General features: G+C 53.4%; 2 protein-coding genes across 10 annotated transcripts; one reads left to right on the forward strand and one right to left on the reverse strand.

The window, feature by feature from the left end:
• The first annotated feature begins 3,948 nt into the window (after window positions 1-3,948).
• ELF4 (E74 like ETS transcription factor 4) lies at window positions 3,949-41,314 on the forward strand. Of its 6 annotated transcripts, none has more exons than XM_062183431.1 (9): window positions 3,949-4,072; window positions 30,853-31,096; window positions 34,470-34,641; window positions 35,044-35,136; window positions 36,425-36,613; window positions 37,490-37,573; window positions 37,656-37,848; window positions 38,149-38,517; window positions 39,160-41,314. In XM_062183431.1, the coding sequence occupies exons 2-9, from the start codon at window positions 31,025-31,027 to the stop codon at window positions 39,962-39,964; spliced, it is 1,977 nt and encodes a 658-aa protein (XP_062039415.1). In that variant the 5' UTR covers window positions 3,949-4,072; window positions 30,853-31,024; the 3' UTR covers window positions 39,965-41,314. The 6 variants fall into 6 exon arrangements, with proteins under 6 accessions (XP_062039415.1, XP_062039417.1, XP_062039416.1 ...); XM_062183433.1 differs by having other exon boundaries at window positions 30,946-31,096; XM_062183432.1 differs by lacking the exon at window positions 3,949-4,072 and adding an exon at window positions 4,236-4,343 and having other exon boundaries at window positions 30,946-31,096.
• A 4,561-nt stretch (window positions 41,315-45,875) lies between these two features.
• BCORL1 (BCL6 corepressor like 1) lies at window positions 45,876-116,671 on the reverse strand. 4 transcript variants are annotated; one of them, XM_062183749.1, is made up of 15 exons: window positions 116,596-116,671; window positions 115,240-115,319; window positions 90,244-90,373; window positions 84,933-85,023; window positions 81,429-84,689; window positions 75,045-75,210; window positions 73,550-73,630; window positions 70,682-71,071; window positions 66,505-66,728; window positions 63,773-63,994; window positions 62,540-62,706; window positions 61,501-61,646; window positions 52,369-52,446; window positions 51,350-51,503; window positions 45,876-48,014 (listed from the first exon to the last, which is right to left on the reverse strand). In XM_062183749.1, the coding sequence occupies exons 3-15, from the start codon at window positions 90,327-90,329 to the stop codon at window positions 47,732-47,734; spliced, it is 5,349 nt and encodes a 1,782-aa protein (XP_062039733.1). In that variant the 5' UTR covers window positions 90,330-90,373; window positions 115,240-115,319; window positions 116,596-116,671; the 3' UTR covers window positions 45,876-47,731. The 4 variants fall into 4 exon arrangements, with proteins under 4 accessions (XP_062039733.1, XP_062039731.1, XP_062039732.1 ...); XM_062183747.1 differs by lacking the exon at window positions 116,596-116,671 and adding an exon at window positions 115,872-115,952; XM_062183748.1 differs by lacking the exon at window positions 116,596-116,671 and adding an exon at window positions 115,661-115,849.
• Window positions 116,672-140,657: the final 23,986 nt, after the last annotated feature.

A 140,657-nucleotide genomic window follows, 5' to 3' on the forward strand; every position in this document is an offset into this window, starting at 1 on the left:
CTGTCTTTACTGCCACCGCCTCTTTATTGCACAACTCCAGGGGGCGCTATTCACCTTCTAGATCGTGTAGGGCTCCATGAGATGTGACCGGAACCCACTCCCTTCACTGGGCCCTCTTTTTCCTCTACTTGTGTCCCCATCCCCCAGCCACCACCACCCACCCCGCAGAAGTCACATGGTGCTCCCTCTGGCAAAACATCTTGGACATCCTGGTCCACCTGCACTGGCTGCAGACAGATTGCTCAAGGCCAGGGCCACCCCCCACCCCCAGCCTCACGCTGAGGACACATTAGAAATCAAAGAGAGGACACAAGATAGGTGTCCAGACAACAGATGCTGAGGCCTGAGAGATTAACTCTGGTTGCACTGGACAATGGCCCACAACCCCTGGTGGCTGCCTTGCCTGATAAGTGCCCAGAGCAGGTGCCTGCCCCTCTGCCCAGGCCCCAGGCACTTTTCCGGGGCTGAGCTCTGGCTCTAAGATAAGGACTGGGAACCAGTGGGGTTGGAGGCTCCATGGGGCTTGTCCTCATTTGTGGAATGCTGCCCAAAGCCACTTCTTCCTTGTTTTTGTTTTTCCGAATGAACTACAAGCTTGTGTCTCTGCCTTCCCCGATTCCTCCAAATCTCTCACCATTCCAGAGGGGCAGCCCAAGGGGCTCTGATCTGTGGCCCCAGCACCAGGCCGCCCTCCCAGCAACCACCCTGCCCGTGGTTGTCACACTGAGCGTCCCACGCACCCACCCCCACCCAGGGCCCACAGCACCTCTTGTCAGGCCGGCATCTTCCTTCAGGAGCGCCCCCTCCCCCGCCCCGCCCAGCTGCTGCTCAGCTCACCAAGAAGTGAAACTCAGCGGTCCTCTGAAGTTTTGCAGGGGCTCTCATGGTGGTGCCTGGGGCCAGCCTGAAAGAGAGACACGCACCGCCCCATTTTCATCACTGTCAGCTGAGTCGGATGGGGGCATTAAGCGGTTTTGCAAGAACCCCAGACAGGCATGCTTCCCCAGGTAGGTGGCTGGCCAGGTGAAAGGCATGGCCCGGGGACGTTGCTACCACGTCCATCCATCTGCATGCCTGTGTTTTAGCCTGGACATACTGCCCCCACCCCTTCCCTCCCCTCCCCATTCAGGTCAGAGCAAGAAACTGCCACCCAGGAAGAGGAGTGTTGCTTTAACCTAGCCCGGGGAGTTTTACTCCATAGCTACACAACAAGCTTTTCGGAACAAACCCTTCTTACGTGGGCCAGCCACCACCTCCTGGGACTTGGAGACTTCTGCCAGTCATTTGCCTAACCCAGAGGCTTGTTCTGTAACGCCAATGGATGCACACAACGGAAAGTGGCTGCCGGCTTCGTGGAAAGGGGGCCACTGGGCTCCTGCAGGCCTCGGGTCTGAGGCCTGAGAGCAGCGAGTTGGGGTTGGAGAGTGGGGGAATCCGGGCTGGCAGGAGAGAGGCTGAGCATGGCATCCGTGGGCAACTCGACAAGGGGAATTCCTGCCAACTCAGGGAAGGAGCCGCTGGCAGAGACAGCGTGGCTGTCGCCAGGAGAGTGGTGATCTCAGCCTGGCTGGCCCCACCTGGCTGGGGCTCACCCTCGGGGTGAGTGGAGGAGTGAGGAACCAGGTGGGGAAGGGCTGGCAGGCTGCGTGGTAGCAGGGCCATGGGGAAGGGCGGCCAGCAAGGTCATCTGGGAGGCCCATGGTTCCCCAAGGTGAGGTCAGTACAAGATTTTCTACGAGGGGGTGGGGTTTGCTTTGGCTACCACTGCTAGATCATGAGGCTGTGGTTAGATCCGTGGCTGGGGAAGGTGGGAACTTCTGGGATTCCCACCAGCTCCGGACTGCAGGTCTCTGGCAGACTTTAGGGTCAGTCACCATGACCTGGTCACCAGTGCTGACCTCTCTCTCCCTGCCCTTCGGAAGAGGAAGCCCTCTCCTGACGCTCTGCCTTGCACCTTGCTATAAACCACACACACTCACAGGAGCGATCCACCATTAGACCTCGGCCGCTTCCGCCCCGGGCCCCGGCCCTGGCACACTTTCTCCCCAGGAGCTGGGTTGAGAGAGCGAAATGGGGGTGAAGATGAGGCCGAGGAGAGCTAACATTTATTTACCGAGCACTTACCACATACTAGGTTCTCTCAGTCCGTCCTCACCACAGCCTTGTGTGGCAGGTTCTTATTATCCCCAATTGAAAACTTGGGAAAGTGAGGCTCAGAGAGCTGAAGTAACTTGCCCAAAGCCACACAGCTGCAATGGGAACCCAGATCTGTCTGATATTAGAAACCACTGAGCTTTTAGCAAAATGGGAAGGTGTGTGTGTGTGTGTGTATTAGTGAGTTTTGAGGTCAAGCTAAAGGGGGGGGCATAGGGATGTCTGGTAGCTACCATGGATTTAAGAGGAGGAGTCTCACAGGTGGGTAGGAGGCCAGCAGAGACTTGTGCGTCTTCAGTGTCCAGAGTCCCTGGAGAAAGTGTGCCTACTTGTCCAAAAAACCAAAACAACAACAACAACAAAAGTGGAAATTTGCTCTTGCTGCTTGTTTCCGGGACCTGGTTGTGGGCAGCCAAGAGGTCTCAGGGGCCAGTGGCCCAGGTCAGCCTCGTGCTCTTTTCTTGGCAACCTGTAATGTGCAGCTACCTTGCTGCCATCATCTCCCACCACTCCTGTCCCCCAGTCCTGTGCCAAGGCTGGGGGAGCAGGCAGATGCTGGTAGCTGAGCAGGTAGGTCCCTGAACCTTGGGCCCTTTGGCTCCCCCACCATTTAGGACTCTTCCCATCCCCCGCTGTGGCGGGAGCCAGGGGGGCCCCTCAGCTTTGCTGTTTACTGCCAAGGCTAAGGCCTGGCTGGGCTCCTCCCCAAGACCTTGTGGAGCTATCAGGAGTGACAAGTCCTAGCAGCCTCTTCTCCCAGTGCCTCCTAGTTGTAGGACCAGGTAAGGGGGGGACTGGTATGGGCACCAAGGGAGGTCAGAGGAGGGAGCAAAGGAGACACAGAATGGGAGACCGGGGTTCAAGTGGGTGCCTGGAATACAGTGGCCTGGCTTTGAACTGGAGGGAAAGAGTGGGCATGGGCTTTCTTCTCCTAGCACCCCAACTCTGCGGCCTTTACACCTGCTGGGCCAGCCCTAGGCTCACTTCCCTAGTTCCCCAAAACCGCCCAGATTTCCATGATGTCCTTGGCTCTATTGCTTCCGAATATTATTCCCTGGGCATCTCCCGGTGGCCTCCCCCACTGCCGGGCCCGCCCTCTTGCCGGGGGTCCCGACGCAGCAGGCGCTCAAGAACACCACGTGCTCGCTTTCGGGGTCTTAGGGGTCAAGCGAGCAAGAGCATAGGGCACTGGCCCAGGGAGCCGGCCACAGCCTTCCAGCGTCCTTGGGGACATTGTGTGGGGGCTTCCCACCGGGAAGGGCTAAGTCGGGGCTGAGTGCCACGTGAGCGGAGTGGTGGTGGTGGGGGGTGCCGGCCAGGGCAGTGGCACGCGACGCGGGCTTTGTGGGAGCCCTGCCTCCGCTGTACCTCTGGGGGGCGAGCGAGCTGCGAGGGGAAGGAGAGGCGGCGCGGGCCCCTGGCACCGCTCCCCTTTGCCGTGCTGGCGACCGCTGCGGGCCGGGGGTGGAGGGGCGCTGTTTCCACCGACAAGCCTTGTCCCTCCCTCGCTCCCTCCCCACCCCGCCCGCCCGTGGTCCCTCCCGTCGGTCCCTCCCTCCCGCCCTGCCTCGTTCGCGCCCGCCCCAGACGCCGCCTGCCGGGACGTGTGTGTGTGTCTCTCTCTAGTGCAATTTCCCCTTTCGCTCGCTAGTCTCAGCGCAGGTCTCCGCTGGCTCGCGCCCCCTCCACGGGCGCCCCGCCGCCCCTTCCCTGGGCCCGGCCCTGCCCCACGTCCACCCAGCTCCCCCAGGGCTCCACCCCGCCCCCCCGGCTCGCCCCCCTCCCCCGGCTCGATTTATCAGGGGCGCCGCCGCCTCACCTGGCATTTGCATCTCGCCCTCCAACTTGCCATTGGCGGCGCGACGTGTGGGAGAGTCCTGCGCCTCGCCCGCCCGGACCAGCCTGCCCTGGCGCCGAGGTGAGTCACGGGCGCGGGGCGGAGGGGGCAGGCGGGCAGGGAGCAAAGGAGGGAGGGAGGGAGGGAGCGAGCGAGCGAGCGAGCGAGGGGGACCGCGGCCCCGGCGGCCGCGGGGACGGACCGGGCGCCGCGCTCAACTTCCACTTCTCCTTTCGCCGGCGCCACTTGCCGGCCGGGCGTCCGAGGGGAGCAGGCGGGCTGGCGGGGCTGGGGACCCGCTTGTCGGTCCCTGGAGCGGACCACGGCGACCCGAAAAGCCACTCGGCCTCAGGTACGTCGATGGCGCCGGCTCTTCGAGCTTTCAGGGACCTCGAAAAGTTTGCCTAAGGGCGGGATCGAGGACGCTGGGGCCCCGGAGTGGGGCTAGGGGGCCGGGAAAGGGTGGAAAAGCCGCAGTGTGCCGAGTGTCGCCCTGGCCTCGCCCTACCGCGTGTTAAGTGTTGGGGAACGTGGGCTTCTGATCCAGGACCAGATTTGGACTCGATTCTCGGAGTCGACGTGGAGAGCCAGCTTTTCCCGCGCCCCGGGGCAGCCCGGATTCCTTGGCGGGGGGCCCCCCAAAGCTCCCTGCCCGAAGGCAGGAGGTTGGGCGGATTGTGGAGGGGCGGCGATTGATCGGGCGGAGGCGCGAGCGCGTCTAGGGCCGGGAGCTTTGGGGTCTCATACACGCACACTAACCCAGAACTTGGAGAATTGGATCACCAAAAAAGAGACCTCTTGGCAGGGGCCGGAGTTTCCGTGTGAGCCAGCCGCCAGCCTTCCAGCTCCCGCGTTCCCGCTCACCCCGCTTCTCCCGCCCCTCAGTTTCCTCCCCGGCTGCCGCCCAGGCGACTCGGCAAGCCGCGCGGGCGCGGGGTCCCCTGACGCCAGCGCCTCGCCTTTGGGAGTTTGGGGGACTGCCGAGGCGGTTGCGGCTTTATGAATTCAAGGCCCCCTCCGCCGCACCCTAACCCTGCCGCCCTTTTTTTCACCGCTGTATGCCTGCGACCTGGCCTTCCTAACCAGAGTCGCCGCCTGACCCCTTGGCACCTCTGCCAGATCTCCGGGCCCTCACCCCCGACACACACATCCCCCGATTGAGGGAGATGATGACCCTTTGATTCCTGCCCCTCATCCCTCTGCCCGAAATAGAGGCCTGTCTGGTCCTGCAGCTTCTTTGAGTTAATGTTTGACAGTTCATTGTGGCTAATCATTTTAATTAGCTCTTAAAGTGGGGAGGAACAGTTAACCTTGGACTTCTCGATTTTTGGCCTGGTGGGGCCTCAAATGGGAGGAGTGCTGAGGAGCTGGGGAGGTAGGAGCAGAAGTGAGGTCACCACCCCAGGGCCTGAGCCACTACTGCTGGCCCCAGCAGCTGGCGGGCACACCCACTGGGGACTCAGCGGGGGAGAGCTGACCCCTGGCCTGAGTGCCAGGTTGGAGGGAGGTGATGGGAACAGAACTAGCACTCCTCCTGGGGGAGACGGGACACTTTGGCCCTGAAAATGCCCCGTGAACACGTATGCCCAGCCAGGATGCAAATCCCTCCTAGCTGTTACTTACCCAAGGCTTTTCCAGTTACCAAGTGTTTTCTCAGCCATTAATTCAGCCCCCCTAGTACAAAAACAGCCCAGGAGGAGTGATTTTGAGTTCAGTGAGGACTGTCTGGGAGGACTTGCGATTCCTGCCGGCCGGCGCTGGGAAGGGGCTGCCTGGCATGTGGTTGTCTCTGAGGCCAGGTCCAAACCCTGGGATCTCTTGTTTGGGGCGGGGTGGGGGTGGGGGGCCAGGAGGCAGGCTCCACGTTGCCACCCTCACCCAGCCTCTTGCTGTGAGCCGAAGGAGTGGCTTGTTTGCAACTATGTCTGGCATTCCTCCCTCTGCTGGGTGATGTTTGCTCCGTGGTTGCTCAGGAACTGGCGCCCACCGCTGGACAAGCTGGGGGCCCCAAATCCCACCCTCCCCCTGCCTAGCCCTAAGGGGTTGCACCGGGGACTGGGTCTTCTCTGTCACAGATCAGGATGTGAATATCAGGGTGCTGTGGTGTGTCTGTCAAGGGCCTGACAGCAAGTGCAGAATGCCCGGAGCCTGCAAAAGTTGGGGCTTTCGGCCTGGATACGTCCAGCCACACACAGGCCAAAAGGATTGGTTTCCCAGCGAAACCTCTGCGCCTAAACTTGGCCTTGGAACTCTCCACCGCACCCTACCTCCCAACTTTCTTATTTTACCTCCAGGCCTTGGAATCAGAGCATTTGTATTGAAGTCTCAGCTTCGTCACTTACTCGCTCTGTGATCCAAATCACTTGTGTGCCTCAGTTTCCTCAGCTGTCAGACGAGACCTGTCTCGTAAGGTGGTCATGAGGATCAAATGCCCAACTGCGTACAAGCTGGGTTTTAGGCGAGTACACGGCATACAGCTACGTGTGAACCAGAATTATGATGTTGTCTAACGCAGTGCCTGCAAGTCAGATTCGACCCTAACAAGCAGCTGCTGAGAGCCGGCCTCAGGGCTGGGTCCCCGAAAAGTGACAGTAAGGGAAATATGGATATGAGGAAGACACAGCTTGCCTACCTGGATTGTATGTACCATCTTGTGTGGGCCACAGTAGTGGGAGGGGGCCAGAGAGAGAATAAGTTATACATACATACATACACACACACACACACATATATATATATACATATGATTTATTTATTTGAAAGGCAGAGGCACAGAGAGAGAGACAGACAGACAGATTCTTCCATCTCTGGTTCACTCCGCAAATGGCCACAATGGCCAGACTGGGCCAATCCGAAGCCAGGAGCCAGGAGCTTCTTCCGGGTCTCCCCCACGGGTACAGGGGCCCAAGGAGTTGGGCCATCTTCCACTACTTTCTCAGGCCACAGCAGAGAGCTGGATAGGAAGTGGAGCAGCCAGGACTCGAACTGGCGCTGTAGACGGTGGCTTTAGCTACCTTACAGTACTGGCCCCAAGTCATAAATATTAATAGCCATAATTGAAAGCTGGCCTCAAGCCTCTGAACCAGTGTGGGGATCCCAGGTGCTCTAGACTCGGGGGTGGGGGTTCTCTCCTTGCCTAAGGACCCCCATTGGCTTCTGGTCTTGATCCCCCCTCTGTACCGCCCCCCAGGGGTCTGCCCTGGGATTTTCATGAAGGAGAGTTGGGAAACTGGGTCCCTCACAAGCTGCAGGTGGTATTATTTAGGGCGGCCCCCAAACACCCCTGGAGCCCCCTGGAGTGGCCGGGCTACTGCCTGCCGCTGCCCCCAGACCTTCCTGAGGTCCCCCGCTGATCTGGGAAGGGCCGCAGGCAGCCATCTCTTCCTGACCCCAACCTGGGCCTGGTTCTCTGTCCTGGATTTTGAAGCTGCGAAGAGGTTTCCAGCTGTACTTGCCCATGTATTTCCTTTATGGTTCTGAGACTGAAAAGTAGTTCTGCAGGGGAGAAAGGAAGCTCATGCGAGGTACCCAGAATGCCATGGGCGCTTTCCTAGGGGTCAGGGGCTTTTCTCATCAACACCAACCTGCCTGCAAATCTCCGGCCGCTGAGCCTCGTGCGTCCTGTAATAGTGGCCAGTGCTGCTAATGCCCTGTGCCTCAGGCCCCAGCGCTGGTTGCCAAGAAACTGCTGGTTGGGGTGCTTATGAGGGTTCTGACCTCCTAGGGGCTACTGAGTTTCAATTCAGCAGACGTTTATTAGCACCTACTGTGTGTCCAACCTGTGCTAGGCGCTGTGGGGGAGCCGAGAGAAGGAGGCAGACGAGGTGACTAAGAGACTGAAACAATCAGAGGCGAAGACAAGCAGCCAGGCCAGTGGCTGGTCAGGTGCTAATTGTGCTCCTTGGGGCAGAGGCCAGCACAGCCCGGACTTGTGAGGTCAGCAGCAGCTGGAGGAGGGAGGGGAGGCTTTATGAGGGATGCGGGCGCCAGCTAACCTTGAAGGGGGCTGGGGCCGCGAGGGGGAGACCAGGCTTAGCAGAAAAGGGAGAAAAGACGCCTTTCTCTCCATGCCCCAGCCACCGGCTGACCTTGGAAGCTGGGACCGTTGTTTGGCAAATGCATGTCACACAAAAGAGCAGGTCAGTGAGTGTGGGTGGCTCTGTGGGCGCACACCCTGATGATCACCACTATAGGAGTTGCAAAGTAACTGGCCCAGACAGAGCGCCCGGCCAGAATTGACAAGACATAGAGGTGGCCACGCTTCCCTGCCACCCTTGCCAAGGGGTTTTCATTGTGAAAACCCCTCCCCAGCACACACACAGGCCCTGCAGGATGGGGAAGGACTGGGGGACCCCGCAGGGACAGCAAAACTGACCACAGGTATTCACGGCAGACATGGGCTGGCTGGCTGCCACCTTTCCCCGGGGGGTTCTGGGACTTCTCGGGAAGGCCAAAGGTTCAGGTACGGGACCAAGCTTTTGCAGAATAGCTCCTCCTCGGCCCACCAGGACCTGAAGGCCAAAGACGTGCTCATGTTTCTGCCCAGACCACCAAGGACAAGCTGTGTATTTGTTCTGCTGCTTTTGTGTCTCCCATGGCTAGGTGTGTGTGTGTGTGGGGGGGGCATGGCTCTTATTGGGTTTAATTGACTAAAGCATTCAGACGCCTGCCCCTCAACACACACACACACACACATTTATTTGTCCTCTCTAGCTGCTCTCTTGACCCACCCCCTGCCCATCACATCTCAACCCCAAAGGGACAAACCAGAGTGCCCTGACTTCTTGGTTGGGAAATGGTGTCCTAAGGTGAGTGTCTTGGCAGAGAGACCCCACTCTGCTCCCAGGGGTGAGGATGGGGGTCAGGAAGCAGGGAAGGGTGTTTCATGCAGAGAAAGTTCTGGAACATTTCTCTGAGAGGCTAACAAGAAGCCAGAGGTTAAGCAGCTTGCCTCAGCTGAGTAAGCTTTGGCCTGCCCTCCCACCTTCTCTATGGGTCTTTTTGTTGTTGTTATCTCGCACTGGCACTTCCTGCCTCTGAGTCCACTTGCCCTTCCTGAAGCTTCCTTTCCTCTTCCAGCCTGACCCAATATCCGTCCCAAGAAGTGTTATTGTCCAGAGGAGGAAGGGCGCACATTCTGTGTTCCTAGCCCAGATCTGCCGTTCAGCAGACATGTGGCCGTGGACTGGTGCATCTCAGTGCCCGCATCGCAGGGCTGGAGTGAGGAGTAAATGAAACAATCCACGTAAAGCCCCCGCCACAGTGCCTGGCACCCAGGAACCACCCAGTTACGTGCTCCTCTGCTGTTTATTCCTGCGGCTGCTATTGTTGTTGTTGTTATCATTTCCCCTCCACACACCCTTGACTTGGCCGAACCCCTAGGATCAACCACTTCTCTGGCAGTGCTGGCGGGGCCAGCCACACCCATTCCTGACACCCCAGAGGGAGATTTTCTAGGTTTTTCTGCTAACTTTCTGCTAACAGATATAAGGAGGGTGTGTGTGTGTGTGTGTGTGTGTGTGAGAGAGAGAGAGAGAGAGAGAGGAAGTCTGCATGGGAGGCAGTGCTGGAGTGCTGGGTACACTCAGGCTTTTGCTATTGGCCTGAACACTACCGTCTCTTCCCCTCATCGTTTTCATCTTGAGTGTCGCTCGCTGCAGAAATACAAAGAGTAAGTTAGTTGTTTTCAGAGGAGACCCGACGTCACTTGTTATTACCCTACTGAGTGGAAAATTGGAAAGCCAGCTGGCCGGCCACGGCTTCCCCCCAGCCCCCTGTGCTCGAAGAGGTGATGAGTCCGTTCCGGGCCAATGGCCAGAGCAGCGCTGGAGTGGGGACTAGGGCACTGCCTTTGCTCAGAGGACCTCTCAGGGGCCGGGGGCTGGTCTGCTTCCCCAAAGACCTCCCAGAAGGGAACACAGAGGTCCCTCTGCTATTGACTGTGTTGAGTTGGCTTCAGGAGTCTGGGACCACCTGCAAGGACAGGCAGCCCAAGGACCACCCCTGAGCGCAGCTCTGTGCTCTCAGTCCCTTGGTCCCCGCCTTTCAGGTTATAACTGCTAGGCCTTGGGGGATGGGAGGGTAGGCAATTAGTCTTAACCTCCCCAGATTCCTGATGACCTGATAACAGGAGGTACTTAGACACAGACCGAAGAGATACTCTCTTTCCCATCATGCCCCCTGAGGATAACAGCTCTGCGGATTCCATGAGAATCTGTGCACCGAAAACACCTGCCTCATTAGGCAACCACTTTCTTGGCACTGTGCTGATCCTCACTAAAACACCATAGGCCCAGCCCCCTCCTCAGAAGCGTCCCAACCCAGTTCTGGAGCCCGGAATCACAGGTGGGAGTGGCCATGCTAAGCAGCCGATGGCACTCACCAGTGGCTGAGCGGGTGCTGAGGGGTCTGATGGCTTGTCCAGAGGAAGGTCTTGCTTCTCGGTCCTCGGCTGCATTGGGGAAGGCTTCCTGGAGGCTAGAGGGCAAATGGCCATTCAAAAGAGGAAAGAGAGACCATGGGTGGTGCTTGGGGCATTCCAGGCTGCTGGGACGAGAACGTGGGCATGGGAATGAGCAAAAGATAAAATAACAAGAGGCCCATTAGAATTGGCACACACAAATATGGAATCCCGTGATTCCATATTTGTCTCTCTTGGTGTTTTCTAGGAGAGCCCAGGTGTCTTTGCCTCATTTGTCTCCAGTGCCATTACGGAGTAGTATTCCATAGGAAAGTGACGCAGCAAAGATAGACAGGAAGGGTCTGCTGTTATTGTTACCATTGTTCTCATTTTATCCAATCTGGAGACCTTTCTCTTTCTTTTCAGTTAACAGTTTTATTGAGGTCATATGGATGCATAATAAAGTGCACATATTTCCAAGTGTACAATTTGATCATACCTGACATTATGTCTATACCTGTGAAACCATCACCACAATCAAGAGTGCGTGTAGGCGTCACTCCCAGGAAGTGGCCTTGTGCCCCTCGGAGATTCCGCCTTCCCGTGCTGAGCCTCTGCGGCTCTGCTCTCTGATGAGCTGGCATGTTCTATGAAATCATTGTGTGAAATTGTGCTCGTTTTGGATCTGCCTTCTCTCACTGCACATATTTCTTTTAAGATTTGTCCATGTTGTTGATATATCAGTATTTCATTTCTTTTTCTCGCTAGGTGGCATTCCATTGTATTGGTAGACCATACATTATCCATTCATCAGTTGATGGACACTTGGTGGTTTTTTTCCCAGTTTGTATCCATTACAAACAAAGCTGCTATGAATATCTATGTACAAATCTTTTTATGGCCCTATATTTCCTTGGCTTTTAGTTAAATTCCTAGGAGTAGAATAGCTGAATCATATTGTTGTGTAGGTTCAACATTTTTTTAAAGATTTTATTTATCTATTTGAAAGGCAGAGTTATAGAGAGAGGGACACACACATATTATATATATATATATATATATATACATATATATATGCATATATATATATATAGAGAGAGAGAGAGATTTTTTTTGAAGGACCTATTCATTTATTTGATAGGCAGAGCTACAAAGAGCCAGAGGCAGAGAGAGAAAGACAGACAGACAGACAAGGCTGTGCCAGACCCAAATCAGGAGCTTCAATCCAGGTTTCCCACATGGGTGCACACTTGGGCCATCTTCCACTGCTTTCCCAAGTGCGTTAGCAGGGAGCTGGATCAGAAGTGAAGCAGGGGCCAGTGCTGTGGCGTAGTAGGCAGAGTCTCCGTCTGTGGTGCCAGCATCCCATATAGGCTCTGGTCCGTGTCCCAGCAGCTCCTCTTCCCATCCAGCTCTCTGCTTATGGCCTGGTAAAGCAGCAGAAGATGGCCCAAGTCCTTGGGCCCCTGCACCTGTGTGGGAGACCTGGAAGAAGCTCCTGGCTCCTGACTTTGTATTGGCTCAGCTCTGGCTGTTGTGGCCATTCGGCGAGTAAACCAGCAGATGGAGGACCTTTCTCCCTGTCTCTCCCTCTCTCTGCCTGTAACTTTACCTCTCAAATAAATAAATAAAATCTTAAAAAAAAAATAAGTGAAGTAGCTGGGACTCAAACCGGTGCCCACATGGGATGCTGACATCATAGGCAGTGGCTTTACCTGCTATGCCACAACATTGGCCCCAGAAGTCCAACTTTTTAAGAAACTGTCCGCCTGTTTTCCAAAGGACCTGTATCATTTTTCATTCCCGCTAGTAGGCTGTGAGAGTCCCAACTGTTCTACATCCTGTCCAACATTTGGTAAGAGCTCTGTTTTTACTTGTAACCATTCTCATAGGTGTACAGTGGTATCTCATTGTGGTTTGCATTTGTATTTCCCAAATTCCTGATGAACATCTTCCTGCGTACTTATTGTCACCCATATATCTTCTTTGGCGACGTGTTTATTGAAATCTTTTGCCCATTTGAAGCTGAGTTGTTTGTGTGTTCTTGTAGTTGAGCTTGGAGAGTTCTTCAGATATTATGGATATGAAACCTTTATCAGATTCGTACTTTGCAAAAACTTTCTCCAGGGCCAGCACTGTGGCATAGTGAGTAAAGCCGCTGTCTGCTGCACTGGCATCCCATATGGGCGCTGGTTTGAGTTCTAGCTGCTCTGCTTCCAATCTAGCTCCCTGCCAATGCACCTGGGAAAGCAGCGGAGGATGGCCCAAGTACTTGAGCGCCTGAACCTCCATGGGAGACCCTGAGGAAGCGCCTGACTTCATTCTGGCCCAGCCCTTGCCATTGCGGCCACATGGGGAGTGAACCAGTGGATGGAAGACTTCTGTCTCTGCCTCTGCCTTTCCTTGTCTGTAACTCCAACTTTCAAATAAATAAATAAGTCTTAAAAAAAAAAGGACCAGCATCCCATATCGGCGACAGTTCAAGTCCCAGCTGCTCCACTTCCTATCCATCTCCTGGCTTATGGCCTGGGAGAGCAGCAGAAGATGGCCCAAGTCCCTGGGCCACTGCACCCACATAGGAGACCTGGAAGAAGCTCCTGGGTCTTGGCTTCAGACCAGCCCAGCTCTGGCCACTGCGGCCATTTGGGAAGTGAACCAGCTGATGGAAGATCTCTCTCTCTCTCTCTCTCTCTAACTCTGCCTTTCAAATAAATAAATAAATAAATAAATCTTTTTTTAAAAAAACCTTTTTTCCTAGTCTGGCTTATCTTTTCATTCCCTTCACTGTGTCTTTTGAGTAGAAGTTTTTAATTTTGGTGACATGCAAGTAATCAACTTTCCCCTTCCCTTTATAGATCATATGTTTGCTATTGGTTCTCAGAACTCCTCACCTAGCCCTAGATCACAAATATTTTGTCTTATGATTCATTTTAGAAGTTTTATAATTTTAGACTTTACTTTTTGGTCTGTGACCCATTTTGAGTTAATTTTCTTGTATCCGAGGTATGAATCTTGATTCTCTGTTTTTCTGGTTATCCTAGCACCATTTGTCAAAAAAGCTATTGGCACTCTGCTACTGCTGTTCTTATTCATGTGTGCTAATTTCTGGGCTCTATTTAATTTACGTTTTTTAAAGATTTATTTATTTGAGAGGCAGAGCTACAGACAGAGAGGGAGAGACAGAGAGAGAGAGGCCTTCCATCTGCTAGTTCACTCTCCAAACGGTCACAAAGGCCAGTGCTGGGCCGATACAAAGCCAGGAACGAGGAGCTAGGAACTTCCTCTGGGTCTTCCATGTGAGTGCAGGGGCCCAAGTACTTGGGCCACCTTCCACTGCTTTCTCAGGCCCATTAACAGAGAGATGGATCAGGCACGAACTGGCACCCATATGGGATGCCAGTGCTGCGGGCAGAGGCCCAACATACTGTGCCGGCCCTAATGGGCTTTATTTTATTCCATTGATTGATTTTTTTTTTTTTACCTTCACACCAGTGCCAACTGCGTTAATTACTTTTGCAATTCCATATGAATTTTAGAATCAGAGTGTCCATATCATTTCTTTTAATATTTATCCTATTAGCATTAATTGTTGTATTGGCTTTGTTTGCCCTTGCTTCTGGAACCTTGTGTTATAATAATATTTGTTCCTGATGTTACTGTTATTTTGGATGATGCTTATCTTTATACTGATAGTCTTAGGCTCGAGAGTCCTTTCACTTTATTACGTATGATGAAACAGGACTATTTGTTATTTGCCCTTCATTTATAACAAATGTTTAGTGAATGGGTCCTTGTGTATCTGCTCCATGCATCACTTTCTGAATGTCAATCATATCCCTTTTCAAGCCTGCCTGGCGACAAAAGGGTCTATAAATCAGAGTTTGTCCTCATAGAGTTGGCCTCACACCACACAATGTAGCCCTTAGAGCTGATCCAGCATCACGGTGCCAGAACAGCACCCAGTACTCCCGGGGTGGCCACACTGGCATTTTGTACAAAGGGAGAATGCTTTGATGAGGACCTGACCATCAGCCGCCTCCTCAATGCTTAGCATAAACGACCCCAGCTGCCATGCGGGTGCCCCTCACGGAGGCTTGGAGCAAGCGAGGCGTAGTGGCGGAATGGTGGTCTTGGTGACCCATTCCCTCTAACTCACCCGTACCTCACCCCTAGACCGTAGCCCTGTCAGGGCCCGTGGTGTCTCCTGTGGACATCTCACGTGGGTTGAGATTGTTCGGGGATCTGACTCATGAAGGCGCAGGCCTGTCAGAAGATGAAACGGGCTTCGACCCGATGCCTCTGACTGGCTGCTGGGGGAAGGGAGACACATGAAATAAGTCAAGAGCAATTCAAGACTGTGTGGGATTAAGAGATACTGCGGGAGACTTAAGGGCTGTGGGAGCTTAGAGAGGGGGGCCCCGTGGGTGTGGGCCACAGATGTCGGGATGGAGCCGGTTCTGTGGGGTTGAGCAGCTTGGTTGAGACCTTGCTGGATGGGTGCTGTTTGATTAGCCAACAAGGAGCAGCGAGGGCATGGCAGGCCTGAGAAACTCCGTGAATGAGCCTGGAATGCTCCCTCAGGGGACCATGAGGAGACCACTGGGCTGGAAGCCCAGGCTCGAGTTGGGAAATCATGGGAAACAAGGCTGAGTAGGTAGGGTGGGGTCACGCTGCGAAGGACCTTTGCAAACCAAGCCGATGAGTTTGGACTCTGAAGCTCTGCCGAGTGTGGCCGGTGTGGCCACAGCCATAGAGCTCACTGTGTGTCGCGGAGCAGCAGTTGGCGCCAGCTCAGAGGCCAAGGGAGGAGACGGGCAGAGGCAGAGCCGAGGCTGGAACTTGAGCTTTCTCACTCCCAGTGCAGTGGGCTTTCTGCTGCACCAAGCCTGGTTTTGTAGCCTCTCAAAGGACTTTCACACGCACGCCGCAGAGCTTTCCTAACAGAGACCCTGGTAACGGGGAATGGATGGTGAAGGCCAGCTCGCCTCATGGCTGCTGGCGTGACACGAGGCAGAGCCCCTGACCCACGCGCTCTAGCTCACCTGCCCACTGGTCTGCCCCACTGCTCGCCCTGGAGGCCTTTTCTAGGTGAAAGCATGCTAGCCCCAGATGGTCTCTTAAAATGAAAATGTGTTGAAAGAGATGACACGTTAAGCCACTATCAGTTATTAACACATTCACACTAAATGGGTTTTGATTTTCCTGAGTTGTAGGGAAGTTCATGTCTGGGAGATAAGATGGTAATCTGGCAGGTTTAATTTTTTATTATTTATGTATTTGAAAGACTAGGGGAGAGAGAGAGAGAGAGAGAATTTTCTATGGACTGGTTCCCTCCCCAAATGCCTACAACATCCAGGACTGGGCCCGGCCGAAGCAAGGAGCTGGAAACTCCATCAAGGGTCTCCCATGTGAGTGGCAGGGACTCAAGTACTTGAGCCATCATCTACTACCTCCTAGGGTGCGCATTATCAGAAAGTTGAAATCAGAACCAGAGCCGGGACTCAAGTACAGGCCTGCTGAACAGCGTCTTACCTGCTGTGCCAAAGACATGTCCCTGAAAGTGCTGGAAGAGGGAAGAGACGTGGCGTCCTCATAGCTGCCGGGCTCAGGAAGCCTGTGGGGAGCACCGGGTAGCATGACACCCTTAGTGGGGGACGCCTGAGGCTGCAGGAACCACGTGACGTGGCATGCCTGTGGTTACATAGCCCATTAATGGCAAAATCGCCTTCACAGAGTTTTTCTAAACTTTCCCACCCAAGTGCCCCAAACTACTGAATTGTATTCCAGAGACCTTAGCTGGACAGTCTTGTAAAATGTCTTTGAGGTACAGCATTTGATCTTAAGTGTGTTGCAATCTACTGCCTCAAATATGTGTGTGTGTGTGTGTATACATATATTAAAGATATTGTTTAAAACATAGAGTTTCAGACAGAGAGAGGGGTCTTCTACCCGCTGGTTCACTCCCCAAATGGCTGCAATGGCTGGAGCTGTGCCAGGAGCTTCTTCCAGGTCTCCCCCATGAGTGCAGGGGCCCAAGGACTTGGGCCATATTCTACTGCTTTCCCAGGCTGTAGCAGAGTGCTGGATCGGAAGTGGAGTGGGCCCATGTGGAAGGCCAGCACTGCAGGCAGAGACTTAGCCCACTACACCACAGTGCTGGCCCCCTTGAATGTATTTTAAAAAAATTTATCAGTGTACTAAAGGGAAGCCCCTCGGTTTGAGCTGTAGCTTTGGTTCCTAGTCTGGGGCTTGGTCAACCTTAGCAAGCAGGTCCTAAACCTGTCCTTGACATGGGCAGGTTAGAACTTGAACTTGCGGGATTTCAGCATCAATTGCTGGAAGGAAAACCCACTGCCCATAGCATTTTCATTTGCCTGCCATCCCCATCACTGTCTTCTGCCTTGGTTCAAGCATATTTGATGGAAAAGTCTAGATCCCTATGTCCTGGGAGGGCAGTGTTTGGCTTGCTCAGTGGTTAGCTCTGGCTTCATCCTAGCCTTTTGAGGGAGTCAGCAGATCCTGGGGTGGGAGGGAACCAGCTTGGGACTCAATGCGGCTCTGATGTTTGCTCTGATGTTTGCGTGTGGATTGGCCAAGACCACGCCCAGGGATTTCCTAGCCTCACCTCCCCCTTCACACTCAGCCTGCAGCTCCTCAGCCAGCCCCACCTTTAACAGAGAGTGTTTACAACATCCCTCCAGTTTTTTAAAAAAACAATCTGCTAGACTCTGAGCCTTGCAGCCTAGTGCTGCCCCCCTCTCATCTCAGCGGCTAAGGGCAGAAGAGCCGCCGAGGAAACACCCAGCCAAAGCGAGCCTGCTCCGCAGGCCCAGTGTCTCACCCCTGTCTGCATAGCCTGCGGATAGAAAAGACAGCAATTTCAAAGGCAAGCATGCCCCCCCCCCCCGACTTGGGCAAACAGAATCAACGCGATGAATAGTCAGGCCCCTTGGCCCTGTGCCAGGTAGCCAGCCTTGGTCCACACCCCGACCTGCCGGGCACAGGGGGCTCCAGGCTGCGGCTGCCTACCGCCGCGGCGGCGGCGGTGTTGGTGGTGGTGACGAAAGAGCAGGTAGGGCACGGGGCAGGGCGGGGCGGGGCCGCCAGGGTGAGGTGCAGATTCCCCGGGCTGATAAGGCAGCCTGGAAACACCCAGCAAGGGGAGGGGGGCAGAGGGCAGGCGACCAGATGGCAGGAGAGAGGGGAAACTGGAGCCCAGGCCTGGCTGCAGGAAGTGGGGACTGATGTGGAAACATCCTGTCCAGTGGGGCTAGACCGGGGGGCGGGGGGCAGTCGGTGATGGCTCCCTCAGCCAGGGATGCAGGCTCAACAGGAGGAAGGGCTGCTGGCCAGGGACCCGGGCTTCCCAGCCTCTCAAAAGGACGCGATCGCTGGGTCTCGGTTCCGGGTTTGCTGTACCGCCTAGCGCTGCCAGGGGAAAGTGGAAGTAAGGTGCCCCGTGCGGCAGCAGAATAATCCGAGAGAATGTCACTCACAGGCAAATGGACGCCATCGCTGTCAGTGAGGAGCATCGATTGGAACAGCGGCTTGTGTCAATTGTGTCAAAGGCCTCCTGCAGACCTCGGAGAAGAGCTGCTCCGTCCTGCTGTCTTGCAGGGCCTTCTAATTAGAAACGCAGAGGGTCGGAGCCGGCCGGCCGGCAGCAAAGAATCAAACTCATCCACGCGCTCGACGGAAGGATAGAGAAACAGAGACCCGCAGGGACTTGGCCATGGGCGACAAACCTGAAATTCAAGCTCCTTGTCCTTTTGTTTAAAAAAAAAAAATTGATGTATTTATTTGAAAATCAGAGGGAGAGAGAGAGAGAGAGAAAGATCTTCCATCTTCTAGTTCACTTCCCAAAGTGGCTGCAACAGCCAGGGCTGGACCAGGCCGAAGCCAGGAGCCTGGAACTCCATCCAGGTCTCCCACATGGGTGGCAAAGGCTCAAGCACTTGGGCCATTTTTTGCTGCTCTCCCAGGTGCATTAGCAGGGAGCTAGATTGGAAGCAGAGCAGCTGGGACTCGAACCTGTTGCTCACATGGGATGCCAGCATCACAGGTGGTAGCTTAACTCATTGTGCCACAACACCGGTCTCACAAGCCCCTCCCTTGTCTGTTCCCCACTGCCTATGCTGACGCCTGTGGTCCAGGGCCAGCCCTGCGCACACAGTGTACCTGCCTGCCCAGTCAGTGACCCTGTACTTAACCTGACTTAGGCCTGGAGGGAGGCTGGAGGGAGGAAAGAGCTTTGGAGTCATAAATCAGAAGATCTCAACTTGTGGCCTTGAGCAGGCCCTTCTCTGAGCCTCATTTGTTTTTTGTTTTTTCTTAAGATAACAGCTTTCTTAGACACAGTTCACATACCATAAAATTCACTCACAAAAAGTATGCACTTGAGTGGGTTTTGGTATATTTCAGAGATGTGAATCCATCACCAGACTTTATAGTATCTTCATCACTTCCCATCCACCCCCCCCAGCCCCAGGGCCTCAGTTTCGAAGGGATGCTTGTTATGGACATAGTTTGGGGAAGAGAATGAAAGACCCAGCAATAGTGTTTAGGCAGATGGACTAACCCAGCTTACTGTCAACTTAGATCCAAAGAGACTCTACCATGGGCTAGCCCTGAGAGCTAGCCCCTGGCTGCGGGCCTGATGCCTTTGAGGTGCTCTGGGCTGGCTTTCCATAAATATTTGAATGAACTTGTGAACCAACACCCCAAGATAAGAAGGCAGACTGACATTATGTGTAAGTTGACAGCAAGTGTATATTTATGGAGCCAGGACGATGTCGTGGCTGGTGCAAGTCTGGAACCAGGAACTCTCTGGAAACAGCAGGCCCTGAGGTGCAGGAAGAGCATCAGCCTGCACATCAGCAGAGCTGGCCGGATGCTCACGTTGTGCAGACCTGGCCCAGGAAGTTAGCATTGGCTTATCAGACCTCAAAGGGCATGGGACCTGGACGTGGGAGGCTTTGGTGGAAACGGCCTACCAGGGGCCCTGAGCCTGTGAAGCTGACTGTTGTGAGCAAGCTGGCATCCCAGCTGGTGGTCGCCAGCATGGACCGAGGGAGAAGTGGGCACTTTGAGGTCAAGGTCTCCCAAGCCTGGGTGTGAGTCCTGACTCCATTCTTGATGAGGGTGTCCGCTTGACCATGTCACCTAATGTCTTCTGAGCCTCACTTCTGCTGTTTTTAAAAAGGGAACTGTTAGAATTATTAGCAAAATAGATTGCACTGAAAACCAAGGTCAAAGCTTGTAGGAGATGGCAGTAAAATGGGGCTCAGACCCCAGCTCTGGCATTGAGGAATGAGAGGAGATACTGTGCTAAAGCGCCTGGCACAACACCAACCCCACAGCCTGTACCCCAGTCCTGTAACTCCCTCTGTCTCCCGTTCAGCTTTGCTCTTTGACTCCTTACCCTAGAAGCAGGGGAGACACTGGAACTGCTATCAGAGGGTGCAGAAGAAAATCTCACCCATACTTAAACAAGCACCCACACCCCTCTGCCCCTCCCCTGACAGGCCAGGAGGCCACAGCAGCCACACCCACCGCCCTGGGCCTAACACCAGCTCTGATCGGCGCCAACCCCAAACGAGTGCTCACCCTGAGCTGGCACCAACCTCCAGTATTTCCACCCCCTCCACCCAGGCTCAATGTGTTTTTCCAAACACGTGCCACCGGCTTTGAGTCGGGCTTGTAAGCAAACTCCGGCCCTGGGTTTGCCCTGCAGGTGTAGGGAGCTGCTGGCCGGAGCCCAGGTGCACATCCAGATGTTGTGTCTGAGGCTTCCTTGGCACCCCTCCGGGCCAGCTGTGAAACAGCACTCATGCCAACTTGCAGGGACAAAGAAGTAGGCTCTGCCCTTGGGCACTCCTAGCAATAGAGCTGTGTGCCTGTGAGGGATCCTGTAGGTGGGTGACCTGCCAGCCTTTGGGCCCTGGGGAAGCAGGTCCTATTTGTTCCGGAGGGCAGAGGGAATAGTGAGACCCTGCTCTCTTGACAAGAGGCCTGGCTGGGCAGAGCTCTTGGTGGCAGGTGTAAAATGATGGCCTGTCAGAACCTAGAGAGGGATCACAAGGGTCTTGGAATTCATTTTCTTTTTTTGCTGGCCCATCCAGAATCATCACTTGTAGAGGTCCCCTTAGCCTCTCTCACTGCTACTTGAACCTCATGGAGTGATATTACCGCAGGGACCCTAAGGGGACCGTGTCCATCCACCACCAGGCCCCCACTCCAGGCATCAAGACCTCAGAGCCATCATTATATAGTTCTGCCCTGTCCCCGGGACCAACTGGCAATGGGACAATAGTCCAGGATGTTGGCGCCAATGCTGCTCTGACCCACGGCCAGGGTCTGGCGGGTCACCTGCCTACAGGATCCCTCACAGGCACACAGCCCTACTGCTAGGAGCTCTGCCTCGCAAAAGCACCTGGGAGGAACTTACGAGTAAAAGCAACCACGCCAAACGGGCAGCCGCTCTGGAATGCGCGCATTCCCTGCTCCGTCACCTGGAAAATGCCACTACCCTTGACCTACATGTGATGTAATGCTTTCTTCTGTGTTGTTGCCTCTGTCCATAGGCTCCGGGGACAAGCCCCCTGCAAATAATGAAGTGACACGGCTTTCCGTGTCGCCTGCCTCTCCTTGGCCTGCTTGCCCCAGGCCCTTCTCACTTCAACCCTTCATACCTGAGCAAGTCTCTACTGGACATTGACCTCAGCATTTATATCTCAGATTTTTTTCTATCCAATCCTGTAAGTCTAGGCTCACTCCACCCCACTCCCAAAGCGATAGCGACATGAGTTCACTTCTACTCAATCAGCTAACCGGAAAGGGATCGTGGAGACCGCCCCTGTGCCCGAGGTAGCACATCCCTCTGAACCGGCTGGCCAGCCCCAAGCAGGCTGCTGGAGTTGCCGCTGGGGCGTCCCCTTGTGTAGACAGCTGTCTGCTCTGTCTTCCTGTGAGGGAGCCTCCCCTCTGCACTCACTTGCTGACCTGTGTGGGGCAGGGGCAGGGTGGGGAGGGCCAGCAGGCCCTACAGGGGAAACTGCTGAAACCCCTGGGACAGGAAGTGGCAGCGAGGGGCTGTTTCCTCTGGCAGAGCAGGGGTGCGGGGAGAGCTGGCCCTGTCTCCTGCTGCACTGCGGATCTGCTGTGGGCCCTAGGAGGTTGGGGAGAGGGGAGACTCCTCTCCCTGCCCCCCCACGCCACCCCAGAGTGCAGGCTGTTAGTCCACCCTGCTGGCCGGGGTGGGGAGGGGAGGAGGCTCTCAGGGAGGCCGTGTTCAGTGTGTAGGGAGAGGAACTCGGACACACAGGTCAGCACAAGAGAAGGGTGGGCGGGGCAGGTGAGTGCTGAGCGCTAGGGGGGCCCAGGGGCACGGCGGAAACCACAGCTGGGCAGGGGAGCCTTCCGTGAGCGCCTGTGCAGCCATGAAGTCATCCAGACAGTGCCTGCTCCGAATGAGGTGACTGGGAACAGCAACAGGTCGCTGAGTCTCTAAAGCAAAGGGTAGAAAGGGCCTCAGAGCATCCAGGCCCGAGCCCTCCCTGTGCGGAGCAGGAAACCGCTGCACACAAAGCAGAAGTCACTTGCTCCACCCGGTGTGTGTGTGTGCGTGTGTGTGTGCGTGTGTGTGTGTGGAGGGGGGCAGAACTCAGGTGTCCCACTCCTAGATCGGGGACAGACTTTTGGATGAAGCCCCACTGGCTTTGGATTGGCAGCCTGCACCTCCATCCCAGGCACCCTGTGACATTCTTCTTCTCTGATATGACCTTGATGAATTTCTTCGCACTCCAAGGGAGAGCAGCCTGGAGTCCAAAGGCCAACAGACTTGTCTTGTAAAGGACCACACAGTAAATATCTTGGGCATTGAGGCCTGTAAAAAGTCCGTCACAACTACTGAACTTGACAAAGCAAAAGCCACCAGGGACAGTGCGTAAACAAATAAGCGTAGCTGTGTTCCAATAAAACTTTACTTATGGTACTCTATGGCTACTGAGGTTTGCATTTCTTACCATTTTCCTTTTTTAAAATAATTTTTAAAAGATTTATTTAGTTTATTTGAAAGGCAGAGTTACAGAGTGAGAGGGAGAGAGGTCTTCCATCTACTGATTCACTCCCCAAATGGCCACAATGGTCAGAGCTGAGCTGATCTGAAGCCAGGAGCTTGGAGCTCCTTCTGGGTCTCCCACGTGGGTGCAGGGGCCCAAAGACTTGGGCCATCTTACACTGCTTTCCCAGGCCATAGCAGAGAGCTGGATCAGAAGTGGAGCAGCTGGGACTTGAACTGGCGCCCATATGGGATGCCGACACTGCAGGTGGTGGCTTTACCTGCTACGCCACAGTGCCAACTCCGTCCCATCATTTTCATGTGTCATGAAATATTACTCTCTTAACGTTTTTTCCCCCATTTAAAAATGTACAAGCCATCCTCAGCTAAGGGGCCAAAGGGAAACAGCCCATCAGTTGGATTTGGCCCAGGGACCCTCGTTTGCCGACCCCTGCTTGGGTGGGAGAAGTCAAGTGAGGAGGAGGCGGTGAGAATATATCTGGTGGCGAGGAGGTGGGTGAGGCTTTGCGAAGGTGACATGTGCTGCAGATTTTGAAGCACTGTAGAAACTGGACTGGCAGAAGCTGGGGAGGGCGCTCAGGCCGGAGGGGACAGGATGAACGAAGGCACAGAGGTGGCGAAGTCACCGTGGCAGTTCAGTGTGTTCTGGCCATGTGTGTTCTCATCATGAGCTGCCCACCCTGGCCTGAAGCCGTTGTCTGCTCTCGCCAGAGGAAAGGCTGTGTTGAGGCTGCCGGGGAGGAGGCAGTGAAGAGCCGGAGGAAGAAGGGCTGCCCGGGTGACCTTGGACCAGTCGCTTCCCTCCACGGGGCCTTGGTGTGCGAGCCGCATAGTAACAGGGATAGAGGCAGTGATCTTTCGGGTCCCTTTTCCCGTTGATACCCTGGGACTCTGACCCAGGGGCGGTTTCTGCAGGGTAGGTGAGAGAGAAGCAGGACCCCCAGGTGCTCTCAGGGACTCCCCAAGCCGGGCTGCTCCCTGCACCCTGTCTGCCAGGCACCCATCTCTTTGCACCTCATCCTTTGTGGCACTCTAGCTGAGAGTGCCGCAGCACCAAGTACAGAGTACCAAGTGCCAGCCTCATGCCCGGAGAGCTGCCCTTGGCTTTGCCTGGCCTGGGAAGTGACCAAGAGGGAGGGGGCATTTGGGAAGAGTGCCCAGTGCCACGCTGGCAGTGAGAGACCCGACCACGGCCCCTCCTGCCCACGGGAGTCCCAGATCTCAGCAAGAAGCCTTGTGTCAGTTTCTAGGACACACACCGGCAGGGGCCTTGACAAAGAACACAGTCCCTTCAATAAAAATTATCTGACTTAATATCCTGTTGGTGCTGAGAGACAGATTACCCCAGCTTCTAAAAAGCCCACTCATGAATTTAATTAGTCTCTGGTCAGTGTTGCTGTTCCCTCCCTCCCTCCCCCAACAATGGAAACAAGCTGTCCCTTCCTGGGAGCTGGAGCCGGGCAGTGGGGGTGACACCTTAAGACACTGTCCAGTCACCATGGGAGACTCTGCCAGAGTTGTATGAGGGTCTTCAAAAGGGTCTTGAAAAACACCAATGATGAAAAAAACTATGCAAAGAGTTCGATTGGGTGGGGGGATACAATAGCCATCATCTGTTTTCATTGTTTCCCATGAACGTCTTGAAATTCCCTCGCATTGTTCCACCTGCACCGGGTCAGGCTGGCTTGTTAGACCGCTGAACACCTGCCTAGGCCGTCCTCCCGCCCTGCAGCCCCAGGCTCAGACAAGACCGAAGCTTAGCGAAATGAGTGTCTGGGTCCTCTTTTTTTTCCCTCATTAATCCTGGGTTTTTGGAAGATAATCCCAGCTTCAAAATGCGCAAGCTGAACTCATCGCCCTGCTGTCTTTCCTGCCGCGATCACTCCCTGTCTGCTAACATTCTTACACTGGAACAAGCTATACATCTTGGGGTCTCTACAGCAAGGGTCTTACCCAGCAGTCTGTCATCTTTTGCCTTTGGGGGCTCTGGGAACCGCCTCCCTGAGTTCCAGAGCTGCCCCACCTGGTCTCCTGCCACCTCCTCCACTCACTGACCCACTCTAACACCCAGGTCTTCCTGAAGAATTGCTTGATGGTGCCTCTCCTTTGCTCATGAATTGAGAACAGGGAGCAGCACTGTGGCATGGCAAGTGAGCTGTCACCTGTGATGCCGGCATCCCTTATCGTAGCACCAGTTCAAGTCCAGGCTGCTCCACTTCGGATCCAGCTCCCTGCTAATGAACCTGGGAAGGCAGCAAAAGATGACCCAAGTGCTTCGGCCCCTGCCTGCCTTGTGGGAGGCCTGGATGGAGTTCCTGGCCCCTGACTTCAGCCTGGCCCAGCTCTGGCTATTGCAACCATTTAGGAAATGAACCAGCAGATGCAGATGGAAGATTCTCTCTCTCTCTCTCTCTTTCTCTCCCTCTCCCTCTCCCTCCCTCCCTCTCTCTTTTTTTTAAGGATTTATTTTATTTATTTGAAAGACAGAGTTACAGAGAGAGGCAGAGACAGAGAGAGAGGTCTTCCATCACTGGTTCACTCCCCAGATGGCCACAACGGCCGGAGCTGCGCCCATCCGGGGCCAGGAACCAGGAGCCAGGAGCTTCCTCCGGGTCTCCCACATGGGGTGCAGAGGCCTAAGGACTTGGGCCATCCTCCACTGCCTTCCTGGGCCACAGCAGAGAGCTGGACTGGAAGAGGAGCAGCCAGGACTAGAACTGGCGCCCATATGGGATGCCAGTGCCACAGGCGGAGGATTAACCTACTGCACCACGGTGCCTCCCCCTCTCTTTCAAATATATTTTTTAAATTTTCTAAAAATAAGAATTTTGAGCAACTCCCAGTCCCAGTTGCTTTCCAGGCTAAGTTTAAATCCCATGGTCTGATGCTTCTAGATCCTATGCACGTACCAGCTCCCCCACCTCCTCCCTCTCCCCATGGTCACACCGGTTCTGTCTTCCAGAGACTGCACGTCTGTGGCTTATGCCCCTCTCGGCCTTCATTTCATCCTCCCATCTCCATTTCCATTTCTTTTTGAAATTCTAGCTAAAATGTTCATTCTCCAAATGCCAGTGATGGCAGGGGGCTGGAAGCTGGGAACACAATCCAGGTCTCCTACGTGGGTGTCAGGGCCCCAAGTACTTGGGCCATCTCCAGCTGCCTCGTAGGGCATCCACAAGCAGAACACTGGAATTGGTGCAGAGTCAGGACTCGAACTCAGGGCATCCTAACCGCAAGATAAGCGCCCTCCCCAACATTCCCCTTTCTTGCTCTCCCTCTGGGGAAAGATATGCTGAACCTTTACTGAGCGACCACAGCCCCCAAGTCACAAATCAGGACAGGGAGTTGAAAAATACATTGGGGACCTAACAGAGTTTCTGCTACCTTAACTCTTTGGCCTTTTGCAGCAACCCTTCGAGCGAGGGCGGCTGTGGTTTCACAGAGGAGGAAAGTGGCCTGCATAAACCCCAAGGCAGAATTGGCTCTTCCGGCTGGCAAGCCTGCGCTCTTACGGTCTGCAGGCGCTTCTGGGGCCTCCCCGAGGTAGCAGGCAGCCCATCGTACCGAGGCTCAGGGGCTGCCACAACTTGCCTTTGCCCCGTTTCCCTGCAGCGCATAGCCTCCCGTCATTGGTTTGCTGTCACTAGGCCTCTTCCTTGTCCCTGGAGCCTCGCTGATGAGGTATGATGGCCGCAGGCACCTCTAGGTGGCGCTCTTTTGGCTTTTTCGGGGGCGGCTATAGACATCAGTTCCCTTTGTCAGCTACCCTCCCCCTCCCCTTCCTCCCCTTTTGGGGCGTCTGTAGTGCTCTTCTTGCTACATAACCACAACCCAGAGGGCTGAGGCGGGGTGACAGTGGGGAGGACAGGGGGCTGGGAGCGCCGCAGCAGCCTGCCCCTTCCGTGCAGGGTCCCCAACCCAAGGCCTGGCGCCAGCCCCTTACCCACCCTATGTATGTGCAGGAACCACTCCCCTCGCGGTCTGGGAGGGCGCCTGGAACTCGCCATCTGGATGAGCGCTTTTTCATTTTCACAGCGCTTCCCACCTGCTGAGCACCTGCTAAGAAAGCCCAGCGCCCAGAAAGATGGGCGATGTTCTCAGGGTCACACATCAAGAGGGGTGCAGCCAGGAGAGCTGCTCCTCCTCCCTCAGCCTGGGAGGTGGATTCCATGGGTGGGCTTGGGTCCCCTGGAGAAAAAGTAGACAAGTGTCTTTGCCTAGGGCCTGCCATCTCCTGTGTCCCTAATCACCTCTCCAGTGGGATGGATCAAAGGCCTGGAAAGGGGGGGGGTGCCCGCAAGGACAAGGATGGGCGATGATCTGGGGATGGCTCTGGACCTGCCTCCCCGTGGGAGTTGTGACAAGCCCTGGGCTGGAATCAGCCAGTGACCCAGGGCCACGGAAGGAAACTGGGTTTCTTATAAATAAGCAGAGAGAAACCCCAACCAACAAAGCTTGCAAAACCCTTGCTGTTCACCCTCCCTCTTCCTGATTTCATTTCGAACGGAGCGGGGGGGCGGGGGTGGAAAGAAAGGAATAGAGGAGAAGGAGCTGACAACACAGCTGTGGCTGGCCGCTTGCTCAAGGAGGGCGAGCTCGCTGGGCCTGGCCGGCCCGATGCTAAGGGTTTGAATCCTGCGGAAAGAGTGATTCTGCTCTGCCCAGGGCTGCACGCCGGATCCCTGACCCTTGCTGCTGGCCACGTGATGGGGCTCGGCGCCTTCGCTCGCTGGAGGAGGGGCTGTTTTTAAGTGGAGGGTACAGCTGTTTCTAGGGTAGTTTCCATTTTGTTTGTGGTTGTGGGGGAGGGGTGCTGAGGGAGTGGGAAATGGCATGGAGGAAATTGTCACTTCCTTTCCAGAGAATTCCAGAAAGGTTTTCATGGAAGACGAGGTATTTCAGGAGTGAGAGCTGGCTCCAAGGGGACAAGGAACGCGGTGGCGGGGAGTGGGGAGGAGAAGAGCTTGTTGGGGGCCCGGCCGGCCATCTGGCCCCCATGTTTCCTGGCACGTGGGAAAATGCCACGGGTGTTACTAGCAGTTCTGTGTGAGCCCCTGGCCCAGCTGAACGGGTGTAGATTTACAGTCACTCCATGGAGACTGTGGATGTGGCTTTCACAGGGGAGCCGCTTGCTGTAAGGGAGGCCCGAGTGGGTGGGCTCGGGACACTGCTCCATGTGTTCCGGTGACAACCCCAGAAAGGGTCTGTACAATGCAGAGGTGGCCCACTTGCGGCGACCGACCACTTCTATATTGCTTTGGTTTGGAAACGCAGTCGGCACGGCAGAGAGCCAGAGGTGCGCATTTGTAGGCTGCGGCGTCCTCCACGGTACCCACTCATTCTTGCACAGCCGCAGCCAGGCGCCCTGCACTCCCACGAAGACTTTGCTTGGCGCCCCGATAGGGGATAGGGCAGGCGCTGGGAGCCAGGGAGCCGGCAGGAAGGGAGCGAGCTCTTGCCACCTTGGGAAGCAGATGCGGCTGCAGCCAGCTGGGAGCCGTGCACTGGTGGGGCACAGAGGAGCGAGCGTCCAAGTTACTGCAGGTTCCCAAGGTACCTCGATTCTCTGGACCAAGTGCCTGTAGCCTTAGTGTTCCACTCACCGCTGCTGGGGCAGGGTCCTAGCCAAAGGGCTCTGGGGGACGCCAGAGGGAGGAGCCCACCTCCCCACACTGGTGTGGGCCTCTCCAGCCTCCAGCAGGGCGGGCCTTGGTGGTGGTGGCTTCTTCTTCGGTTTCAGGTTCCTGGGAGAGGGAGGTTATTTTGAGGGACTTGGGGCGGAGAGTGAGTGAACATGCAAATGAGCCTTTCTCTCCACCTCTCACTTTCAAATCCTCAAACATCTAGAAGGGGGAGGGGAAGGCCTTCTGGACTGGAAGGTTCCGTGGTGGGCAGGGAATTTTCTTAGCCTTGGCCAAGAGAGTAGGACAACTACTTCCTCTCTGACCAGCCCCGTGGCCCTGGCATCAGGTCAGGGGCCAGATCACCAGGCTGAGCCTTGGCGGCTAGGTACACCCTCTCAACCCCGGGCCTGCCGAACCAAGTCCTGAGCGTAGATAACCAGGACAGCCAGGATGAACGCCATGGGACAGTCTTTTATTTCACCCCTCCTCCTTCTGTTGATGGCCAAGGGGTCCACCCACTCCCATGCAGTGCCTTTGGCTGCCTCCCCTCCCTCAGGTCCCTAGCAGGGTGGCCCCTAGCAGGCTTACTCTGGAGCTGTCCTCCTCTTCCTGGGGAAGCGCGTGGTGCAGAGGCAGCCTCCGGGGACCCCCCAGCCCACCCTTCAACATAGCCACTTTGAGTTAGCCTTGCCTTGAGCTTAGCGTTCCCCCTCAGGGCGGTACAGGCTGCCTGAGAGGAAGGAGGAACCGCAAATGAGCTTGCAACGTTGCTGGCCACACTGGGACGGCCCTTGGACACAGTGGCTGTCACGCACACGCCCCCACACTTGGGACTCACGCACCCATCCTTCACACGCACACAAACACACACACACACACCTCCCCTGTTGCACATCCGCAGCAAACACAGACAGAGCCCCTGTGTAAGTGACGGGGACAATGCAGAAGTGTACAGATGTGACCTCGGAGAGGACAACAGGGCTCTCTCAGCCTCGTGGAAGACAGAGAATGCTGACTGAGCACTAGCATCAGCCAATGATTCTCTCATCCGTGCGCTCATTCCACAGACACCAAATTGTCTGCTACATGCCAGGCGCCGTGCAAGGTGCTATGGCTTCATCAACAGTTGTCCCCATCTACAGGTGGCAGTGAGGGAGGTGTGCAGGCACACACACACACACACCCATCCCCACCCCGGGGCACGGAGTACCAGCCAGGAACTTGCGCGAATGACATACTCATCTGTGGAGAGAAGCCAAAGAGACACACAGACTTGCAAGGAAGGGCTACCGCGCATTGACCTCGGGGGGAGGGGGCAGACATGGGAGTTTCATATTTAGACAAAATGGGATTAGGTGAAAGTGATCACCTTTCATTTGCTTCTACCCGAGAATGTTTCCCCAGGCCCGTGGGAGGGCCGGAGCTGCGGAATGCAGGCCTTGGGGCGCTGAGGCTAACAGACAGACCGTCCAAGCATAAATGGCCTTGGGAGGCTTCGCGGGCCACAGGAGATGGGGTCACACGCAGGGTCAGCGAGGTGGGGGGTAGGGGAGGAGGGTAGAACCGTGGAACCAGGGCGGGGCCCGTGGAGTCCAGGTGCGTGCTCTCAGGCCTGCTGGGAGTGACTGAGCAGCACCTCGTCTCTCATTCAGCCAGAGGCAAACTCAGACCTGACAGGTAGAGTGGAGTGGAGCCCTGGGACTTCTCCAGGTTTTTCGGTGGTGTGGGTGGCAAGGTGTGGGAGTGGGGGAGGGGGCAGGGCAAGGTTGGGGCCGGCCCTGTGGGCTAACGGAAAGGAAGTGGGAGAGGCCTGGGTGTCTCCTGGCGGGGCCAGCGGTCATCAGGGAGGTCACCCGTGGGCCCCCTCCCTTTCCTCTCCTTTGCCCCTCTCTCAAGTTCCCCATTTTTTCTGGACCAGGGGAAGGATTGGCCATTCTGAAGGTGGGGCAGTGTAGACCTAGGCTGTCCATAGACGCACTCAAAGCAGAAGCCCGGAGGTGGAGTGGGGGAGGGGGGAGTCAAAGCCGAGGTGCCTGGAAGGCGGAGGAGCCGCACAGGCCTGCTGGAGGGAGGTCAGGTCAGCCAAGAGGGGCACGGGGCGGGACCCCTGATGAGTCACAGCGCAGCCGCAGGGAGCACTGAGCGTCCTGGGGCCTGGGTGTGGCGCGCGCCCCGGGTGCCCGCTGGTGGGGACAGCGAGATTGCATGTGGGCTGCAGCAGACAGCCAAGAGTTCCTGGAAAAGGGGCCTGGCCCTTCCCCCCCAGGCCAGGGCTCTCCTCTCAAGTTCCCAGGGTGACAATTCAGTCTTGAAACTGAAAGCACAGCCGCACCGTGCACACAAACCCACACCCCACACTGAGGCTGTCCGCTCTGGCGGCCCGTGGGGGCGGGGTGCACGCAGGGCACATGGCCCACCTGTCCCTCTGTCGCCAGGCTCTCTGTGGAGGCGTGGCCCGGCTGGTGATGGGCCACAGTGAGACATGGCCTTCTCTGTGCACTCTGCCCCTCCCAGCCTACGCCCCCCCCCCACACACACTCCAAGGCACACTGCGTCAGACAGGAAGAGCACCCTGTCCACCTTGGTGTCTGCTCCCCCCACCCCCATGGTGCTTTCCCAAGCCAAGGGAATCAGATGTCGCCTGTGGCTGTGTCTCGGGCCTTGGCAGGACACTGCCCCTCGGGTTTGTCAACTGTCCTGGCAGCAGAGGTCAAGGGAGGTGACTTTCTCATTGCCCCATCTTTCCCTTGGTCCCTAGGGTGCTCCTGCGGTTGGCCCGGCCCACAATGCAGCTTTGAGCCTGGCCTAGGCCACCACGCACTGCAGCTGTCTACCCCTCCTATCTTACCAGAGGCTCCGAGGCACCTCAACAGCATTGCTGCATCCAGGGGGCCCTGTGGACCCTGCTGCCAGCTCTGTGACAAGACAGCATGGCTATCACCTTGCAGCCCAGCGACCTGGTCTTCGAGTTTGCAAGCAACGGGATGGATGACATCCACCAGGTATGGCCCCAGAGAGCCGATGCGGGGAAGCAGACCGGCACAGCAGGCCCTGAGCAAGCACCTAGCATGTTCGGGGCACTGGGCCTGCTTGCCATCCAGCCTGTGTGCCAGCTAGTCACTCACGGGGCCAGTCAGCGGTCATCAGGAAAGGCAGGACGTGGACTGAATGGCCGCAGTGGCATGCTGACTGCCGTATGCATTTCCAGCCGCTTCCCTTCACCCCCAATGTCACAGTGAGAAAGTCGTGGAGCACCCACACAGCAAGGGGGAGCACTGTCCTGGGCCTGCAAGGTGCCAGCCAAGGCCAGCATCTTCAGACTCCAGGTTGATGGGCCCTGCCACTGCCGTCTTTGTGGCCTTAATCAGGATTCTGGATAAATGTTCAATAGGGTCTTTTGTGGAGGGATGGGTGTGGAAAAATAGGGTGGGATTCTCACGCTCAGGTCCCCACTAGTCCACACCCTGCCTGCCTTACCCCCGGAGCTAAGAGGCGGCTAGGGTGGATCCACTCTTCCTTCTTCCACAAAATGGAGAAAGAAAAGGCAGGCAGGTCTGGTGGAAGGAATGAATGGAGGATCAGGAGTCAGGAGCCCTGGGCCACTCCTGCCCGCTACCTTGTCTTACTGCTACCTTCCCATCTTTGCTTAGAGAAGAGTATCCCTAAAGGCATTCCAGCCTAACTCGGATGCTCTCTGTCCTAAATCCTTGTGAGGATGGAAAACTGACCATCTCTCATGGCCTACCAAAGGCTGCCCCCTAGCGAGCTCTGTGTGCATTGTACTTTCTGTCCAGCTCCTTACCTAAAGTCTCTGGATTTTATTGAACGGCCTTGGTGAGCCTAGCCTGGTGGAAGGCAACAAATGAGGAGAGGGGAAGAAAAAGCTAACCTGCCATGGGTTCCTATGCCACCTGTCATTTTTAACGTGTTTCTAGTTGGCCTAACAACTGTTTTTTGTTCTTCATAGAAGCTATCCTTACCTCCCAACCTACCTCTGCCCTCAGCGGGCAGCCTCTCCAAGGCTCAAAGCCAAGTATGCCCTCATTTTAAAAATTTGTTTATTTATTCGAAAGGCAGAGCCTGAGAGAAAGATCTAGATCTTCCAGCCACTGGTTTGCTCCCCAGATAGCCACAATGGCTAGGGCTGGGCCAGGCTGACGTCAGGAGCCCAGAGCTCCATCAGGATCTCCCATGAGGGAGCAGGGGCCTGAGTCCTTGGGCCATCCTCTGATGCTTTTCCAGGCGCATTAGCAGGGAACTGGATCAGAAGCAGAGCAGCTAGTACTCAAACTGGTACTCTGATATGGAATGCCGGTGTTGCAGCCAGCAGCTTAACTCACTGTGTCACAATGCTGGCCCTTATCTTTAATCTTTAAAAATATTTTGCTTCTGCATCTTGTTTTGCTAAAGATTTGTTTATTTGGAGCTGGCTCTGTGGTGTAGTAGGTTAAGCCTCTGCCTGTGGCGCCGGCATCCCACATGGGAGCTGATTTGTATCCCAGCTGCTCCTCTTCTGATCCAGCTCTGTGTTATGGCCTGGAAAGCAGTGGAGGATGACCCAAGTGCTTGGCCCCTGCATCTGCGTGGGAGACCAGGAAGAAGCTCCTGGCTCCTGGCTTTGGATCAGTTCAGCTCTGGGCTGTTGTGGCCATTTGGGGAGTGAACCAGTGGATGGAAAACCTTTCTCTCTGTCTGTCCCTCTGTCTGTAACTCTACCACTCAAATAAATGAAAATAAATAAAATATTTGTTTATTTGAAAAGGAGAGGGAGCGAGAGAGAAGAGAGAGAGAGAGAGAGAGAGAGAGAGAGAGAGAGAGAGAGAGAGAGGTTCCATCCCCATCAACAACCAGGGCTAGACCAGGCTGGAGCCTGGAGCAAAAAACTCCATCCAGGTCTCCATGTGGGTGCAGAGGACCAAGCACTGGGCCATCTTCTGCTGCCTCCCAGGTGTATTAACAGGGAACTGGATCAGAAGCAGAGCAGCCGAGACATGAACGGGCACTCTGATATGGGATGTTGGTGCTGCAAAACGCGGCTTAACCTGCTGGCTGTGCCGCAAAGCCACTCCCTCCCCTTTTAATACCTCTTGTTCTGATTTCCTTCTCGCTGGCCTAAGAGAAGGCAATGTCCTCTTCCTTCCAAGGGTAGCTGCCTACCCATGGACTTCAACTGTTCTCTCTTGCCTCTTCTATGACCCTAAACCATCAATCCCCTCTCCCTGCCAATGCCATATCTTTCAGACCTCACAGATCTTACTCCCCAACCCAGAATATCTTGCAGTCTGGTCAACCCTAAAAGAAGCCCTCCCGTCCCATCTGCCTCCCCCTGCCCTGGCACTTCAAAATACAGGTTGAGCAGCCCTCATCTGGAAATCTGAAATCCTAAATGCTCTGACAGTGCAAGCAAGAAGTTTCAGATTCCAGATTATTGGGTTAGGGATACTCAACTGTAAAAGAACCAAATATTCTAAAATCTTATAAACCTCCCGGGGCCGGCACTGTGCGCAACGGGTTAAGCCACCGCCTGCAATCCCAGCATCCCATATGGGCTCCGGTTCAAGTCCCGCCTGCTCCACTTCTGACCCATCTCCCTGCTAATGCACCTGGGAAAGCAGTGGAAGATGGCCCAAGTGCTTGGGCCCCTGCACCCACGTGGGAGACCCAGAATGAGTTTCAGGCTTCTGGATTCAGCCTGGCCCAACTCTGGCCATTGTGTCCATTTGGGAAGTGACCAGCAGATAGAGGATCTCTTTTTTTTCCTGTTTTTCCTTCTCTGTTGCCCTATCTTCCAAAGAACCAATTAAATCAGTCTTCGATAATAACAATAACGCTTGCCTTTGGGGCAAACATTGTGTTTGTGGGTTAAGACATCACCTGTGACTCCTGTAGCCCATATTAGAGTGCCTGGTTTGAGTCCTGCTACCCTACTTTCAAGGCAGCCTCATGCCAATGCATCGTGGGAGGCAGTGGATGGTCATCCAGGTTCTTGGTGCCCTGCCACTCACGTGGGAGACCTGGGTGTGGAGCTCCTGGCTCCTGACGTCAGCCTGGCCTGGCCCTGGCTGCTGCAGGCATTTGGGGGAATGTGCTCTCTCTTCTTCCCCTCCTCCTCACTCACTAGGCCTTTCGAGTAGATGAAAATAAATGAAACAAGCATTCCCAAATGCTCACCCTTGGTTAAGTGCAGATGGCACTGAGCTAACTCATCTGTATTCATCAAGAACCCCTCAAAGCCTCCCCCAGCGAGGATGAGCCCATCACCAAGAACAGCCCTCGAGGGCCCCAAAGATTGAGAATTGCATAAGGGGCCAGATGCTGGTGGGGAGGGCTTCCTGGAAGGGGCAGGTGGAGCCTCGTGAGCTGTCTTCTCCGCAGCTGGAAGATCCCTCAGTGTTCCCAGCTGTGATCGTGGAACAGGTGCCCTACCCCGAGTTACTGCATCTGTACTCAGGACTGGAGCTGGACGACGTTCACAACGGCATCATAACGGATGGGACCTTGTGCATGGCGCAGGATCAGATCCTGGAGGGCAGTTTTTTGCTGGCAGGTCTGTTCCCCGGCTGGGCGCAGAAGGTGTGGTGCGGAAAGGGGGTGTGCCTTTAGGGCGCACAGCTCATGGTGTCTGTTAGCAACGCCACGTGGAATGGACAAGGTCCCCAGTCAAAGGTAGTGTTGTTCCACCCAGTAGCAAACCATCTCAGAGGAGTCAGGATCTTTCTAGATGGGGTGGGATCAGGAGCGAGCGGGTGGAGCGCTCGGGCTGGCGGTGCGCTGGGTCCTTCCCAGGCGTCTCTTACGTCGCTGTGGCTCCTGTCCTTTCCACTGCCTCGGCTCCCAGGCTGCCCTGATTCTAGCTCGCCCTCCCCCTCCCCCTACCCCTCCCCCCCCCCGCCCTGCGCACTGAGGGAACTGTTCTTTTCTCCCCACATCCCCATGGAACTGGAACCAGATGACAACGAGGCCACTTCCCATACCATGTCAACCGCCGAAGTCTTGCTCAATGTGGAATCTCCCAGCAACGTCCTAGATGAGAAGCAGATCTGTAAGTTTGAACCCTCGTGCCTTAAGGCAACGACAACAAAGATTCCTTTTGAAAATATCAAATCCAAGTATCGCATGCTCAGGCACGTGCACACACAGGCCTGTATACCCACACCCACCGATACACCAGGGGTCTTCCAAAAATTCATGGAACATGCCGATCGTGGAAAAACAATGTGTGGATTTCAATTGTTTGGTACCAAGAAGGGCTTATCTTTTAATTCCATTGCCCATGAACTTTCTGAAGTGCTGTCACTCATGTGAACGTAGTTGACTGGCAGGGGAAGGGCAAATGCATACCACAGATGAGAAAAAGATGGCCAGGGTGAGTTTTTTTCCTTTTAGTCTCCTCCCAATTTTTTTAAAGGATTTATTTATTTGAAAGGCAGAGTTATAGAGAGGCAGAGGCAGAGAGAGAGAGAGAGGTCTTCCATCACTGGTTCACTCCCCAGTTGGCTGCAATGACTGGAGCTGTGCCAATCCGAAGCCAGGAGCCAGGAACTTCTGGGTCTCCCACATGGGTGCAGGGGCCCAAGGACTTGGGCCATCCTCTACTTTCCCAGGCCATAGCAGAGAGCTGGATCGGAAGTGGAGCAGCCGGGACTCGAACTGGCACTCATATGGGATGCTGGCACTGCAGGCAGCGGCTTTACCTGCTATGCCACAGCGCTGCCCCCCCCCCCCAATTTTTAAATTGTGATAAAATCCACATGACAAGAAATTGACCACCTTAACCATTTTCCTCACATGCCTTCTCATTGTTCTACAGCCACTGCCGCCATCCATCTTCAGGCTTCTTTTCATTGTGCAAAACCATGGCTCCCCCCCACCCCCCAGTGAAACAGTCATTCCCCCTAGGAGCCCGCAGTGTACTTTGTGTCTCCAACAACCTTGCTTGCGTGGCTCCCACACGGAAAGCAGAGTGCCACGAGTACTTGTCTCCGGGGGCCTGGATTCCTCCGGGGCGCCCCGTGTCCATGCATATCCCAGCAGGCACAGAGGGTCCTTTCTGTTCCAGCTGGGCCCCCTCTGCGCCCTTGCTGGTCCTCCCAGAGGACTAAAGACGGCAGCCCGGGATGGAATTAGACAAGGACCAGGCTTTGATGTCTAAGGCGTGGCTGAATCCTGGTGGCCCTATAACCCTGGATGCCGCCTGCAGGGGCTGCCTCACCTTCCCAGGTGTAGCCTGTGTCTGGGGCTGCGGGGATCAGCAGCCAGGCCCTCCCGGGGAGCCCGCGTTGCGGCTCCGCACTGAGCCCCCCCACCGCCACAGCTGTTTCTTCTCGCAGTCAGCACCTCCGAAGTGCTCCCTGATGCAGAGCCTGCTCCAGCTGCTCCTCTGCCCAACTACCTGTTTCCTGCCTCTGAGCCTGATACCCGCCATGGAGTGGGTGACACTAGTGACCAGGAGGGACTCTCGCTGGACACGCTCCCCAGAGACGAAAGTGCCAAGAAGACTGGGAAATCAAAGAAGAGAAGTAAGGGCGGAGGGTGTGTGTGTGTGTGTGTGTGTGTGTATGCAGGTGTGCGCACGCGTACACAGGCATGTCTTCAATGGGGTAGGTGGCAGGGGCCAGGGGCCTGAGGCTCACAATGCACTAAGACAGCTTTCTGGTATGGCAGGCATGGACAGAAATAGCCTGCCATTGCCCACGTACTCCTGTCTGCCTTATGTCTACAGAAAGTTCCAGAAAGGTCCCAGATGAGCGGAATCTTTTTTTTTTTAAGATTTTAAAATTTATTTTATTTGAGAGGTAGAATTACAGACATTGAGAGGGAGAGGGAGGGGGAGAGAGAGAGAGAGAGAGAGAGAGAGAGAGAGGTCTTCCATTGGCTGGTTCACCCTCCAGATGGCCACAATGGCCGGAGCTGCGCCGATCCAAAGCCAAGAGTCAGGAGCTTCTTCTGGACCTCTCTCACGGGTGCAGGGGCCCAAGGGGTTGGACCATTCTCCACTGCTATCTCAGGCCATAGCAGAGAGCTGGATCAGAAGAGGAGCAGCCGGGACTAGAACCAGCGCCCAAATGGGATGTGGGTGCCCCAAGCCAGGGCTTGAACCTGCTGCGCCACAGCGCCGGCCACCTGAGCAGAATCTTAAGCTGCACTTTCCGACAGCAAGCTTGGCCCGCTAGCCAGTTTCTGGCCCTCTGGGGCCTGCACACGGACAAAGCACGCTGTGTACTTTATCAAATGGGGCGGGGAGGGCTGGGGCTGGAGGCAGTGACTTCGGTCCTCCTGGGCGGCCCTTGTGCGCGCTGTCCTGGGCAGGCTCCAGGGCCCTCTGGCTCAGGAGCCTGCCCTCACGTGGTCACCTCAGCCCCAGCCTCATCCTGCTCTCCTGCCTCTCCTCCCAGTCCGGAAGACAAAGGGCAACCGAAGTACCTCTCCGGTCACCGACCCCAGCGTCCCCATCCGCAAGAAATCAAAGGACGGCAAAGGTAGGGCAGGGAGCCAAGTGAGGTGGGCAGGGCGTGCCCGGGGCTGCCCCTGACGCCCCGCCCCCCAACCCGTCCTCTGCAGGCAGCAGCGTCTACCTGTGGGAGTTCCTGCTGGCGCTTTTGCAAGACAGAAACACCTGTCCCAAGTATATCAAGTGGACCCAGCGGGAGAAAGGCATCTTTAAGCTGGTGGACTCCAAAGCTGTGTCCAAACTGTGGGGGAAGCAGAAAAACAAGCCGGACATGAACTACGAGACGATGGGGCGGGCACTGAGGTAAGGCGCGCTCCCCCAAGCCCCGCCCCCCTAGAGGAACAGCCCCCTCTTCCTCTTGTACCTCTGTCCTCATCGCTCCTGTGTCTTTAGTGGAAGAAAAGTGTGGGACCCTGTCCCTAAGAAGCGGTTTATCTACCTTCTACCCAGCCAGCCTCAACCCCAGGCTGGCCCTGTCCTGGAGGGCAGAGGGTGGGCAAGACAGAGAGGAAAGCCCCCCCCCCCCGCATCCCTCACCCCCCCTCCCGCCCCGTGACTCAGGCCCTGGCAGCTGAACCCCCTCTCCCTGCTCCTGGTGCTCAGATATTACTACCAGAGAGGCATCCTGGCCAAAGTGGAAGGGCAGAGGCTGGTGTACCAGTTTAAGGAGATGCCCAAGGATCTGGTGGTGATTGAGGACGAGGAAGAGAGGAGTGAGGCCGCAGCAGCGCCCCCTCAGGCCTCGGCGTCCTCCGCCAGCACGGCCCGCCGGGTCAGCTCCAGGGTCTCAGCCAGGGCCGCCCCCCACGGCAAGGCCACTTCTTCTTGGGAGAAGCCGAAGATTCAGCATGTTGGCCTGCAGCCGTCTGCGAGCCTGGAACTCGGACTGTCTGTCGGTGAAGAGATCCCCACTACCTCCACCCTCCTCGTGTCTGTGCCGGAGAACCAGGCCAAGCTCACCATAGCCAGCAGGTGAGAGCGCCAAGGCCAGTGCAGGCCTGCTGCCGCGCGTCTCTTGGGGACTTCTCGGGAGGCAGGAGACGGGGGTAGGGTGGAACATGAGTCTCCACTCGAGGGCTTCCTAGCAGTGTGTGCTGGCGTCTCTAGGTCTCAGGTTCTTCTTCCTTTTCTTATGATTTATTTTATTATTTCTATGAAAGTCAGAGTTACACAGAGGAGGAGAGAGAGGTCTTCCATCAGCTGGTTCACTCCCAAATTGGCCATAATGGCTGGAGCTGCACCGATCAAAAGCCAGGAGCCAGGAGCTTCCTCCGGGTCTCCCACGCAGGTGCAAGGGCTCAAGGACTTGGACCATCTTCTACTGCTTTCCCAGGCCATGGCAGAGAGCGGGATCAGAAGTGGAGCAGCCAGGACTCGAACCAGCGCCCATATGAGATGCCAGCACTGCAGGCGGTGGCTTTACCTGCTATGCCACAGCGCTGGCCCCCCGAGATTCTTCTTATCTAATCTGTGCACTGTTTCGGTGAATCTGATGCCATGCCACATGCACCTTGCAATGCTAAGTACTCACCGAACGCTAAAAAGCAAACATGGGCAGCTCTGCTCCCCGCGTGCCCTCCACCTGACGCGACTCCGTTTTCTGTTTCTTCTCAGTTCTTCTTCAGTGCCAAGCAACATCCACCTAGGAGTGGCCCCTGTGGGGTCGGCCTCGGCCTTGACCCTGCAAACCATCCCGCTGACCACAGTGCTGAGCAATGGGCCTCCTGCCAGTACTACTGCCTCCACTCAGCTCGTCCTCCAGAGCGTTCCTCCTGCCTCCACGTTCAAGGACACCTTCACTCTGCAGGCCTCTTTCCCCCTGAATGCCACTTTCCAGGAGAACCAGGTGGCGGCACCGGGGACGCCGCTGATTCTCAGCGGGCTCCCCCAGCTCCTGGCCGGGGCCAACCGTCCCGCCAACCTGGCACCCCCCTCGGCCTCAGGTGCTAGTTCAGCAGGGCCCAGCCCCCAGCCCCCCGGGACTGTCATCGCTGCCTTCATCAGGACTTCCGGTGCCACAGCAGTCCCCGGGGTCAAGGACGGGCCGCTGAGGTCCTCCTCATACGTGCAGGGCGCGGTGACCGGGGCCCCCATGGAGGGGCTGCTGGTCCCAGAAGAGACCCTGAGGGAGCTCCTGAGAGATCAAGCTCATCTTCAGCCACTTCCAACCCAGGCGGGCTCAAGGGCTTCCCACAATCCAAGCCTTCTGGGGAGCCAGACTTTCTCTCCTCCCAGCCGCCCCTCTGTTGGGCTGACCCCGGTGGCTGAACTTGAGCTCTCCTCAGGCTCAGGGTCCGTCTTTATGGCTGAGCCTAGTGTGACCGCATCTGGGAACCTGCTGACCAGATCCCCAACTCCGGTCCCCTTCTCGCCATTCAACCCCACCTCCCTCATTAAGATGGAGTCCCGTGACATATAAAGCGAGGGGTCAGGAGAGGCGTGGCCCAGCAGTGCTGTGGGATGGGCTGACTTTAGTAGCACACCTGCCCTTACATTTCAGTAGGATTCAATCCACCCGGCCCCCAGCCCCCTAGCCCTGCCTGGTTATCCCCGTGGCCAAGCTGTGCCCAGTTGGAACATCCCTGGCGTCAGACCATGGCATTCAAGATCACTAGGGGGTATGTTCTTGACAGGAAAATGGGCTGCCTTAGTGATGGTAGGAAAAAAAAAAACAACCCTGCTCCAGGGAGCTTGTGGTCAGGGAGCCCTTCCGCCTGGCTGCATCTCTCGTCTGTATTCCCTATGCAGGGAATTCACCCCATATGTGAATCGCTCTGGATGTTTTTGTGTGCACTTAACTTGTGGGTTTGTATCTTAGTTTTTTGGGGGAGAGGACAGGGGCATAGCCGTGAGCTCTTGGCTTCAGGGGTGTGTGTGGGTGTGTGCTGTGTGTCCCTCCGTGGGCCAGCCACAGAGATGGGGACTTGTTTGTTAAGGGAAAGCATTCTCAAATTTACTTTAAGTAAGCCAAGATGCAGGCACCCTGAGACTATGCGCTGGATGACGGCTGTCACAGAGCTGGTCCAGGATAAAGGGAGCCTCAGGCTGTGTGCCCCGGGGAGGATGCACTCCTAGGGAGTGGTAGGGCTGAGTGAGATGAAACCACCTAGGGAGGAAGACAGCTTAGCCTTAGGAACCCACTGCACAGGCCAGACCGAGGCACTCTGTGTCTTTGCCTCACGGCCCACCACTGTCACCGGCCCGGCAGGTGCAGCCTTGGTCACCCCCGAGTGCCCCTCCAGAATCAGACCCAGCCAGCCAGTCCCTGGTCAGGGCTGATCTTTTCCACCTGTCAGACGCCACTAGGGCTAGCCAGGCGGTGACCTCACTTAGGCCTAGTCCCTGCTGCTCGCCCGGGAGGTTTGCCACCTGCTCCCGTGCTGGCTAGAGTAGACCTTCTTAGGTGGCCCGTTGCCCTTCATCTTCCTTCTTTGAATTGGCTTGCCACTTTCCTGCCACGTTTAGGGGCGAGGCCGAGGAATGTCTGCCTCCCAGACAACTATGCTCCAGTGAATTTGGTGAATGTGAATCAGTGCCTCAGGACCGTTGCTATGTCCTTGGTACAAAACCATCCACCTGACCTAACTACCTCCCCTGGCTGTTCCTTCCCCCCACCCCGGTGGCTGTCAAGCCAAGTATCATTCTCCCCCACCCTCTTCTGCCCTCTCCTTCTCCGGGGAGGGAAGCATATGTGGTTGTGCAGGTGCACTTACTACACGTTTTCAGCAGTTGGCATTAAAGTGCCTTTTTCTAATAAAATGAATTTCTGATGACAATTTCCTGATCATTCCAAGTAAGCATCTCCAGAAAGGGTCTTGAAAAATATACTGCACAAAGGCACTGCGCGGGTTAGGGGTGGGCCTGCCCCTCCCCCAACTCCATGGATACTTAGCCTCAGAAGGTGCTCAAGAGTCCCAGGGGGAAATCAAAACTCGTCTTCATGGTCCTCGGCCTCTGTGAAGAGCCCCCACTAGCTGGGCTCGCTCCCCACTTCCCACATTACCCTTTGTCCATGCCTAAATGGGCTCCTCATTGACCACTTCCAGTGTGGGGGTTTCCCAAGGGGTTCTTAACAGCTCAGGCTTTTTGGGATACATGTGAACTCTGCAGCCCTAGGCTCTACTCTCCTGCCAAGCTCCTGTCTCGCCTGTCCAGTGATCGGCTGGACATGTCCACCTGGATACCTGTCGGGCTCCTTAAAGATAGCCCCTCCGCCCACAATAGATTTTTTAAATTCTTCACACACACACACAAAAAAAACCTTTCCAAGAAAACAAAAGGCCATCGTGACTTGCCTAGTTCTGTTAATGATGCCAGCATTGTCCAAGCCTAGGCTTGAAATTCCAGAGCTATTTGATGGCTACCTTCACTTTACTTGTGTCTGTTCTCCTCCCACCACCCCCCACACACACACCATGTCCCCAAGTCCAATACGCTTGGCAACATCTCGAAAAGTCCCCATTTCCAGAGCCTCCAGCCTGGCCCAAACTAGCCATAGCTTCCCCCTTGCTCAGCCACGGCACGGGCCCCCAGTGTAAGCTCTTACCCATCCTATCTGCCAGGACACCAATTCTGTCCCTCCTTGGTGAAAAAGCTGCTAGTGACTGCAGGCCTACAGGTAGGGGTGAGGCTCAAAATATGCTGTCTGGCATTAACCCTCTACTTGTTCAGGTCATGAGGTAGTGCAGGGGTGTTGGGGCTGGGCAAGCCCTTAGGGCTCTGGGCAGTAGCTCCAGAAGTATTTAAGGTTAGCATCAACTCTGCCTTCAGACAAAGCCCAAGTCCTCGGCCTACCATCAAGGCCCTCCCCTTTGGGGCTCGCCTGACTTACTCACTCCCACCATGCTGTTCCAAACCGATGGCCCTGCTGGTCACTGAGCACGCCATGTTCCATACCTCTGCACTCACTGTACTTGGCTCTGGCCAACTAGAATGTTCTTTGTACCTTGCTCAAACCCACTGCACCGTCCATGCTTCAAGACTCAACTTGTGGAAGCTACCTCCCCATGCCAGCCTATTGTTCAGTGAGTTATTTCAACTCTTGGAGTGAGCCTAAACAGCCTGTGACGTCTTGATTATAAGCACAAAGTTACTTAAACGTTTAGTGACCTGTGCTTAGTCCCTCTAGTTAGTGTATCACCTCTGTAGGCATGGGGACTGCAGCACCCTAGAACAGGGCACATGATGGAGCAGGTAGTGTCAGTGCACAGCTACTGCTTGGGCTGGTGGGAGTTGGGCACCAAACTTTGAGGCAGGTGACCTCTGACCTCCCCGGCACAGGTGCTCCACTGCCTAGGGCAGTGTTCCTGGGCTCAGAGCCCTCACGGTCCCCTCACTCTCATCCCCCCACCTTAGCACGCAAGACTTGTGCTCCTCAAGAAGCTTCCATGTCCAGATTCTTTCCTAATCAAAGTGGTAAAGTAGCTAATCTGAACAGCTATCACCTGTGCTGACGTAGGTATGGGAGTGGGCCAGAGGGGGCACCTCCGGGGACAGGCACATCTTTACCAGGGTCCTGCAGCAACAAGTCTGCTTTTGCAATCATTCAAGAGTCAACAGTTGAGCCCTGCCTCGAGGGTAATTCCTTCGTGATATGAGCTCCTCAAGGACGGGCTGTGTGTTAGCCACTAGTGTATCCCCAGAGCCTAGCGCAGTGCCTGGCACACAGCAGGTGCTCAATAAATGTATCTTGAAAATACAAACAAATCCAGATTCTAATTACAGGGCCCTCTGCACTATCCCATGGCGGGCAAGCGGAGATGGAGCAACCAGGGAGCTCTCCTAGCTTTTTCACTGCCGGCAGCTACCTCCTTTGCCCGTCTCTATAGTCATCCCCGAGACAACAGGGAGCATAAGGAGCCCAGGGCTGCTTCCCGTTGTGCCTCGCTGCCATCAGGGGCCACAAGGACTCCTCAACTCCTGCTCGTTGGCACACTGCGTCCTTCCACGAACTGCTACATCACCATTTCCTCATCTCTGGGTGGTACTGAGTGATGGAAATGTAAGCTCCGGTGGGTGCGGCGAGACAAGAAATTTTTCTGAAGGTCACAAGTCTTCCTGCACCCCCAGCACGTCATTTAAACGAGGCACTTGCGCGGGCTTCAAAGCCACTGCAGCTGGGGAGAGCGAGCCCACCAGGTTCCAGGTGGTCGCAGCCGCCCAGAGCCGCGGCCCTGGTACGCCGGACGTAGCAGCGCCGGCTTCCAGTAGGTGGCGCTGTTGAGCCGGCGAGGGTGCGCGCGGGAAGCCCCGCGGAGCCCGGGAAGGGAGAGGCGGCCGGGGCGGGGCCTGCCGCTCCGGACAGAGGCGGCTGCGACCAGGAGCGCGGCCAGCCTCGTCCCATCCCTCACCCATGTCCCTCCTTCCCCAGCTGTGCCTGGTGGCTCCAGGTACCACCGACACCCTCTGTAACTCGGGAACTTCGAACTTTTCCCTGCCCCCTTCCACTTCCCAGGGGGTATTTACCAAGTCACTGAATGCCCTCTCCCGATTGGCCAGTCGCGCTTTGGCTCCACCCCCGGAGGCCCCTCCCCCAGCCGCGCGGACCAGCAGGTGAGCACGCGGCGGAGTAGGCCTGCAGCGCGGACCACGCGAGTGAGCCCGGGGCCCTGGGCCCCGGGCGCCGTCCCTGCTGGCCCATTCCCCACCCCGGCCTGCCCTTAGCTACTTTCACGCGCCGCTGCCTTCTGCCTTGAAATCGGAGAGTGATGGAGGCGTCCGTGAATCCCGTTTCCCTGCGGACGGCCCTGACTCCAGAGGGTGGGCGTCCGCACCCAGCGGCCTGACGCTGAAACTGGCCAGCTCACGGCAGGATGGAAATCCGAGCTCCAGGGGGAACACCTGGAGCCCCAGCCCCACTGGCCAGAGGGATCCCCCAGGGCCAAGCCCTTAAGGCCTCTGGTAGCAGCTAAGCAGGATGCTCTTGGGGTGGACCCCATCCCTAACACACGCACGCGTGCACACACCCCCCTCTTACCGAAGGCGGGACACAATAAAATATCCAACGGGCTTCCGGGTTAAAGGGGCAGGAGTTCACTGCCCAATTCTCTGCCACTCTCCCCCACATCAAATAGGGATGCCGTCACTGTCCAATCTCTGGAGACCTGAACAGGGCGTTTCTACCCCGGAGAGGTGCAGCCCTGGTAAGACCATCATCAGCCACACGCCTGTGACCTTGGCAATAACATCGGCTCAACAGCCATGCTTCATCCTCCGCCTGATTCTCGGGCCGTGCGGTGCTCACTTGGGCCCTGTTTGCCAGATGGAGCAATAGAGGCTTGGAAAGATTTACTTGTCACCCACTGCCAGCCAGCTCCCTCCCCTACACACTAAGATTTAGATCATTCTAGTAAGAGGCCACTGAAGGTCCTCACTAGGTTTACTCACAGCCCACGCACCACCGGCATCCATGGCACAATGGCAGTGGGGCTCCAAGTGAGGTGCAACTCGAAAGCAACAAAACTCCCACCCCACAGCCCGTGGCTTTGGGCTCTCTTGGCATTCTGGGTCTAGTTGGACCCTTACTCTCGCCGCGTGGCTTTGATGACCTCTGCTCGGCTGACTTCTGCACTGCAGGTGCCAAGCAGGATCCATCTATCACCATCAGGAGCACTACGGGGTAGTTTGGGAAGCTGAGAAAGGCAGGTATTGGAAAAGGGCCTTGGCATCAGAGAGCGGGCAGAATGGCCGTGAGGAAACTAATGCTGGGACTCCAACACGATGAAGCCCCTGCACATGGGCACAAAGACCCGCACTCAGGGCCGCTTCCCAAGCTCGAGCAAACCGCGTGGCTCCGCATTGGCTTCTGCAGCTGGCTGAACTCGCTGGCCAGGCACATAGATCTGCTCAGGCCCCTTGGTCTACTCCCACAGCACTCTTCAGGCACTTTGAGCCACAGTGAAAGGCCCCAAGAATCTGTCTGAAAAGCCAACCAGGAGGGGAGGTAAGTGGTTTCCTTAAGAATGATTCTCCAAGGCCACCACAACTGAGGGCCTCTCCCTCCAATTCTACTGCTCCTAAGGCAGACAGGGAATGTTTGCACACACATACACATACACCACACACACACACACACACACCCCAATGCAATGGGAGTCAAATGCTCCATCTCCCCTACCAGCCCAGCCCCAGGATCCTCCCCTCCAGTGGAGCCAAATGTTCGCTAGCCACTCCACCTTGCCTCCCTTCATTCCCCCCCACCGCGGGGACCCGGAACTGCAGAACAGGGTCCTGGGTGGCCCCGTTTAGGGAATTGGCATCCCCAGCTTCTTCAGAGCCACAACCAGGGCAAGAGCTTTTCAAAAAGAGAGACGGCAGACAGAAGCCCTGACACAGGTTTTTTCAGTATGCAAGTGTTTTTGACTCCACAACCATTTGCTTCAAATGAAACAAAACAGGCAGCCAGAAATCACACCCAAATGCAAAATGAAAAAAAAAAGGTAAAGGCAAACATAAAACATAAACCACACAATACTGGCAACCTCAACAAAATCAAAAATTAAAATTCAAAACCCCTCAACTTTATATATATATATATATATATATATATTTTGTTTTTTTTTTAAAGGGAAAACAATTGTTCAAAACCAACTGGGCAGTATGGAGGGGGTGGGGAGCAGTCCTACAGAGGGGGGCCCAGAACTTCCCCTGGGGAACAGACACAATACAAAGAAAATAACCACCAACGCTCCGGCATGGGTTCGGAGCCTCCAGAGAACAGATTGTCCCATCCTCAAACTGGCTTTTTTTTTTTTCCTTTTTTTGTCTTTTTGTTTTGTTTTGTTTTTCCGTTTTCTTTTGTTGTTGTTGTTTTAGCACCTGTACAATAAAACTGTACCATCTCCAACCAGGGCCAGCCACTGCAAGGCCCTCCCGCCTTTGAATGGTACAAACTCTCTACAAGGATTGTTCGGAAAAATAGCCATTGGTAGAAAAATAAGGACGACAGCGGGAAAGACAGCGCCACGCCATGGGGGGGGGGGCAGGGAAGTGATCCTGGATCCTTGGCTCTTCTCTCTCCCTCTCCCGTATAAACCCAGCACTGGAGGCCCAGAGCCCAGCGGGAGAGCCTGGCGGGGTCCACCCGCTCAGCCCAGCCCCCGGGAAGGAGCGGGGCGCGGACTGGATGCCAGTCTTGGGCTCTTGCCTGGGAGACAGCTGATCCTGGATCTCACATCTGTGCAGATGCCAGGGGGAATCTGGGGGAAGCGGGAGAAAAGAGGAGGGAGGAGAGAGGGGAAAGGGGTACCAGGGGTGTGGGAAGGGGTAGAGACGGGGCAAGAGGGCTGGGAGGTGCGAGGCTCCGTATGGGGGGGCGGTCACAGGAAGGGTGCAGGAAGAAGCCCTCATTGTGCACTCTGAGGGGAGCAGTGAAGAAAGTGAGGCGGCGGTACTGGGACCCCTCGGACCCACCCTCCAGGCTCCTCACTGCCACAGGGAGACAGCCGGGCTGCTGCAAAGGACAGGGGTGAGCAGGAGGAGAACCCGGGGGGAGAGGGGAGCACCAAAGCCTCGGCATGTACCCCCAGCTGCATCAGACCCAGCTGAAGTCCCCCCACCACGTGTCACCCCCGCAGGGGGTCGGGGGGGGGGACCGACCTGGGACTAACTTGGGTCAGAGGGAGGGAGCAGCCCCGGAGCTTATCGAGAAAGAAAAGGTCAAGAACATCCCTCAATACAACAAAGTTGTCTCAAATCGTCACAGTGATACAGACTTATCAGAAACCAAGGAAACAATACAAATTAAATACTAATAAAATAAATACTATGGAAGACAGAAGAGCGCAGGGCGATGGGGGGAGGGGAGGGCGCTCAGAGATTTTGGGCTTTTCTCATTTCTCCTCAGGCCCCGCGTCACACACAAGGAGGCCAGTCCAAAGGACCCTGGCGCCACCTCCCACCCCACCCCCATCCCCGGGACCTCCTCCTGTCCTCAGACGCGGAGTTCAACTTTCCACCCCCATCACCAACCACAACAACAATGACAGGGAGATGAGAACTAATTGGAACCCAAAAACAAACAAACAGATCCAGTCACTAATGCTGGCATTAATAAGGCGGCTTCTTGTTGGTCCGTATTATTGCCTCATTCTGCAGTCTGGTGCTCGGTGGGGGGAAAGACATGGGAGGTGGGGGGAGGGTGAACTTGGGAGGAGAAAGAAGAAAAGGGCTGGGGCTGGTTCCCTGGTCAGCTGCTCCAAGACTGGAATTCCACCTCAGAGCCCAGGAGCCTGAGCAGGTCTGGCTCATAGCGCACCAGCTCCACAGTCTCCGAGGCGCCTGGGGGGGATCTGTCGTCCATGCCCGCGGGCCGCTCGGCGGGGCTCAGCAGCTGACTGGAGGCCACCTGCCTGAAGAACTCAGCCTTGGGCAAGGTGGTGATTTCAAAGTGCGGGAATCGGGCCTGAAAGATCCTTGAGGAGAGCTTCAGCCTCTTCAGGACGTCCGTAAAGAGGAACCAGTTGCAGGGCCTGCGAAAGGCAAGACAGGAGTTAGCGACTGTGGGGTGGGACGGTGGCTCGGGCTGAGCGGCAGTGGGCGGGATGGCGAAGGCCGGCCCGACCCCTGGCGTCTAACCTGGCTCACCCTTCTGCCATGGTAACCCATGGTCGTCTGGCCCGCCTACCACTAGACGGCAGGCTCCTTGGGTGTAGCTAAGGCCAATGTTCCCTGCCTCCACCAACGCCCTGTCCCCTCCAACGCCCGGCCCAGTGTCCAGCGACATGAGCAGGCAGGCAGAGAAGAATGAACCTTCCAGAACCTAAAGCTCTCAGCCGGCACTCCTCTGACCTGGGCTTCGCCAGCTGCTGGCACCAGTTCTTCCCTCGCCCCACGCCCTCTGACGATCTGTCTGCTTTCCCCTTTCCTTCTCAGCTCTGTTCCCTCTGCCTAACACTCGCCCAGATCTTCCCCCGGCAGAGGGGAAGCCGTGGAGAAAGGCCTCAACTGCGGGTAATCCGAAAGGCATTTCTCCTTGGCTCTGGAATGCATTAGACAAGTTTTTTCTCCTGCGGCAGCGGCAGCACCATCGTTTCTGCAGGGCCGGGGCTCACATTACAGCGAGCCGGCCTCCGCCTGGGCGGCAGCCTGGGGACAGCTGGGAGGGGTGCTGCAGAGGCCGGGCATGTGCCAAACGTGGTCATTGACTCAACCAGGAAGAAACGCGGCAGCCCCAGGCTAGGGGTCCCAGGTTACAGGGCCTGCCCTCCCAGCCATTCCACAGCCCGGCTTCCAATCTTCACCACTGCTGGCTGGGGCTCTATGGCATCAGCCTCCTAACTGGCTTCCCTTCGCCAAGAGTCACTCTTTTGCACCCCCTCCACCCCACCCTCAATGGAGCCTCCGTTTTTCCAACAAGAAAACGGAACCCTCCACTGTCTCCCTAAACAGTTTTCAACAGATCACCACTACCTTCAGGAACCGAAACACTCTGACATCTTTAGCATCTTATTATACAAGACCTTCCAAAGATCACACAATCCCCACTCAAGCTCTCCCCCCACCCCCACACTCTACCCACATCCCATCAAGTTTCAGCCCTATGAAACTGAACCACCCTGCTCTCTGAAGGTTCTGAACTTGCGTGCCTCAGGGCCTTTGCCCATGCCATGCCCCCCATCCTTCCTGCTGGCTCTGCTCCAATGTCATTATCCCCCGGGAAACCATCTCCTGGCGTAGCTGATCACTCATGCCCCAGCCTCATGCCCCTATCAAACACTTCTTGTAGCAGAGCCCAATTTTGAAAGGATGCAAGTGACTCCAACCCCAGGTCTCTCCACAGCATGGGAACGGGGGCCTGGGGTGGAGTGGAACTTGGATTGTTCTCTTGACATCCTTTTGAACGGCTGGGAGTCCCCCCCCCTTTTTTTTTTGACAGGCAGAGCTGGAAAGTGAGAGAGAGACAGAGAGAAAGGTCTTCCTTCCGTTGTTTCACCCCCCAACGGCCACTACGGCCGGCGCTGCGCCGATCCGAAGCCAGGAGCCAGGTGTTTCCTCTTGGTCTCCCATGCGGGTGCAGGGCCCAAGCACTAGGGCCATCCTCCACTGCCTTCCCGGGCCACAGCGGAGAGCTGGACTGGAAGAGGAGCAACCGGGACAGAATCTGGCACCCCAACAGGGACTAGAACCCAGGGTGCCGGTGCCACAGGCGGAGGATTAGCCTAGTGAGCCACGGCGCCGGCCATGCTGGGAGTTTCTGACAATTAAAAATCTGTTTGGGACCGTTTATCTTATATGAGTTACTTATATACTTGTCTGTCTAGTCTACTAGAGTGGGGGGAGGCTCTGATGGCGGAGCTGGGTTCTGGGCCTCAGGATTTGACCCGTTGTAGCTGCTTAGGACAGGTTTATGGGATCCAGTGTTCTTTGCGGTGCCACCTAGTCCTAAAGCACAACATTTCTTTCAAAGGCTGGCCAGCACTGTCCTCTCACGTGATCTGGGAGTGGCATGGCCTATCGTTTTCAAAGAATGGGGCAACCAAACCGTCAGCACCTTCGCACCAGTGACCAGAATTCAGTCTTGCTCTGATGACCTCGGCAGGCACTTCTGAACCCTGGCCAGCCTCAGAGTCCTCATGCTTCCCGCGTGCCCCCCCAGCCCCAGCCCCTTACTTCTCCAAAGGACGGCCATGTTCAAGGTGCGCTGATGCTGAGGAGGCGGCAGCTTCAGAACCAGCGCTGGAGGCCGCAGTGTCAAGAAAACCAGCTTTGCCAGTATCCAGCTCTCAACTACCGGCACGGCTGCCACCTGGCTCGCCGAGTCACTCGCACTCCCGGGTCGGCCCTGGTCTGTCCACACCTCAAAGGCACACTGCCCTGGTCCTTTTACTGCCTGGGGCCCAAGATCCTCTTTCAAAGAAGGAGGTGCTGAGAACTTGGGAGGAATTAATTAACTGTGCAATACTATATGCCAGAGGCCCCGCCCCACCCTCAGGGATCAGCTTCTGCCCAGAATAAGGGCCCGAAGCCCCTGAAACCAGATCTCTCTGGTGTCATCATATAGGGTATTTTATTCTTATCAGGCCGTGGGGGGAGGCGCGCAAACCAACGGTGGTCTAATCGTGTGGTAAGCAGAGGGACTCCCTTGATCCATTGCTAACCCATCGCCCACCTCGCTCTCCCCATCCTGCTGCACTGCGTGGTAGCTGACTACTTTATGAAATAGGATTTGCTGAAAAATTATCCTTAAAGTTCACGGCTAAGGTATCTGCAGTCCGTAAAGACACCTGCTGGCTGTCCAACTGCCTTCTGAATCATCACACAAAGATCAAATCGGGTTCAGTTTGATACCAAGCGTCAGGTATTTTCTGGTCTCTGCAAATGGGTGATCCCCACTGAAATACGCACAGGAATCTGAGCTGACAGCACTTATGCCATCAGCTCGCCGATGCAGGCTCCAAGAAAGCAGGTGGTGGATCACCTGAGGACCCTCGTGGTCCCCCAGCTATGGCAACCATATGTCCCAGCCTTCCCAAGCATCTCAGTTTCAAATATCCCGTCTGGCTGCCCCTAGAAACCACAAAAATGCTCCAGACATTCTAGTAGTTCATCAGCCCAAACATCTCCCAGATTATCTCTTGCACCCAGGGGCAGGGAGGGGGCCTCAGACGTGGGGCTCAGGAAATGCAAACGGCCGATGTACTCAGAGTCTCCAAGCCTCCAGTCTGGCCACATCTGGGCCAGAAAGTCAGGCGAGCCTTTGCCACGTGTCACCTTTCCCCTGCTCCACTTCCTCCTGGAGAGCCCCACCTTCCCGGGGAGGCGGGCCAGGGGTTGCCAGGCTCCTGGTGCTGGCTCTGCCACTTACCCGCGGGATACTGACACTTGGAGGTTGTAGCAAGGGAGAAGAGGCTTGTCTGAGAGTTCAAACATGAAGTCGTCCTCTTCCCCATCATTTCCTTCTTGCTCAGCATTCCCAGGAGGATTACGGAGGAGGTCACACGCAAACCCATCTTTTTTCTCTGTAAAGAGTATGTACGGAATTGGCGTTTAGCTGCACGCACAAAACGAAAGCCAAGAAGGCTCTAAGGACATCGAGCTGGGGAGAAGAGGGGTGCTTAGGAGACAAACAACAAAGCCACAGACCCCCGGCTGGGGCCCAGATCTGCTGATCCCCTGGCTCACATTCCCACGAGGGCACGTGGAGGGTCTAGTCCTGGAAGAAAGGATTTTGTAGCCAGAGATCATGCTATTTGGCAGTGGCAAAAGCAAGGTGAGCTGCTCAGCTGTTGGGGAGATGATGCCTTCTCTCCTCTGGCTGTACTTCTCCCAACCTGACTCCTGCACCCTGCTCTGGAAGCCTGGGGCAGGGTGGGGGGGGGAGTCTCAAAGGGCTCACCTTCCCTAGCCAAGGGTTTGGGTGTGGCCTGTTACATTCCATCCCAACCCTCTCCTGCTGCATCCAGCTTCCCCCAGGCTGGGGTGATGGTGGCTGCTTTCCCTTACTCTTGGAGCCCCCGGCACAATGGATGAATGCTGGACCACCACCACCATATCAGGAAGAGGTGACAATGCCCATAGAAGCTTCTGGCAGGGTCAAGACAAAGCAAGAGAGGGGGGACCTTGGAAGAGAGAGAATTTTCAAAGCGCCTAGGGTGGGGAGTGGTAGAAGGGTAACAAGGGATGGCTTAGTCCAAATTGGTGCTGCATCTGCTGGCTTGGGCAAGTGACATCTGGGTCTGGGAGTGTCAAAGTTAGGGCTGAGAGGGTCTGTAAGGGATCCCTCCACAGGGATACTGCTGTCTTTAAGAATTAGGGAAACCCAAACCACATTTGGCATCTCTGGGCCTCAGATAAGGGTGGGAAAAATCTCCCCTCAAAGCTTACCCAACACGGAGCTGCTGTAAAAATCCCAGGAGACACCAGGATCCCCCTCGGCCCGGCCCTGAAGATCTGAGAGGTGATCTGTTGAGAGAAGAGAAGGCAGTGAGACAAGGAGGGTAGGCTGCGGGAGGAATCCCAAGCCCCATGCATGCAGGGCTGTGAGAATGGGAGAGGGGAAGCAAGGCCCACAAAGGGGAGCCAGGAGGGACCAGAGAGAGAGAACTTTTTGCTCCTAGCCAGAGACTGCAAATCGGCAACCAGAAGTCCCACGGAGCCCACCAATTGCCTGCTGTTTGGCCCACTATGTTAAAAGCAACCTATTCATTCATTTCTAACATTTTAAAATTGGGAGATTGCACTCAAAAATCCAGATTTCCAACTTTTTGTGAAAACAAAAAGACAAAACACCAATCAGATGTGGCAACACTGTGTCCGCATTCCTGCATGTCAACAGTTGGCTGGAGGGAGCAGTGACATGTGCAGGCGCTGATTCCCCAGTCCCCACCCAGGCTCTTCTCTCTGCGCCACATCAGCCCGCAGGCATGCAGATTTGCGACCCCTGCTGCAATGCAGTCCAAGGGAATACAGTGCGGGCGGAATCCGAGCCTCTTCCCTGATCTCCCAATGTTTACATACCCAGTCACAATCTCTCTTGTTCAGAGTTAAGATAAGTTTCATCATTGCAAAGCCTGGGGGAAAGGGCCAGGTTTATCCTCATAAAAACCTTTTGCTTCCACTCCCCAGTATATACTCAAAAAGAACCGAAAACAGGCATTCCAACAAAACTTGGGCATGGATGTTCACAGCAGGTCTATTCACAATAGCCAAAAGGTACAGACAATAAAATGATGACATTTCTGATGAGAATGGAGAATGGTTCATCCACTTGGAAGACACTTTACTTCCCCAAAAAGTTCAATGTAGAATTGCCACACTGCTTGGCAATTCCACTTCTGGTTAAGCACCCAGAAGAAACAGGTACCCAGTTCATGATACATCCATACAGTAGAATACTACCCAGCCATAAAAAGGGATGAAGTGCTGATACTTGTTATAGCATCGAGGCTAAGGGATAGAAGCCAGACACAAAAGGCCGTATGCTGTAGGATTTCCCTTACAGAAAATGTCCAGAAGGGCCCAGCATTGTGGCATAGCAGGTAAAGCCCCTGCAATACCCACATCCCATATGGGTGCCGGTTCGAGACCTGGCTGTTCCACTTCTGATCCAGCTCCCTGCAAATGTGCCTGGGAAAAGCAGCAGAAGATAGCCCAAGTGCTTGGGCCCCTGCACCCATGTGGGAGACCTGGAAGAAGCTCTGAGCTCCTGGCTTTGGCCTGGCACAGCCCCAGCTGTCGTAGCCACTTGAGGAGTGAACCAGAGGAAGAGGATGGAAGATCTCTCTCTCTCTTTCTGTCTGGCTCTATGTAACTCTGCATTTCAAATAAAAATACATCTTCATAAAAAATAAAATGTCCGGAAGACGCAAACCCATAGAGACAAAAAGCATATCAGTGGTGGCTAAGGGCTACGGGGAGAGGGACATGGGGAATGACTATAAATGGGGTAGGAGTTTCCCTGCAGAATGACAAAAGATAGTGATGAAAGCGGCACAGCATTGTTAATGCAGAAACTGTCACCCAGCTGCTCCCGCTCAAGTGGCTAACATAGGGACAGGTGTTTGGCCTAGCAATAAAGACACTCACTGAGACACCTGCATCCCTTACAGAGTGTCTTGGTTCAAAACCTGCCTTTGGCTCCTGCCCCAAGCTTCCTGTTAAAAGGAGACCCTGAAAAGCAGCGGTGATGGCTCAAGTAATCGGGTCCCTGTCATGCACGTGGGAGACCTGGATTGAGATCCAGCCCAGGCCATCGCGGCCATTTGGGGAGTGAGCCAACAGATGGGAGCTCTGTCTCTGTCTCTCTACTTCTCAAATATATTTTTAAAAATAAATCAAGTGGTTAAAATAGTAAATGTTAACATTTCAGCATTTCAGCACAGTAAATTGTAAAAACTGCCTTCTGCTTTCTTACTCTGAAGTCGGGTGTCAGCCACCCTTAGCCTCCTTGTTTCCTAGCTGGGTATCACCTTGTGAACTGCTCCACCTCGCAGTCCCACCTGGACAAAACACAGGTCTTTCGTGACAACTGTCCTATGCCATCTGTGAACACATGGCCCAGTGGCTGCCACTGTGCCATCTAGCGTTAGCTGACAAAACTGACTTAGCTCCATGTGTGGTTGTCCCCTGCCCTCAAGTGACACCTGGGCAACAGGACAGGAGAGAGTCCAAAGGGCACAGGGGAGGTGAGGGGGGAGGGAGTAGCTGAAAACCAAATCCCAGGGAGAAGTTGGCAGCCATTCTTAAAGGAGCAGAGCTCGTGTGTCCCGAGGGAAAGCGCCACTACGACCTGACCCCATGCACCTCCCTTGGGGTCATCCTATCAAGGAGAACACCTCTTAGCTGTTGTGAGCACCCGGAAGAATCTGATGTTTAGCTACCTTCCAGGAGATAAAAGGGTTCACCCAGTAGGAGAATGCAGCCAGGGAGAAGCTTTCAAAGTAACGAGCAAACGAGCGGCGTCGGAAACCTGCATCACGTACATGAGATCTTTTGTACATGCCGGGCAACAACCCAGAGGTCACGCAGCTGGCTTGCGTGCTCTTCTACACCCTGTGCCGCTGAAGAGCTGGAAGGAGATCCTTCCAGAAGCATGTGTCTATTCTGGGCTGAGCCCCGTACTAGGTGTCGGAAGACCCAGGAATGAGAGTGGAAGTTCCACCCGTTCGCCACGGTCTCCCCCAAACATGAGCCAGTGACCGGCACATAGTAAGAGCCTAATAAATATATGGGGATGGAGGGGGAGGTAGAGGGAGGGAGGAGGAGAGGACCAAGAGGGCAGGGGGAGTGAGGGAGGGATGAGTGAGACTATAAAGTGCTTGCTTTAACCTCAGGTCGGGAACACATGCATCTGAGTGACAGCCGCTGGCACCTCCCCTCAACAAGAGGTCACACGAGGATTCCATCAGAGCAGCCCTAGCTCATGGCATTCCTGGGGCTTCTCTCTAGGAACTGCCTGTGGAGCCCCAGCACATTCTTCTAGCTCTCTGCATGGGCTGCGAATCTTTGTCACTTGCAGGTGAATTTGCCTTTCCGTGACAGCCCAAAGTTACCCGACATGAGCCAAGATGCTGAAGTCTGAACAAGCGCACGAGCCGCACACAAGAGCGCCAAGATCCATTCACTTCCTTCATTGAGGTGCACACCCGATCAGGATGATGTGTCACCTTCCTTTTCCTGGATTCTTCCTCCCCCTTGCCCCCAACCCCAGGCACAACTTTCACTCCTTTTCTCTTCTCCTTTTCCTGAGCTGGGACCCTAGGCCCAGCAATTCTGCCTGTAGGAACATACTCAGGAAAAACGGAAAACCGAGAAAACAAAAGACTTGCACAGGCATGCTCACAGCAGCAGCTCTACTCACAACAGACAATAGCCAAAAAGTAGACGCAGCCCAAAGGTCCACCAATAGGTGACTGGATCAGCCAACTGGGAGGCACAGCTATACAATGGAATAGTATTCAAAGGAAGATAGTACAGAAACCTGCTAACACATGGATAGACTTGGAAAACGCAGTAAGACTCTGTGAAAGAAGCCAGACACGAAAGGCCCCATTCTGCACTGTTGTGATCCCGCTGAAGACGTCTAGGACAGGTCAGTCCATAGAGACAGCATGCAGCCAGGGCCGCCAGGGGGCCCAGGAAGCAACTTCTTAATGGCTATGTGCTTTCCTGTTGGGGTGATCGAAACTTAGAGTGCAGACAGTTGTACAAAGTAGTGACTGCACTGAATGCCACTGAATTGGCCTTTTTTAATTGATTTGTTTATTTGTATTTTATTTGAAAGGTAGAGAGACAAAGACAGAGACAGAGACAGAGAAATCTGTCATCCACTGGTTCATCCCCCAAATGCCTGCAGTAGCCAGGGCTGGGCCAGGCCGAAGCCAGGAGTCAGGAACTTCAATTGGGTCTCCCATCTAGGTAGCAAGGAACTCAAGTATTTATGCCATCATTCACTGCCTCCAGGCTGTGTATCAGTAGGAAGCTGGATGGAAAGCAGGGCGGTTGGGACTGGAACCAGGCACTGCAATACAGGATGGGGGTGTCCTAAGTAGCGATTTAACTACTGTCCCAGGATTGTTTACTTTTAAATAGTCATTTTGTCTCACCTCAACGTACTTGCAAAAAGTACCCTCCTGGCCTCACTGATAAGAACAATCTCTAACCTCCACGTGAGTGCCTGACCAGCAGCTTCTCTATTTCGCAGGGTCCCAATATAGCCCTCCCCAGCTCCTGCAACCAAGTCACCAGCTGAGGGACATGAAAGGAGAGAGAAACAAAAAAACAAGTGCTCTTCAATATGGGGTCATATGGCAGAGGTCTCTGGCAGGAAAAACAAGAGGCTGTGACTCAGTGACCTCAGGTGGTAAATCGCTAACCCTTTCATCAGTGTAGCCAAAGCAGCCCTGATATTTCCTCTGACGCCTCATTCCAACCCCAGCAACTGCCCCCAACCCCTACATTCTTTCCAACAGAGGAGCAAAAACAAGTGTTTTCCTTGGGCTAGCTTGCATACTGTTCTTTTCTTCGGAAGGGTCAGAGGTAAATCATCACATGCATGCCTGTAATTTGGCCCAGGGGAGAGGCCTTAGCCTCTTGGTGCTCCAAGCCCAAGAGCAGGGTAGAAAAGGCAGAATCTAATAGGCACTCACTATACGAACCAACAGACAAATGAAGCAGTGCCTATACATCCCTCGCAATCCTGAACAAAATGGGCCCCACCTGAAGCCCACCCATAGTTAAGAAAATGCACATGTACAACCCAGATGTTTACCAGAATCTTCCATTTCACAAAAGGATTCACTATAGGGCCGGCATCGTGGCACAGTGGGTGAAGCCGCTGCCTGTGATACCAGCATCCCATATGGGCACTGATTCAAGTTTCAGCTGCTCCACTTCCTATTCAGGTCCCTGCTGATGTCCTGGGAAAGCAGCAGAAGATGGCCCAAGTCCCTGCACTCATGTGGGAGACCAGGATGAAGCTCCTGGCTCCTGACTTTGGATCGACCCAGCTCCAGCTGTTGTGGCTATTCGGGGAGTGAACCAGTGGATGGAAGATCTCTCTCTCTCTCTCTCTCTCTCTCTCTCTCTCTCTCTCTCTCTCTGTAACTCTGCCTTTCAAATGAATAAAGAAAAAGGATTCACTACGGTAAACCTGTAAATCACAGTGTTCTCTGGTGTACTTTGGGAATCAAACCCTCTTCCGACTTTTCTAGAACAGGAGCCTTGTGCGAGGTGAGAGAAGCTACAAGAGGAGATACAACCTTGATGCTCCGGCTCCCCTTTTTTGTTTGCACAAAATGGAGCTTTTTGCACCCTACAGGGATTTGCCTTTGTTTTCTGCCCAGCGGTATGTTCAGTAGCGGAGGATGAAGACTGGCCCAGGCAAATGCTTGGGGATGAAAAACAAGTCCGGGAAGCGTCTCAGCCAGATAGGCCAGGTTTTAAAACAAAAACAACCCAGAGGTCCCTGCAAACATACCCAGGCATAGGGGCTAGGGAGGTGGGGTAGGAAGGAAACATTCTTCAACCTCCACCCTCACACATTCTCTGTGGTTAACTACACCTGTTCTTTCCAGCAGTACCTGGAAATTTGGTGGGGAAGCATACCTGGATGGAAAAAAGAGAGAAAGACTCAATCTGAGGCATCAAGGTAGCTCCTGATGATGGTGGCACAATGTTATGAATGCACTGAGTACTACTGAATTGCTCACTTTAAAACGGTTATGTTTGGTGAATTTCACCTCAGTTTTTATAAAGCCCAGGAGTGTTGTCCTTTAATTCCTCACAGACAACCTATGGGCCCAAGTCCCCCTTCCCAGGAGCCTACTGACTCCTTCCAGTGCCTACTTCCCTGTGCTATTAGACCAAGGGCCTAGCCTGGCTTGCTAGAATTTTCCCTAATAGCCAGGCAGAGCCCGGCTTTGCACGGCAAAGAGACAGCCCAGTTTATCACATTCCATTGGGCCCTGATCCCCATTATTAAGCCAGCTCCATACCCATAAAATGAGAAATTCGAATGAAGGGGCTCAGGATGAACCGGTTAGGAAGTGCTGGCATTAAGGTAAGTCTACTTTGAATTCTGCCACAGAGACTGGCATTTGAGTTAGTTTAAGGAGGTACCAAAAAACTAGCTAAAGGGGCAGGATACCAGCATTCTATGTTGGAGGCTGGTTCAAGTCCTGGCTACCTCACTTCTGATTCAGCTTCCTACTAATGTGCCTGGGAGGCAACAGGTGATGGCCCAAGTACTTGGGTTCCTGCCACTCAAGTGGGAGACCTGCAAGGAGTTCTGCGCTCCTGGCTTTGGGGAGTGAACCAACAGAAGAAAGATCTTTCTCTGTCTCTCCTTCTCCTTCTCCCTCACTCTCTCTCCCACCCTCCCCACTCTCCATCGCTCTGCCTTTCCAATAAATAAATAAACAACTATAAAAAGGGGCTGGCTATTAGTTGGGTTGAGTTGACCAAAGAGAAAAAAATGTGGTCATTTCTAATTTTTTTAAGCACCCAAGATGGTTTCAACATTCAAATTCTTTTGAGGTCTGAGAGAAGAGAGTGAGGAAGGAAAGCGCTCATCTGCTTACTAAAGTGGTCAGAGATAGCATTCTCTGGACCTAGACAGCCCTAAGACCCACTGAGATGCCCTGAAGAGCCCCAAGAGGCCCCTGAACTAGGCCACTTGATCACAGTCAGAGCCTGTGGGCCCTTTATCGTCCTGAGACGCTCTGGATGGTCGTGCGTGCCAGACTTGCCTAGGAACACAGTGCATTCAGACAACATGCACATGCGCCTAAGAGAAGAGTACACGTGTGCGAGGTATGGGAGAGGAGGCCGCTAAGGGTGGCTCGCTCTGAGCCCTGAGCCCTGAGCTCACAGTGACAGCTCAGCTAGCCAGAGGGAACAACAATTATCACTGCCCAGGGCAGAGCACGGAATGGACGTCTCAGATCTGGTCCGCCCCTCAGTGACAGGGTCCTGGGGACCCAGAGCTGCAGTGGGGGGAAGGGAAAGGGCCACCCTCCTGTGCGCACCCAGGAAGGGCTGGAACTGGCTGGGCGGGCCTAAGGCCTAGACTGCACAAGGCCTGAGCAGAAGTCAGGGCCCCCTCAGCAGCCCTCCATCGTCCCCTCCCCACCGCCAGCTCTGGTTAGTTTAAAGGTGATTCTCCCACCTGGTTTTTCGTTTTATCGGCACTTTTAGTGTGGATCCTTTCCTTTTGTCCCATTACCAGCTACCTAGTTAACCTTTGTTCCATAAACAAGTGAGTCCCTGGTTGGGAGCCTAGAACTCTCTCTCTGGCAGGGGTGGGCGTTCAGGACTGCCTAGGGCCAGAGCCTGGGGAGAGGGAGGCATGGTCTTGGGCAAACCCACAAGCCCACTGTCCCTAGTCCAAGAAGGAAGGTACCACAACACTATCACCTTGGAGGGTACTCAGAGATCCAATTCCCAGCTGCTCTGCCGCTCAGGCAAACCGGAGACAGGAAAGGGCCAAGCTGTGGTATCACAATGTCACTAGGAGGTGGGCTTCCTCTACTTCGAGGTCTAGTCACCCGAGCTAGACCTCCCTCCATTGCTCTCTCCCCACTGCGCAGCTCAGTAGAGCTATCTAACTGCACACAGGTGCCAGCCACCAAGGAGAAAACACTCACTGGCGTGTGGCCCTCAGCGCGGGCCTGAACACTAGACACTGTTCCAGAACAGGCAGGTGAGGGAGAAAGGGAAAGGGATGGAAAGGAGGAAGATGCTGGAATGCACAAGGAACACTACGCACAAGAAACACCACGCCACCCACTGCCAAGGGCAGGAAGGAAGAAAGCTTTGGGAAGGCCCTAGGGGTTCCACTTTGACTGCCATCAAAGAGAAATTGCAAAACAAAAGCAAGATGCTAAGTGGTAACTTCTGGGTAATTGACACCCATTCACATCACACTTTGCCCCCAACCAGATCCACTAATGGGGCTGCTGTCCCACAAGGAGGCCTATCCCACACACCTGGCGGTAACCTGGGTCTCTATGGGCTACCAGGGCCCTAAACAGGCTGCATCCCTGCTAATGCACCTGGGAAAGCAGTGGAAGATGGCCCAAGTGCTTGGGCCCCTGCACCCAAGTGGGAGACCCGTTTAGAATTCCAGCTTCCTGGCCTCAGCCTGGCCCAGCTCTGGCTGTTGCAGGCATTTGGGGAGCAAAGCAGCAGATGAACGCTCACTCCTTCTCTCTCCCTCTCTCTCTCTGTAATTCTGGGGCTGGTGCTGTGGCATAGTGGGTAAAGCCATCAGCTACAGTGCCGGCATCCAATAGGGGCACCAGTTCAAGACCTGGCTTCTCCACTTCTGGTCCAGCTCTCTGCTATGGCCTGGGAAAGCAGTGGAAGATGGCCCAAGTGCTTGGGCCCCTGCACCCACGTGGGAGACCCCGAAGAAGCTCCTGGCTCCTGATCGGCCCAGCTCCAGCTGTTGTGGCTATTTGGGAAGTGAACCAGTAGATGGAAGACATTCTCTCTCTTTCTCTTTCTGCCTCTCTGTAACTCTTTCAAATAAAATAAGTAAATAAAATAAATAAATCTTTTTTTTTAAGTAAACCAGAGGCAGAGGAGATGGACATTTGGTGCAGCATCCTATAACAGAGTGCCTGGGTTGGAGGCTCGGCTCTGCTCCCTATTCCAGCTTCCTGTTAATGTGCACCACCGCGTGAGGCAGTGGTGATGGCTCAAGTACTTGGGTCCTTGTTATCCACATGGGAGACCTAGACTGAGTTCTGGGCTCCTGACTTTAGCCTGGCCCAGACCCAGCCGTTGCAGGCATCTGGGGAGTGAACCAGCAGGTGGGAGCTCTCTTTCTTTCTCTTTTAACTAAGTAAATGAGACAGGAATTCCTGAGAAGCTGGAAGGAAAGTGTGTGAAGAGGGGGCAGGTGCCCCTCGTGGGAGCCATCTGAGCTAGAGGGAGATGAAGAGGACCTCCTGCCAAGTTCAGGAGTCTCAGGCCCGCCCCAAGGATGACAGCATCGAGTCTGCCGGTGCTCACCACTGAGGAAGCGCTTCATGGTGTCACTGCTGGCCAGCTTCATGGCCGTCTGACCCGAGTAGGTGGCCAGTGTGGGATCAGCCCCATAGGACAGCAGGAGCCAGATGGTCTCCAGGTTGTCGTTGACCACTGCATCATGAACTGGCCTGTGGAGACAATACAGGGTGAGGACAGCAGGGGCCAAGTGGGAACAGAGGTGTCTAGGCTTCAGGCTACCTCATCGGGGCAAAAAAAATAAAAAATGAGATGACCCCCGGGCAATGCTACAATCCCCCATCCTCCCTCTGTACCTCTGTACCTCTTTCTCCTCTCTTTCCTCTCTCTCTCTCTCTCTCTCTCTCTCTCTCTCTCTCTCTCCATCTCCTATCTGCACCACCACAACCCCACCATCTAGGGACAGTCCCTAGGACACAGTGTAAGCTCCACTGGTCTATTCTGAAATTTCGCAGAGAATGGGTCCCTGACGGAGGGAAAAGTTACAGCAGAGGCAGGGGGCTAAGAGCTGAAAGACCCAGGTTGAGGGCAGAAGAGCAAGGAGCAGCCGGACGGTGGCCAAGCAGAGCCCGCACCCATACTCCAGGTGCCCTTACCGGACTGACAGCTCATGTCTCTATTTTGCCAAGGAAGAAGGCCCTGTGCCAGGGCAGAGGAGCCTGGGTGCGGTATCTCTGAGACACTGCAGGTATGTTTTGGAAAAGTATACAGAGATCAATTCGCCCTGAGGTCAGCTGCCCAGTTAGTTCCTAAAGCCCCAGAGTCTGCCTGAGACAGGTGTCCCACCAGGATGATTTGGGGGAAGCCTGAGTGATCTTACTTCTGACAGCTGCAAGGGGTGGGAGGATCCCGTGACAACCCCAGCCTCTCCTTGGTAACCAATGGGAAACTGGCCTGCCAAGAACGCCTCAGAGCCTGCCCTAAACGGGGCCCCTCTTCCGTCTACAGAAGTCATTTGGACCAAGTCTCTGCAAAGGTCCAGGCTGGGAAGTCCTTTTGAGCCAGGGGGCTGAGCTGGGGGCGCGAGGGGGCGGGGCAGCCTTGCCTGGTGCCGTCCTGTGCGCTGCAGTTCACGTTGGCGCCATGCTCCAGTAGGATGTTCAGAATGTCGGTCCAGCCCCGGGAACAGGCCTCGTGCAGGGCGGTGTAGCCCGCGTTATCGCGGTGGTTCACGTCCTCGCTGTCTTTCTGGAGGCAGTACATGACCACGTCCTGCGAGCACAGGGGTCGCTCATGAGCAAAGGCAGGCCTAACTCCTGAAGACATCCCCAGTTAGAGGCGAGCTCCCCACCCCCCATTCCTGAGACGTCACAGAGCCCCCTTTACTCCAGGGACTGACAGGCGAGGCTCCAAGTCCGTGTCAGGCCGCCGTCACAGGGATGCCGGCTCTGGGATGGTACTTTGGCAGCAGGGAGATGTTTCTTATGGCCAAGAACATTTGTTCGGGTGGCAGTGGCTCAGAGAGGCTCACCTGCCCAGCCCTAGCTCCGGCACCTAGACCTGGGACCCCCAAGCTTTGCAAGGTAGCGCCAGATGAAGCAAATGAGACCCGTGTGCTGGTAACTCAGGATCAAGGAAGAAAGGAGTGTGTTCAGTACTATCCCTGGGTGCTGGTCTCAGCAGGACAAATGTTCACGTCAGGGTCGTCACTTCCAGCCCCGCACCCCATCGCATGAATCAGCACTGTTCTGAATGTAATCCAGTAGAGTGATCTTGGACACATCACTTACCACTGCTAAGCCTAGCATAACAAAAGCTACCTCACAGGTGCACCGTGTGTATTAAGAGATGGGAAGTAATCAAGAGAGCTTAACTTAACCAAAGAGGAGCCAGTCAATACCAGCTTCCCTCTCTGCCTCCTTTTCAACATCTAGGGAGAGCAGATAAAGAAGGATTCGCTCAGTCTTGCCCCTTGAACACACTCCTGAAGCCTCTACCGGAAGATGAAATGAGGGGGCCGGGAGCAATAATCACCTCTTGTTCTTCTCAGAGCAGGGAGTAGCCACATAGGGAGCATTCAAGACAATGAGAACATCCAAAAATCCTGTCCTTGGCCTAGGAATGTACTGCATACTACTTCAATGTCACCCCAAACTGACATTCAAAGGAACCTGCAATCCCCACACACTGAGATCAGACAAGGGGCAGAGCAGCCCCACGGGCAAGGTGGGCAGCGGATGGAGGAGAGCCTGGACTCGGATCCCAGAGGAGCCAAGGATGAGAAGCTGCTCCGTCGCTGCTCAGGCCAACAGCACGCCCGCAGCAGCAGCTTGCTTACCTTATAGCCGAGACGTGCTGCCCGCTGCAGGAGGGTCTCGCCGGCATTTTTGTTCACTATGAGCCGCCGGGCCTCTGGGGGGATCTGTCGGGCTGTGGGTGACTCTGAGGCCTCCTCTGGGCCGGCACTTCGGCACTTGGAGGGTGTGCATGGTTCTGTGGGTTTCGCTGAGGTGGGAGACTTGGGAGAGCGGGTCTTCTGCTGGCTCCAACGACCTTTGCCCTAGAGAGCAAAGATGCGGTCATGGGGCAGGCTAGGCAACATATCCCATCCATCACGGCCGTCTCACCTCAGCCACGTCCACGTTGTGCTTTGCAGACAGCACCCCCAATAGCACAGACCTCTGTCACATCTAAAGCCAGAGGATGGGCCGGCCACTGGTGGGGAGACGGCAAGAGGCAACCCCTGGACCCCATAGGAAAGCAGAGGAAGAAGGCCCGAGTGCTTGGGCCCCTGCACCCGCGGGGGAGACCCGGAAGCAGCTCCTGGCTCCTGGCTTCAGATTGGCCCAGCTCTGGCTGTTGCAGCCATTTAGGGAGTGAACCAGTGGATGGAAGACCTCTCTCTGTCTCTCTCTCTCTCACTCTGCCTTTCAAATAAATAAGTCTTTTAAAAATAAATGAAAAAAGAAAGAAAGAAAGAAAGAAAGAAAGAAAGAAAGAAAGAAAGAAAGAAAGAAAGAAGTCAGCAAAGGACCAGCAGCAGAGAGAAAAGCTGAGGGTGCAGGGCATGTGTCTCCTCTGGTAACTCCTAGGAGCACGGGAAGCCCTAACCAGTCCCTACTCCCAAAGGGCAGACAGGTACCATCCCTGGCAGGAAGGTACCGGTTACGAGGATCTAATCCCGCTGTAGCAGCAGGAGGCTAGGGCACACAATGGCAGGACTGCAGGACGCTGGGTACAGTACCCAGGTTTACCAAAGGGTGCCTCTCCTTCTGGTGGCCAGAGCTGCCAGAGAGCAGGGAGTAGGCTGCCTGAGGAGGGGAGGAGTGAGAACAAATGGGGATGCCTCTTCCCCTCCCCCCTCTTCCAGCTCTAACCCTTGTGGTGAGAAGGCCTTGGCCGAAGCTCCACTTTGGTGCCGCAGGAGTATCCTCTGACCTCCCCCACTCCGAAGCCCTGTGCCATGGGGGCGACTGGAGCAGGTGGGGGTGACCGGGAGGGAAAGAAAGGCAGGAGGGAGAAGCAGAGGCCCTGGGGAGGGAGAGAGACCTCTGCTGAACATTTCCGCAGACACACTGCCAGGCAGAACCACCACACGGAAGCATCACGTGTGCTGCCCAGTGTTAGGCGGCTGGTCACCTGTGGGTGGGATGGGGCCATCTGAGAGTCTGGGGGAAGCTGAGGGACAGGCAGGAGCCTGGGGCGTACCTACCTTCTGTCCTAGCTGCTGTAGGCAGCACTGCTTCCGGTCCCATCAACCCCCCCCCCCCCCCCGCCCCAGGTGTCTCCCAGACTCAGATTGGAGGCTAATAAAAGCACTGACTTCCAAGGGCCACATCAGGGAGACCAGAACAGTCATGCGAATGAAGCACCTGGCACGGCCCAGAGCTCCCTGCTCTGTCCTCGGGCCCTGTCTTTCTCCCACTCTGGGGGTCAGAGAGAACAGGTGCCGTGCCTCTGCCGCTCATTCCTGCCTTGGCCTGAACCCGGGGCGGGGGTGGGGGGATGCCCAAGAGAGCCCCGGAGGGCACTGCAGGATCATCGAAGGCCATCACACCCATCGCCTCCTTTGTTCCCCGGGCACCCTATGAGCTACAAAGGGTTTGGAGTACCAGCTCCAGCTTTCAAGATGACGAAATAGGCTGGAGTGCGGTTGGGGAGCAGGCGAGGGGTCAGAGGAGAAACGGGCAGCCGGGTCTCCCATCTCGGGCCAGGGCCATTCAGGGATCCCTGCTCAGGAACTAGACAGAGAGTGGTAAGACTCACAACCACCAATCAAGCCCCATTCGGCCTTGGGGAGGGGTTTTCGATGCCAAATACATCTTGTGGATTACATACTGGAATCTGGCCCCTCACTTCTCTCAAATGTAAAGTTGATTTTTTTTTCTAACAGTCAATGTGGAGTCCAACACCAATGCTATGAATATCAGACCCCAAAGAGGTGTCAGTTTTGAAAGGGGGTCCTAGGAATGCTTGTTGGGTTGGCTGGGAGTGTCTGCTCACTCATTGCAACACCGCCGCCAGACACGTGGGAATGTGAGTGCAGGCAAGGAAGGGTGGCTGGTACCTGAGCCCCACCCTCTAGTAACCTTTGCCTGGACATCCAAATCCTTGCTTCCAGAAGTTGTTTTATTATTATTTTTTTTTACTCTGATTGACTCAGAAAGTTATTATTATTATTTTTTAACTCTGATTGACTCAGAAAGCCCATGATTGGTTTCCAGTGAGTTAAGCCCAGACAAAGGCTTCTTGATTGGATGTTAACAAGCTATTCACACCAACTTCCTGCCATATTCTTTAACTCCCTTAACTCAAAGGAGATTCAGGGAGTATTGAGGAAAAGCCATCGTGGGCCAAACGCTGTAATTGTAACTTGAGTTCCCATTCTTCGACTCCACTCGCTAACGCTTCTAGAACTAGTTTGGAACACCTTAATAAAGATGGGTTCATTTGCTCCTTGCCATCACTCGCCCCTTCCCCAGACGACTGCTGACAGAGGAGCTTGGTGGGTAGTCTGCCTCCTGGAGCCCACACCCCTCCCCTGGAAGCGTCCCCTCGACGGCAACATACCTTTGTCTCTTCTGAGACGTTTGCCATGTGCTTGGTCTTGCACTTCCGTTTTCCTGATGGCTTTTCAGAGTTTTCAAGGCAGGCTGGCTCCTCCAGATTATTTGGGAGGAAACCATTTGGTGAATCCGAGATCCCCTGGGTTTTGGTGGGCAAGAGAAGGTTCCTGTTCCTGAGACAGTGCTCCGAACTTTGGGAGGAAGTCTTCTGCTTACGGGCCTTTAAATCTGAAGGCAAGAAAACAGGAGAGAACGGCTGTCAGAGAAATGGAACGCAGCAAAGCAATGCCATCCTCTAGAGTGAATCAGAGGGCTTGGGGGATCAGAAGCCAAGTGCGAAGTCGTGAAACTATCAGCTGTCAGTATCTAGCGCAGTGCTGACCGTGCCACTCAGTGCTTCTTCAGCGAGCGCTGCTTCACCATCCCTGTGCTTCCCTCTACAAGCAGAGACAGCTCCCAGCCCTGCCAGCAGGGGGCAGCCTATCTGGCTGTCTCCAAGATGCGGGTAATTTTTTTTAACGGTTCTATCCATAGCCTTCAGCAAATCGGCGTTTCTTTTCAGGTTTTCCCCCCAGCACACTGCTGCCTGTCTCCACCCCAATATAAAAACAAATTTAGCAGTTCTGCTGACGTAAAGTATCAAGCACACTGGGGTAGGGAGTAAATCTAACAAGGCTGCCTTCATAGCTTCAGTTCTACTCACCTGACTGCCTGTCACTCTCTGAGGACACAAAGATCAAAGCCACAGAACCTCCACAACACCAGAAGATGCCATGGGCCTGCTGAGCTGGTGGTCAGTGGCAGAAACCTTCTGCTTTCCCTGGTTGGAAATCAAGTCTCCCATGTGATCGGAACACGCTGGGCAACACCTCTAATTCTAGCCACAGCGCACTGAGCAAAACGTGCTCTAATTTCACAAAGGCCTGTTGGGATTATCAAGAATCTCCTTCTGGGGCAGGCACTGTGGTATCGAAGGTTAAGCCTCCGTCTGCAGTACTGGCACCTATATGGGCACCACGTTGAGTCCTGGCTGCTCCACTTCCAATCCAGCTCTCTGTTATAGCCTGAGAAAGCAACAGAAGATGGCCTAAGTCTTTGGGCCCCTGCCATCCATATGGAAGACCCAGAGAAAGCTCCTAACTCCTGGCTTCAGCCTGGCCCACCCCGGCCATTACAGCCATTTAGGGAATGAACCAGCAGGTGGAAGATCTCTCTCTCTCTCTCTCTCTCTCTCTCTCTCTCCTGCCTTTCAAATAAATTAAAAAAAAAACTTTATAAAAAATATCCTTCCACGAGGTGCTTTTTTTTTTTAAAGATTTATCCATATACTTGAAAGGCAGAGTTACAGAGAGGCAGAAGCAGAAGCAGAAGCAGAGAGAGAGAGAGAGAGAGAGAGAGAGAGAGAGGTCTTCCATCCAATGGCTCACTCCCCAATGGCTCCAACGGCCAGAGCTGCGCCCCATCTGAAGCCAGGAGCCAGGAGCCTCCTCCAGGTCTCCCATGCAGGCGCAGGGGTCTAACACTTGGGCCATCCACCACTGCCTTCCCAGGCCACAGCAGAGAGCTGGATCAGAAGTAGAGCACGCAGGCCTTGAACAGGCACCCATATGTGATGATGGTACTGCAGGTGGCAGCTTTACCTGCTAAGCTACAGCACTGCCCCCAGGTCTGTTCTAAACCCCCAAAAATAAAAATTTATTTGTTTATTTATTTGAAAGGCAGAGATACAGAGGGAGAAGTCTTCCATATGCTGGTTCACTCCTCAAATGGCCAAAATGACCAAGCTTGGGCCAGGCCAAAGCCAGGAGCTAGGAGCTTCCTCAGGGTCTCCCACAAGCATGCAGCTGCTCACAGACTTGGGCCATCCTCTGCTGCTTTCCCAGGCACATTAACAGGGAGCTGGATTGGAAGTGGAGCAGCCAGGACATGAACCAGTGCCCACAGGGAATGCCAACGCCACAGGCAGAAGTTTTACCCGCTACGCCACAGAGCCAGCCCCTATCCTTATATCTTGCCATTAGGTCCCATGGATTGGGCACTAACTGTGTAAATGGGTAAAATCAACTCAGAAACCCTGTGAATCTCAGTAAAATGGAGAGAACATAATTCACATTACAGGAGTGATATGAGAATTAAATGAAGGTAATACACATTTATGAAACTTTTTATAAGGTGTACGGCATCACTGTTATATTATTATTAAAGTGTACACTCTATAGGTAGGGCCATTAGCTGCATGTTCTTTATTTTCCCAAAAGACGGAACACGCTGCCTAGCATAGGGCAAAAGATCAGTTATGTCTGTGAAGTGAATTAACCGTGGTCAGTGTCTCTAACTTGTGAAATGAAGAGATTAAGATACAAGAGTTCTGACTCTTCCCCTTGACCTTGACACGGGCTCTCGTGAGTGACATTGCCAAGGGCAGATCCCGATGTGGGAGTCACTGCTCTCATCCCAGGATCTGGCTGATCTCTCATCTCACAGGACCAGCTGTTGGGCCACTTCTTATTCCCAAGCAGCCCCAGACCGTTAATGGGTCCCCCACAGCCTGGCTAAGAACTGCTGTGCTACATAGTCTCTATTGGCACTTCCACTGTGAACATACTAAACCAGGACTTACTGTTTAAAGTTTTTTTTTTTTTTATTTGAGACAAAGAGAGACAGAGAAGAGAGCTGCCTTCAGCTGGTTCACTCTCGAAATGCCCACAATGGCTGGGGATGGATCAAGGCCAAAAGCAGGAGCCAGGAACTCAATCCAGGTCTCCCAAATGGGTGGTAGGAACCCAGTTAGTTGAAACACCAACGCTGCCTCCCAGGGTCTGCATTGGCAGAGACTGGAATGAAGAGTCGGGACAGAAATCAAACCCAGGCACTCAGGTGTGGGACACGCCCCTCTTACCTATAGGCTTCAGGCTACTCCTAAAACCAGGCCTGTTGATGATGAACAAGTTTGGACTGAAGCAAACAAGGAAGGTACAGGGCTGCGCCTCTTGAGGACCCCAGGAAACGTGGGGAAGCCATATCACAGCAAAACAAACAGCCCCTACCCTGTTTACCCAGGGCAGGCAAAAACTCTGCCATTTATCCAATTGCGGAGGAGCAAGCGCACAAAGGAATAGCGAGTACGGGTAGCATGCGTGTGAGAGGAGGTGGCTCTTCCTACCTCTCTGCAGGTCAAGAAGAGAGACAGCCAAGTTCAGGATGAAAGGGAAGGTCACAGGCTCAGATGGGAGGAGGGTGGCCCGCCTGCTTTGACCTTTGCCTGACTCTGATGTCAAACTGAAAAGCAGGAGGAGGCGGTTTTGGAGCTTTGGGAGGAGAGAGAGGTTTGTCAGGCAATTCCCGCATGAAGATGCCATTATCAGATCTGGAGAGGGAGGTGACCAGAACGCACGCCAAAGCCGGCCCTTAGACACATCCACAGGGAGGAAGAGCTACTCTTCCACAAAGGCAGCTGCCCCCAAAGCAACAGGAAGATTCGATGGGTGGTATTCTCTGTGTCACTAAAGGCACTCATAGACTATAGCTAACGTGTCAAGAATGCTAGAGAGATCGCGAGCTTTGCATTGGGCAGCAAACCGGACAAGGCAACCTCCGAGGTCCTTTTGGTCGGTCCAAGAGCCAGTGAGTTTCATAGGAAGCTTCCAAGCAAGGAAATTAGCCCCATCAGAGAAGATTGGTTGATGCAAAAGCTCCTCTTCATCCTAACACAAGTGGCTGAGGCCAATGGCTTGACAATTCATTCACGACCAATCTATTATGGCTCTAGCAGAAGAAAAGGAAAATTGCCCCTACTCACTCCCATAGTTGATGAAAATTAGCTCAATTACTCTCTCGAGCATAGGGATAGTAGTATCATATACATCACCACTTAAGCTGAGCCGGAAATGAGGTTAAGCCTTTGCTGCATTATAGGAAATCCAGAATTGTACCCACTCAATATAAGGTTATTCAGTTTTGACTGACAAACATCCAACAGCTCAGGATGAATATATGATAGGAGAGAATCAATTGTTGCTTCAAGCGTAGGTGGTCATAGAATGAGAGTGAGAGACAGAAGTGTTCTTCTGGAACTCAGAGATGAGTTTTTGGCTCAGTTACGAGCCTACTACAGGAACAGGCCTGAATGGGCCTGAATGGGTCTCAGTGGAACACACTGCGGCCCCCCTCGCCAGCCTTACCTGCTCTCCCCTTCCGCTGCTGCTCTTCTTCTTGTTCGGTCAGGTACTCCCCAGTCTGATATTTCCGGTTCTTCTGCCGTCTCCGTTTCTTCCTCTTCACCAGGCCCTCCTCCTCTTCTTCCTCCTCTTCTTCATTGGTGTCCCACATTTGCCGGGCAGCCTCTGTCCTCCAGGGCATCTCTCGGGCTCGCCACAGGTGCCTGCGGCCCTGGCTCAGCAAGGTCTTGTCCTGGGCATGATGGCTACGATACTGGGTGTCCCGCTGGGTCTTTCTCACCTTTCGCCGCTTGGCTGGCGTGGGGGCTACCTCCTCCTCCTCTTCGGTGGGGAAGACTTCCTGACTTCCCATGTCGCTGTCTGCCATCCCAGCAAAGGAGCTGCAGATGCTTCCTGGGGATGGGATGGACAGAGGACAGTCACGTACCCCTCCAAAAGACAACGCATGGTGTCGGAGTGAATGCCCTGGGCTGGCAGTTTGAAGTCTAGGTTCAAGTCCAGGCTCTGCTGCTGCACACCGGGGAAAGTTTCTTCACTCTGTTTCCTCACCTATAAAACGGGGATACTATTCTTCCCTTACTGAGCTCATGGAGCTGTTTTGAAGCTCCAGGACGATCTTTTACCCAGAAGTGCTCTACAGAAACCCATACTTGTAGTCCTATCAACTACTGAAATACACACACCCTAGGGCCGGTGCTGTGGCACAGCAGGTTACGCTACCACCTGCAGTGCCGGCATCCCATACAGGTATCGGTTCAAGTCCTGGCTGCTCCACTTCCTGTCAAGCTCTCTGCTAATGTGCCTGGGAAAACAGCAGAAGATGGCCCGAGTGCTTGGGCCCCTGCACCCACGAGGAAGACCTGGATGAAGTTCCTGGCTCCTGGCTTCAGTCTGGCGCAGCCCTGGCCACTGCAGCCCTTTGGGGAGTGAATTAGTGGATGGAAGATTTCTTTCTCTGTCTCTCCCTCTCTCTGTCTGTAACTCTGCCTCTCAAATAAATAAATCTTTACTGTGTCATTTGAATCCATCCACCGACCCTGCTTAGTGCCTGCAAGGTGCAAAGCATCGTGTGAGGGGCAGGAGAGGGCCACAGGTCCATCTGTTTGCAAATCGGGCTTTGGTGGAGCGTGAAGAAGGGCAGCCTGGCATTGTCCCCCAGTCCCTGCTCACTCTGTGGTCCCACCAGTTTCACTGCTAGCGCCACCCTTGACAAGCAGAATCGTCACAAAAGTCTCGGGAAAAGCGAAGCCAGGAGTCCTTCTCCTGTGATACAGCCTGGTTCAGGCACACCCAAATGCTCCACAGCCAGGCCCTCTTCCCTTAAATTGACCCCACCTCCTGTGGAGTTGCCAAGAGTGCAGGGGTGGGGCTTTCCATGGCACCTCCCCCCAGCCCACCGGAGCTGTTCCTCACCACTGGGCAGGCATGTCCCCTCCTCTGCTGACAACCCCGGGGACAGGGGGATGGATGGCACCTTTCCTACCCTCCTCAGCCACCTTGCCAAGAGGCCATTTTCTCTCCCTGCTCTCCCGCAATTCTACTAACAAAAGTGCAATCCTAAATTGGCCGCTTTCGCACTCCAGGAGATCTGACACCTTCCTGGGAAGCAGCTGTGAGACACTACCATCCTTCTCTCGTGGCCCAGCTATTAACTCAACAATCCCCAGACCCAAGGGAGGTCAGCAGAGAAAAAAAAGAAAGAAAGAAAGAGAGAGTTGGAGGCAAACAGAGCCATCCTTGACCCAAGCTGCAACTTGGTGAGGCCCCTTAAAGACAGCGCCTGACCAGCAAACTTTCCACGATACAGACTGAGCCGGGAACCCAGGGTTCCTGGGAATCTAATGCTTTGGGTAACGCGTGATCGCCATAGAGATCACGCAGGGAGCACTAAATGCCAAAGAATCAAATGCGGTACAACGTGTTTAACGGCAAAATGCGACTGGCCTTAGCGTGATCACTCTCTGATGATCTGGAAGACGCTGCAGGATTTCGCGAGGCCTCCAGGCCGTCATCATGAGCCCGGATCACCACCACGCTCGCCCACGTGCTGAGCTGCCAGTGACTAGAATGTCAGATCGCTGAGTTCACACAGTGCCCCTTTTCCCCATTCCCTCTAATTTGCATGGAAATCTAAGTGAGCCAGGGCAACCATCTCGGGCTGAAAAAAGACAGTAGTGGCTGGAAAGGGCAGTTTTTATTTCAACCCTGGGGCTGACCACTACCCAGTCAAGGAGGCAAACATGATGACGCCTGCCGTGCAGGACACCAAGACTAGGGCCCACAGGTTAAGTATATGTCCGAGATGGGCCCCCATGACCACGAGATACCAGAGCTTGGCGTAGAACCAGCTTTGGTGGGGCTGGCACTGTGCATAGTGGGCTAAGCCTCTGCCTGCAGTGCCGGCATCCCATATGGGCACCAGTTCAATTCCTGGCTACTCCTCTCCTGATCCAGCTCCCTGTTTACGGCCTGGGAAAGCAGTAGAAGATGGCCCCAGTGTTTGGGCCCCTGCACCTGCATGAGAGACCCAGAAGAAGATCCCAGCTCCTGGTTTAGGATGGGCCCAGCTCCAGCCATTGGAAACATTTGGGGAGTGAACCAGCAGATGGAAGACCTCTCAGTGTCATAGGCCATTCCTCCTTTCACCACTGATTCCCAACAAGAGATGTCTATGCCCTGACCTGAGAAGCTAATAAGAAAATAATCCTAACATCGTGGCTAATGTCCCTGCTCCCACCTGGAGCCAGGAGCCAGGCAACCTGGCCCAGTGAATCCAATTTCCAACTCTTCCCCGGGGCCAGTGGTGACACTGTTCAGACAGATGTCTACCTTTCTTTTCAGGGAACATGCCATACCCTCGGTCACACTCACCAGACTGACTGCGCGTCCGGGTACTCAGAACCACGGGGATGAAGTCACGGAAACTGCTCTTTGCTTTCTTTTCCATGGAGCCTGGAGTGACGTGTGGTTTCGGGGCAGAAGGCAGAAATGTCAGAATCAGAGTCTACAAACTGGAAAAGCCCATCTGAGCAGCTCAGGTGAGAAACTCAAGGGAGAGTCTGTGCTGACCCTCTGGTTACCCTGGGTTATGTATATTACCTCGCCTGATGCTGCTATCACGGATGGATGTCTGTTAGGTAATAAGCAGTTCCCAGTGGTTTTTGCAAACGAGGTTTGAGCTGCCTTCTTTGGTGTCAGCACAAATGGCCAGAGAATCAATTCGATAGTATACCAAAAAGTGGAAGGCCTGGCTGCCTGTATGAGCCGGAGGCTGCAGGACCTCCACAGAGTTAGAACTGAGCTGCAGGCTGGTGCCGCGGCTCAATAGGCTAATCCTCCACCTGCGGCACCAGCACCCCGGGTTCTAGTTCCGGTTGGGGCGCTGGATTCTGTCCCGGTTGCCCCTCTTCCAGGCCAGCTCTCTGCTGTGGCCCGGGAAGGCAGTGGAGGATGGCCCAAGTGCTTGGGCCCTGCGCCCGCATGGGAGTCCAGGAGAAGCACCTGGCTCCTGGCTTCGGATTGGCATGGTGCTCCGGCCACAGCAGCCATTTGGGGGGTTAAACCAATGGAAAAAGGAAGACCTTTCTCTCTGTCTCTCTCTCTAACTCTGCCTGTCCAAAAAAAAAAAAAAAAGAAAGAAAAGAAAGAAAGAAAAAAAGAACTGAGCTGCAGCAGGTCCCCGAGCAGCGCAACCTCAATGAATCTTAGAGGACTGCGTAAGGCAGGAAGATGGGAGCAGGGAGGCAGTGAACAGGCAGGTCATGGCGAAGGGGCAGAACCATGAACACGGACTACTGTGGGGAGGAATGCTAGGGGTTCTCTCCGTGACGGCACCAAGAACTCTCTGTGGCAACACGTGCAGGTCAAGTACATACTTCCCCAAACATCTGTGTGTCTCTGAATGATAATAAGACTGTGGGATTTTTCTAAGCCCTTCTAGCCAGATAGCTAGCTTATTTCTCTTTCTTGGACAAGAGTTTTCCAATATACCCCAAAGTAGAGAAAACTGTATCACGAACCTCCGTTTGCCCCGTTCTGTTAAGTCCTCCTTAAACCCGTTTCCTCTTTGAGCCTGAGCCCATTGCTGAGAAATGGGTTGGTTACTCTGAGAACCACCGCCTTCGGCCTTCAAAATGTGCCTTGTTCTAGCACCGAGGGGCAGACTACAGCCCTGCCCCCTCCTGCCTTGCCTTTCACTTCAGAGGCGTCCATCTCCCCTCCAAGGAAAGACGTCCCACTTTCCCAGTCCCTCTCAGAGCCCCCTCCGCTCGCCGACACGAGGTCCCCCTCAGCAGCCGATCCTGACGGCTGGCTGGAAGCTTGATCCTGACCTGACGGCCAGCCGGCCGGAGGCTCGAGGGCCTACCTTCCTCATGACCGTCGGTTCGCTTTCCTGGGGACTGGGACTCCGGCTTCGTTGGCTTCCGATGCTTGTGCTTTCCCCTGACTCCGTTGTGCTCTTTTCCTGAATCTGAAGACCCCCTGGGGCTTTTCTTGGTGAGTTCCTGGGGGTCACTGGACGGCTTCCGGCACTATGGGGGAGGTAGGGAGAGCAAGGTTTAAAATCAGCTTTGCTTGTCTTTTTTCAATATTTATTGAGAGGGAGAGAGCAAGGGAGAGAGATGTTCCACCTGCTGGTTTATTACCAAAATGCCTGCAATATTCAGTTCTGGCCCAGGCCAAAGCCAGCAGCTTGAAACTCCATGCAGGTTTCTGACGTGGGTGCAGGGGCCCAAGGACTTGGGCCATCTTCTGCTCCTTCCTCAGGCACATTAGCAAGGAGCCACATCAGAAGTGGAGCAGCCAGGACTGAAATTGGTGCTCATATGGGACGTGGGTTAAGCCACTGCCTGTGATACTGGCATCCCATATCGGAGTGTGGGTTCAAGTCCCAGATGCTCTGCTTCAGGTCCAGTTCCCTGCTAATGCATCCTGGGAGGCAGCAGATGACAACCCAAGTACTTGGGCCCTTGCTACCCACAAGGGAGACCCAAATGCAGTTCTGGGTTCCTGGCTTCAGACCTGGCATTGGGTAGTGAACCACTGAATGGAAAAAATCTCTTTCCCCCCTCCCCCTTACAAATAGAAGTAAGTAAATAAATAAGCATAAAAAAACTCTTTCTGGGTGGAGCCACGTGCCTTGTTTCTGACACATGGACATGAACTGCCCAGGGTGGGAGCCCAGGGGAAAGGAGCCATCCCCAGTGGGCAACAGAGGCTCTTTTGGACCAAATCCAGTTCCCTGAAGGACCCCCCCCCCCAGGTAGCCCTACCCTATCACTTTAAAGAGTCTACAGGGTCTGCATTCACATGCCATTGGGTAATCATCCGAAGTCACTGTAAAAGGTACAAAGTCAAGCTCCGTAACTCTCTATATCCAAACAGTGCGAATGCTTCTTCTGCAAGTTGGGTGACTACATTGTTCAAATAACTTTGCTGTGAATGGTACTGACGCCAACAACTGAAAATAATTCTTGGTATGGGCCAAAATGGTCTGTTTTCATGTGTAAATTAATACCAGAGAAGATTCCACCGAGGCAAAAAGAAAAACATGACACAGGAGCAACGGAGACCTCCCCAGACTTAGGAAGCACGAGGCAAAGGCCGAGGCATTATTAATAACGCCACTTCAGACTGCAGCACTTTCCACTTTGCAAAGGGCCCTCAGCGCCATTCTTTGATTTTATCTTCCCGCCAACTCTGAGAAGGCTGCTGTTCTCCACACTGAACACACGAGGAAACTGAGGCTCCAGGAGAAGAGGCTGAAAGATTCATCCACGGCAATTGGATTCCAGTGTGCCCACCACCCAGGGGCTGGCTGCCTGAACGGTGGATAGCTTGCAAGTTAGCTCATTTGCATTGCAAAGAGAAGGACTACTGGGCAGCTCCTGGCCCCCAGCATGGGACTCCGGGCATCAACTCTCACTACCTTTCCTTCCCCACTCTCACCTGCTGCCTGGGGCATCCCACAGGGGTGATGGCTGCCAGGCTACTTGCAGCCCAACAGTCACCAACATTCACAAGCTTCGAGGTCTTGCCATGCCACTCAACAAGAAATAGGGCAATGTAGGCATCTCCAGTATTCTGAGAAGCAGGGAGTGTGGAATAAGCAAAATGTTTAAACGATGAAAGCAGGTCCTAGCAGGAAAGGAAGAGTTCAACCTGCTGGAGTTGTTTTGCCCCTAAGCAGACCTGTGCCTCACCTCTGGTAAGTTACCACAGTCTAGCTCCAGCTAAGGGGATGGCAAATATCTTACTGACAAAACATCTGGGGTGGGGCAGGGGAGGGGGGTCTCAATTCTCCAGGGACAGGGAGTCACCAAATTCCTGGGACTTCCTCTAGGCCATCAACTCCTCCTGCTTTTTGGTCCACAGAAGGCTGAGCTGAAAATTCAAGCTTGGTTTCTCCCTCCTTGCTTGCTGCCAGTTTCCACAAACCGAAGTGTCAGGAGATAGAATTGGGGAGGAAAGAGGAAGATGGGGAACAGCTGCTCACAAGCGGACCTTCAGGTATGATCAGAGAGAAACTACTTGAAGTCAGGACGACTAGAGCTAAATGCACATGAATTGGAACAAGTCCTATTTATTCCTGAATATTGTTTTTAGCTGCTGCTTCCAAGAACAGATCATTAACTTTTACTTCCTAAGATAGACAAAACCAAGTAAAACAGAACATCTAGAAGAGATTTCTGTCCATGGCAGCACTGAAAGTAAAAATATATTGTGTACTCCAACTTGTGCAAAAAGTTGGGAGGATGGAGAGACCAGACAAGATGAATGTTCCAGTTAACCATTTTCCAAAGAATGGGAAGACAATAAAATGCTCCCGGCAACAATGAAGCAGAACTCTCTGCTGATGACCCAGAAGACCCTTTAGGAACCCGAGAGAGCTTGGGCAGGTAGATGGTGCAGGTCACAGGAGACTATCCTGATCCTCAGCCAGGTCCTAAAAGGGACCACTCTGAATTAACCCTCTGAACTTAGTTTGCTTACCAACAATTTCTTTCTTAAGAAAATGGGACATCATCATCATCATCATCATCAAAAAGAGCTAAGTTGGTTGGTCTCCTGGAAAATGGACGTTTACCAAATCATTACAGGCAGTTACTAAGGGCTGAGCTGCATCCAGGCCCCTGACTATGTAACTTTTTCTCTGCCCTCTGCATTTGTCAGTGGGCCCACCGAACTGTTAATCCCTTATAGGAACAGGTGGCGTCTGCTTGCCATTGAGGACAGGGACCATGTCTTCTTATTTTGTCTGTAATACTCACAATAATAATGGTAGTCACTAACTTTAACTGAGCACTTACTATGTGCCAAGTACTAATCTAAGTGCTTACTATCTGCCAGGTACTTACACAAATCTAAGTACTTGCATATATCACCTCATTTAACCATTTCTTAACAACAGCTTTAGTGAGCTGTATCACACAATTCACTACTTTTTTTTGTGCATTTTTTTAATGGTTGTAATTCTTTTTTTTTTTTTTTTGACAGGCAGAGTGGATAGTGAGAGAGAGAGAGAGACAAAGGTCTTCCTTTTTGCCGTTGGTTCACCCTCCAATGGCCGCTGTGGCTGGCGCATCGCGCTGATCTGAAGCTTGGAGCCAGGTGCTTCTCCTGGTCTCCCATGCGGGCACAGGGCCCAAGCACTTGGGCCATCCTCCACTGCCTTCCCGGGCCACAGCAGAGAGCTGGCCTGGAAGAGGGGCAACCGGGATAGAATCTGGCGCCCCAACCGGGACTAGAACCCGGTGTGCCGGCGCCACAAGGCGGAGGATTAGCCTGTTGAGCCATGGCGCCGGCCACAATTCACTATTAAAGTATACAATTCAGCTGTTTCTAATACAGTCACAGATATGTGTAACCATCAGCACTTATCTAGTTCTGGAACTTTTCCATTATCCCATATGGAAACCCTATACCCATTAAGCAGTCAATACTCAATTCCTCCATCCTTCCCAACCCTAGGCAACCACTAACTTACTATCTGTCTCTATGGATTTGCCTATTCTGGAAATTTCATATCATCTCATTTAATCTTTGCAACCACCCTATGAATAAGCACTACGATTGTCTTGTTGTACAGGGTGAGAAAACTGACAGCCAGAGAAAGAAAGCAGCTTGACCAACGTCACACAGCTGGGAAGAGGTGTGGCCAAAAATCAATCTCAGGCTCTCTGCCTGCCTCCAGAAAACACACTCCTCACCAATCCAACATGCACCTCCTGAAGACACATTCCCCTGCCTGGAAGGGATGGGCATATAGCAGTCAATCAACAAACATCTGATAAATGTTCAGTGAGACAGTTGTAGGGAAGGAAGTAGAAAATGGTGTGGCACAGCTGAAGGACATGGATTCTGCAGCCAAAGAGCGTGGAGTTCCGGCTCTGCCATTCCATAGCTGTTAACTGTGAGTAACTTCTCCTCTCTGAGCCTGTTCTCTTCATTTTCTCACCTGTAAATTGAGTGTGGCATTCCACACACAGAGTTACTATAAAGACAATTAGATAGGGGCCAGCACTGTGGTGTAGAAGGCTAAGCTGCCGCCTGCAGTGCTGGCATCTCATATCAGCACTGGTTTGAGTCCTGGCTGCTCCACTTCCTATCCAGCTCCCTGCTAATGGCTTGGAAAAGCAGTGGAAGATGGCCCAAGTCCTTGGGCCCCTGCACCCATGTGGGAGACCTAGAAGAAACTCCTGGCTCCTGGCTTTGGCATGGCACAACCCTGGCCATTGCAGCCATTTGGGGAGTGAACCAGTGAGTGGATGGAAGACCTCGCTCTCTTTCTCTCCTTCTCTCTGCCTTTGAAATAAATAAATAAATCTTTCTTAAAAATTAGAATTTCTTAAAAACACACAATTAGATAAACATATGTAGAAAGCACTTGGTATACAGGAGGAAGTCAACGAACAGTACCAATTCTAATAATATAAATTAATGTTATTCTTGTTACTACCAAGAGCAGGCCGCAGTTACCTGAGCAAACATCATCTGCTCTTCTACGTCATGACCTACATTCCTCCTCTGTATGTCGCCAACGTCCAGGGGTGGTGGTGGGGCTACTGAGTCAAATGTGCCCAAATTCCATTCCAGAGATTCTTAACCTGGGGTCCGTGGGTGGGCTTTGGGGAGGGGTTGAGTCTATAAACCCAGAGAAATTACTGGCAGAAATCTGAGGCCATGTTTCTGCTGACAGGCTTCATGGCCCTCATCAGATTCTCGAAGTGGTCTGTGCTCCAAAAAAAGACTATGAACTTGGCGCCATGAACAAATTCAAGGCTCTCTAGTTAGAAACCTGTACTTTGGGGCCAGCGCTGTGGTGCAGTGGGTTAAGCCTCTGGCCTGCAGTACCAGCATCCCTTAAGGGCACCGATTCAAGTCCTGGCTGCTCCACTTCCGATGCAGCTTCCTGCTAATGCACCTGGGAAAGCAGTGGAAGATGGCCCAAGTTCTTGGGCCCCTGCACCTGTGTGAGAGACCTGGATGAACCTCCTGGCTCCTGGCTTCAGATTGACCCAGCTCCAGCCATTGCAGCCATTTGGGGAGTGAACCAGCAGATGGAAGACCTCTCTCTCTCTCCCCCTCTGTCCATCTATAACTCTGCCTCTCAAATAAATAAACCTTTCCAAAAAAGAAAAAGAAACCTGTCCATTAATGCCTATCAATATCTGATTTGAAGTCTTGTTAAGAGAACTTCAAACGGCTCCATATGCTGAATAAACCCTATTCTCAACAGTTTCGAGGATCTCCTTGGATCACCAATGGTCTAGCAGCTCCTCTCTGGAGGAATACATTCACATAGCATGCTCCTGGCCCACCTTTCTGCCTAGCACTCTGCCACCGTCCACAGCCTATGACGAGCCAAGGCTCAAATGCCCACTCGCCTTACCCGCCAAATTCCCAGTGAGCCAAAACCCAAATCTGCCACCTCAAGCATGAGAGCACGAGGAAACTGGTGGATTAGCCCGGAAAGTACACTGGCTCTGACCCCACGCGACTCCATGCAAATCCTTAGCAGGCGCCCCCAGTAGTACAAAGAATGAACCCGCCTAAGGCCCCTTCCCTCCCTGGGCCCCAAGTCCTCAAGGCCAGCAGTGAACTTGGTATAGGAAATGGAAGAATAGTTATCCAGGGAAGAGCCTGTTATTTCCCTCACCAATACCCTCTTCCACTCTGTAGGACAACTGCTTCCCTAAGCCCAGCAAACAGAATCACCTCCCACATTCTAAACATACAAGGCAGCCTTGGCCCCAGGCTAGGGCCATCCCGGCATCCCCTCTCTAAGTCACATAGACCCACGCTGAAATACCCGGGTTCAACCCGACTCCAGCCCTGTGCCAATGCAGAGCCTGGCAGGGCACAGTGGTGCCGGCTCAAGTAACAGCATTCCTGTCACTCACACGAGAGACCTGGATTGAGTTCCCAGCTCCTGGCTTTGGCTCCCATTCAGCCTTGCCCATTGAAGGCATTTGGAGAGTAAACCAGATTACTGCAACGCGTGCTCGCTCTCGCTCCCTCCCCCCCACCCAATAAATAAATAAATTTTTTTAAATGGTTTAGGTGGCAGATTTCTAAAAAAAAAAAAACAAAGAAAGGGGCTGGCAGGTCATTATCCATTTGATGGAGGCCTTCCACTCCATTCGGTTCACACAGCTACTCAAGGACTGCGCTATGCACTCTGGGTAACAGGCAGCTAAGCTCTGCAGAGCTCAACAGACCCCACCCTTCACCTCAGCCTGGGACTCACCTTGGGTCCAACGGAACTCCGGACTCCGGGCTTAGCCTGCGGCTGCTGCTGCTCTTCACCTTCCTTCTCTTTACCACATTTCTTCTTGGGAGGCACAGATTCTGGCCCGTCTTCGGGCTGCCACTTGTTCTTGCAAGCAACAACCCCCATGCTTTCCCGTTTCACACGAGCCTGCCCGGCCTTGGGCCTCCCTTCCGCCTGGCCCCGCGGGGGAGCAGCTGGGAGGCCGTCGGCCCGGAAGCAGGGAGCTAAATTGAAGACCACATCACCATCTACCTTCTCCGTTTTCACCCGCCCTAGATCCACCTGGTTCCCAAGCTGGGAAAGCTCCGAGCTGGAGCCCCTCTTGCTGCTCGGAACCACGTCCAAGATGAGTTCCTGGGGGTGGCTGTCATGAGGTAGCAAAGGCAGCTCAGGCATGTTGCGCAGGTTCTGAGGGGTGGCCAGGACCAGCTCATGGGACATGTAGGTGGCCAGCACTTGGTTCTTAGGCTTTGTGTCTCCTGCCAGTTTCAGGCCACAAGCACCCTGGGGGCCCTCCATCTTAGGAGTGCTGTCAGGGCAGAGGTGACTCTCTGATTCCTCGGGCCCCTGATTCACCCTCATGTCCCCACTGCTAGGCTGAACAGACAGTGCCAGGGTCCCTGTCTGAGGGCTGAGAGTCAAGAGGACAGGGCTGACTTGGTCTTCGTAAGGCTTGGCAGCAATCCGGCAAGTTTTGCTCTTTGTGACAGCGTCCTGCTCTGGAGTGAAAGGGCCCCCGGGCCGGGGCTGCCCGTCAGGAAGTCCGTGCACGGCTTCTCCGGAGCCCACGGGCGGCACACCGGAAAACTCCGAAACCACGCTGGTGGGTCTGATGGGCACCCCCTGGCCAGGAGCCAGCTGCCCAGCACTGGAAATGCCAATGGAAAGCAGAGACGCTTGGTGGTATGGTGACCAGCCAACAGGCAGGACCTGGGTGCTGGTGGGTTTCCCGTTGACTGAACACCGTGGATAAATATTGGCCGGCCCCGTGGGCTTCCACAGAGAGAGCTCCTTGGTTTGGCATCCTGGCAGCCCCGGGGCAATGCGCGCCGGGGTGAAGCGGGTTTTGACTGTGCTTGGCTGTCCCTCGGCACCAGCCTGGCTGCCCTTCTTGCCGCATGCGGCGCTGGCGCTCTTGGGCTCTCCTTGGTCGATGATGGAGATGGGTTCCTGCTTGGGGAGATGGCGGGGGTCTCGGGTGAGGCCCAGGTTGGGGTCTTTGTTCAGCAGCAGAGATGCAGGCACTGGGTTGGCCACTCCCACATAGGTGCCAGGAATGGTGCTGATCAGCGCGGTGGAGTTTTTCACCCAGGTGCTCGGGTCTCCATTCCTCACGATCTCAGGAAATATGACAAAGGGGGAGGAGGTCGAGCCCAGGCAGGAGGTGACATTGCTGCCAGCAGCCTGGGTTGTGCGCTGAGACCTGGAGAGGACCGTGGAGAGGAGGGCCTTGCTGCTGGTGTGCACAGGGGTCAACACGGGCATGGGGGGCGTCTTGCGCTGGTTCGGCAATGGAAGCTTCTGGCGGTTGGACTTGGAGGAAAGGTCGAGGGGCATCTCGCTGCACTCAGATGGAGAGGCCATCTCTCGCTCCAGTTGTGGCGGCGACTTGAGGGGCGAGAAGGTCACGGATGTCCCTTCTGTTTGCTGCTCAGCACCACCCGGCAGCTTGGTGGGATGCAGCGGGGCTGCGCTCCCGCTGGGGGGCGGCAGCAAAGGCTGCGGGTTTGGAAGCACCTTGGCAGAAGCAGTGGTGAGGGAGGTATCTGCCAAAGGCCCAGGGACCCCGTCGGGCGCAGTCTGGGTGGCGATACTGCTGGACGGGGAGGTGCAGGGCAGCCTGCTCACCTCCAGGGAAACCAGCTTGGAATCTGAAGTCAGAGGCCGGGCCACGGAGAACGCATACGGGTAACACCGGAGCTCTGGGGAGGCCAGCACCCCTGGGAGACACCTGTCCTGCAGGTAGGATGGCAGGACTGGGAGCGTAAGAGTGGAAGAGACCCCCAGGGTGGTTGGCAGTGTGGCTACACTGAGTGGCTGTCCACAGCTCGGAGGGGGGATATAGACCAGTGGCTGGCTTGGGGTCAGCACTGTCCCCGGCTGAAAGGACAGGGGGACTTTTTGCATAGCTGGTGCCTGAGCTGCGGGAAAGCACACCCGACTCAAACTGAAGGAGGCCGGGATGGGTGCCGAGGTGGGAATGGCAGTTGGTGTGGCAGCCGGCATGGGTGTGGGGGCTGGAGTAAAGATTGGGGCCGGGGTGGGGGCAGGCACCGGCGTAGGAGCAAAGGCAGGGATGAGGGTGGGGGTAGAAGGCGGCCCGGAGGATGGGGTCGGGGTGGGCATCGGCACAGACGGAGGAGCGGGAGCTGCGGGAGGTGTGGACGCCGGCATGGGAGCCAGAACAGGAGTGGGGACAGGAGTGAGAACCAACGTAGGAGCTGAAGGGGGCACAGGGGCCTGGATCAGTGCCAAGGGAGGCGCCGAAACTGGGACAGAGAGGGCAGTAGCAGCTGCAGCCGACAGGGGAATCGAGCCCGAGGGGGGTGCAGAAGCTGGCACGGGCACCAAGACGGAGGCTGAAACAGAAAGGGGGCTCGAATCAGAGATGAGCGTGGGCACTGAGGGTGGTGCCGAAGCCAGAGCCGGGACGGGTGCTAAGGGGGGAGAGGGAGCTGAAACTGAAGTGGCAACTTGGACTGGAACCAGCCCAGAATGGGGCACCGAGGCCGGGACGGAGAGGGGCACCTGGAATGAATCTGGAGCGGATGCGGGCGCGGACGCTGACCCGGCAGCAGGCGGACAGATGGGGGCGGGCAGCGAAGTAAAGTTAGTGGTAACCAGAGGCAGGGTCCCCTCCACGGGGACTCCAGTTCCCAGAGTTGCCAAGATGAAAGTGTTCTTGTCCCCGACACCGTGGCGAGAGTCCAGAGTCTTTGCCCCGGCCGGCGAGCAGTCCACCTGCTTGCTCATTTGGGTGCTGAGGGCAGTCCAGGAGCAGTCAGCCCTGCTCTCGCCAGCCTCAGCGCTATCACACGTGGGCAGCTTGAGCCCGTCTCCTGCACTGCTCAGTGGCACCAGGAGGCCCTCGGCCTCTGCTGCGTTCCCAGCATAGTCCATTTTCGGCTGGGGGTCATCAGGCTGCTCTTCCGACTTGGGCCCAAGTTTTTCTGTCGCATTGCCATCTGAGTCTGCCCCCCGGGCATTGCTGCCACTTCCAACTGCTGTGAGCTCCACCTGCAATGACAAAACAGCCATGCCCATCTCAGCTGGCTCCCTGCGGCTGGTGCAAGTGTCCTGAGGCCCCTGAAAGGCAACAGCTGGTCCTCTCTGCAACTCCACAAACCAGCAAGTGCACTCAGCCAATTGCTCTCCCACCTCTAGCAACTCCCAGGACACACCCAGGCCCTTCCCGCTGCCCTTCCTGGGATGCAGGCTTGGGGCTCACCCGGGGCAGTTCAGCTCCACCCAACCCCTTACCTTGGAAAAACTGCTGCTGACACAAAACTCCTGAGATCCAAAGTGCTGGCAGTCACCTGTCGTGCACTCCTCATCAGAAAGAGGTGCTCTTCTGGCATGGGAGACACAACCAGAGAACAGACATGAGGCCCTGTCTCAGAGCCGCCACCACCTTGCCCAGAGTGTCCCCTGCCTGCCTGGGTTCCCACAAAACTTCCAGGTCTCACTTCCCTTGGCAGCTTGGAGGGATCGCAAGGAAGTAGGGGGTCCGGGTTGCAAAGCAGAGTCTCCACACCCAGCTCAGCAGGTCCCTGCAAAGGAGCCCCCGGCTAAACTAGACTCCCTTCTTTGGGTTCCTGATCCTACTATGGAGCGCTCTCACTGGGACTGCGCAGGACACCCAGTGCCTCACCTCCTCCCCAGCGCTTACCCATCAGGGTGACCATCCACCATGTACAACGCATGGCCCAAAGGGCTGAAGAGACCTACTGAAGGCCTCGGAAGGCATGCAAACCATTCTTTTTTTAAAAGAACAACAGTATTTGAAGTCTATAAGGGGAGCCAGAGGAAGGTGCCATGGGGGTAATCGTTTTCTAAAACAAACTGCCGCCGGTTCAATAGGCTAATCCTCTGCCTACGGCGTCAGCACACCGGGTTCTAGTCCCGGTTGGGGCGCCAGATTCTGTCCCGGTTGCTCCTCTTCCTGTCCAGCTCTCTGCTATGGCCCAAGAAGGCAGTGGAGGATGGCCCAAGTGCTTGGGCCCTGCACCCGCATGGGAGACCAGGAGAAAGCACCTGGCTCCTGGCTTTGGATCAGCGCGATGCAACGGCCGTAGCGGCCATTGGGGGGTGAACCAACGGAAAAGGAAGACCTTTCTCTCTGTCTCTCTCTCTCACTGTCCACTCTGCCTGTCAAATAAATAAATAAATAAATAAATAAATAAATAAAACAAATTGCCAGCTACACTGTGTTCCCCAGTCTAGCCTAAGTTGGAATTGTCACCTGCTCCCCTGATCAGCCTGCCTAGGGCAGATATGCACACTTACTAGCATGAGTGCGGAGAGTGATTCCGGGCTACCAAGTCACTGCACGCTGGGAGCATTTTAAGGACACTGATTCTTGCCCGCCAGGGACTATTTCCTCCTTTCTACAGTTTCACCAGGCTCCAGCCAGCACCCTCCCTCCACCCTTCTCCCACCCTTGTTGCTGCCACCCCCCCCCCCAGTTTCCCCTCAGCCTCCCAGCACCATCACATCCTCTCCCCTCCCCAAGAGAGGCCCTCAAGGTCACAGACCTCAACTTCACCTGGCATATATCCCAGAGGGAAGGGCTCAAGGCCACAGAGCTGGGTCCCAAGAGAAGAAAACTCAACTGTACCAGGGCTGGCGCTGTGGCATAGCGGGTAAAGCTACCACCTGCAGTTCCAGCATCCCATATGGGTGCCGGTTCGAGTCCCGGCTGCTCCACTTCCCATTCAGGAAGAAGCTCCTGGCTTCGGATCGGCGCGGCTCCAGCCATTGTGGCCATTTGGGGAGTGAACCAGCTAATGGAAGACTCTCTCTCTCTCTGCCTCTCTCTCTCTCTCTCTGTAGCTCTGCCTTTCAAATAAATAAATAATTCTTTAAAAAAAAAAACCTCAACTGTACCCCCACCTGCTCAAAAAGTCTTTTCCAAATTTCAGGTAAGAATCTTAGAAAACAGTTTACATCCTGATAGTAAAAAAAAAAGGGGGGGGGTCAGATTGGGAGGGTAAAGTTACAGAGAGGAGAAACACCCACAAAAGTCGTATTAAGTACTGTAAGAACTCACTGCCCCCTGCCCTGGGGAGGCCACCAAGGGCGCAGGAGCCTCAGGTGGGAGCAGTCAAGGATGGGCCACATTAAAGAACAAGGCACCACGTGACGACGCTGTGGCACATCTCCTGGGTGGGTGCCTGCTCTGGGTGCCCCCAGGGAAAGGCACTGCAACTGCACACACACACACACACACGCCCCATCTTTGGAGCTTCACCCCCAGCCCCTGAAACGGCCAGCTCCCACCTCACCAAGCAACCACCCTGGCAAAGGGCAGTCGGGGTCCCTGGATCCAACCTCAACAAGAAAGGAAGGGCCTTGCCAACAACTCCCTCCCTCCCACTGAAACCGGGAACTCCTCAATTGTACCTGGGACAAGAGAAGCAAAAAAGGCAAGGGGGGTCGCTGTGGGCCTCCCCCCATCTTTTCAGGGCTCCCGAAGGGGCCACCGAGGGGGAAAGGCTTGGTCCCTTTAAAAGGCAGCTAGGCTGGTGAAGTGGGAGGGTTCCACTGCTAGAAACGACTGTTGGTGACAAACAGAAATGATCCTAAGGAGAGGCAAGGGCTTTGGGGCGCAGTCAGGGGGTCTTGAGGAAGGGGAGGAAGACAGGGCCTGAGGGAAAGAGAAAGCATACTTACATAGCAACTCCTGAGAGACCAGAAAAGCAAGCCCTCTATCCAGCCCTGGGCCAGGGGGAAGCGTGTTCCAACTAGACTCGCCATCGATGGCTGGGGGGGGGGGGGGGGAGCAAGGGGAGGCGAGCAGCACTCTCCCCCTTCTCTAACCCCACACGGGAAGGCAAGGCGCTAGTTATTTACATTCTTTCCCTCTCCTGACCGTACCAAGGGGAGCGAGCTGCATACTCTGCTCCCCCTTGCTGGGCTCCCAGGCCTGAAATCCTGCTTAAAAGCAGAAACCCTGCCCTCCAAGGCAGCCACCAAGAACCGCAGAGCCAGGCCGAGAGACTCCGGCGGTGGCAGCGGGAGCAGCGGTCCCGGCTACTCCAGCCAGACCTATGCCTCAGAGCCAGGCCCTGAGGCTTGGGCAAAACAGCACGCAGCCACGTCTCAAAACCTACTGGGGAGCAAACGTCTCATTGCTCCACTGAGAGAAGCGCCAGGGACAAGAAGAGTTTGCAGGGGAGGGGTGTCGAGAGACAGCTAGGTCAGCTGGGAACAGCTATGAGGGTGCAGGTTTCCGGGGACAGAGGGAGCAAGGGTCCAACCAAGCAGGCTGAAAGTCCACCCACTGATTCTGCCTGCCAGACAGGTATGTTGCAGGGCTGGTAGGCTCGATCGAAGCTTTGCTGAACTTAAACCAGAAATGGCCACAACCATTCAGGGCCATTTTCCTAATGATTATGGGCTAACACCACCGTCCAACTGGACCTTTGTCAGTTCCCATTGGGCCCAGACTACTTGGAAGAGAAAAATACACAACCCCACGCACACCAGGGAACCTTCCCTCCAGCCCCCCCACACTTCCCTGCTGCGAGTGCCGCTGCACCCCAAGGCCGCTTTCCTTCATTCCATCGAGGGTCTTACCCAAACCTACCACCCCCTCCTTGCCCCCATTCCTACTCAGCCCTCCAGCTGAGGCTCAGAGGGCACTGTCTCTCCTGACTGCCCCCCACAGGACCTGGACACACCACTCTGGGGCGCTCACCAGCCATGTAGCATGACGATCAGTCTGGCTTCATAAATACTTGTTGGATGAAAGAATGAGTTACTGCTAGGAAGGAAGCAAGCAAGCCAATGCACACAGATTTCGCTGCAGGGTTGCCTAGGGTAAGGCCACCCGGGGCCTGCAGAAAGCCAGCCCCTGGTGCTATGGTCCTCAACCGCATCTGATGAAACTGAGCAGGCTTCGAAGGCCTAGCATCCACAGTTAACCCCTAGGTGCAGCTTCACACCCCACGTTTCCAAGTTCCACAAGTTGGATGGGGCTGCGGAAGAAAGTTTTTGTGTAAGGTGGGATTATATTTTGGAAGTCAGCTGTAGCACAGCCTAGACTGTGGCGAGAAGGCAATAATAAAGGGTGGATGAGATCCGAAGTGACAACGCTTAAAAGGTCATCTTAACCACTAGGTATATTTGGTAATTCGGCATCCCGAGAAAGATCCATAAAGAGGGAAAATGAGATTTCATGCCCATTTCCTGCTCCTTTCTTGGCAAGGATCGAAGATGGACAGTGAATCAAGGTACCTTGTCTACTGATATTTTGGAAGGCTGCAGCCATGATCTCCCCGTCAAGGTCACGGCTACTTAGAACTAGTTTAACATGATCTACTAACTGATACTTCCACAAATCAGTCGCACCACCCTGCCTTCCCTGAGAGCATCTCTTACTAATCATCTAAGGACGTATCTCAGACACAAAGGAAAATAACCTTTTTTTCTGCTGCGTCTAAGAACTGTCATATTTTCCTTGGTCTTGACTTTTGGATTCTAAAATTACATTCCTTTTAAGTCCATCTCTAACTTGTTCCTCAGTACAGAGAACATTAAGCTATCTGGCGCTAATGGCTTAAGAAAATAAAAAGGTCTATTCTCCTAACCTTAACCTCAGACAAGTACATACTTCTCCAGTTAGGTGCAGAAGAAGAAAGTAGGTAAACACAAAGACATCCATTGCTTTTCCCTTCAAAAATCACCAATGCTCCTCCCGTCACGCACACACATGCACATACTTTTAAGATTCACTCAAGAATCGCCAGATCTTGATTCCCAACAAGAACCATGTTGTTCTATGTTCTAGGTGATTTATCTGACGCATTTGCATTTGTACAGTCAATGAACTGAAACAACAGCAAGACTCCAGCAAGTGTGGGGGAGCCGTGCCTTCTCTTCAAATGGGAGAGGCATTGACAGCCATCACCAGACACATTTCTTTGGCCAAAGGTTCTGAAAGTCAAATATAAAATCTAAAGGCCATTCTGAGTGCCCTTGGTAGGGGGCATGAGCAGGGAATGGTCTGAGTCCATCAAATATTTCTGGTGTACAGGAAACTGAAAATACACTCAGATCAGGCAGGTCTTCACTTTACAGAAAAGCTACGTTGGGCAGTCTCATCTTCCTTTGATACTTCATAAGGATCTCACTGCGAATTGTCCTTGGCCTTGTGAGGCAGGAATGTGCTGGTCACCAGAAAGCCCACCACCAGCATTAAAGTTGCATGATGAAACTGTGCTTTCTTCCAGGGCCAGGTCAAGGACCAAAAATATCTTACATGTATCCTTGAGCACTGAACTTTGATATAGCAAATAAAAATTGCAATTGCCTAAGCTTCCCCTTAGTCTACAGTCTGACAGCTCTTAATGAGTAGACAGATCCTAGCTCGCCAAAGGTCATCTGCTTGTTTCCTGACCTTCAGGTCACCTGAATAGAGACAGCATGGCAGAGTAGGCCACTCCACAGTCCTATCTCCATTCCCACCTCAAGAAAATTAGAGCCCACTGAGCTGCCTCCCACTGCGTGCAGCTACCTGTGGTGACCAGATACCACTCACTGGCGGCAGCCACTCTCACAGCCTCCTCACCTCTCCTCGTTGATGCCACACATGCGAATCCGGTCAGAACTGGTCCAGTTGTGCACGCCGCTGTAGAGCGGTGCTGTAGAGATCATGACAGCCACTCACCACCAGATAAGACCAGCTGTGGCCACTCCCCCTGGGGAAAAAGAATTAAAAAAAAAATCAAAACTGGGAACAAGGATTGCTGCTTTAACCACCACTGACACACAAACATTTGGATAAAGGTAATACTCAGAGCATCAGGATGAAGTCTCACACGCCAGCCCACTATGAAAAATTAAGGTCCAAATTGGGAAGAGGGAGCACCAGCTTTTCAGGCATCCATAGGTTTCAGGATGTAGATGAGGACACTGTTAATCACCTGGAGTGACCTTAAAAAAAAGACATTTATTTGAAAGATTGAGTGTGGTAGAGAGAGAGAGAGTATCTTCCTTCCAAATATATATAACAGCCACGTCTGAGCCAGGCCGAAGCCAGGAACTCCATCCAGGTCTCCCACATGGCAGCAGGTGCCCCAAGTACGTGGGCCATCTTCTGCTATCTTCTCAGGTGCATTATCAGGGAGCTGGATCAGAAGTAGAACAGCCAGGACTCAAATCAGTGTTCAAATGGGATGCTGGCATTGTGGGTAGTGGCCTAACCAACCATGCCATAATGCCATCTCCTAGAGTCATTTTTAAATTTTTTTTTAATTTGACAGATAGAGTTAGACAGTGAGAGGGAGAGACAGAAAGGTCTTCCTTCCGTTGGTTCACCCCCGAAAATGGCCACTATGGCCGGAGCTACGCCGATCCGAAGCCAGGAGCCAGATGCTTCCTCCTGGTCTCCCATGTGGGTGCAACTGGGACTAGAACCTGGCGCCCATAAGGGATGCTGGCTCTGCAGGCAGAGGATTAACCAAGTGAGCCACGGTGCTGGCCCCCTTTTTTTTAAATTTTTTTGTGATTTTTAAAAAAAATATTTATTTATTTATTTGAAAGTTAGAGAAAGAGAGAAACTTCTATCCACTGGTTCACTCCCCAGATGGCAACAATGGCCAGGGCTGGGCCAGGCTAAAGGCAGAAGCCAGGAACTTCATCCAGATTTCCCATGTGGGTGGAAAGGGCTCAGGTACTTGGGCCATCTTCCACTGCTTTCCCCAGGCCATCAGCAGGGGGCTGGATTGCAAGTGAAGCAGCCAGGACATGAACCAGTGCCCTTAAGGGATGCTGGTATTGCAGGCAGCAGCTTTACCTGTCATGCCACAAGGCTGACTCCTAGAGTGATTTTTAAATTTTTTTTTTTTTACAGGCAGAGTGGATAGTGAGAAAGAGAGACAGAGAGAAAGGTCTTCCTTTTTGCTGTTGGTTCACCCTCCAATGGCCGCTGCGGCCAGCACTTCATGCTGATCCGAAGCCAGGAGCCAGGTGCTTCTCCTGGTCTCCCATGCGGGTGCAAGGTCCAAGCACTTGGGCCATCCTCCACTGCCTTCCCGGGCCACAGCAGAGAGCTGGCCTGGAAGAGGGGCAACCGGGACAGAATCCGGCACCCCGACCAGGACTAGAACCTGGTGTGCTGGCGCCGCAAGGCGGAGGATTAGCCTGTTAAGCCACAGCGCTAGCCTAAATTATTTTGAAAGACATATATGCTTGAGTGTTTGAAGAAATTCAATCTATTTCAGACAAATGAGAGGACAGTATATTTTTCTATACATATTTAGCCTAAGCCTAACCAACTACAAGTAGAGGGCCATACCCCTATAAAAAAGGTGCACTGAAAGACTGCTGGAGATCTTGTTCTTGTCTGCTCCCTAATCCGCAGGTACTGAAGGATTTGAGTGATATAGCCAATTTAAGCTCTCTAGGGGAAGCACATGCGTTCTTCATAAGCCCTTCAAAAATATTGTGCCTTTAAGTTAAATACAACACATATATCTAACCTGGTAGGACTCTCCCTCCGAATCAGGTGCAATACTCCTTGTAGTATGACCACAAACAACCCAACAAACAGAAACCATTGTTTTATCAAGAAACACACATTTCTGTCCTTGTCCCTTCCTATTAGTCTGTCACCCCTATAACCACCACCCCTTTCACCAGCCAATGTCCAGCTCTCACTGTTGACAGCCACTGCATTCAGTTCACCTTCTGGGGCAAATGAGGCACCAAGAAAAAGAGGTGGAGAGGGCGTGGCGGTGCAGCAAGTTAAGCAGCCACTTGGGACGTCCACATCTCATATCTGAGTGCCTGGCTTGAGACCTGGCTACTGTGCTTCTGATCCAGCTTCCTGCTAATATGTCCTGGAAGGCAGCAGACGATGACTGAAGTATCTGGGCCCCTGCCACCCATATGGGAGACCTGGATAGAGTTCCAGGCTCCTGGCTTCAGTCTGACCCAGCCCTGGATGTTGTGGGCACTTGAGGAGTGAACCAAAGGATGGAATCTCTCTCTCTCGCTCGTTCTCGCTCTCACTCTGTAACTCTTTCAAGTAGATAAAAACAAACTAAACTTTTTAAACAGAAGAGCTTTATGCAATAAACTTGTCTAGAGACCCTTAAACTCTTATTACCTAAAACCCTTACTTATCAAAGCTCAACTGAACACAACCATACAATGATGAGATTGTTAGTCTCTACTTTCCAATGAAGCAAATCACAGCAAAATATAGCCACAGAGATTGCTTCCATTTTTTTTTCAATTTACAGGCTGTCTATATTCAACAAACATTTCTTGAGCTCCTACTATGTGCCAGCATTGTCTTAGGTACTGGGGATTCAACAATTACAACAAACCACAATCCTTGCCTGTGCACAGCTAATATGTCAAATCAGTCTATGTCACAGCATGTTAGAAGGTGGTACAACACAGGTTAAGGGGTATGGGGACAATCTAGGGTGTGTGTTCAGGGTGGAGGTGGACTACAATTTGAAATAGAGTGATCAGAATAGGCCTTGCTGAGAAGACATTTCAACAACCTGGTGAAGGTAAAGGAGCAGGCAATTTGGATATCTGCGTAAAGAGCTTTCTAGGCAGAGGGAAGAGTGTATGCAAAGATGCTAAGGCAGGAGACGGCTACAACCAAGATGAGGGCCAGGAGGCCAGTGTGGGTATCCTGAAGGCAACGAAGGAAGGAGGTGGTAAGAGAGCAGGGCAGAGACGTATCAACCCCTTACACTTCCTGAGCCTTATCCTATCCACTATCTCAGTAGCATAGGGTACCACTGCCCTCACTCCTCTCTATACCTTCCCAGCTCCTGTCTTCCCTGGCCCAGTGCCTCCTGGTTTGTTTGGGCCCTTCTCTCCCACTTCTACTCCAGAAATGCAGGCATTACCCAAGGTTCAACCCTTGTCATGCTGTCTCTCCTCACCTCTGCCACCTTCTTCCATCTCTTCTTCCTCCTGTTTTCTTTCACTCTGTCTCTTCCTGCCCCTCTTTCTCTTCTCTCTCCCTCTCCCCTCTACTTCTCTTGCCTGTTTTGCTCTAATCCTCCTAGTAATATTTCTTCCTCCTCCTCATCTTCTTCTTCTATTTCTCTTCCAGCTGTTTCTCCTCCTCTTCTCCACTTCTCTTCTATTTCTCAGGAGTCCTCTCCCCAACCCCTCTCTTCCCCAGCTTTCTCTTCTGTTTCCACTTCCTCCAGTCTCCCTTTCAGTCTCTCCTGATCCCTCCCCTTCTCCTGATCTTCCCTCTACCCTCTCTTCCCGCTGCCTCCGCCTTCAGTCTCCCTCTTGTCTTGTCTCCCCTTACTCTAACCTCTTTTTTCCTTCTCTGTCTTATTCTGGCCCCTGCAGCCCGGCTATGTCTACATAAGCCATGTTCCTTTCTCTCTCTCTCTCTCTCTGCATCTCTCTCTCAGCATTTGATCTCTCAGAGCTTCAACTCACCCCTGCGTGGGCTGAAGACTCCCAAGTCTGCATCTCTGGTCCTGACCTCTCTCCTTGGGCCCAGACCAGAATTTCCAGTTGCCAGCAAATCCCTGTTAACTGATGTCCACTGAGCTCCTCCAACCCAACGGGACTCAAATCAGACTCATTATCTATCCCCATAAACCTGCTCTCTACCCCTAGGCCTAATGCACAGCACGTTTCCCACCACTACTGCCCTTGGCCTGGAAATTTCCTCAATACCTTCTGCCCTTCCACTGCCCAGATCCAATCAGGAGTCAAGCCTTGATATTGCCATCTCCATCCTTGCCTTCCCCCCGCATTGCCACTCCCCTGCTGTAGGCCCGCATCACCTCTTACCCAGAATGTTACAATAGCCTCTGAACTGCTCCCTTAGCCTCCACTTTCTTGATTCTACAATCAATTCATCTTCTCAGGTGCCAGTTCATTAATGCCACCCCCTCCCCTCCTCAGAGGCCTTCAGAGTCTGCCCTCATGACCTGGCCTCAGAGCAGTCTCCAGTCTCTTCTCCAGTCTCCTCTTGGGCCACGTCCTGCCATTGGCCTGCCACCCTGGGACCCTCAGCTCCCGAGCCTTCCCTAAACAGACCACCCATTTCAGGACTCTGCTGTTTCCTCACTCAGATAGCTCCCCCTCCCAGTGCCCCCACTTCCTCTCTCTGTCACCCTTCCAGTTTAAATGTCATCATGTAATCCCCCCAGCCCTGACCCTGATCAGTTAACCCCTCACTCTCCAGTTCTCCTCAACCATCTAATTCCCACCCTCCATAGGAGTGACTTGTACTGGCTTGTCGGCCTCTCCCCACCAGACAACCAGACAACCAGCTACATGAGTAAGAAATACTGTCCTTTTTCGTCTCTGGTGCCTCTGCAGTGCCTTACACACAGTAAGCATTCAGTGAATGTGTGTTACATGGAACTGAATTCTGGATGCGAATTGAGGTAAGGACCCTGGGACACCCCAAGAAACAAAATCTACCAAAATAAAACAAAGCAAAAAGCATCCACCATACTTGTTTACTACAGACAAAACTGTAACGTCTATGGCACACCTCCTGGGGTAGGGGGGGGCAAGATTCTAGCCCAGTTCATTGTCTGCAAGCTGTTTGCAACTTGTAGAAATTGCAGGTAACCAAGGGATATGTGGACTCTGTCCTCTCCTATAGTTTGGATGGACTTCCCTCACCACTGTGGAAAAACTAGTTTTGCCTCCATATGCAATTCAGTTCCTTCGCTCCATATAAATTTGTGCTTTTTTGGGTTTTGCTTTGAACTGGTTCAAACGTCTGTCTGGTTCCCTTGTTGATCACCAAGCAAAATAAAATCTTTAACACATTTTCACTCTTATATCTATAGGAGAACCATGACTTTTTACCTTTTCCTGAAAAATGTCTATTAAACATTACCAAGACAGTTATGTGGATTAGTGTCATTTTAGAAAGATTATTAAGAAGGACCCCATGCCCTGAACATCCTATCCTGGTCAATCAAGTTTTGACTGTCTCTTAGAATAGCTCCAAATATCCCTGGTCTAAGAAACAACAGCTCAGCCTGTTGGCTGATCTATCAGGTGCTTTCTTCATTTTTTCTCTCTGTGCAGCATTAGAGGACTAAGGCAACGCAAGGGGCCATTCTTGTCATAAAATGACTTTCAACACAAAGTACAAGTTTTAGTTGCTACCTAAATATGTAGGTAGCTCAAGAAGTTAATGGAAAGGACCAGTGTTGTGGTGCAGCAAGTTAAGCTGCCACTTGTGAACCAGACTGCTGGTTCAAGACCATTACTCTGCTTCCGATCCAGCTTCCTGCTAATGCAACTGGAAAGGCAGCAGAAGATGGCCCGAATACTTGGGCCTCTGCATCTATATGGGAGACCAGGATGGAGTTTCTGGCTTCTGGCTTTGGCCCAGCCCAGACCTGTATGTTGCAGCAATTTAGGGAGTAAACCAGTAGATGGAATCAATCCTCTCTCTCTCTTTCTCTCTCTCTCCCTCTCTCTTTCTCTCTCTGTTCCCCTTTGAAATAGAATTAAAAGGGAACTTTATTTTGGTGCACAAAAAAAAAATATAAAAATCCATACAAGGTGTTTTCATGATGCATGCTTCACATGAACTTTTTAAAGACCCTCCATATCTACAGGCAGCAGATATTTTAGTGACCACAGATTTTTCATTCATGTTTATTTTGGTTCTGTTTAGAGAGGGTTAGTGGTTCCTAGGGTCCTACGTAGAAATCAGAGGGGGAATCTCGGCATTTTAAAAAAAGAACATCACCTAAATAAAAATTTTTTAGAAACTAAAAATAAGAAAACCAAGTTCAAGCCAAAATAATTACTACATGATACATATTTGAAGGCTCCCTAGACAGCAAAACCAATACTAGACACCTCCATTTTCATGAGATCCCAGAGATGCAGCATCCAGTTAAATCTTTGCCTCCCAATCTTATATAATAGTATTTTCAGAGCAGCACCCCTTCCCATTTGAAGCTTATTGCGGCTAATTAGTGGTAGCCTTTGCACAGAGAGAAAAGAGGGGGTAGAAATGCAGGAAGGAGAATACAGAAACAATATTGGTCCTGCTGAACCAGAGAAAGCAAAGGGAATATTTAAAATGACACTAGACAATAGGTTCCTGATGGCATCAATGCCTGCATAGGAAAAGAGGAGTCAGGATGGTCAATGTAGACCAACATTTCCTCAGCCAGAATCACTGAGAATCTTCTTCGAAATACAGATCCTTGCATCTCAGCCCTGGAGATTGGGATTCCGCAGGCCTAGGGTTCGGTTTTGTTACCTCGTGTCCGATCTAATTAGTAACTGGGAGCTGTAAACTACTCAGGACAGGGGATCAAAAAGGAAAAAGCTCACAGACAGGCCACACTTGGTAGGCTGCACTGGGGCACACACTTGTGTGCGTACTCCCTCCCTCTGGCTCTCTGATGGGAATCATCACATCAAAGGCAAAGTTCTGAAAAGGAACTTGGAAGAAACCTGGTAATCCCAAATGACCCAGGAAGCATAGGCACCCGGATATGAAATACCTCAAAGGATTTTCCCAGATGTCACAACCACGTAATTGTCAAAAATTGAACAGCTGCACAGCCCAAGAATCAAATGCTGGTCACCCGTGTGGAAGGCACCGGGACCACTGGGAGCTGTCCTCACTCTGGGGAGAAAACTCAACAGGCATATCCAACTCTGGGTGAGGACAAAGGAGAGTGCGTGCTCTCCCAGCCCAAAGTGATGAGCCTCATTGAAACAGCAAAGGGACACTTCCCAGCTCAGCAGGCACATGCACACAAGAGTAGAAGGACTGGCTTCAGAATCAAGGAAATGAATCTAACAAGGGAGCAGCAGAGAGCAGGTACCAGACTATCACATTATGGAACAGGGCAAACCCCAAAAGAAAATGGACTAACAGGAGAGCAATACATTCTAAAATGGTGCAAACAGCAGCTAGGCTTAGGGCAGGCAGGTAGTAGAAGAGAAATCATAATGAAGCAGAGGTCATTTTTTAAAAATAAAGGAAAAAAACACTAGAAACAAGGGCAGGTATGGAAGTCATAAAAGAGAAGTCCATGGCATATACCAACAAAAAGGGAAAAAATGAAATAGGGGAACCTGAAATATTTCCCCATCACGGGCCAAACTGAAACACTGTGGGCAAGCACTGAAGACAGACATTTTAGAAAAGTTTAGAAAGACTAGATCGTCAAAAGGGGAAGAACAACATCAAATTATAGCACAAGTCGGGGCTGCGGGAGTCAGCGACAGGCTCTGGGCAGCACTAGAATCTCAAAGGAGATTTTACAGATGGGGTAGAATTTTTTGTTTGCTTTGAAATGAAGATGCGAAAACAAGCAGATTTCACAACAGCGACAAGCAACAGCCTGGTCATCTGCATGTGTATGAGGAAGAGAAGGCCATTAAAGGAGGTAGCACAGAATCTACCCAACACATGGTTTTTGCCAAGGCAGACAATGTTTGCAAAGTTTCTAACCTTGAAAATGACCACGACAACTGCTGCAGAATCGTGTAGCTCCCTGTGTGTCCAAAGACCCCGTAAATTGTGGAACAATCAGAGCTGGCCACGTATGTGACACAACCAGGCCCTCTACATACAGTGGGAAACATGCCTGTTTACTCACAGTTGGACTCTACCATCAAGACAGTTAAATTCGAAACTCTGAATTAAGAAGGTCTCGGGCCAGCACCGGGCTCACTAGGCTAATCCTCCGCCTGTGGCGCCAGCACCCCAGGTTCTAGTCCCAGTTAGGGTGCCGGATTCTGTCCCGGTCACTCCTCTTCCAGTCCAGCTCTCTGCTATGGCCCGGGAAGGCAGTGGAGGATGGCCCAAGTGCTTGGGCCCTGCACCCGCATGGGAGACCAGGAGGAAGCACCTGGCTCCTGGCTTTGGATTGGTGCAGCGCACTGGCCACAGTGGCCATTTTGGGGGTGAAACAACAGAAGGAAGACCTTTCTCTCTGTCTCTCACTGTCTATAACTCTCTCTGTGTGTCTCTCTCTCACTGTCTAACTCTGCCTGTCAAAAAAAAAAAAAAAAAAAAGAAGGTCTCAGCTAAAGTAAGTCTGGTTGTACCCCCTCCCTCGGGCTCCTTTTGGTTCATACTGCCCAGTGATCTGGAACCAATTGTGACTTTAAAAAACGAAAGAGTTGGAAAATATTCATCTTTCAAAGCCTGGCCCTGCACGGGTCCTCAAGAGGACAGGCGTGGCCGGAGGACAGTTTGAGGAGGGAGGGCTGGGTTCGTTATGAGCAATAAGCAAAGAAAACCAACTCTGGGACCTAGTGCTCCAATAGAAAACTGGAGCGCTTGGAGAGTAAAGCTTTGGGGAATAAAGCTCCCCGCAGACAGAGGTAAACTTCACAGAAGCAATGGAAAGGCCACCCCGTTATTCCACTTTGGGAAAAGCAGCATCCAAGTCACCCAGAAGGAGATCCAAGAGACCCAACAATGAGATCCCAGTGCTAAAGCGAAAAGGCCATGGCTTCCGCTCTGCCACTGGCATGCCTTTAGAGAGAAGTTAAAACTTCTCAAGCCATTGTTGTCCATGGAGAAGGGTACACATACCCAACAAGGAGAACTTTCCCCGGCTTTATTTGTTTTAAAGATTTTATTTATTTATTTGAGAGGTAGAGTTATAGAGAGAGGGAGAGGCAGAGAGAAAAGTCTTCCATCTGCCAGTTCACTCCCCAAATGGCCTCAATGGCTGGAGCTGAGCCGAGCCAAAGCCAGGAACCAGGAGCCTCCTCTGGGTCACCCACGTGGGCGCAGGGGCCCAAGCACTTGGGCCATCCTCAACTACTTTCCCAGGCCACGGCAGAGAGCCAGATCAGAAGAGAAGCCAGGACCTGAACCGGGCCCCATGCGGGATGCCGGTGCCACAGGTGAAGGCTTAGTCCACTGCACCACAGCATCGGCCCCTCCCTGCCTTTAGATATGCAACTCCTACTATAGATCTTACCCTCCTTGTTGCTCTGCCTCATTCCATGTATATTCAAGAGGAGAACAACATTCCTGTTTTCCTTACTTCATTCTAGAACCCAGCCCCTACCCCGCTATGAGGAAGTTCTCCCATTTTTTAAAGAGCTACTTATTTGAAAGACAGAGTGAAAGAGAGAGAGAGAGAGAGAGAGAGAGACAGAGAAAGAGATCTTCCATCCGCTGGTTCACTCCCCAAATGGCTGCAAAGGCTGGGACTAGGTCAGACCAAAACCTGGCACCTGTAACTCCATTCAGGTCTTCCAAGTAGTTGGCAGGGAGAGGTCCAAGTACTTGGGGCCTCTTCTGCTGTTTTCCCAGACACATTAGCAGGGCACTGGATCAGAAGTGAAGTAGCCAGGACTTGAACCGGAAACTCATGGGATGCCAGTGTCATAGGTGGTAGTTTAACCTGCTATGCCACAACACTGGCCTCTTCCAATTTAAATTGTTCTATTTTAATGATTTCACATATAAGGGTACACTAATATTCTCATGCCCCCTATCTTTCCCTACTATTAACCAAATACCATTCCCTACAACTCCAGAATCGTGTGTATATATATCCCAATCACTTTACTTTGCTTCCCTTCATGCAAAGCAGGTTCCTCTACCACCACACACAACTTCACATACACAGAATCAACTGGAAATAACCCACTAGGCAATTTGAAGGCAGAAGAAAGGAGATGGGCAGTTAAGTAGTTCAAATGCCTGTGTCCCACACTGAAGTGACTGGGTTTGACTGCAGGCTACAGCTCTTGACTGTAGCTTCCTGCTAACACAGACCCTGGGAGGCAGTGGTGATGGCTCACGTAGCTGGGTTTCTGTCACTTGCACTGAGTTCCAATCTCCTAGCTTTGGTCCTGGCCTAACCCAAGCCCTGGGCCTTGCAGGCATTTGGAGACTCAATCAGTGGATGGAAGATATTCTCTCTCTCTCTCTCCCTCTGCCTCAAATAAAAAAAGAGAGAGAAAAGAGAAAGAAGCTGGGCCTTTGCTATTCACCTCAACCTTCTACCTGACTACATTTATTCTAGCATTTTCTAGTTCCCTGGGTTTTCTTCCTATCCAAATATTTCTACTGTTGTCTACCCCAAAGGATCAGTCTTACAAGGGACATTGCATCCTGTTCTCAGATACATTAATTCTTGTATTTACCAAGCAGCTAAGTAGTTGTATGCACACAGTTCCAGTATGGACATCTGCACGGACTCTTCGGATGCCTCCATGTTAAAAACCTTCCCTATAAACATTTACGAGACTGAATACAAAGGAATGTTAACTGTCTGTTAAATACCTTGTGAAAGCTTACTGAATCAAATGAATGTAGTTACCTCCAAAGTAGTCACCTTGTAAGGTAGCCAGGGCTTGCCATATCCCTGGAGCTCCTCTGTGAGCATAATCCAAATCCATCCACGTGCGCTTCCATCTCCTCACTGTCTCTGAATACCTCCTCGCTCCTTTCTGCAATCATTTGATATTCAGGAACATCCAAGATGCATTCAGAACCATCTAATCAAGCAGCACCTTGAAAAGCGATACACTCTAATAACAACAGCCTAAACTGTGGTCAGAAAACTTAGAGAGTACTTCCAGTCCCCACTTTTCAGCCAGCTCACTATGTCCACCTGCCATGTCGTCTGCTGAATGGGGATAAACTATGCTCTGCCTGAAACTAAGAACCTGAGAGCACTTATGAGGACCAAAGGTAATCTATTCCAACAAAAAAGTAGGCAAAAGTAAAAGTTTGATTCTTTCACTCACCTTTCTTATTTATTTATTCGAAAGGCGGTGAGAGAGAGAGAGAAAGAGAGAGAGAAAGAGAAACAGAGAGAGATCTTCCATCTCCTGGTTCGCTCCCCAACTGGCCGCAATAGCCAGGACTGGACCAGGTAGGAGCCTCTTCTGGGTCTCCTACGTGAGCACAGGGGCCCAAGCACTTGGGTCATCCTCCACTGCCCTCCCAAGCGCATTAGCAGGGAGCTAGATCAAAACTGGAGCAGCTGGGACTCGAACCAGTGCCCATATGGGATGCCAGCATTGGAGGTGGCAGCTTTACCTGTTAGACCACAATGCCGGCCCCTCACTCACATTTTCATACTACCAGATTGTTTTAACTTGTCTACCCACTACCAAGGTACATTTTTCCTATTATTCAAATAGGATCACTTCCATTTCCTGCTATAAGGAAATTATTTCACTCCATTTAAGGAACACCTCTCATCACAGCTTTATAGTAGACTCGGGCTCTGGCTATAAGATTTTGCACAACTTCTAGGTGTCACAGACACCTAGAAAACTGAAGTGGTCACTGTGAAATGAATCAGCCCCTTTTAAAATGCAAAGCCATTTAAAAATGTCACCCTAAGTAAGTAGGGTCATTCTTTGAGCACTTCTAATTTCCGCTACACCAAAACTAAGATTTAGTTTCCTCAGTCTTGGTCTTCAGCAGGACCATGGCTTTCACACTCCAATGCTGAATCAGGGTAACAGGACACTTGAATCCCCCTTCTGATGCTCCTGTGCCCTGCAACTACGTACTGTGACTGTGGCCCTCCAGGGTCTGCATTTCAGCATGTTGTATTCATGAAATGGAATGTTCCATCTACAGAGGATTCCTCCTCACCCAGCTTTTGCCTTTCTTAGTCTCCTGAACCTTGGACACAAATATTTGGAAAGACTAAAATAAGGTTATTTTTCCTATTCTCTCACCCCAAACCAGATCTAGCTAGGGATTCAATTCAATTCAGTATTTGTTATTAAAATATTAGTATTTATTACTCATTCAAAACTAAATCTAGGGGCTGGTGCCATGGCATAGTGGGTAATGGTGCCAGCATCCCATATGGGTACCGGTTCAAGTCCTGGCTGCTCTTCTTCCAATCCAGCTTTCTGCTATAGCCTGGGAAAATAGTAGAAGATGGTCCAAGTGCTTGGGCCCCTGAACTCATGTGGGAGACCTGAAGAAGCTCCTGGCCCCTGGCTTCGAATCAGCTCAGCTCTGGCCATTGCAGCCACTTAGAGAGTGAACTAGTGAATGGGTGACCTTTCTCTCTGTCTCTCCCTTTCTCTGTCTGTAACTCTAACTTTCAAATAATTAAATCTTTAAGAAAAAATACTGAATCTACATCTAAATATCTCTTATTAAACAATAGTATCTCAAAGAATTTCAAACTGTCATTATTAATTCAACTTCCTATCAGGGTTGGGTTTTGTGGCCCAGCAGGTTAAGCTGCCACTGGACTATAGCATATCATGCCATTAGAATGGGGATTTGATCCCTGGCTGCTCTTCTTATGACCCAGCTCCCTGCTAATGCTCTTGGGAAGGCAGTGGATAATAGCCCAAATACTTCCGTTCCTCCTACCACACGGGAGACCCAGATGGAGTTCCTGGCTCCCTGGCTTAGGCCTGGCCCAGTGTTGGCTGTTCTGGGCATTTGGGGAGAGAACCAGTGAACCAGTGGATGGAAGGTCGCCGCTGCTTCCCTCCCCACGCCACTACCATTCTGCCTTTAAAATAAAAAATAGACAAATCTTTGTAAACAATATTTTCTACTTCTTTCAATAGCTCTCTCCAAATATATCAAACATGATACAAAGTACACAATATGCATTCAATAAATCCTTGCTAAATTACTAGGAAAAACAGAAATCCTCATGTACATCACGTGGAGACCAAAAACGCCACATAGAAAGCATTAAGTTTGAATTCCTTTTACTTCCTTAACTCACAGAAATTTTTCTCTTTTTTACTTTCACAATAAAGACAATCATAGAAATAAAAAAGATTGGGTGAGACAAAACAATAAAGTCAACTCCCAACTATCTGAGTATGGTTTAGCCACAGCTAATCTGTAAACTCAACTGACATACACACCGCCTTTGGCCACTGTCAGTAGGTGTGTGTTCAAGCAACTACTCATTTTAATATTTGCCTAAATACCATATAAATGGGGGGGGCGGTGTCGTGGCATTGCAGGTAAAGCCACCACTGGCAATGCTGGCGTCCATATATATGGGTGCCGATTTGAGTCCCTACTGCTCCACTTCTGACCCAACTCCCTGCTAATGTGCCTGGGAAAGCAGCAGAGGATGGCCCAAGTGCTTGGGCCCTCTGCACTCACATGGCAGACCTGGGTAGAGCTCCTGGCTCCCGACTTCAGCCTGGCCTAGCTCTGGCCATTTGGTCAATGAACCAGCGGATGGATGCTCTCTTTGTCTCTGTCACTCTGCCCTTCAAACACATAAATAAAACTTAAAAAAAAAAACACTTCAGCTGCACAGACATCTATTTTACAGGCTATTTTTTTTTGTATGCTCAAAAGTTTGGTTTGGGGAATCCAGAACTATTTGAGGTATTATGTGCTCATTCAATAGTTGATGAACATCCTTGTCGTAGAGCCATACCAGAGCTAGGCTCTATCTACCAGTTTTTATAGAATTTCCAGATGTCAGAGACAGCTGGAAAGCCCAACCAGTCGTAATTAAACACAGCAGCTCTTTTCAGAAAGCAGTGAATGTTTAAAATGTCACCCATGGCCCAAAATGTCCCCTGAAGTTTCAACTGGATATACATTCTTCAGTTCTTTCCCTGAAATACTGAGCAGTGTTACCTTACAACAGTTAAAAAGGTGATCACTTCCACCTCAAAGGTGGCAACTCAAGCTACTTCATCCTACCAGGACACACTGTAAATGCTCCATGTGTACTAATTTGAGGACAGTTCAAAATGTTCATGGAAAATGAAATTAAAAGATAGATTTGGGGCTGGCATTGTGGTACAGTGGGTTAAGCTTCTGCTGACATATGGGTGCCAGTTTGAGTTCCAGACATTCCACTTTTGATGCAGCTCCCTGGTAATGTGCCTGGGAAGGCAGTAAAGATGGCCCAAGTGCTTAGGCCCTTGTCACCCATGTGTGAGAATGGGATGGAGTTCCAGGCTCCCGGTTTTGGCCTGGCCCAGTCCCGACCATTGGAGAGTGAACCAGTGGATGTAAGATCTCTCTCTCTCTCTCTCCTCTAACTCTGTCTTTTTTTTAAAGATTTTATTTATTTATTTGAAAGAGTTACAGAGAGAGGAGAGGCAGAGAGAGAGAGGTCTTCCATCAGCTGGTTCAGTCCCCAGTTGGCCGCAATGGCCAGAGCTGTGCCGATCCGAAGCCAGGAGCCAGGTGCTTCTTCCTGGTTTCCCATGTAGGTGCAGGGGCCCAAGCACTTGGGCCATCCCCTACTGCTTTCCCAGGCCATAGCAGAGAGCTGGATTGGAAGAGGAGCAGCCGGGACTAGATCATGCCCATATGGGATGCCGGCGCCGTAGATGGAGGATTAACCTACTGCGCCACGGAGCCAGCCCTGTAACTCTGTCTTTCCAATAAATAAATAAGTCTTTACAAAAAAAAAAGATAAATTTATTTTGGCGCCAAAAAATTTTGAAATCTATACAAACATGAGATCTTTAAAAAGCTAATAGAAGGGGTGGGTATTGTGGTGCAGTGAGATAAACCACTGCTTGAGATGCCCACGTCTCCTATCAGACTGCCTGAGAGTGAGTCCCAGCTACTGCACTTCCAATCCAACTTGCTCCTAACGCACCCGGCAGAGGCAGCAGATGATGGCTCAAGTACTTGAGTCCCTGCCACCCACGTGGACACCCAGATAGAGTTCCTGGCTCCTGGCTGTTGCAGGCACTTGAGGAGTGAAGCAGCAGATGGAAGCTCCGTCTCTATCTCTGTGATTCTGCCTTTCAAGTAAATAAATAAAACTTTTTTAAAAAGATTTATCTATTTATTTGAAAGTCAAAGTTACAGAGGAGGAGAGAGAGAGAGAGGACAGAGAGGCAGAGGCAGAGAGAGATATTCCATCCGCTAGTTCACTCCCCAGATGGCCACAGTGGCCAAAGCTGCACTGATCTGAAGCCAGGAGCCAGAAGCCAGGAGCGTCTTCCGGGTCTCCCACACGGGTGCAGGGGCCCAAGGACTTGGGCCACTTCTGCTTTCCCAGGCCATAGCAGAGAGCTGGATCAGAAATGGAGCAGTCAGGACTCGAACTGGCACCCATATGAGATGCTGGCATTGCAAGCAATGGCTTTACCCACTACGCCACAGCTTCGGCCCCAAATAAAACTTTTTTAGAAGTTCATAAAGAACATGTGTTATGAAAAAGTATGCATGGATTTCAAAATTTTGGGCACCAAAATAAATTGATTTACTTTAGAGTTAGAGAGAGTCCATCTTCCATTTACCCACAACAGTTAAAGCTGGACCAGGCTGAAACCAAGAGCCTGGAACTCAATCAGGGTCTCCCATGTGGGAGGCAGGGACCTAAGCACTTAAGCTCTCGCCTGCTGCCTCCCAGAGTGTACATTAGCAAGAAGCCAGAATTAGAACTGGAGCCATGACCCAAACCCATGCCCTCCCTCTGAAATAGTATGCCGGCGTCCCACTTAGCATCTTAACCTAGCAAGCATTTTGTCATTGTTATTTTTTGAAGATTTATTTATTGAAAGGCAGAGTTGAGAGTGAGAGTGAGAGTGAGAGAGAGAGAGAGATCTGCTGGTTCTCTCCTCAAAGGCTGGACCAGGCTGAAGCCAGGAGCCAGGAACTCCATCTGGGCCTCCCATGTGGGTGGCAGGAGCCCAAGCACTAGGCCATCTTCTTCTGCCTTTCAGGCACATTAGCACAGAGCCTGATCGTCAGTGAAGTAGCTGAGACTCTAATCAGCACCCATACGGGATGCCAGTATTGCAGTTGCAGGCAGGAGCTTAACCCTCTGCACCACAATGCCAGCCCCCATTTTTGTCTGTCTTCCAGGGAGCCTTTTGGTACAGCAGTGAAGATGTAGCTTAGGTAGCCCACATCCCATAGCAGAGTGCCTGGTTCAATTCCCGGTTACTCCACACTTCAGCTCCAGTTTCTTCCTAACAAAACTGCGGGGCAGCAACTGATGGCCCAACTACTTGGGTCCCTGCCATCCATATGGGAAACCCAGATCAAGTTCCTGGCTCCTGGCTTCAGCCTGGCCCAGCCTCAACTTGTTTCAAGGACTTGGGGAGTAAACCAGCAGATGGAAGATCTCCATCTGTTCATCTATTATGTCTCTTTCCCTGCCTTTTAAAAGAATAAAATATTTTTAAAAATAATTTGATTATGACAATAGATCCCACTTATTGGAAATCGACCATGGGCCAACCACTATATATACAATATCTCATATAATCCTCATAGCCCTGTGAGGTTTGTATTATCACCTCCATTGTACAGTGAAAACTGAAGCTCAAGAAAGTTAGGCAGGGGCTGGCACTGTGCACAACAAGTTCAGCCACCACTTGTGATGCAGGCTTCCCATATGGGTGCAGATCAGAGTCCCAGCTGCTCCACTTCAGATCCAGCTCCCTCCTAACAGCTTGGGAAAGCAGCAGAAAATGGCCCAAGTACTTGGGTCCGTGGTACGCATGTAGGAGACCTGGAAGGAGTTCCAGCCAGGTTATTTAAATAAGGAAGGAAGGAGGGAAGGGAGGGGTGAGAGGGGAGGGAGGGAGAGGGAAAGGAAGAGGGAGAGAGGGAGAGGGGAAGAGGGAGAGAGGGAGAGAGAGAGAGGCAAGCAACTTGCTTCTTGCCATATAGTCAGGAAGCAGAAAAGCAAGGACTCTAACCTAAAGTTGTATGTCCCCAGAGCCCCTCCCCCGAAATACTTCTGATATATGCTAAAGTGTGAGAACCACTGCACTATACTAACCTGAACAGGCAGCCACGTTAAACATGGTAAAGCCTTATCATAAGAAGGTATCCAACAGCCTCATGGAGTCAGGTACAGGGTGCACTGACTGTCCCCTGGGATCATGATCATGTGTGGTGTACTTCTCCACACAGTCTAGGAAAATGAAAATGTGCTTGTTTTTCCTGCCCCAGGACACCAGCACTATAACAAAACTGTACCCTTCAATGGCACCAATGATTTCGGGGCATACCATAGTAATGAGGGCTTCTCTGTACAGTTGATAAAGAAGTCCCAAACACAAAGGTTTGCCTGCTCCTTAGCACTCTTGATTCCTCATGGACCCTTAGCTGAAGGCCTTATTTATAAAAAAAAAAAAAAGATTTATTTATTTGAAAGAGTTACAGAGAGAGGGAGACAGACAAAGAAATCTTCCATCTGCTGGCTCACTTCCCAGACGGCCACAACGGCCAGGGCTGGGCCAGGCCAAAGTCAGGAGCCAGGAGCTTCATCCGGGTCTCCTATATGGGTGGCAGGGGCCTGAGCACTTGGGCCATCTCCCACTGCTTTCCCCAGGTGCATTATCACAGAGCTGGCTCAGAAGGGAGCAGCCAGGATATGAACTAGCACTCATATGAGACGCTGGCATCACAGGTGGTGGCTTTATCCCTACACCACAATGCCAGCTGCGTGAAAGTCTCCTTGAGATGAAAACGTATCCTATCCCGCACACATTTATGGGTAAATGTGCAAATCACCACATTTTACAAATAATAAGTAATCTCTATTCAAATTCATCTTCAAATTCATTGACCAGAGAAAATACAACCTTGATATGCAGCCTGCAGTTACTTTTAAAAAATGATACATCTTTAAATGTTTTATGGGGAAAGAGTAGCTTCTGCCCTTAAAACAAAACAGAAAAAAAAAAAAAAAGAAGGAATGAGGACATCTTATTTGAAGTATGGGGAGAGAAGTACAGGGTTAAATTTTTTTACTCTTGACCAGAATTTAACTTCAGTTTACCAAAGAAAGTTTTCATCATAAAAGATTGTTTTTAAGTTATAGATAAAGGGCCAGCACTGTGGCATAGTGAGTTAAGCGTCCGCCTTTGGCACTGGAATCCTGTATGGGCACCAGTTCGTGTCCTGGCTGCTCCTCCTCTGACCCAGCTCTCTGCTATGGCCTGGGAAAGCAGTAGAAGATGGCCTAAGTCCTTGGGCTCCTGTGCCCACATGGGAGACCCAGAAGAAGCTCCTGGCTCCTGGCTTCGGAACCGCTCAGCTCCAGCCACTGCAGCCATCTGGGGAGTGAACCGGTGGGCAGAGGACCTTTCTGTCTCTCCCCCTTTCTATCTGCAACTCTACCTCTCAAATAAATAAATAAAAATCTTTTTTAAAAAACGTTATGGGTGAAGACTCTGGTGGAAAAGGGCACGATTTAGGAAAAAACGGTTTCTACATTATTTTAAGGATGACCATTCAAAAACTGGCATTAACAAGGCCTCGTTCATCTGTGAGATCATGTAATATACCGTTTTAGCATCTTAGTGGCTGAAAGGTAGATTACTTCCTCCCTCCCTCTTTGGCTGTCCTGACGCCAAACATCCTGGCAAGCATGGATTAACGTCTAATTCAAACTCAAGCATGAAAACTCGAAGGACTGGGGTGTTCTCTACTCCTTATGCATTCATAGTTGGCTTCTTCCCTCTCTTCCAGGTCTGTTTTAGCCCATTAATTTCCACTTCGCCCAGCGCTCTCTCTATACCACTCCAGTGTTTACTTTCCCACCCAAATTCAACGGTGAATTCCTTCTCTCGGAATCTCAGATTTTGCTCGGCCCTGGAAAAGAGCTCTCCATTCCCTATGGCTGTCCTATTCCATCCACAACTTATCTCAGCTAAAATCAATGAAGCACTCCATCTGTTGTACAGTACAACTCCTGATCAGAGCCTCTTCTCCATACTCCTACCCTGCCCTCCAATTCTTGCCCAAGGCTTTCACACCACTCTATCCTGTCTCATTCTGGAATTTCCATCACTCACCTCTTTGTATCTAGGATCCCTCCTACTTGCAGCCTGGAAAAACTGGTGTATTCCCACTTTCTCCTTCTTTTCAAGGCCACTCTATTTAGGACAGTGAATCCCTTCCCCCACTGAGTATCCTTACTTCAGTCTAGATTTTCTAATTAAGGCGTAAACTTGTTAAACTTGTTAAGTCCTGGATGCCAGTTAACCTCTGCCTCTTGCAGGACCCTTCCAGAACTGTGGCTATCAAAGGCAAGCTTTTCCATGCCACAACACCAGCTCCAAATGACAGCCTCCTGTGGCTCTTTATTCCTCTTGTTCCTTTTTCCCTCACATTCTGCATCTTGAACCTGTATACGGCTCTCAATCCTATTTCCTTATAAGTAAATATATCTGTATGTGTCCGTAAATGGCACTTTCTCCCCAACCCTACCTTTACCCAAGAGCTTTCTTTTTTCTTGCCCAACCTCAGTGATTCCAGAGTGACAGTGTAAACTCTACGCATTCTTCAAACTTTTCTTTGGAAAATGTTATTCTGGAGATTTCAAGGTATTACTTTTTCCTTAGCTGGCCTTAACATGGGGCCAGTGATGAACACTTATCTTCACTGCCCAACCAATCCTCTTCCTGACTTCTCTTTCTGCTTTCATCAAGTCTCTTTCTCCCCTAATTCTGTTTATCTCAAAGAAGTCCCTTCCCAGGGGCCGAGCTGTGGTGTCATAGGTTAAGCCTCTGCCTGCGGGTGCGCTGGCATTCCATATGGGAACCGGTATCCCATATGAGTCCCAGCTGCTCCGCCTCCATTCCAGCTCCCTGCTAAAGGCATGGGAGAGCAGTGGAAGATGGTCCAAATGCTTAGACGCCTGAACCCGCATGGGGGACCCAGAGGAAGCTTCTGGCTCCTGGCTACAGATCGGCCCAGCTCCGGTTGTTGCAGCTGCTTGGGGAGTGAACCAGATGAAAGACCGCTCCCTATGTCTCTCTCCCTCTGTCTGTAACTCTGCCTCTCAAATAAATAAATAAATCCCACTGCTGGGGCTGGTGCTGTGGGGCACCAGGTTAAAGCCCCAGCCTGCAGCACTGGCAGCCCATACAGGCGCCCATTGGAGACCCAGCTGCTCCACTTCTGATCCAGCTGGTGTGCCTGCGAAAGCAGCGGAGGATGGCCCAATTCCTTGAGCCCCTGCACCCATGTGGGAGACCCAGAAAAAGTTCCTGGCTCCTGGCTTCAGATCGGCTCAGCTCTGGCAGTTGCAGCCATTTGGGCAGTGAACCAGCCGATGGAAGATCTCTTTCTCTCTCTGCCTCTCTGTAACTCTTTCAAATAAACAAAATAAATTGAGAGAGAGAGAGAGAGAGAGAGAGAGAGAGAGAGAGAGAGAGAGAGAATACTCACTACCACGTGTACTCATTAATATTTTTACCCGGTTTAAGTGAACTGCCTTATAAATAAAGCAGAGAGCCCTGGAAGAAATTCCTTTCATTTCCCAAGAAAGGCTAAGCCAGCGAGAAACGGTTCCTCCCTCTCTCCCTACTGCTTCCTGGCAAATCTAAATAGCCAGATCCACATGAGTGTCCTTGGGGCAAGCTACTATTTCTTCTGGAACTCTCCTCCACTCTGCCCAATCCACAATCCAACAGCAGAGCTTGCTGGGGCCTTAGCTTTCCTCTGCCCTACCCCAACCATCCACACTTTCTTCCTTGTTGGGTCATTCTAAAGAACTAGTCCTCTTTAACCCAGGTATCCACACCCTGTCCCCTTGCATCATCAATGAGTCCTAGTCTTCTCAGAGCCAAAAAGAAAAGAAACCCACCAGCCCTGGCTGCAAAGCTGCTAATGGGGGTCAGCCCTCTTAAAGTCGATTTTAACCATGCTCTGTGCCCCAAGGCCTGTGACTTTGGTCCCCACCTGTTCCAATGGCAGGTGCCTCAACTGCCCTATCAAAACATGTCTGCCTGTCAATATCTTCGTGACTTGGTCCAGACAGCTATGCGGCTCCTAAACCCTACCATCAAGCTTGAGTCTCCTGAACTCCCCATGCTCCCTACTTCCACTAGCTTCCCCAGTCTTTCCTTTGCTTTGCCATCAAAATTTTAGTTTCCTTTGCAACCTTCTGCTTCAATTTGGAGCCCCTGGGTGACTGTTGGAATTAGATTATCCCATCTAATCCCCAAATCTAATCCTCCAAATTTCTTTCCTATATACTGCCATCTTCAGTAGCACACAGAGACATCAACATCCAATTTGAGCACTAAACTGCCCCAAACACCCTCCATTTTGCCACCTACCATGTCCTCCGTAACAAGACTCCCTCGATCCCAACATTCAAGGACAGGGCAGACAAACAGAGAACTAGATGACCTTTCAAGTCACTTCCAACCTTAGGATTGTATTATTAATCGAATCCACTCCCAACTCCAAATGCATACGCCAATTATTCCCCAATAAAACATTTCAGCAGCGGGATTGTGGAGAAACAGCCTTCAAAGTTTAAAAGAACCATGGGGCTACCCAGTAACCAGCACTGGCCTTTGGGGCAGAGGTGGAGGACCAGTTAACCTATGACTGCACCCTCCAAAGTCTCACCAAAGATTTCTGCAACTGTGCCACGGGGACAACCTCCTTCCCACACTCGCCTGAAGAGTCTATAAACTCTGGGCTAGACATGTGCTCCTCCGAAGAGAAGCCTGTTCTCACTGTCTACCAGAGGAGACACCAAGAACCAGTAAGTATCACCACACCGACAGTTTCTCCCGGCCCACACTGTCAATTTCAAAACAATAAAACAAAAACAGAGTGCTTCTACCCGGGGAAGGGAGTGGTGTGAACGGACCAGAAGGGCACCCCACGGGCCTGTGCTGTTGGCCTCCCGGGTTTGCAGTGTGCTTCCCTCCTGCCTTTCCCCACAGCCACCACATCTTTCCCTACAACAATCTCCCGTACCTCCATAACGCGAAATCCCCAGCCGTGGTGCGGCCGGCTCCTCCCAGCCTTGCCCCGGACGTCCCTCTGGCCCAGCCTTCCTCTCGGCGGGACCCCGCCAAGGAGGGCCCCCTCCACCAGCCAGTTCGCCTTCCTAGCTCTTCCCGGGCCTCTGGCTGCCCCTGCAGGGTTCTGTCCTGAAGCTGAACCTCGAGGAGCCAAGCCCACGAGGCCCGTCGTGGGACCCACCCCCTCTTCCTTCTCCCAGCACCTCGTCCTCCATGCACCCGGCCCCCGGGGCTCCTCGTCGTCGTCGTCCGGGCTCGCACCGCCCCCCGTCGGGGGCTCCACCCCCCCCCGCCTGCCCCCGCCCCCAGGACGGCCCCCTCCCCACCGCGCGCCGCCTGCGCCCTCTGCCCCGGCACGGGACTCCCTTTGGCCTCCGTTCCCCGCCCAGAAGCGGCGGCCGCGGCGGCAACGGCTGCGGCGGCCCCAGCAGGAGCAGCAGCGGCGGCAGCGGCGGCGGCGGCGGCGGCAGCGCCGCCCCGGCCCCGCCCCACCGCCCGCCGGAGCCCCACGCCCCGCCCGCCCGCCCCGCCGCCGGACTGTTCCCCCCAAGCCCACCACTGAGCCCCCCCACTCCCCGGCCGCGATCCGCTCGAATCTAGCTACACTGGGCCTGCTGTCCGTTCCTCACGCCCCTAAGGACCGGGGTGGGGGAGCCCTGGGGTTCGCGGCCATCCCTCTCCCTCCTCCAAGGGCTGGGGGATTGCCCCTGATCCCGAAACCCGGCCCCGTAACCGGAGCCTCTCTCCTTTAAGCCCTGGGCTTCTCTCTCAGACCCCTTGCCTCCAGGCCTGGCGCGAACCCTGTGGAGGGCTAGCACGCCAGATCTCCCCCCTGGCTTGCCGGGTCTAGTATAAATTGCCCCCCGATCTCGTCCTCCTTCTATTTCAACGCCCTCCCCGCGGCGCCTGGCCCGGCGGCCCCCGCCCCTAGAGCGAGGGCAGCGGAGCCAGGGCGCTCCGAAGTCATCCCCCGCCTTTTTTCCAGGGACTCGGATAATTGCCCCTGCCCCCATCACAGCACTCCCACTCCCGAATCCAGGCCCCGCAGCTACCTAGGGGTACCCCTTACCCTACGGTTCCCACACCTCAGCGTTGACGAGGAAGCAGCCCTTGAGAACAGACGTCGCACCTCCCTTGAGGTTGGAGGGTATTTTCTCCTGGTCTCTTCAAGACTTCATTACGGACACCACCACCCCCCCCCCAAAAAAAAAAAAAAAAAAACACAAGCCTTTTCTCGCCCTGCCCTGCTAGCCAACCTCCCCTTCGGATCGTCGGATCCTTGGATCTGGGGTTGGGGCCAGGTAGTTATCAAGACGGTAGCCTCTACCACCCTTTCTGAGGAGTGGGGTAATTCCTATGGTTCCCCCCCCAGGATCAACCGACCCCCGTTTCCATGGAGACCCCCGCCCAGCCGGGAAGAAGACTCTCTGGGATCGTAGCGAACAAGTCTCACCTGGCTAAGAGAGAAGGGGGTCGAGAAGGGGGAAGGGCGGAGCAGGGATGGGGTACGAAGGTGGGAAGTGCAAGGGAGCTGTCCCGAAGGGAGGGGCGAGGACACAGCGAGCTCCAGGGAGCGCTACGTCCGGGGACACGAAGAGGACGGCGCCCCCGGGGGGCAAGCAGAGCGGCCGCGGGGCGAAGAAGGGACAGGGCTAAGGAAAGGCTTAAGACAGAAAGAAGCGGGTGGGGGGATACGAAAAAGCTGGGGAGTCAAAAGGGGTGGAGGGGTCGGGGGAGAGAAAAAAAGACGCACCTGTTCCCGGGTCGGCTCCGCGGGGAGGCTCAGGCCGCCACCCGGGCTCCCTCTTACCCCTTCTTAACCGCCACCCGCCTGATACTGCCCCGATCTGAAGCCCCCCTCCGCCCCTCATCGCCACCGACCTCCTTCTCCTCTCTCTCGGCGGCGACGGCGGTCGGACTCTAGGAACTGAGAGGAAGAAGGGAGGGCTCAGCAAAGCGGAGGAGAGACAGAGCCACACACTGGCAGCAGCCGCGGCGAGCGAAAGAGTGAGGGGGAGAGCGGTGTGTGTGTGTGTCTGTGTGTGCGAGCGAAGCCTGGTGGAGTGGGTGCCGGTCGCAGGGCTCGACGGGAAGTGGAGTCCGGCCGGGTCTGCGGGCGGCGCAAGCCCCCGCGCCAGCGGACTACAACTCCCAGAATGCCGCCTACGCGGGTGGGGTGAATGGGGAGGTGGAGGCGAAGGGAGGGAGCGAGCAAGAGAGGGAGGGACGAAAGCAGGGAGCAAGCGGCGGCGAAGGGGGCAGAGCCAAGCAGCCCCGGTGACACTGGGAGGGGAGAGGAGGAGGAGGGGATCGCTGCTAGGACCGAGCGGATTCCGGAGAGGGAGGCAGCGGTGGCTGCAGCAAGCCGGGCAAAAAGCTAGACTCCCGGGAGAGGCGGAGGCACTCAATCCGCGGGGCTGCAAGAGCCTCACGCCCCCCCCCCCCGCAACCTCGACGCCCCTAGAAGGAGGAGGTTGAGGAAGAGAGATCAGTGCGCGGCGGCCGGGGGTTTCTCTCCCCTTCGCCCAACGCTCTCCACCTTATGCCCCGACCTGACTTTCTCAGGCCACTGGTGCCCGATCCAGTGTGCAAATCCAGAGACTCCAGATCTCCCCTACCGGGCAGCACAAAACATTCAGTCCCCTTCTCCCAGGGGCCCGAGGGAGGCTCCCCTTGCAGGCAGAGCGTGACTCCCCCCTTCTTCCCGCCCCCCCCCGACGTCGCCACCCCCATATCCCTCCCCGGAACCCTTCCCTCAAAGCTGGGGCTCGCCTCTCCTCCCCACCAAGAAATGGGAGTCTCTCCGGGCGACTGCCCAGCCCCCGCCTTGAGACTGAGCCTCCACCCACCAGTATCCCCTTCTTAATGTTACCCCCCTCACCGAAGTAATAGTGGGGGCGACCCGAGTTGCACTGGTGGCTACTTTCCATCCGAGACTAGCAGTCCTTCACCGTGCGGATCCTGTGTAGAGATAGAGAAGCACATTAATACTCCCGTCCCCCTCCCCCCAGGTTCGGATCCCCGTGGAAGTGGCTCATGGCAAAGAGGGGTTGGTAGTGGAAGTGAGCGAGGGGAGAATCCCAACCCTCAAACCTCATCCCAGCCATAGAAAACTCAGGGGTTCGTCCCTTTCCTTAAAAGCCATCAAATCACAGTGGGGAGGCAGATAAATTATCTAAACCCCAATGTTCACACAACCCAAAGCGACGCTACCTTGTAGGAATAAGGTACGAACTAAGCTGCCGCCACGGGAAGGAAAGTCTGTCCCTCCCCCCAGCCGCCGTTCACCCCCAAACGCATACCCATAAGAGAGTCAGATGGCCGACGAAGCAGGGGAGGTGGTGAGAGTGCTGGAGAGTAACAGAATTGTGGTAGGGAGGGTCCTCGGCCCCCAGAGAGCAGAATACAGATGCTAAGAGGTGGGTGGGGGGTGCGGCATAATTGCAGACGGTATCTTTCCTCGCTTTTCCCGGAATTGCAGCCCCACACCGTCTAACACTCAGAGTTGCTTACCAGTCAGTCCCCTAGCCCCATTTGTGCGAGCGAGGCGGCCAGAGCCTGGGCAGCCCAGGCACAAACTCCGCGGAAGCTGGCCTTCCCCGCCGCCGCGCTTACCGCGGGCCTCCCTTCCCTCCGCTCGCTCGCCGCCCCGCCGATCTACCTTCGCCCCCGGCCGAGGCCAGACCCCGCTCACAACTCCACGCCCCTACTCCACCCCCGGCTCCCCCTCCCCTCACCCTCCCCCCCGCCGGTCCGGCCCAGCCCCTAGCGCCGCCCCGCCCTACCACTCGGTCCAGAGCCCAGCAAGTGCCCCGAACTCGCCCCCCGCCCCCACGCCCAGGCCAGTCCGGCGGGGCCTGCTTTCCCCCTCCCGCCGCGCCCCGCCCCCGAATCCACGTCCTACTTCGCCACCCAACTCGGCCCGATCCGGGTTCGGCCCGTGCCCACACCACTGGAGTCCCTGGTTCGGTCCGGTGTACGGCCACCTACCCCGCCCTTGCCTGGGTGCCGGCCTGGCCCGCTGCCTGCGCCCGCCGAGCCGGCCCAAGCGCGCGGTCCGAGTCCGGGCTCCGGCCTCGGTCCTGGCGCCGTTGCCGCGTCTCACCACGAGGGCTCGATTCACGCAAGACCCGAACCCGCGTGGGGTGGGGGCCGCGGAAAGCAAGTTTCTTTATCCTCCCCCTGCCCCCCGCTGCAGGGCCACGCCGTCCCCCCTCCCTCATGGCGCCCCCTTTACCTGGGCAGAGCCCCCCCAGCCGCTGTCGCAACTTTGCTCTTCTCCACGCCACCGGGGAAACGGGCGAAGCGGGAGGAGGAGGGAGGTGGTGGGGGGTGCTGGGATCAGGCCGCTGGGCTCCGGGAGGACACGTGGGGGAGGAGGGGAAGGAGGAGGAGGAAGGGGGGGCGGGCCTGCAGTTCTCGGGGCTCCCCCGGCCAGCCCCGGGGAAGCCGGAACCTCTCCGGGCAGCTACAGACCCCGCACTGGCCTCGGGGGAAGAACGGAGCCACCTTCCCCCGGCCAGCCCCGGGCTCCAGGAAGGGGTGGGGGGGGAGCGAACAACGCGGTCCGGGATCGGAGAACGATCGTTTTCGCTCGCTCGTGCTTTATGTGTGACTCTCTCTCCCCCGTGTAGCCTCAATGTCCGCGGGGGGGAGCGGGGGTCTTGCCTGCGTGAGGGGACGCCCCCACCAGACGCCCCGCCCCTTCCCCGGCCCCCCACTTGCCCACCCTGAGCGACCTCGGTGCGTGGTTCTGACGCTCGGGCACCGAGGCCGCCCGCGGGCGCAGCCCAAGCCCAAGCCCAAGCCCCGGCGCCGAAGTGGGACAGGTGCTGGGGAAGGGAAAATGCCGGGGCTCGCCGCCTCTCCTAGCGTCTAGGGAGCGGCCCACCCTTCGTGGCAACCTCCTGGGCTGCAAGCCCCCAGGACCGCCGTCAGCGCGCAGCCCCCCGCATAGGCGGAGAGGCATCTGCGGGGCGGGGGGGGGGGGCGGGGAGTGAGATGGGGGGGAGCGAGAGACCCAAGGGAGGAGGAAGGAGGGGGACGGACGAAAGCTCTGTAAAGGGGGAAGCCTGCAAGACTCTAAGAGCACTGGGCTTCTGCCCACTTTTCCCTGGCTCCTCAGTCACCAATCCGAGCCCCTTGACCCTTACCCTTTACTCTAACGACTCTCCGCCTGGGCAAAGGAATAAATCCTCCTGTGTGTTTACATCCCAGGCCATCCCGGGGACTGAAGGGCTGAGAAGCTTGCGGTCCACGTTGTAACTCTGATGACTTTACATTAACTCCGAGGAGAGCAGCTTGGGCAGGAGCTGAAGCTGCCAGCTGACTTGCTCTCAGTCTTAGGGTGTTTCTTAGCGGCTCCAACCCCGAGCCGGAGCCCGTGGTGGAGCACTTCAAAGGCATAGCCTCAGCCTAGAAGGTATTAAGGGAGGTGCCCAGCAGTTTCTGGAGGATTCAGTGCTTTGTAAACGGAATGTGAAATGAATCGCAGGAATTTGGAAAAAAAAATCTTTATGTGTAGATATATTGATATTATTTATTATGTATTTATCTATACTAAGGAAGTCGGGAGTCATTGAGACTAGAAGGAAGCTCTGCGGGATTCATGTCTTCCTCCTCCTCCTCCTCCTTCCCACCCCTCCCCCTGGGCTTCTCCTAGGCCCAGAAGCTCCATCTCAGAGCTATGGGGTGTCTCCTCTCCTCTGAAAGCACTTGAGAGATGACAGTTGAGACTTGCCTGCTGTGTCTCCCTCACCTGGTCTGAGCCCAGCGCAGGAGGACTGGAGCAAGTTAGCTAAGGCTGCAGTGCCTTTGAGGCCTGATGTTCTACAACCCCTCTTGCTTCTCCTCACCAAGCTCAAAATCCATTGCCAGCACGGTGCACCCACTGGCCATTTTCTTTTGCTTTGGGAACCGCTTTGATAGCAATTTTAGTTGGCAAGTCCTCGGGTCCCATGCATTCCCCCCGCCTCTCTCTCTCTGTCTCTCTGTCTCTCTCTGTCTCTCTCTGTCTCTCTCTCTCTCTCTGTCTCTCTCTTTAAAAAGTGTTTGGCCTAAGTTGCACCAAGGGCTTGGTGAAGGTTTGGAAAGGATTTGTTTCTGCTAATCAACGTATGAACTCACAATGCATTATTAAAATGGGGGGCGGGATCTCTATGGGATCTCTGATAATGCAGCCCCCAACAACTCTGCTTGACTTAACTCAACTTTCTCCACTGGTTTTAATGTACTAACTGCTACATCTACACACCTCTTGCCCTGAGGACCTTGCGACTACTTTGCTCCTTGGCTTAAGGCTGCAGTAGTTTTTTGGACACCTTGGTTCGCCCACATCTCACCATTTGGCTGCAACATTTATCTGGCGAAACGAAGGTTGGGGCAAGATGGTTATTTCCTGGCTGAAGCCCGAGCTTCTCTGAGCCCTTTCCTGCTGGGGGCCAGGCTTCCTGCCCTACAGGAGATGATGGGAAACCGAGGAGCAGGGTGAGGAGAGCTGTGGGAAACCGTGGAAAGAATATAGATATTATTGGTTCTTTTATTCGAGGCTAGAGACACAACATAATCATCACAGGAATACCTTACCTTAGTTCAGCATCGGAGTGTTTACAAAAGCCTTCCACATGTTAGTTCACTTGTTTCTCACTACAATTCTTGATTTTGTAACTGAGGAAACCATCTAAGTGTCTACACAGGGCTTGCTCGAGACCACAGGACAAGTGAGTCCCAGGACCCGGGAAAAAAGCAGTCCAGACTCTTACTTTTTTTTTTTAATTTTATTCATTTGAGAAAGAGACTTACAGGCAGAGAGAGGGAGAGACAAAGGGGTCTTTCATCAGCTGGTTCACTCCCCAAATAGCCACAAAGGCTGGAGCTGGGCCGATCCGAAGACAGGAGCCCGAAGCTTCTTCCGGGTCTCCCATGCGGGTGCGGGGCCCCAAACACTTGGACCATCCTCCACTGCTTTCCCAGGCCATAGCAGGGAGCTGGATAGGAAGAGGAGCAGCTGAGACGCGAACCAGCGCCCATATGGGATGCCGGCACAGCAGGTGAAGGCTTTAACCTTCAATGTCACAGCGCCGGCCCCTAGACTATAGTTTTCAATACAGTATGGCACCTCCATTTCACACCAGCATAGTCTTTTTCAAGCTTATTGTTTCTCTTAATGATTTCTCCCTTCAGTAACTAGCGCTCCAAGCCAGGACCCCCCAGAAGGGCAGCTTGGTGTAAGGGAAAGAGGGTTGTTTGAGGGGACTTCTGCAAGCCAGGTCTTAGCGCTGGCTCCCAGCAGCTACCAGTGGGATGGCAAGCAAGCCCTAACGTTTGCCTGAGAAGCACCAGCTTAATGCCAGGTACTGTAATCTGGGTCTTCCCTCTCTCCCTCCGAAGTACAGACATCCATGTATCTGCCCTCCTCCCCTCCCAAAGACACCTCATGAGCATCAAATGAGCCATGGATGCGAGAGAGTTTTGTCCACCATAAACTACCTGACTCTTGCACGAGTTATTGTCAGTGTCAGCAGCTCCACCAGCCTCCCTAGGTATAGCACAGAGACCTTGAGGTGACACTGGCCTAGGCCCTGCCCTTCTGATGCTAACCAGACAAAGCAGGGCATTTGGGGGGTCCCATGGTAATTTAGTGCCCAAACCAACCTCTGACTAAATCCACGGGATAATTACTTTAATTCTCTGCTTTGTTCTGCAATCAGAGGCCTTGTCTCACTGGTGAAACAGCCCAACCCTATGACAAAAAAAGAAAAAAAAAAAAACTTCCAGTGCTTTAGATCTTTAGAGTTAGCAAAATGAAGCAAATTGGAAGCTACTGGTTGTCCCTTCATTCCCTCACCTCAGTCAATTGAAGGTGAGGTCAGGATTGGAACTCAGGTTTTCAGGATTGCCATTCTAAATCCCCCCAGCAGAAAAGAGGGGGAGGGGATGCAGACAGAGCCTTGCAAGCTGGAGGCCAAGAGGGAAGTATGTTACAAATGTGCAGTCTAGTGTTTTATGTTCCAGACAGCCAGGTTGGGGGTGAGCGAGCAATCCGTGCCCCCACGTGCTATCCCTACGTCTCCTATGAGCTAGGCCTGTTGCAAGCAGGGTTGCTGCTGGAGGTGCTGGCTTCCTGATAACAAGCCACGGAGAGCAGCCTAGTCTCGCCCTCTTGGAGCCCTCACGTTGTCTAGATGGGGAGACAGCAAGTCTGGTTAAACTGAACTCTGTAAACAATCAACAACCTTTCTGGGTTTTATAGCCACGGGGGGAAAACTGAGGAAGGGGGTTAAAATCAGTCTGGAGGCCTCACCAGGTCATGCCTTCAGCTGCCTGGCCACTCCCCCTCTCCCCGAAGTCTCCTACGCCTTTAACTAAATTCTTCATCAAACCTGTATCAGAGGTGCCTCTAGCCTGCTTTCATGGACTCTTGCCCCCACCGCACTCCTCCTCTCAGAACGAATCCACAGCAACAAGGGGTGCAGAAGAGAATCTAAGAAAAATGATTTGCTCTCCCGAACAGCTGGCCATGGCTGCCCACTGCTGACAAAATCAAGTCCATGCTCTTTGCCTAGCTTTCCCTGCCATTCCTGATCTGGCCCCATGCTCCTTTCCTTCTTCTGTTGGGACCACACCAGCCCTCTTGCCACGCCTTGGAGGAGACTTGCACTTTGCCAGCTTCTTGAAATCTCACTCAACCATTACCTAAGTTGGTTCTTCCACGCTGCCTTCCCTGACCCCCAGCCTCTCCCCATGGAAGCTAACTGCTTCTCTGGGGTACCCCCCACCCCCAGTACTTGGCTTGTCTTTCAGTTAGCATGTCTACACCCTGCCTATCTATTTCTCCCACTAGATCTCAAATTCCTCCTATGAAGGGGCCAGTATTTCTCCTCTGTGTATCATAGCCTCCTTCCTCTCCCTCCAATATTCTTCACCTGGTCCTCTGTGAGGTTTCTCAAGTGGATGAATGAGTGGAAGATTCAATCCACTCCCCACCCCCCACCCCTTTTTAAAGATTTATTCATTTATATGAAAGGCAGAGTTTACAGAGAGATCTTCTATCTCCTGGTCCATTCCCTGAACAGCTGCAATGGCCCTGGCTGGGCCAGACCAAAGCCAGGAGTGAGGAGATTCTTCCGGGTCTCCCAGGTGGGTGTAGGGGCCCAAGCGCTTGGGCTGTCTTCCGCTGCTTTCTCAGGTGCATTAGCAAGGAGCTGGATCAGAAATGGAGCAGCTGGGATTTGAACCAGCGTCCATGTGGGATGCTGGTGCTGCAGGAAGCAGTTTTGTGGTTTTTATTTATTTATTTATTTATTTTGCAGGAGGCAGTTTTACTTGATACGCTACAACACCAGCCTCAAATCCCCTTATTTTATAGTGAGGACGCTGAGGCCCAGACCTGGCTTCTCATTTACCATAGACTCTTTATTTTTTATTTTCTAAAGATTTATTTATTTGAAAGTCAGAGTTACACAGAGAGAGAAGGAAAGGCAGAAAGAGAGAGAGAGAGAGAGGTCTTCCATCTACTGGTTCACTCCCCAATTGGCCGCAAAGGCCAGAACTTCGCCAATCTGAAGTCAGGAGTCAGGAGCCTCCTCCAGGTCTCCCACCTGAGTACAGGGGCCCAAGCACTTGGGCCATCTTCTACTACTATCCCAGGCCACAGCAGAGAGCCGGATTGGAAGTGGAGCAGCTGGGACTTGAACCAGCGCCCATATGGGATGCTGCCACTGCAGGTGGAGGTTTTACCCAATACACCACCAAAGACTCTTAAAAAAAAATAATAGAGGGGCTGGCATAGTGGCGTAGTGGGTGGAGCCGCCACCTGCAGTGCCGGCATCTCATGTGGGCGCCAGTTTGAGACCTGGCTGCTCCACTTCCAATCCAGTTCTCTGCTATGGCCTGAGAAAGCAGTGGAAGATGGCCCAAGTCCTTGGGCCCCTACACCCCTGTGGGAGGCCCAGAAGAAGCTCCTGGCTCCTGGCATCGGATTGGTGCAGCTCTGGCCATTGTGGCCAATTGGGGAGTGATCCAGCAGATGGAAGATTTCTCTTTCTCTCTCTCTCTGCCTCTGCCTCTCTGTAGCCCTGCCCTTCAAATAAATAAATAAGACATTAAAAAAAAAATAGAGCCTCACTGTGATCAAACTCCGCTGTTTCTAAAAGTTTGTTTGTTTGTTGAAAAGTAAAATCACAGAGAGAGACAGAAACACAGACCTCTTTTCCCTTGGTGCACTCCCCAAATGCCCGCAACAGCCCCAAGCTGGGCCAGGCCAAAGCTGGAAGCTATGAATTCATTCCGAGTCTCCCACGTGGGTGGCAGGGACCCAGGTGGGTGGCACTGGGACCTGAATCCAGGCACTCGGCTAGGGGGTAAAGGGACCCCTCGTGTAGTCTTCATCTCTGCATCAAATGCCTGCCCCCTAAAGACTCATTTTTAAGTCTTCGTCTCTTACAGTCTTTCTCTTTCCATTTAGCAGGTACACAAGTCTCTGAAGGTAGACAGGCATGGTTTGAAACCTGCCCCTGCCTCTTCCTAATGATATCACCTTGTACACTTTTCTCTGAGCCTCAGTTTCTTCATTTATAAAATGGGGGCGTGGGGCTGGCACTGTACTGCAGCACCAGTTCAAGTCCTGGCTGCTCCACTTCTGATCCAGCTCCCTGCTAATATCCTGGGAAAGCAGCAGCAGATGACCCAAGTGCTTGGGCCCCTGAGCCCGCATAGGAAGCAGCTCCTGGTTCCTGGCTTCTGATCACCCCAGCTCTGTCCATTGAGGCCATTTGGGGAGTGAACCAGCTGATGGAAGACATATTTTCTCTCTCTCTCTCTCTCAAATAAATAATCTTTTAAAAATTTTTTTAAACTGATGGGGGAGCGGCACTGTGGCATACAGGTAAGGCTGCCACCTGCAGTGCCAGCATCCCAAATGGTCACCGGTTGGAGTCCCAGCTCTTCCACTTCTGATCCAGCTCTGTGCTACAGCCTGGGAAGGCAGTAGAAGATGGCCCAAGTCCTTGGGCCCCTGCACCCCTGTGGGGGACCCAGAGGAAGCTCCTGGCTTCCCATCGGCCCAGCTCTGGCCATTGAGGCCATTTGGGGAGTGAACCAGCAGATGGAAGACCTCTCTCTCTCTCTCTCTCTCTCTCTGCCCCTGCCTCTCTGTAATTCTGCCTTTCAAATAAATAAATCTTTAAAAAAATCACTTTTTTTATAAAAAAAAATGGGGGCTAATAAGTACCTCCTAGAAATATTATAAGGATCAAATGAGTTCTTGTACGTTAGGCACTTGGAATAGTGCCTGGCACCTAGTAGACACTCCATAGTGGTTCTTTTTAAAACGTGAGGAATTTTTAAAGAGTTCAGAGCTTGAGAGCACCTGCTTCATTCAAGCTGGGGAATAAAAGCCACAACCTGAACATAAAGAAAAAGCGAGGTGTATTTTTGGCAAGGGAAATGGAATAAAATTTACCCGGAGTTTTCAGTACTATTCCCTCTTCCCCCCAAGAAACTAAAAGAATATGGAGAACAGCACCCAGTTCAGTGGACCACATTAGTGGGAGCTCACCAAGTTCCCTGAATTTGCAGTGGCCGAATTCCTGCGGCTGTGGTGGTGACTACACAGGACTAGAAGGATATTAGTGCAGACCAAGGTGCTCTTTTTTTTTATGACAGGCAGAGTGGACAGTGAGAGAGAGAGACAGAGAGAAAGGTCTTCCTTTTTGCCGTTGGTTCACTCTCCAATGGCCGCCGCGGTAGGCGCACTGCGGCCAGCGCACCAAGCTGATCCAAAGCCAGGAGCCAGGTGCTTCTTCTGGTCTCCCATGTGGGTGCAGGGCCCAAGGACTTGGGCCATCCTCCACTGCACTCCCGGGCCACAGCAAAGAGCTGTCCTGGAAGAGGGGCAACCGGGATAGAATCCAGCGCCCCAGCCGGGACTAGAACCCAGTGTGCCAGCGCCGCAGGCAGAGGATTAACCTAGTGAGCCCCGGCGCCGGCCAGTGCAGACTAAGATGCTCTCTTGAAAAAAAATCCACATACACCATCAACGTGTCTCCACCTGCGCTCCCCTCCTCTTGGCTGAATCCTCAAGTTGTGCCTCCATGGAGCTTGCTTCTAATGTTCTGGCCTCTGAGAGGCTCTCCCATCCCTGAACTCTTGACCTCATAGCTAAATAGAGTACAGTCTAACACTTACTGATTTTCTGTGCCCTGTTCTTCAGTTGGGCCACCCCATCTGAGAGCAAGCCCCTTGTCATACAAGATGGCATTCCCTACAATTCCTGGCAGCATTGGCGCAGACTGCGAGCACTCCAAAAATACAATGGGATCGACTGACAAGTAAGCATTCATGGGGAGCTTTTCACCACCCCATCCATTCCCCCTCCCCCCCCACACACACACGCACAACGCTTCTCAAACCAACCACCCGCACTTCAGTGCCCATCTTGTCTCTTGGAACGTGTAAGTATCTGCACAGCCAAGGCCACGTTTTCCCGTGTCCTCCACGTGGTCCAGCCTGGAGCTTCCAATATTAACAGCAGCGAGGAAGCACATAGTTTTGCTGCTATAGATAACCCAGTAAAGATACCATTCTTATTTTGGGTTTGTGTGTGCGTGTGTGTTCATATGTATTCTTATGTGTCTGTTCTTGCTCATTAAACTGCAAGGGGCTCAAGAGAAGAGATTTTCTGTTTTGTGAAGAAAGTCAGAAGATGATTAAAAAGCAAGTTGAAACCTGGGATTTGGGTTTTTCAAAAAAATCTAGGGAATGAATGTTCTGCCTTCAGTGCACACTTAGTGTATAGTTTTGCACCAAATTTTCTCAAACCTTCATATACATCAGAATCACTTAGAGGGGTGGGGGCAGGCATTTGGCATAGTGTTTGAGAGGCCCATATCCTGTAGAGCACTGTCTGGATTCAAGTTCATTCCAGACTTCAGCTTCCTGGTAATGTGCACCTTTGGGAGGCAGCAGGTGATGGCCCAAGTAGTTGGGTCTCTGCCACTCTCATAGGAGACCTGGATTGAGTTCTAGGCTCTGGCTTCAGGCATTTGAGGGATGAACCAGTGGATGGAAGATTTCTCTCTGTGTCTCTCTCTACCTTTCAAATAAAAATAAATATTCGGGGCCAGCACCGTGGCGCAGTAGGTTAATCCTCCACCTGCGGTGCGGGCATCCCATATGGGTGCCGGTTCTAGTCCTGGCTGCTCCTCTTCCAATCCAGCTCTCTGCTATAGCCTGGGAAAGCAGTAGAAGATGGCTCAAGTCCTTGAGCCCCTGCACCCACATGGGAGACCTGGAAGAAGCTCCTGGCTCCTGGCTTTGAATCAGCGCAGTTCTGGCCATTGCGGCCATTTGGAGAGTAAACCAGCAGACAGAAGATCTTTCTCTCCGTCTCTCTCTCTCACTGTCTGTAACTCTACCTCTCAGCTAAATAAATAAAATCTTTTTTTTTTTTTTTGACAGGCAGAGTGGACAGTGAGAGAGAGAGAGAGAAAGATCTTCCTTTGCCGTTGGTTCACCCTCCAATGGCCGCCGTGGCCGGCGCACCTCGCTGATCCGAAGGCAGGAGCCAGGTGCTTCTCCTGGTCTCCCATGCGGGTGCAGGGCCCAAGCACCTGGGCCATCCTCCACTGCACTCCCGGGCCATAGCAGAGAGCTGGCCTGGAAGAGGGGCAACCGGGACAGGATCAGTGCCCCGACCGGGACTAGAACCCGATGTGCCGGCGCCACAAGGTGGAGGATTAGCCTGTTAAGCCACGGCGCCGGCCTTGAATATTTATTTTTTATAAATATTTTATTTATTAGCCGGCGCCGTGGCTCAACAGGCTAATTTTCCACCTTGCTGTGTCGGCACACCGGGTTCTAGTCCCGGTCGGGGCGCCGGATTCTGTCCCGGTTGCCCCTCTTCCAGGCCAGCTCTCTGCTGTGGCCCGGGAGTGCAGTGGAGGATGGCCCAGGTGCTTGGGCCCTGCACCCACATGGGAGACCAGGAGAAGCACCTGGCTCCTGGCTTCGGATCAGCGCGGTGTGCCGGCCGCAGCGTGCCAGCCGCAGCGCGCCAGCCGCGGCGGCCATTGGAGGGTGAACTAACAGCAAAGGAAGACCTTTCTCTCTGTCTCTCTCTCTCACTGTCCACTCTGCCTGTCAAAAAAAAATAATAAATAAATAAATATTCGTTTAAGGTTGTGGAAAATGGAATTAAGAGATAAGTTCATTTTGGTGTAAAAAATTGTTTGAAAGATGCATTATATTGATTTGAAGGGCAGAGTGTCAGAGACAGAGGGAGAGATCCTCCATCTGCTGGTTCACTCCCCCAAATGGTTGCAATGGCAGGGGTTGGGCCAGGAGCCCAGAACTCCATCCATGTCTCCCACATGGGTGGCAGGGCCCCAAGTACTTGGACCATCTTCCACCGCCTCCAGGCACAATAGGAGGGAGCTGGATTGGAAGCAGAGTACCAGAGACTCAAAAAGGCACTCTGGACATGGGATGTGGGCATTGCAAGCAGCAGCTTAATCCGTGGCGACTTGTGAGGCACCACACAAAAAATTGTTTTTGAAATTCCTGCATCTGAGGGTTCTTCAAAGAGTTCATGGATATGTGTATTATGAAAAACACATTACTGGCTGGCGCTGCGGCTCACTAGGCTAATCCTCTGCCTGTGGCGCCGGCACCCTGGGTTCTACTCCCGGTTGGGGTGCCGGATTCTGTCCCGGTTGCCCCTCTTCCAGGCCAGCTCTCTGCTATGGCCCGGGAGTGCAGTGGAGGATGGCCCAGGCGCTTGGCCCTGCACCCGCATGGGAGACCAGGAGGAAGCACCTGGCTCCTGGCTTCTGATCAGTGCAGCGCGCCAGCCGCAATGCACCGGCCATGGCAGCCACTTGGGGAGTGAACCAATGGAGAAAGGAAGACCTTTCTCTCTGTCTCTCTCTCACTGTCTAACTCTGCCTGTCAAAAAAAATTAATAAATAAAAAAGAAAAACACATTACTATGAAATAGACATTTAATTTAAGCAATCCATATAAAATGTGGCCTTTTGTGTTTGGCTTCTTCATCTTGGCATTATATATATATATATATATATATATATATATATATATATTAGCTTTTTAGGTTTTTTTAAGGCAGATTTTACATGGAAAGAGGGGAGAGAGAGAGAGAGAGAGGGAGGTCTTCCATCCACTGGTTCACTCCCCAAATGGCCACAGCAGCCAGAACTGGGCCGGCCCAAAGGTAGGAACCAGAAGCTTCTTCTCCAACTCCCACATGGATAGAAGGTCCCAAGCACTTGGGCCATTTTCTACTGTTCTCCCAGGCACATTAGCAGGGGACTGGATCAGAAGTGGAGCAGCCGGGACTCAAAGTGGCGCCCATATGGGATGTTGGCATTGCAGATGGCAGCTTTACCCACTTCACCACAATGCCAGCCCCGACACTATATTTTACTTTATTTTCATTATTTCTTTTTCATTTGACAGGTAGAGTTATAGACGGTGAGAGAAAGACAGAGAGAAAGGTCTTCCTTCCGTTGGTTCACTCCCCAAATGGCCACCACGGCCGGCGCTGTGCCGATCCAAAGCCAGGAGCCAGATGCTTCTTCCTGGTCTCCCATGTGGGTGCAGGGGCCCAAGCACCTGGACCATCCTCCACTGCCCTCCTGGACCACAGCAGAGAGCTGGACTGGAAGAAGAGCAACCGGGACCAGAACCCGGCACCCAAACAGGATGCGGGTGACACAGGTGGAGGATCAGCGAAGTGAACCACGGCGCCTGCCCCCAACACTATATTTTAAAGGTTTATCCATATTATAGCATGAAAACATCATTCCTTTTTATGGTTGAATAATATTCCATTGCGTGGATATGATACATTTTTTTAATCCATTCCCTAGTAAGTTTTGGACTCAGAATTTGAATCCAGGCAGTCTGACTTTAGAGTATGAGCTCTTAACGGCTCCCTCCCACTCCCATTTTGAAAATACTCATGTATTTAAACAAGATACATTTTCAGCTTTTATTTATTTATTTTCATTTTATTTGAAAGTCAGAGACACAGGCCGGCACAGCGGCTCAATAGGCTAATCCTCCACCTGTGGCGCCGGCACACCAGGTTCTAGTCCTGGTCGGGGTGCCAGATTCTGTCCCAGTTGCCCCTCTTCCAGGCCAGCTCGCTGCTGTGGCCCGGGAGTGCAGTGGAGGATGGCCCAAGTGCTTGGGCCCTGCGCCCGCATGGGAGACCAGGAGAAGCCCCTGGCTCCTGGCTTCGGATCAGCGCGGTGCGCCGGCCGCAGCGCGCCGGCCGCAGCGGCCACTGTGGGGTGAACCAATGGAAACAGGAAGACCTTTCTCTCTGTCTCTCTCTCTCACTGTCCACTCTGTCTGTCAAAAATAATAATAATAATAATAATATTATTTTTTTTATTTTATTATTTTTTTTTATTTTTGACAGGCAGAGTGGACAGTGAGAGAGAGACAGAGAGAAAGGTCTTCCTTTTTGCCATTGGTTCACCCTCCAATGGCCGCCACGGTAGGCGCGCTGCGACCGGCGCACCGCGCTGATCTGATGGCAGGAGCCAGGTGCTTCTCTTGGTCTCCCATGGGATGCAGGGCCCAAGGACTTGGGCCATCCTCCACTGCACTCCCTGGCCACAGCAGAGAGCTGGCCTGGAAGAGGGGCAACCGGGATAGAATCCGGCGCCCCAACTGGGACTAGAACCCGGTGTGCCGGCGCCGCAAGGCGGAGGATTAGCCTGTTAAGCCACGGCGCCGGCCTAATAATAATAATAATAAAGAAAGAAAGTCAGAGACACAGACAGAAAGACAAGACAGGGATATTCCATCTAATAGCTCATTCCCTAAATGCCCACAACAACTCAGGTTGAGTCAGACTGAAGCTAGGAACTTGGACTTGAATGCAGATCTCTTCCATGTGTGGCAGGAACCCAAGTACTTGTGCTATCGCCTGCTGATTCCCAGAGTGCTCCAGCAGGAAACTGGAACATAAGCAGAGGAGCTGGGGCTTGAACCAGGCACTGGGATATGAGAAATGGGTGGCAGCCCATGTGGCATTCTAACCACTGCACCAAATGCTTGCCCTTAAAAATTGATCAGATGCACCTAAAACTGCATCAGAACTTCAGATCAGCCTGAGCTTGCCACACTGAGGTTAATCAATTCTAGCCAAAACCCCCAAACACTTGATGCTATTGTTAACCTCTGCAGCCTTATACAGGAGTATATATGGTTTCACCGGACTTTACAAAAGCTCAGACAACCTTCATAGATTCTGTCACAGACTATCATGGGTTGAGGGATCCCAGTGTTGGGTCCACTGATGGCAAATACCTGCAAGACTCCCAGTTCGGCAACGGGATTTCATTCAAGTGGCCAGTAGAGTGGCCTGGCAATCCAGAAAGCAGGGTCGTGCACATTAGGCTTCCTGTACCAGGTAACTAAACAAAGAGGCAATTAGATGTTAACTTTCAGTAAATTCGAAAATTCCCTAATCCAAGTCTGCTTGAGTGTTCTAGTTAACAAGTTTCACCACTAAGGTTGTGTCGCACACGGCCATGTTCTCAGGGGCTACGAAGACAGCCCCTTAACTGTCCCCTACAAGGTGACACCCTAGGCTGGACTTACCAAAGTGTCCGCTCTAACAGAACCCAAGGTGAGAATGCTATTCCAGCACAACACTGATTGCATGATTTTTCTCCTGACTTTGCAAGGGTGCAGCCCCCCCCCCAAAAAAAAGAAAGAAAAAAGAAAATGAGTATCTAGGAGAGCCTTAAATAGGGAGGAGAAGATGCCCCAAAAACATGTCACTTGAAAGGTGAGAGGTGAATGGGGAACGCTTCTCCATCATTGTAGCCCCAGGGCCTGGCAGAAAGCTTGGCACTGAGGAGAAGGCACTCACTGTATGTTTGTTGATTGAATGACTGACTGAAAGAGAGCATTCTTCTTACTCTGGAGGGCCTTATGGAGGTGTTGTAGGGCTGCTCTGTGGGGACAGAGAACCGAGGGCAGTTGGCATGGGCCTGGCACGCTCTGCCAGGCCCTAGACAGACCATATTTTTCTCTGCCTGAGAATTTCTCCCAGGCAAAGTTCTCAGAGCCCGCAAGTCTCCAAAGCAGATTCCCTCCAAGCTCACTGTGTGCTTTCTGCTCATGAACTCAACTCAGAAAAACGTCACAGTGCCGCGGTGCTATGGGGAGAATCCAATGAGAGCACCCATAGGAAAGCAGAGTGAAAAAGCTAGAGGGGCGGAAACTTCTTGTTAATTCACCAGTATTGGCTTTGCAGGGTCAAAGTTATTCTTTGCACGTGCCATCTGACCCCACAGATTTCTTTCTATGGGCCTTCGCATAGAACACACGACAGGAGGAAGACATCCCAAACACATACAGGTTTTTTTAAAGATTTATTTATTTATTTGAAAGTCAGAGTTACACAGTGAGAGGCAGAGAGAGAGAGAGAGAGAGAGAGAGAGATCTTCCATCCGCTGATTCACTCCCTAATTGGCCACAACGGCTGGAGCTGTGCCAATCCGAAGCCAGGAGCCAGGTGCTTCTTCCAGGGCTCCCATGTGGGTGCAGGGGCCCAAGGACTTGGACCATCCTCCACTGCTTTCCCAGGCCATAGCAGAGAGCTGGATCAGAAGTGGAGCAGCCTGGACTTGAACCAGCGCCCATATGGGATGCTGGCACTGCAGGCAGTGGCTTTACTGGCTAGGCCACAGCACCGGCCCTACAGATTTTATAATGTATTAAACTCCTGGGTACCGGACTCCAAATAACCCCAGTCCTCAACGAATCAGAATGTTTTTTTTTCAATGCAATGCAACAGTCCCTTACATTTCTATGGGTCTTGGCATGTCATAAAGTGCCTCCCCATCTATGGCCCCATTTCTTTTTTGACTGATGCTCACAATGTCCTAGAAGCTTTGCAGGGTCCTAAATGGCCTTGTGAAGAATCAAATAGTAACAATGTGTGGTGTGCGTGACCTTGGCAGTATGCTGGGCCTCTGAACACCAGGCTTCCTGTTGTAGCAGTGACTTGTTACCACAAAGTTGCAGGGACGGGGACGCACCAACATTTGCAAGATTGGGCTGGGTTGGCACACCGCTCCCTGATTTTGTTGCGTCACTCATCAGCAGACATTGATCACCTGAGTTCCTTTCCCTAGCTTTTTCTGGGTGTTGCAGGTACAAAGAGGACCATGACTTGCCTCCAAGACCTCTCTGGCCATATGCTTTGTGAGGTATTCTCCCTTTCTTTCTTTCTTTTTTTAAAGATTTTTTTTTATTTATTTGAAAGGCAGAGTTACAGAGAGGAAGAGGCAGAGAGAGAGAGAGAGAGAGAGAGAGAGAGAGGTCGTCTATCTGCTGGTTCACTCCCCAAGTGGCGGCAATGGCCAGAGCTGGGATGATAGGAAGCCAGGAGCCAGGAGCGTCTTCTGGGTCTCCCACGCTGGTGCAGGGGCCTAAGGACTTGGGCCATCTTCTACTGCTTTCCCAGGCCATAGCAGAGAGCTGGATTGGAAGTGGAACAGCTGGATCTTGAACCAGTGCCCAAATGGGATGGCTGACATCAAAGGCAGAGGCTAAACCTACTATGTCACAGAGCTGGCCCTGGTCTTCTCCCTTTCAAGTCTCTCCTTCTTGTTCGTTATAATCCATTTTACCAGGGTATAATCCATTTTACCAGGGAAGGGGTTCCACCCAAAGATCTCCTTTCTCTGTCTCTCTCTTTCTTGTTGTTTTTCACACAGACGCACAGAACCACCCCCCCCCCCCCACACACACACACACGCACGATGTATGCAGGGGGCCCAAACAGCCAGGGCCGCAATGGCTCTGTCATGTGCCCGTAGGAAGGAGAGTATTGAATAAACCCCATCCATGGGACAAAGATGAAAGTTTGTCAGGATCATAATACGAGTAATCCTTCACACATCTACATAGAACTTAATAGCTTACAAAACACTTCCAAACGCTAGTCCCTTATTTGAGCCTGTGTCCTGCCAGGGTCCTTCATATTCAAAGATGATCTGATTGTGATCTGTGCATCTGCCACGGAAAGCCCTTGGCTTCTGCCAGGATGGGCAGGATGGGGGAGGGGAGACCTTCCTTTTTGGACAGCCTTAAAGTGAGCCCTAGCCCGCCTTAGCAAATTGGGCAGGCCTGGGCCTGGGAGTAGGGGAGCAGTTTCAATAGGACAAGGAAAAGCCCATGTTAGGAGGGTGTGAAATGGGGCTCCGAGGCTGGGGAGGTACCAGGTGCAGGCTTAGCAAGGTGCAGACACAGCCCAGGAGCTTATGCCTGCCGAAGAAGATGTAGTGATGGCCAAGAAAGAGTTCCAGTTGTATCCTCTTGGGTTTCCAGGCTTTTGTTTAATGACAAAGAAAAACCAAAACCCTACCCACTTGTCTCATCCTCACTGCCTCGCACTCTCTGTCCACCTTAACTCGGAGCCACTTTCCGCCGCAGTTTCTCTAATGTAGCCCCATTTTCCCAAGCTCAAGATGCTTTCTCGCTTACTCTGCCAGCCACCACTCTTCTCTGCACGCTTCTTATGCCATGACTGTAGCCACACCAGTCTCACCCTCCACTTGGCCCCGAACCGGCCCCAGATGGGAATGCCTACAAAACCAGGGCAGAATAGGGCGATGTAAAACCATGTGCAAGCGGTAGTGAAGGATCAAAGCCTGTCCCCTCCTAGTCGGACAGATCAGAGCGGTCTGTCTTGGCAGTTGCGTGCAGGGGGCCCAAACAGCCGGCGAAAGCTGCTTTTTGCTGGTGGCCCGGTTAAAAAGGGATGACGCTGCAGAGTGACTGCCATGCTGGGGTGGGGTCGGAGACCTCCGACCTCCTCCACTCCCGAACGTGATCAGCAGCAGTCAGTGGAGGCTTCAGCCTTATCCAACCTCGCAAACTCCCTTCGCTCAAGAAAGGAGCTTCGATCCAGCCCAGGAGTCCCCCGGCTGAGCCCTGTTCCAGCCGCCGCCCTGACGTTTGAGGCCGGCCGCGGTAGCATTGTCGCTCAGGCAGTGGCAGCCAGCGAGGGGCGGGAGTGTGTAATTGCAACCACTTCCTGCCCCAGCTTGCCCTAGGGCTGGCCCCGCCCCTGAGGACAGTCAGGACGGGCCCAGGTACAGTGAGGGAGTCCGGGGGGGGGGGGCTGGGGGCGCTGCCTAATGGGGAGGCCCTCTGGGGAAATCAGCTGTAACTGTAAGAGTGAGGCACAGTGTTTGTGTGTGTGGGGGGGGGCGCCCTCTGTTCCAGCCAGCCTGCTCAAAGGGGTGGGGCCTCAGGGCATTCTGTTGGCACAACCCATCCCCGCAAGGTAGGATCTAGACTGTAGTCCCGTTCCCACTAGCAGATGACTAGTTCCAGTATTAGCTTTATTCATGAGCTCTGAACACGCTGAAGCCCCAGAAGAGGGGGAGGGGCACGCCGAGGTGTACACGGAGGATGCTCTCGGGCCTTCAGGGTGGGCATTTCTGCAAAGCTTAATGGTGCACAACACCCTTAGTGTGCCCATGCCTCTTCTGTCCTGGAATTTCCAGGATTCCCTGACAGGTCCTTTCATGGGTCTATCTGGCTACCCAGGTCTTCGGAATGCCAACTGTATACACATTTCCATCAGGAACCCTGGAGGTACCAAAGAAACAGAAAGAGGCTTCCCTCCGTTTCGGGAGCCTGGCATCAGCCGTGGTAAAGTGGGCATGGTGTGTGCTTTGTCAGTCAAAGGTAGGAGAATGTAGCCCTGCCCCACTCCCCACGTGTAAGCTGTGCGACCTTGGGTAGTTTGTAGCACTTCTCTGAACTTCAGTCTCCTGGTGTGGAAAATGAAGCTAGGGATACTTGCCTTCATATATCGTTGGGGTACAGGTGAAAGAAAATGTGTAAGGGAAAGTGCTTTGCCAGCTGAATGGTATGGCACAAACTCAAGGCAGGGATGGGGTGGGGGGAGGCAAGAGGACCCTCCTGAGGAAAACTCACGCAACCACCCACCAAAGATTGGGATGCAGGCTATGCACCTGAGTGTTAATGGAGTGCGCTGTAACGGAGCCATCAGATGCAGGTTGGGGGTTAAGTCTGTGGAGGCTTCCAGTTGGAGGTGGGGCTCAGTGAGGTGACTCCCTAGGAAAAGTTTAAGGTGGAGAAAAAGCTATAATTTCTCTCCTTTTGAGAAGGGCTTCCCAGGGTTCTGCTTGCCTTAACCATGCGCATGTGAAGAGCAGCCAGCGGTGGGGAATGAGCTTTGTTGGGGGGGTGGGGGGGGTGGGGTGGGGTGGTGGTGGTGGCCTGTCAGCCCCCAAAGTGTGAGGCAACAGGCAGAAGTGCACCGCTTGCTCACATGCCACACCTGCTGCCCTGCAGCATGCACACGCTCCGCTCCCTGGAATGGGCAGGAATCCCTCTGCAGATGGGGAAGAGAGAGCCTAGGGGAGCAGGGGGAGCAGAGCACCTTAAGTGACAGCTGCAAACTTGTAGGCTTCTCTGTGCCCATCTGCCAGGGCTGTCTGGGGGCCGGATGATCTCTGCCCTCCCTTCCCTCATCAACAGCAGCCCTGCCTCCTCCCAAGTGGGGATGAGGCCATCCTGGCTTGCCTTTTGGGAATTGGGGGAAGGGTGTGCCCGTGTGTATTGGTGGCACGTGTCTCAGGATGCACCCATGTCCGTGCATGGCAGCAGCCATGTGTGTAGATCCAAGCAGGTGTCTGCATACAAACATGTGTCACACGTGTGCACACTCCAAGTATCAAGAACACAGGACTATTTCTGCTCCAGAGTCATTTTGGACCAGAGACCTTGTCATCTGTAAAAACGAAGAGACTCATACTGGAGCAACTCAGAGTGCCCTTTGGGCTCGAATGTTCACTGTTTCTACACTGTTTCTAGGGCTGTGGCTACTTGAAAAGTCAGGGCAGTGAAAGAAAAATCAGCCAAACCAGTTGTGATGTTGGCTGTCGCCACTTCAGACGTTTAGGTTTGAGATGCAGCTTTCCTTGGCATCATGCAACAGCTGTTCACTTCCCAGAGTGGTCCTAGACTGACACTCACACTGTGGCATGATGGCATTTGTATTTGCCCCGTTTGTTTGTGTCTGAATGAATGTGACTGTATCCACGGGTGCACGTGTGAATTGCATCACGGAATACAGGTGTGAAGCAGATCCTGGAGGTCATCTAGTTAAAGTTCATTTCTTCAACAGCCTTCTTGTGAGCTCCGCTCTAAGGCATAGTTTCTGCCTTCCAGGAGATCACCATGTACAATACAATGTGAGGATGGGTATAAATCGTATGCTATGGGAGTACAGAGGAAAGACCAATTACTTCTGCCTGGGGGTGTCTGGGACAGAAACTATGCCTCTAGCAGTCCCTCTTTACAATCATTCTACAGCCAATGCATTTTCACCTTCACTTTCCTACTCCCCAAATAGTCATCTTTTTTCCCCCTGCACCCCTTTCTCTCAGCAAATCTAGGGAGAGACATAGTGACCCATAGAAGGCATGAAGAACTTGGAAATCCTTCGCGAACTGGAAGAAGCCCCTGGGCTGGGAGTGTGAGGCTATGTGAAGAGAGTGTGTCTACACCAAGGGCTTGTCTACACCATCCTAAACGGGTTGGCCAAATGGCATCCTGGGATCCAAACAGCCTATGGGCTCCACTGTGACCCATACCCTTGTCACCTGTAGGCCAGTGAGAGGCTCAAGTGGGGACAGGTGAGGTTGCCTTGGTCACTGGTTTAGTCAATGCTGGGGTGAGGACTGAGCGAGAGGCCATGGGTGCTGAGAATCTACTCCTTCCTGGCTGGCCAAAGGGATGTGAGGGTGAGGGAGGGTCACCTCTCACAGTGCAAGCCCTTTTCTGCACCAGGAACGGGGCGGGGGGGGGGCGGTTTCATTAGGGATCCTCCTCTTCCTCGTGCTGTGCCCCGGGTGGACAGCAGTGCAGGTTTGTGAGATGGCTGCTGAGAATAATGGGCCAGGGCGAGTCCGTGTGGAAAGCAGATTAAAGCGCAGCTAACTAGCAAAGAGGAGGGAGAGGCAATAACCCTGGACGCCACACCAGGTTCTAACCACTGCCCTAGCCGCCCAAGAGTTGGCCCTGGACCGCTGATCCCCAGCCCCCACCCCAGCCCCGTTGCAATCTAGCGACTTCTTCCCTCTCCGCGGGCAGAAGACCAGTCACCCTCGGGGACTACCACCCTACCAGGGCGGGAGCATTCCCTCCCCTCCCGCCCCTCAATCCGTAAAGCCAGGAGATGCTACCGCGAAGGGAACCCTGGGAGTGCGCCTTGAATGACCCCCAAACACATCTGGATTTTTGGAGTTCAGGCCAGCCCCCGAAACGGACCCCAGGGAAGTCGGCCAGAGGGAGGGCGCGGGGGAAGGGAGAGGCAGCGCGGAGTTAAGGGCCTGCCGTTTAGGACTCCCGGCCCCAAGACTAGGACCGTCCCAAACTTCCTGTTTCTTCCGGCCGCTCTGACCCCAGGGCTGCGGCTCCGAGATAGCTCTGGGCCTGGAAGTGCATGCTGGGTAAGCGCAGACGGACGGAGTAGGCGAGCTGCTCGCTGTCGCCGCAGCGCAGGGCCGGTGTGGGCGCGCGCTCGGCTTCCTTTCCCCGGCGGTCACGCTTTGCATGTGGGATGGGCAGCGGGCAGGTGGCAGGGAGGCCCCCACGCTGAGGGCTCGGGGAGGAGCCTGGGCCTGGGCGGGGGCCGAGGAGGAAGGGGGAGGAGGCGGCCCCCGGGGCGGGGGTGTGGACTGGGAGTTTCTGCATTTTAAAGGAAGCGGCGTTGCCTTCGCCGGAGGCCGAAGTTCGAGCAGACCTCGCCGCGCGCGGAGTGCAGGAAATCCTGGAGGGGCAGCACCGGCGGCTTTGCCTGGCCCAGCCCCGCGCTCTCGCGCCCCGCCGAAGCCCCGAATGGGTAGTTCAGGGCAAAAGAAAGGAAGCCCTTCTTTACTCACCGAGGGGAAAACTTGGCAGAACTGCCACCCCCCCCTCCCCAAAGGTGGGCCAGCTTTAGGATTTGGGGGAAAAAAAGTGTATGTAAGAGCTCCACTCGACTCCCCGCCGACTGCCAGCAGAAACGAAGACGATCCCAGTCGTGGAAGGGCACCCACTCTGCAGTGCCTTCTTCCTCGAGATCCTGCAAGGGCTGGGTGGGCAGCTCCTTGTCGCCACTTAGCTCCGCTTCCACAGTGCAGAAGAGGAGGGCTTTGCAAGGATGGTTAAATCCGTGCAGATCCTTAAATCCGAAGTTGAACCCCTCCCTCTAGGCGCACCTTCCGTTGGGGCCACACCCCCCGCACTCACTGCCACCGCCTCTCAGTATTCCCTACTCTCCAGCTCCGCCACGGGTATCTTGAGGAGGCTGGTGTTAGGTCCTTAGTGAGGCGGGGGAGCGGGCTCCAGGTCCGGTATAGGACCAGGCATGGTGGGAGAGAATAGGGGCCCACGTCGTGTAGATTCTCGCCCCCATTTTGAAGAGGACGAAACTGAGCCTTCCCAGAGAGCTTAATCATTCGCTGAATTCACACGGGGTTGCTACCAGAGGTTAAAACACAGCTTGGAAATGCGGGGGGTGCGGATGTGGGTAGGGGAGTGGGCTAGATGCTTAAGACTGGGATTTAGCCACTGTATCTCCCACCAAGTCTCTCCAGAGCCTCTCCCCGTCAGGGAAGACTATTTTAACAGTCCTCACTTGGATGGCACACCACACTAGAGCCATTTCATTATGTTTCTGTCTCCTGTGCTAGAGTGTGTCCATGACCGAGGCGGAGTCTTGCTGCTCTCAGTGCCTGATAGATGCCTGGCACATAGAAGACACGCAGGAAATACTTTGTGAATGATAGAAACTACGAGTCCAGACTCCCAGCCTTTTTATTTAAAAATATTTATTTATTTATTTATTTGAAAGGCAGAGTTACAGAGAGGCAGAGGCAGAAACAGAGAGAGAGAGAGAGAGAGAGAGAGATGTCTTCCATCTGCTGGTTCACTCCCAAATGGCCACAACGGCCAGAGCTGGGCCAACGGAAGCCAGGAGCCAGGAGCTTCTTCCAGGTCTCCCATGCAAGTGCAGGGGCCCAAGGACCTGGGCCATCTTCTATTGCTTTCCCAGGCCATAGCAGAGAGCTGGACCAGAAGAGGAGCAGCCAAACTGGAACCGGCACCCATATGGGATGCTAGCATTGCAGGCGGTAGGTTTACCTGCTACACCCCCTCTCAGCTTTTTTTTTTTTTTTTGAAGTGAAAATGCTGCATTATCTACCCATCCACCTAAACACGTGGCTTAGGGGCCGATCTTTCTATTGTCACATAGTCCTGGTGCTGGGCTTCGCACTGAGCAAGAGGCCATCTTTGGCTGGCTGCTTAAGTCACCAACCCCAGCTCCCAGGGTAGGATCAAGCTGCCCAGTTACAAATCTGTTGAGTATATTCTGTGCCCTGGTGCCCTCCTCCCAAACCAAAATATAGCAGGCAGTGCAAACATTTATGCAAATGAACCAAGAGCCCTGCTGCTTTCAAAAATAAATGATGGAGCCGGTATCAGTAGTTGCAGTGTGTCTTGGCAGGGCTTGGAAGGGGCCCAGCCCACCCCTTGTGGGTACTCTGGGGACCCGCACAGTGAGAAGCAGTGTCCCCCTCCCCTCCTCCTTTCCCCCTCCCCTCCAAAACTACAAACAGCCACAAACCACATGGCCCACAAGCAACAGAGATTTGTGGCCTTTGGAACCTCCCAGGGCAGGGGTCAGTCAGGAGGTCAAAGGGGGTGCAGGCATCACACAGTCCAGAGTCATTACTCTAATACCCTCTGGGAGACTTTCGAATCAATGGGCCTATTTGTCCGCCCTCCAGGGAAGACTGGGGGTAGGGCAGTGGGGGTCCATTATCAAGCCCACCCCCACAACACCGGCCAAGAAACTCATCCATGGCCTGGCGTCCTGCAAACCTCTACCTTTCCTCTACCCAGGAAAGGCAGAAACCGGAAGTGGGATGATTTGTGCAGGGATGGGCAGATAGAATGTCCCGATGGCTTTCCGGGTTAGGAATCTAGGAGTCTGCCGCATTTACAAAGCCCAGCAGGATGACGTGGGGCCTCTTCTGACCCCTCCCCAATGTTGGAAGTAGCCAGTTCCCGGCCAGGCGGTGTCCTGGTCCATGGTTCTCTCTGGTCCATCCGGGTGAGTTTTAGAATCATTCCACGTGGCAAAGAGGCAGAATAATGTCGCGGGTAAAGAACTGGACCTGGGCATTGGTCAGACCTGGATTCCAAACCCAGCTCTGCCACTCCCCAGCTGTGTGACCTCTTCAAGTTACCTTCCCTGAGCCATTGTTTCCTTTTCTGCTAAGCAGGGGGGGATAATAATAGTGCCTGCCACATGAGACTGTTACTGGGATTAAAGCTGCTGCGCGCTGTGTAGTTGGGACTTTGTAAGGACTGATAAACAGTCGCTGTGGTGACCGTTCTCCCATTTTGCTGTGAGCCACTGCAAGTCTCCTGGTAACTGTCAAAGCCGGGCCACCTCTCAGCTCTAGTCCCTCCCTGAGATGCTGGAGCAGTGGAATTCCTCCTGGCACCCGTCCCCTCCCAGCATTGGGATCATTTGTTATCGGAGTGGCCAGGGCTGTGCCGAAAGTGCAAGCAAGTGTGGCTCTGGCCACAGGCAGTAGCCCCTGAGGGGATTTAGCTTTATTGACTAAAATGGTATTAAGTGGTCAGCTGGGGCGGGGGGTGCTCAGGGAAATAGGCCCTCCATGGGCTCTCCAGTGCATACACACTGGTATCTGGGGCTGCCCGCCATGGGCGAGGGGTACATTTACAGTGAGGCGGCATGGAGATAGTTTGGTCTGATGGACTTGATAACTTCAATCTTCAGTGGCCTGCCTTCGTTTAAAAATGTGTCCTTGTGTGGAGCGGGAGGGAGCTGACTTTTACTTTCAAGTATGGCAGCCCGGTGGGTAGGCTGGGCAGCAGCAGTTGGTAAGTGCTGGGCAGGGTGGCAGTGAGACACAGTCTGGTGTGGGCACTTTTGCCTTCGTCCTTATTGACTGAGTGTGGAGTGCAAAAGGGAGAGACACTGGGTCTCTCCCATCAGACTCGGGGCTCCCCGGGGTTGGAGATCTTGTCACCTTCTCGGGACTGGAGCCCTCCGACGACGGGGTCCAATGTGTGTTCCTTTAGGCTGGCCATTTTCCACCCTGAAAACCGAGAGCGCTGCCTCCGCCCTCGGAGCGGCTCCCCCACCCGCGCCGGGTGCATTCCTTGGTACTCCGGGCGCCCGGAGGCTCAGCA

The sequence above is a fragment of the Lepus europaeus genome, chromosome X (genome assembly GCF_033115175.1).
Source record: "Lepus europaeus isolate LE1 chromosome X, mLepTim1.pri, whole genome shotgun sequence".
NCBI classification, from domain to species: Eukaryota; Metazoa; Chordata; class Mammalia; order Lagomorpha; family Leporidae; genus Lepus; species Lepus europaeus.

Bases quoted from the DNA above. Each gene is read 5' to 3' on its own strand.
- BCORL1 (XM_062183749.1), bottom strand. From the start codon at position 90,329: ATGATCTCTACAGCACCGCTCTACAGCGGCGTGCACAACTGGACCAGT. The intron at 75,211-81,428 runs GTGAGTCCCAGG...CCTCCCCCATAG, and splicing joins GGAGTTCCGTTGGACCCAAG to TGCCGGAAGCCGTCCAGTGA. The intron at 66,729-70,681 runs GTAAGGCTGGCG...TCTTGCCTTCAG, and splicing joins GCAGCGGAAGGGGAGAGCAG to ATTTAAAGGCCCGTAAGCAG.
- ELF4 (XM_062183431.1), top strand. From the start codon at position 31,025: ATGGCTATCACCTTGCAGCCCAGCGACCTGGTCTTCGAGTTTGCAAGC. The intron at 36,614-37,489 runs GTAAGGGCGGAG...CTCTCCTCCCAG, and splicing joins TGGGAAATCAAAGAAGAGAA to TCCGGAAGACAAAGGGCAAC. The intron at 38,518-39,159 runs GTGAGAGCGCCA...GTTTCTTCTCAG, and splicing joins AAGCTCACCATAGCCAGCAG to TTCTTCTTCAGTGCCAAGCA.